The sequence below is a fragment of the Schistosoma haematobium genome, chromosome 1, assembly GCF_000699445.3.
Source record: "Schistosoma haematobium chromosome 1, whole genome shotgun sequence".
Taxonomy (NCBI): Eukaryota; Metazoa; Platyhelminthes; class Trematoda; order Strigeidida; family Schistosomatidae; genus Schistosoma; species Schistosoma haematobium.
Window position 1 is genome coordinate 74,612,338 of NC_067196.1, and position 144,179 is coordinate 74,756,516.

General features: G+C 33.1%; 2 protein-coding genes across 3 annotated transcripts; one reads left to right on the top strand and one right to left on the bottom strand.

Moving 5' to 3' along the window:
• Positions 1-15,944: 15,944 nt before the first annotated feature.
• On the top strand, positions 15,945-33,522 carry MS3_00002108 (uncharacterized protein). 2 transcript variants are annotated; one of them, XM_051209672.1, is made up of 9 exons: positions 15,945-16,051; positions 16,086-16,127; positions 16,708-16,805; positions 18,257-18,370; positions 18,414-18,485; positions 25,496-25,562; positions 26,817-26,848; positions 28,607-28,886; positions 30,643-33,522. In XM_051209672.1, the coding sequence occupies exons 1-9, from the start codon at positions 15,971-15,973 to the stop codon at positions 30,733-30,735; spliced, it is 879 nt and encodes a 292-aa protein (XP_051075131.1). In that variant the 5' UTR covers positions 15,945-15,970; the 3' UTR covers positions 30,736-33,522. The 2 variants fall into 2 exon arrangements, with proteins under 2 accessions (XP_051075131.1, XP_051075130.1); XM_051209671.1 differs by adding an exon at positions 18,529-20,519 and having other exon boundaries at positions 15,945-16,805.
• A 13,600-nt stretch (positions 33,523-47,122) lies between these two features.
• MS3_00010219 (uncharacterized protein) lies at positions 47,123-111,110 on the bottom strand. The gene is made up of 2 exons (XM_051218579.1): positions 108,332-111,110; positions 47,123-47,291 (listed from the first exon to the last, which is right to left on the bottom strand). Exon 1 carries the CDS (start codon positions 110,929-110,931, stop codon positions 108,409-108,411), a length of 2,523 nt encoding a protein of 840 aa, XP_051075132.1. The 5' UTR covers positions 110,932-111,110; the 3' UTR covers positions 47,123-47,291; positions 108,332-108,408.
• Between the last annotated feature and the right edge of the window lie 33,069 nt (positions 111,111-144,179).

The following is a 144,179-nucleotide window of genomic DNA, read 5'->3' on the forward strand; positions in this document are numbered from 1 at the left end:
ACCAGCTATTTTTCAACAAATAATGGACACTATGTTGGCTAATTTGCTAGGAGTCGCTGTCTATTTGGATGATGTAATCGTTACTGGTCCCAGTAAGTCCGAGTTATTCAATCGACTCGATACTGTTTTAACCAAAATATCTGAGTGTGGGTTCTATCTAAAAGAAGAGAAGTGTACATTTTTCATGAACTCGGTGAAATATCTTGGTTTTGTTTTCGACAAAAATGGACGACGCCCGGATCCGGAAAATGTACGAGCTATCAAAAATATGCCTCCCACATCTAATGTAGCAGCTCTGCGTTCCTTCCTTGGTCTTATCAGTTATTACAGTAATTTCTTGCCACAATTGCATCGCCTCCGGGCACCCATGAACCAATTATTATCCAGTAATGTAAAATGGAATTGGTCCACTAAGTGTCAAAAATGTTTTGACGAAGTAAAGTCATTATTAACGTCGGATCTACTTCTTACATATTTTGATCCCTCGCTGGAAATCGTTGTTGCTGCAGATGCTTCTGACTATGGTATCGGTGCCGTCATATCCCATAAGTTTCCAGATGGCAAAGAGAAGGCCATCGCACATGCTTCCAGAACATTGACTTCGGCAGAACGCAAGTACAGTCAAATTGAGAAAGAAGGATTGGCATTAATCTTTGCAGTAAAAAAGTTTCACAAGATGCTGCATGGCAGAAAATTTACCTTAATCACTGATCATAAACCTCTATTATCAATTTTCGGATCTAAGAAAGGTATACCAGTTTATACCGCAAACCGCCTCCAACGATGGGCTACAATGCTATTGGGTTATGATTTCGTTATTAAATACAAATCTACCTCTGATTTTGGCCATGCTGATGCATTATCGCGCTTAATAAGCAATCATAAGCTTTTCGTGCCCTAAGGTAACCCTCGTGCTATTGATAGAAGAAACCAGAGAAGTAGTGAATAGGTCTTTATTTCGATCTTCGCGCAGTCACAGTGGAGCGTGGGATTATCTGTTCAGACAAACAAAGGCTCTCAACATTCAATATAAGATAATAGGGAATATAACGCTTATAAAAAATAAGGAAGTGAATGGATACTTGAGCAATACTGTTTTAGCATATGCTTGGTTGTTTGGGGTCGACTCTTAACCAACCAACCTAAGCTGTTACATTAGCTTCCCCCTAGAATCGACTTCCATAGGAACGTCGGTTCGATTAACCTATCTATCGAAAACACCTTAGTTCTATTTCTCATCCCAAGGGAAAATTATCAACTCCCTCACTATTTGACTTACAATCAGTTACGACTAACGCTGTCAACGATAATCCATGGATGTCTCTTCATTTACTAGCTTGTCATCTTATTTTGTAGCATGTGATCTCTTCTACAACTATCGCTGACGGTTTGCTGCATGCTTTCAAGAGAAAGTGTGAGAATGTGGAATAAGAATATCTGAGGAAGTGCCGCGAGCGGGCTACCCAACACCGTGTTGGTGAGGTACGATTTTTCCATGCTCAGACCGGCTATCAGGTGTTTACTCACCTGCCTCTTGAGTCGCCCTCAAGTAAAAGGTAAAGAAGAATCTACTTCAAAGGTAATGGTGAAAATCAAGCAAACCTGAAGAACTGCTCCACTGCCTGCATAAAATAATAAGATACAAAATGGAAATACATAAATATAATTGATAATTGTTCGGTTCCATGTAAGTGCTTGGCCTCCAGAACGGACTGGTATTCTGGAAGGAAATAGACATAGTGTAGATATCTTGTGCACGAAAAACCATGAAAACAAAAAAAACTCTTTTGTAATGCATATATGTAAAAGGGTGAACTTGCTAGAAGTTGGACTCTTTGACAAAATCGATCAAATGCATGACCTTGAGCCTGTGTGTGGGATAGATTTAGGTTACTGGGGACTGATGAGTCAAAATCTCAGTATCGAAAGGCTCGGAACACTTGTGCCTCGACCCTCCGTAAGTCTAGAAAATTGTACGAAGAAAAACTTGTTAAGGAATCCGTAGAATGTCCTAAACGCTTGTATTCCTATATAAACCAAAGGACAAGGAGAAAAGGAAATATTCCTGCTCTATGGGGAGACAGTACTGCTTCATCATCAGTGGAGGACGACTTTGGTAAGGCTCAAGCGTTCTCAAACTACTTTAGCAACGTGTATACCATAGAAGCGCCCTTCTCGTCAGCGTATACAGATCCCCCCATACATACACTGGATAGCGTGACCATTAAAGAACTCGATGTCTTTGGTCTACTAAATGAGCTTGACATAGGTAAATCCACGGGGCCCGATTAATTACATCCTAGGCTACTGAAAGAATTATCTAACTTCGTTGCAAGCCCTTTAAGTACATGCTTTAACCTATCCGTTACGCAGGGTCGCTTACCGAAAGATTGGAAAAATGCCATAGTAAGTCCTGTCTTCAAAACAGGCACGAAACACAAACCTGAGAACTACCGCCCCGTTAGCCTAACTAGTGTGGTTATTAAAATCTTAGAAAAGATTATTCGGAAGGAGCTGTTTAAGTATCTCTATAAAAACCGGATCCTCTCGGAGAAGCAGCACGGTTTCAGAATAGGTTATTCTTGTCTCACTAACTTATTAGTGGCTCGTGAAAGCTGGTGCGCTCTTAAGGACCAAAAGCTACCTGTAGACGTCGCCTTCATTGATTTCAGTAAAGCTTTTGATAAAGTTCCGCACAACCGGCTGTTATATAAGCTAAGAAAAGTCGGGATTGGAGGCAATTTATTGATGTGGATAAAAGACTTCTTAGTTGGGCGGCAACAAAGAGTTCGGGTGAACTCAAAGTTATCTAGCTGGGAAACTGTGCTTAGTGGAGTGCCCCAGGGTACAGTTTTGGGGCCAGTGCTATTCCTCTTGTATGTAAATGACCTTCCTCGTCTCCTATCATCGTCGGTCTTGCTATATGCTGACGATGTCAAGATATGGAAAACGATACGATGTAAGAGTGATAGCTTAGAACTTCAAAATGACCTGAAGAGATTATCTGAATGGTCTGAAGCCTGGCAGTTGCCGATAAATACTTCCAAGTGTGTTGTGATGCATATCGGTCATCAAGGTACAGACACATACACGATGAATAACACTGAGCTACCTGTCGTCCAGACATATAATGACTTAGGAGTCATCGTTAGCCAAGACTTAAAGACTACTGCACACTGCCGTGCAATAGCCGCCAAAAGTTTTAGAACGTTATGGTCAATACGTAGGGCTTTTAGTCATGTCGACGCTAAGACGTTTTTGACTTTATATACAGTGTTTGTACCTCCTAAACTTGAGTACTGCATACAAGCGGCTAGCCCCTGCTTAAAAAATGACAGTGAGCTTCTGGAAAAGGTTCAGAGAACGGCCACTAAGCTGGTTCCCGGAATAGCGAAGCTTCCGTATGAATCTCGACTGGCCAAGCTGAACCTTTTCCCGTTGTCATATCGCAGAACTAGAGGCGACTTGATTACAGTCTACAAATTGCTTAGTGATAAATTTGCACCTAACATGCCCTCATTTTTCTTGTCTTCCAAAACAGAGAATTTACGAGGACACTCCAAAAAAGTTCACAAGCCGAGAACAAATTACTTGTCAGCTGACTGTCGACTTTCCCATCGAATCATCAACGAGTGGAATTCACTACCTCAGCACGTGGTTGAGGCTCCATCCGTCGACTCTTTCAAAAGAAAGTTGGATCAACTGAGAGACCACCATTGCCAGGACTAACATAGGCCATCGAGCCTCCTGTCCTTCCCAAACTGAAACTGAAACTGTGGTGACCGCCTTTTACAACTAGGTGCGTAACCAAGGGTGCATCAGAATACTCCACAAAACGGATAAGAATATACGGTTAAGAAGCAAAAAAATTGTGTAGAGTATGCGGATCAAGTACAGTTGTGTCAAATACCCTTTTCTGGTTTGATTTAGGTATGCATGATATATTGAAGCAATATTTCGTCAATTCATCCAAGTAAAAAATTGGTTTGCACCTCAGAAGTGTGTAAGTCCTATTACTCATTAGTATTATGAGTGATTAATTGGTGTAAGGAAATATTGAAGTCACTTCCTCCGTGGTCTGATGTGGTTGAACGGCTAAGCACGCGGTCTAGCATTCAGGAGGGCAGAGGTTCGAGTGCGTGTGGGGCCTGCGTTTTTGTTCACCAGACCCACCTTCAATACGATGTTTGTTGCCCGTAAGTCGCTCACATATGAGAGAAAAAATGACAAGAGGACAGATTGATATATCAAAGTGCCATATTGGAAAAGTATAGGTTCTTTGTTTACATTAATATTATTACTATAGAAAAAAAAACTACAAGTTTAGTAAATTTCCATTTTACGTTAAATTTAAACCAACGAATATATATATATCAGTTATTGACACAAAATGTCTTTTTTATTACGCTAATGTTAAGTCCCAGGACTTTGTATGGACCACTAATAATAATTGGTTTAACGTTAGCATAGTCGTGATATTCATATCGTCAGTTCAATGTTATGATTACTAAACAGTTCCCTTATAAGTTGTTTAAAATTAGGTATGTGGAATCAATGCGGCTGACATAGTAACCTTACAGTAACGCACTGTACTATATCTTCACGGTTATTGATTCTTAAATGTCAGAAATTAAAAAAATCTGAATATTGCCAATAAAGATGGGTTATATGATCACACTAAAAAGCATGCTGCAGGAAAACTGGTTAAGTCATTACGTAAGTTTCCTAAACATGAAAAAAAATGAGAACTTTAATAAGTACTTGACTATGGTTTAATCCAAAATGTTTTGTCTAGAAAACTACTTATTAATAGTAGTATTAATCGTATCAAGCTACTAAACATATCCTCAACCGAAAACTTTTAGAAGTAGTTCATATGGTATATATGTATAGCCAGTCTACGTGAAAAATGTATATAAATATATAAGAAGTACAGCTAACATAGTTAATTAACCAGAAAAAGAAATGATAAAACTCGCCTAGGTTGCTTTTTGAATTCGTTGTATGAGTTTGATTAAAATCCTCAGCCATCGCTTCGGAATACCTAGCTTATGTGTCCAGTATTTAAAAAAAATTTAACATAACACTTATATATCAAAGGTAAAAGGTCTGGGGAGTTGTCGGTGAGGCGGAATGAGGGAAAAAATTATTTTCAAGTAGATGCGGGGTGTGATTAGCTACGTGGTTAGATTTTATCCTGCAGCCGAAACTGTCAACATCCTTGACTGACTAATTGGATGTGCCCAGCGAACCGTTTTAGTCATTTGTAAAGATTTATTATCTTTACATTTCGATTCCGTAATGGATTTGTCAGTTAAACGATCTAACAACACGTATGGTGGTTCATGATCTAGATAAGCCGGCTTTAGCCTATCAATACTTACTGTGTCGATGTTTCCATGTTTTTCTATCACGAAATATTTAGATTTTCTTGAGACGACTTTGAAAGGACCTTCAAATGGAGGACTGAGTGGTGCTTTTATTTTGTCACATCTTATCCAGACGTGCGTGCAATTGCTTAGGTCTTTAGGTATATATACGGCGCGCGATTGTTCACGAGTATTAATCGGCTTAAGTTTAGACATGTGGTCCCGTAGTTGATCTACATAATTTTCTAAATTGAGTTTTTGACTGTTAGTATTAGGGTTAACAAATTCACAGGGTAGTCTCAGAGTTGTTCCGAAAACCAGTTCCGCAGCTGAACACTGTGCGTCAGTCTTGACAGATGTTCGTATTCCCAACATAACTAATGGTAGGAATTCTGTCCACTGATTGGGGTTCGAGTGAGATATAAGGGCGGTTTTTAGCTGACGGTGAAAACGTTCTACCATCCCATTAGCCTGAGGATGATATGCAGTGCAGCGTATCCTATTGGAGCCTAGAAGTTTAGCCAAGTTATTAAATAGTTCGGATTCGAATTGCGCTCCTCTATCCGTCGTTATTGTTATGGGTGTACCAAAAATGGTTACCCAGTTCTGCGTGAAAACCTTGGCTACTGTTTCCGCTGTGATATCCGCTATCGGGATGGCTATAGGGAATCTGGTAAATCGATCTATGCATGTAAAAAGATAATTAAAACCGTTTGAACGAGGTAAAGGACCTACCAAGTCGATATGCACATGGGCAAAACGTGCATCTGGTTGCGAGAAAACACCTATGGGTGAATTTGTGTGACGATTAATCTTTGATTGTTGGCATGCTGAACACTCTCTAACCCATTTGTGTACATCCTTCTGTAAATTCGGCCATATATATCTGGCATTGATTAGCTTTGTTGAAGCTTTTGCGCCAGGATGAGACAAAGAATGAAAGTTATTATATATCAACTTTCGCATACTTTTGGGAACGAAAGGTCGCGGACTTGCCTTGGTCGTGTCACAGTAGATTAGAATACCATCGACAGGTGATGGGAACTGTTTTAAATTAAGACTTGAATTGTTTGTTTTAAGCAGGTTTTGTAATTCTAGATCCTGCTCTTGTTCGTTTCTCAACGTCTAGAAGTTTACTGTGGACTGCTGTAGCACGTTCATTTCTAGCCTAGATAAAGCATCTGCCGCCTGATTGTCCTGACTTTTGACATGTCGGATATCGCTTGTGAACTGTGATATATAGTTAAGGTGTCGGACTTCTCGAGGTGAGTATTTATCAGCTCTCGCTTTTAGTGCATTCGTTAGTGGTTTGTGATCCGTAAAGACTATAAATTCCCTGCCTTCTAACATGTGTTGGAAGTGTTTAATGGTTAGGTAGATTGCAAGAAGTTCTCGCCCGAAGGTAGAATACCTTGTCTCTGCTGGAGCGAGTCTTTTTGAGAAGAAAGCAATTGGTTTCCAGGCGTTTTTAACCAGTTGGTTAAGGGTACCGCCTACTGTTTTGTCTGAAGCATCCACCATCAAAGCAAGTGAGGAAAGAGAATTCGGATACATCAATGTAGTTGCTTGAGCTAATTTATCTTTAAGCTGTTTAATAGCTTCGACGGCGTCAGAAGACAGTTTGAATTCTTTTGGTTTTCCTTTGAGTGAATCTGTCAAAGGTTGCATTAATTGTGCACAACCTGGTATGAATCTGCGATAAAAGTTAATTAGACCTAGAAAACTTCTCAGTTGTGTTAGAGAACTAGGTATGGGGTATTGTTTGATGGTATCCACTTCTTTTTTGATAGGTTTAATCCCTTCTGGGCTTATTGTGTGACCGAGAAATTCTAAAGTTTGAACACCAAAAACACACTTTGGTGTATGTTTATTCCATGTTCATCCAGTCTTTTCAACACTGTTTGTACATGCTGTTCGTGTGATTGCAAATCGGGGCTGGCAATTAACAAGTCGTCTATATACCCCTGCGCAAATGGCATATCTCGAAGTAGGTTGTCTATGAATCTTTGAAATGTCTGTGCCGCATTTCTCAGGCCGAATGGCATGCGTACAAACTCGAATAAGCCAAAGGGTGTTGTAATAGCTGTCTTGGGAATATCTTCATCAGCCACTGGGATATTGTGATATGCCCTGACTAAGTCAATTTTAGTGAATATGTTCATACCCTGTAAACCGTTTGTGAAATCTTGGATATGCGGTATTGGGTACCTATCTGGTACGGTTTGACGGTTGAGGGCTCTGTAATCCCCACACGGTCGCCAGTCACCTTCATTCTTCTTTGGGACCATATGCAAGGGGGATGCCCATTGACTATCAGAGGGACGGATAATACCCAGTTGTAGCACATAATCAAACTCGGCCCTAGCGATTTTGAGCTTATCTGGTGCTAGTCTCCTGGGTTTTGCGAAAACCGGTGCACCTTCGGTTTTGATAGTGTGACTTACTTTTAGTTTGTCTTTGGAAGGCTGTGGGTTTGGTTTAGTTAAGTTTGGAAATTCCGCGAGTATATCTTGGAATTTCGCTGTTGTTACTGGAGGAGTTTGAATCAAGTTAAGAGAGCTGATGTGACTTTCTTTGCCTTTTGTGTAATACGAAGTTTCTTTAAGTGTTAATCGCCGTTTCTTGGTGTCAACTAGAAATTCGTATCTCTCTAGAAAGTCCATCCCCAGTATTGCCAGATCTAAGTCGGCTACCGTGAAAACCCAAGGGAATTGCCTCCTGAACCCCAAATCTAGGGTTAAAGTTTTCTGCCCAAATGTCGCAATTTTAGTTTTATTTGCAGCTTGAAGTGTAATTGATGATGTTTCTCGACTAATCTCAGTTTTATTTCGAGGGATGATGCTAAGAGCAGCGCCAGTATCCACCAAGAAATTCAAGCCAGAGTTTCTGTCTCTAACATAAAACAAGCGACTGTTTAGGCGCCCCTCCTCAGTCGTCGCGACCTGGGGAGGGGTTACTCGTTTCCCGCTGTCTTAGAATTATGCTTAGGCCAGGCGCATGGTTGCATGCACTTGGTTGAGTTGACACCAAACTTCCAGTGGTACCAACAAAACTGCCCAGATTGTCTGGACATTTGTGACCTGTTTTTTGACATGGATCGTGGTCGTTGTGGTGACCTGCTCCTGTTTCTATGACCCATTTGCATTCTGGTGACAGCCTCAGTGAGACTCTTAACACTCGCAATGAGTCCTTCTATTACGGGGTCGTTTGCTGATTCTACTTTTTGTGTGTGATTTATTGTGCCTGATCCAGTTGGAGGACCTCTTTCCATTATTCTATCGGCTATACGCGCTAAATGAGATAATGAGGTTTCAGGATCTTGTGCATCCAAACAGTGTTGGACGTAGCATAGGAGAGCTTGTATCCATCCTTGTTTTAGGACTGCTTCACCCACTGTGTTATCACCCACTAAGACTTGGAGGTGACGTAAAAACTGTGACGGCGATTGATCACCTAGTGTTTCACCTTGAAAAAGTCTTTGGATTCTTTGACTATCTGATAATGATAAACAGTTCATTATCTCTCGTCTTAAGATGGTGTATGGTTGTGGTGATGGTGGACTTAAAATCAAGTCACGGACTTTGGCGACTGAAGGAGGAAGGATAGAACACAAGTCTCTATAGCGAATCCCTTCAGATTTGATATTGTGTCCCGTGAAATAATGCTCTAGTTGAGCAAACCACAACTCAGGATCACTACGATCAAATTCTGGAAGTCGGAATTTCGTAGTCATAACAGTGTCTATCTCCACTGGTGACAAATCCTCCAGATTATGGGTTTCTATTGAGTCTGACATGAGGTATGTGACAAATATAGCAATAAAGTTAGCACGAAAAATGGTTACTGTAACACGAATAACTTAAGATAATACGGAATAAACTAGTTATACACTCAACTTAGTTTACGGATAATCAGGCCTACTTTTACGATTAAGTAAAAAAGTGTTAATAACAGAAATGAGGTTAAATTTGTGTTCAAAAAGGGCTCACCACTTTCGTGCCTTAAGGTAACCCTCGTGCTATTGATAGAAGAAACCAGAGAAGTAGTGAATAGGTCTTTATTTCGATCTTCGCGCAGTCACAGTGGAGCGTGGGATTATCTGTTCAGACAAACAAAGGCTCTCAACATTCAATATAAGATAATAGGGAATATAACGCTTATAAAAAATAAGGAAGTGAATGAATACTTGAACAATACTGTTTTGGCATATGCTTGGTTGTTTGGGGTCGACTCTTAACCAACCAACCTGAGCTGTTACAAGCTTGAAAACGGAGATACTGTTATCGCTTCTATATCAGTGGAAGATGTAAGTAGAATGTTGTTTAATTCAACACAAATTCTTCCAGTGACAGCTGCTCGAATCGCTGATCACACTCGCCGCGATCCTATCTTAAGACGATTATCTACATTTATCCAGCGTGGTTGGCCCCCACGTATAACATCTCATGAACTGGAACAGTATTATCAACGACGCCAATCTTTATCCATCGTAAATGACTGTATTATGGTCGCTGATCGCGTAGTGGTTCCGTATAACTTACGCTCACTCGTCCTGAAACAACTGCATACAGCCCATCCAGGTACTGGAAGAATGAAAGCTATTGCTCGAAGTTATGTATATTGGCGTAATATCGATGAACACATCGAAGATTTCGTGCGTGCGTGCAGAAAATGTGCTGAGGTTTCTAAGTGTCCACGAAAAGCTGAACTACATTCCTGGCCATCTCCAGAAGAACCTTGGTCGCGTATACATGTTGATTTTGCTGGCCCATTCCAAGGTACGTACTTCCTCGTTTGTGTTGATGCTTATTCAAAATGGCCGGAGATTTTTCCTATAAATCAAATCACTTCGCAACAGACCATCATGAAGCTACGGCAGTTATTCTCCCGTTTTGGAGTCCCAGATTTTCTCGTGACAGATAACGGCACTCAGTTTATTTCTTCCATCTTCTCAGATTTCTGCAGAAGGTTTGGAGTCAAACATGTTCGTTCACCTCCGTACCATCCACAATCGAATGGTCAGGCCGAAAGGTTTGTAGATACCTTCAAAAGAGCGCTACTGAAGGCGAAAGGGGAGCGGAAGATAGGGGAGATTCTTGATGACTTTCTCTTGGTCTATAGAACAACTCCAAACCCATCAACACCAAATCAAATGTCTCCAGCAGAAATTATGTCTGGTAGAAAAGTAAGAACTGCTCTCGATGCCATGAAACCGCAGCAAAATGACATCGGAAAAAGAAACAGAAAGATGGAAAACCAATTTGATCGCCATCATGGGGCGAAACGCAGAATTTTCCAAAAAAATCAAAAAGTATACGTCCGTGATTTCCGATATTCACCTCCACAATGGACCAGTGGACGCATACTTAAGAGACGAGGGAACGTAATGTATGTGGTGGAAGTTGAAGGACAGAAATGGACACGCCATGTCAACCACATACTGGAAAATGCTGGCACTTCACAGAAAACCGAGAAATTAGGCTCAATGTGGAGAATCATTCTGGACAGTTTCGACATAAAATGCTCAATGACTCAGAAGACCGCGCAACCCGAACAAAGTCCTATTAGGAAATCATCACGGAAACGCAGAAGACCAGATATTCTACAGGTAGACCCAAAGAGAAGAACATATGTTTCCGAGGGAAGATATCAATGATGATATCTCAGCACTTACCTGTACATAGTGACTAACCATGTTTTTCTTTTTTTTTAAAGGGGGAAGGTGTTGTGAATGGGGAATTAAGAAGCCCAGACAATTACGAAAGCTATTTTCTTGGGACGTTATTGCATTTCATTCAAACCCTGTAAAACACTTATATTTATTTTTGTCCCTATCTTATTCTACATAACACGAGCTTTCGTTCTATGTATCATTCACTAGCATACCTTTATTGTTCCGAAAATATTGTAATTTAAACATAAGATTTTGCACTTTACTTTCTACCCTAATTCCCTGTTTCGGGCATAACTGTATTTTTCCAAATTATCGTACATCGTGGTCAAGATATTCACTTATTTATTCATGTACATTTTTGTACTAATCTGAATTCAGAGAATCCAGAGTTCAGTGTTCCAACTATCTTGTCTTCTTTCACTTGCGTGCTTGCCAACCAATCAGGTTTTAGAATAGTTCTCTCTACCCCATCTCGAACTCACGCGTACTAGACTCAAGGTTAAGCCGCTCAGCCTAACGCGTCAAGGTCATAATTTAGACTAGACAGATCAAGGTCAAGCCATAACAAGTATCAACGGGGTAAAAAGCGATTCAAGGTCATAACAGTTGAATGCTCGATTTCGAATTCCAAATACAATACATTCGTTTGTGCTTGTGTCTCACTTCTTAATTCAGTTGCGTTAATTCTGGGATTCCTTGTTCCTACTACAATTCAAATTATTCAAAATATTATAAGCATGCACAACCTTAGTTAGAACTAAGCTTGAGAACTACGTTCATGCTGCAATCCCCTGTTTTAAAGGTGACTCAGGTATCTTCTTTAGTCTACCCTATCGCAGACTGACAGGTGATTTAATTTTGACGTACAGAATACTAAGAGATTATTTTAAACCTAATATATTCTTTCTTTTTCTTCCCACTAGATCGGGACATAGCAGGTGAGTAGAAAAGCAAAGAACTAACAAAATACCAGTGACATACAGGTTTTCACACCGAGTCATCGATTCTTGGAACCTGTTACCCGAAGTAGTGACGTCCGCACCTTCAACTGACACATTTAAGAGAAGACCGGAGACTCTTAGAGGCATACTAGAAAAGGAATAAAATAGGCCGTAGGCCTTCTGTCCTTGCTACACAAATCTGAAACTTAAACCATTCTGAGTGGTAAGGGAAAGTATTTCACAGAACTAAAGGTATGCCATACAAATTCTCGGAAATTACTAAATAGAATGACGGAGTTCAGTACCATGGTTAACACAGAAAATCCAAATGTCATAGCCATCTCAGAAACATGGGTAACATGATGGTGTAATTCAATAATTTGACTTTTTACTTTGCAAAGCCAACGTACTAAATCTCAGTAGTGGTGTGATTATTCTGTACCCACAAAGCTCTGAACCACTTGAACTGTTGTGAAAGTGGCACGAGACTCAAGAACATGTGAACTGGTGTGCGGTAGGCTGAAATATAAAAGGCAAGACATTTGGCTGTGGTAAACCGCAGTCCAGAATATGTGTAGACATATGGTCTATTTCGTTATTGGTACTGCTCTAATAATAGACCTAATCCTAAAATATATTTAACGTGAATAAAAGATATAAGACAACACTCAAGAATGACCATGCCTGCAAGGCCGAGTCATTTCATCCGATGAATTGAATTTCGAGTGAATGTTACTGCGTCCACCATCATTGACCTTCTCTTAGTGTTGCATGTTGAAGGTCTGTTTTCTCGGTTATTTCATGTTCAGCTTTGAGGAATGTGGTTTGTATCCAATGCCAGTACATATGTAGCGAATGACGTCCTCCTAACTAAACTTAAACCCTGGCTAATCAAGTGTAAAAGCCCCATAGTAGGTGACTATAATTCACCGTCTATGAATCGGGGAAACTTAGAAGTAGGGACATTAAAAACATCGTTTGATTGCAAATTGTTAGGAACATGAATCTCCCTATTTTTATTCCAGTACATTAGAGATTTCATGGGATATGATCAACAAAAATCCTTATCTCTCTTAGACTTCGTCTTCTCATACGGCCAGGCTATCAGTCAAATAATTTTCCTCCCACCTTTATAGAGAAGTGAACATTTGGTCGTTAAGTATATGACTGAGATTGCCCGTCAATTATTTGCACCGGCCCGTCCTAACATATGGAAGGCACACAAAAGCGATCGACTCTGTAGACTCGGTTAAAATCTGAACAATTGATTTAGGAGTATCAGAAGAGGCACGGACTCATTTCTGGCAGTTAAGCAATCAAGTATGTTATGTCCTAATGAGGAAGAAATGAATGGCAACCTCTAGGAACTATTTATGGACAAGTATTATACGTATATTCTTACTGTATGATTATTAAGTAACTACAGTATGTATTTTCATACTCCTTTTATTATAAGCTTTCATTTGACTATTTGATGATTTTCTAGTCCCAACATATTCTTAATCTATAAGTCACACCCCCTCACAACCACAGTGCGCAATTGTTGTTTTCTATTCTATGATATGATGCGGCCTAGTTTGTTTGCATATAAATGAAGTATGTCTGAAATATATGATTCGTATAGTGAAGAATGATATTGGCATTCTAAACTGAATTGTAGGAGCCACTATCTCAAAGGACCAATTAGAACTCTAGGCTGCTCGTACAGGTTTATGCGTCATTGGTCTGGTCGTGCAACTCGGTGACTCTGATTGGCGATTTTATCACATGGTGGAGAAGATTTGTAGATCAGGTGGATGATTTTGATCGAGTTTTGTCCTCTGAGCTGGATGGTTTGGTCGTGAAGCTTTCATCGTTCTTCTGAACGACATCATCACAAACTTCCGATAGAAGTGAAGTGTGGCACACAAACCGACAAAATCACCACAATCAATCCTATGCAAACCAAAAGATGAAATAACAAAGGAAAACAAATCAAACATCATCTACAAAATAAATTGTACCAACTGCGACAAACACTACATCAAACAAAGCGGACGCCCCCTCCACCTACGCCTACATGAACATCAATTAGCAGTCAAACGCCATGATATCTCTTCACTTATATCAATACACGTGGATAACTACGGACACTCATTCGATTGGGAAAATGTAGAAATCTTAGACAGAGGAAACTCCAAAAACACCAGAGAATTTCTAGAAGCCTGGCATTCAGGTCAATCAGTAATCAACAAGCATATTGATATCAATCTAATTCATCAACCAATCAGGAAAATTATGCACAAATATAGGAACAAAAATCAAACCAATGGGAGACACAACCAAAACAAAGAAGTAAACAATAACAAATTTAAGGTCAATAAGAACCAATCAACGTCAAGGTGTACAGAAAAAGCTGTGAAACGCATATGGAGGAATTCGAACGCTTCACTTCTATCTGAAGTTTGTGCTGATGATGTCGTTCGGAAGAACGATGAAAGCTCCACGGCCAAACCATCCAGCTCAGAGGACAAAACTCCATCAGGATTTTATCACATGATAAATTAAAAGGGCCGAAAGACATAACAAGCAACTCTACCATTTTTGCCCTGGACGGTCACAAGGAAGAAGTACGAGCATCCCTGGTTAGACCGGGATATTCAATGTTTACTCAGACAAAGGAAAAAATGTTGAGACGTTTCCATCAGCCTTGACGCGGCAAATGCGATGGAAAGTTACAGATTGGCATGCAGTAAGTATATAATTACATTCCAGACAGCTCAGTGAAATTATGAGAAGCAGTTGGCCCAATCTGTAATTAAGCAGCCCAAAGACTGTTCCCGTACTCGAATTATAGAAGAAGAACGCAACATTGGATTCTCAACCTAATTAAGGAAGGGAGTGGATCAAAAATGATAGAGGAGGACAAATCAGAGGCTACAACAAACTATTTCGGGTCAGTTTTCACTCAACAGTCTCCTCTAAATGAAGAAATAGACCCAAATAAGAGGTCAAAAAATCGTCTGCTCATTGCGGACTTCGGTCGAGACGGTGTACTTAAGGCACTTTATATACAGAAAAAGTAGCAGGATCGGATGTACTACACCTACACCTAAGTCAACATACACTTTGGGGATACAAAGGTAAATGGGTACAACATAGGGAAACTGTCTGTACCTGTGATCCGAGCCCAAGAGGATTTTTGGGTGACTGAGTCATGATCTTAGGACCACAGCTCATTGCCAGGAGGTTGGAGCTAAGGGGTTCAGAATCCTATGAGCTTTAAGACGAACGTTTACCAAGTTAGATACTAATACGTTTAATGCAGTATGCACAGCCCTAGCCATAATCAAACTTGAAAACTGCTTCCTGACCGAAAGTCATCGTTTATAAGGTCACCCATACATCATGGAGAAAGTATATAGAGCGACTCCCCCTATAATTCCAGAACTCCATGAAAAAAGAGGCTTGAGAAGTTGGACTTATTTACTCTGCTCTACTGCAGATTAACAGGTGGCCTGATTTTGATGTATAGGATGCTAGGAGATGATTTTTGACCTGACATGCACTTTCTTTTTCTTCCTACCAAAACGGGACAACTCAGAGTATATAGCAGGTGAGTACAAGAGCGAAGAACGAATAAAGTATCCAAGGCATGCAGGTTTTCACACCAAGTCATCAGTTCTTGCAATCTATTACGCAAAAATGTGGTGTCTACAACTTCAAATGGTTCAACCGAGAGGAGATAAGACACTCAGATTTTAGCAGAAAAGGACTAGCACAAGCCGTACGTCTTCGGTCCTTACTGCACAATTCTAAAATCTGATGCTGTAACTTTATTGTACTTGGTCTGAAATAAGGATAAGGTGATAAATAAGTGAATAAAGTATGACCTAACAAATCCATTTTATTCGCAGGGTACGGCTAGTTGTATTGACACATGAGTTTACAAGTGAGAAAAATTGAAGATTATACGCCTAATGTGTCGACGTGTTTGAATTACAGCGATGCGAAGTAATAAGTGTGACTTTATTCATCTGAGATTGACTGAAAGTCTTCTATGTTCTCTGGAAAATATCAAACAAAACGTAAACATTATTTAATCTCCCACTAGTACTTTAGGGCGGTAAGATCACACTTGCTTGTGAACCGCAGCAAAACCCGGTATGTTTTAATGTGTTATTTTTCTGTTGTCTTTTTATAATACTTCTACTAGTTGTTTCTGAGAATCGAGAAAATTACTCAAAGGAAGTGACTTGTTAGAAACCCTGCGACAAATTTTTTATTCATTATTAAGTTCATATCATTATTCATGAATAATGAGCTGCAGCTCACTAGCTCCTTTTCTAGTTCATCTTTCAATTTTTTTGTAACAATCTCGTTCATAATAAGCACTTTTAAGTACTTTAACGGTAAATGGTATGAGTTGTTTGGTTTCTATCCTAGGTTGGCGAGGATTTTTAAACATCATGTATTCAGAGTAGCTAAGCCTGTCTTAAATCTAGGTGACCGAAATCTATAAGTTGAAAACGAAATGCTTAAAATACCTCAGCCAATCATGCATTTTTATTGGTGGTCATTTGCTCTGTTACCAAAAAATTAAGTAGAGACGAATGATGGATCTAAATCAGCACGGATGTGATTTCCGTTAAAATGGAAAGCCAAAACATAACTAATGTTATAGTAGTTTGTTTTGACTGAGTAACTATCGATCCCTCCTTTCCAACTTTTCTATTTCTTTTAGAAGATTGTAGTTACTACTTCGGGATCAGATTCCGTTTATGAACTCGAACCCGACCATGGTACAGTATATTTTTCGCTCGTCAATGTTAGGAAATCAGTGTAAGTTCATAACTTTCCTTGGAGTACTTAAACACTGCTCACTTGCTGGGATTAGGTTAGTTTTAATAAGTAATTATTGGTACCAGGTTGGTGCCAGGTTTTCTCTGGTCTTTACCACAATATCCAAAAACTCTTCACCTTCCATTAAACTAGTTTCAATCCTTATTAGTGCGGTAGTTTGGTGGTCAAAGCTCTAGAATTTTGACCATTTGGTTGGCTGTTCGAAATTCATCTCAATTATATCTATTTGCCCCACCAGGATGCATCAATAGCCCTCATGCTAAGCGTGACTCAAAATATCATGCAACAACTTTGATGTAATCACATATTAAAATGTATATTTCCATCATAAGATTTGTTAGTTACACTTATCGTTGCTGTACGAAACCCTACGGATAGCTATATTTGTATTGTTTACTCTTCAGAAATGCCTATGTTTTGCCTTTTTATTGATATTCCCAGAGTTATAGAAATGGGTTTTTTGTTACTAGCTAACATCTCGGCGAGTTCTGAGGTTGGATATATACAGCAAACTACTTGCTGTGATGTTAATGGTCACTGTAGAAAAAAAGTTAGAGAACTCAATGTTGAACTTGGCTGTTAGTTGTTTCCATCTACCCATCTTTCAGTGCTTTTGGGAACCGACAGAGGTCATAAGTAAAGTACACGGACTTAATAATAGAGATAGAACGTTGATATTGTTTTCAACTTTCGAGAATTGTAACTCCATTACTAAAGTGTTCTTTTTTACCTAATCGTCTTTGCACATAGGTAATAATCCGATGTTCTGTCAATTTCATTTTATGGGAAATCCGCTCAGATAACAAAGCGTGTTCTACAAGATATGTGCTCTGTGGGGTAGTTTTTCGTATATGATTGCCAAATTCTATCATGAATTTCCGGCTATAGATTAGGACCATCACTTGTCCTCTTTACTTTCGTATGCTTTGGCAAGACAACAGTCAAAGATTAGGGATTTATATTTAAGATCACTTTTAGACATTAGTTTTCTCCTAGTGCAAAAAGCTCTTTTCGTTTAGAATTCCAGGCAGCATTTCGATTCTCATGACAATTATAACAATCTAGAGTTAATTACATCAGTAAATTTCTTCACAGACACGAGCCCATCAACTCCAACCATACTAGGCTGAACTCGATTTAACACAAAGTTATGTATCTGGGTTGTTTTATTTTCATTTTAATTTTTCTGGTTTCATACCTTCCACTCAAAAGCCCGTTTCTATTGTAATTTTAGACCATCGTGTTGTTTGTGTAACTTTGTATGAAAATTTTTCACAATAATGGAACTTTTAACGCTTTTCATAGCAAAATAGGTGTAATGTAGGAATGCGAGACATGGTTTCAATATTTGTTTACCTTTCAAGTGGTTTTTGATTTCCAACTATAAAAACATTTTTGCTGTTTTTATTATATCCTTTGATTTATTGTAGTGGAAAGTGTCTACAAAATATCCAGTATAGATACAGAACTAAAGCCACTGATGACAGCTTTGTTAAAGCACGTGAAAATCTTGTCAAGGAAGTGGAAAACAGTCGCCAACAAAAGTAAGACCAAAACAATTATAATTAAAACAATCATTTGTTTTAGAATCAAAGCGCTTGAATATCAGTTGAAATCTGCCTCGTTAATTAAAGACGAACGCAATACAAAGGCTAGAAAGTATGTTACCTTTATATCAGTCCACAAATTTTGCTGACTTTAGTACACACAGTTATGGTTTCGAGTTGGAAAAAAGTTAGGGGCGGCCAAACCAAAACGTGATATCAGTCCATAAATTCACCACCTTCTGGTCTGAGCCATGTCGGTAGATACAGACTACTTGGTTGGGGTCCACATGACTATCGTAACCAATGGTTGGAGACTGTTGGTGACATGGCTCAAAATCGATCACAATGGCGTCGGTGTATACACTCTCAGTCTTTCCTTAAACTGTGAAATTAAAATTGCTTTATACCTTGCTTTCTATGAACTAATTATTTCTTCCTATATTATATTCTTATACACAATCTTTCTTCTATATATTACTACCATTGAAGTAACTACTTATATGAATTAGGTGTTTATCTTGTTGTGCTGATGAGGTGTGGCAACTTGGACCGATGCATATATGTACCTAGTCTTACGTTGTAGTTGACTGACTGGTTTCGAGTTGCTTATATCAAACATTTGTTATTTTCCTGTTCATTTTTAGGAGCTTCGCTATCTTAGTAGTTCTGTGGATATAGTAATGTATAACACGACCAAAAATGGATTTGTTTAGATCATTACTCTTCAGGCTAGTAAGTATAACAATGTGAAAATGAACAGGTAATTAACGAGAAAGGAGAATATAGGTTTAGGCTAGTAAAATATTCGAGGTTAAAAGAAAGTTAAAATTTGAATGTTGCCGAACTTAATATTTTAGGGACCTTAGTCCTAAAACATACACTTGACACAATTCAGTTCAATACTTACTGAGTGCATGGTCGTTTCTATTTCTTTGAAGACTTCCGTCCTGCGTTTGCGCAGACAGCACTTAGTATCACATTTTGTGGTCATTGATGTCGTAACGTATTCTAGTTGAAATCCAATTATCCTTAGTCGTGTATGTTTACCGGCTAACTCACTTCAAGGCTCATAATAGTTCTAACAAGCCAGCATTACTTTGGAGACACTTGAAATCGTGTACTTGTATTTAATAATGAAGCACTTTTAGTCTTATACTTTTGGGCCTAAACAACAGCACCTCTCGGTCACATGTGATTTCACTACTATTTTGCATCTTCATGAAATAGGCTATACAGAAAATGTATTGTATTTTAAATCACAGATGATCGTAAGTAATATTTTATAGATGAGCTTGGCTTCCGTTAGTTTGACCTGTTTTACTAACATTTTCTACTTATCGAAAATTAAGTTGATGGTTAACGATCATTTGCTAGACCATGCTTGTAGAAGAAAGTTCGGAAAGGCTAAAGCTGGATGTTAGACATTTAAATACATTTATTGTCTTAATTAAAATTAAAAGTTGAAATTTCTATTAACACTATATTCATAGAAATATTGTGCTAGTTATTGTTAAAATAGAGTACACTGTAATGCCAAGTCACGTAGTCTATTAGTTATATTACCAGTTTACTCAGTCAAATTTAGTACTTCAGTCAGTCAGTTACAAAGTAGGACCAGGTACATATATGCATCGGTCCAAGTTGCCACACCTCATCAGCACAACAAGATAAACACCTAATTCATATAAGTAGTTACTTCAATGGTAGTAATATATAGAAGAAAGATTGTGTATAAGAATATAATATAGGAAGAAATAATTAGTTCATAGAAAGCAAGGTATAAAGCAATTTTAATTTCACAGTTTAAGGAAAGACTGAGAGTGTATACACCGACGCCATTGTGATCGATTTTGAGCCATGTCACCAACAGTCTCCAACCATTGGTTACGATAGTCATGTGGACCCCAACCAAGTAGTCTGTATCTACCGACATGGCTCAGACCAGAAGGTGGTGAATTTATGGACTGATATCACGTTTTGGTTTGGCCGCCCCTAACTCCTCCAACACTAGTCAGCATTGCGCGTCGTGGTAATCGGTGTCTGGGCATACGTAACACGTGGCCCAACCATGTCAGTCGATGGAGATTCGCACAGTATACTTGTCCTTTAATTGATAGACGGATATTTCACCTTCACCATAGGTGATGTAAGTTGGCAAAAGCAAAACGAGCTTTGTGAATCCGTGCAGAGTTTTGGTCAGACACCAACCAACTAGGGTTGATCAGACTTCCAAGATAAGTGAAGTTGTCGATGCGTTTGACTACTTCACTCCCTATCCTTGATTCAGGTGTTGATGTAGATCAGTCCTGAAGCAACAAGCGTGCATTTATAGGGAGGGAAAAGGCAATAAAATTAGTATTTATCAAAATGACACTAACTACTAATCAGCGACTGATCACTGTAAATAATACTTTTCTGTAGATGATCTGTTCTTGACTGGACAACCTATTAGCCACATATTCAATTACAGTACTGAAAAACAAACGTTTGTATATCCTAGCACAAAATCAAGACCGGTTGATTTCGAACACTGACCATCCCGACCGTTGTTGCTACCTTGACGTGGTGGTCGGGCTTGCCTATCGTGATGAAGCGACCGAGTTATACTGGCTGGAACAACCGTTCCTCAACGTCCTTCTATGTCAGACATGTCAGTTGAAAAGCGGTAAGACTAAGAGGAACAAACCCAGGGTCCGAAGGCGAAGTCGTACTGCTAACTGTACAGAAGTGTGACAGCAGTAAGGTGTTTCCTTCAGACAACCAGCATGACAGCGATGCTGCCTTCCCACAAGGAGGGGTGGGGTTAGAAAAGGTCGACCCTAAAAATGCACACCTCGCCTCATCCCACGGATATCCGTCTCCGGCGGTAAGGTCTCAACAAGTACGGAGCTAATACTGCGGTCATGCTCCCAGGTCACTAAGACCACCTCTAATCCAATTTCCGTTTCAGGTACCTCCAGAACAACCCTTCCACGGTGTGGGCAACCGGGAAGTGATAACCGCTCTCATACCTCTAACAGCACTCAAGACCACTGTATTCATAATCAACCTCCGTCTTCACTTCCTATTATTCCTCCTACATCGACTTTCACCTCTAAACTTCCTCTTTCGGCTTCCCCCTCAAGTGTCACCACAGCCAACGATTCTAGTGCTCAAAACACTGTCCCAGGTCTACTGAAACCTCGCTCCAAACTACACATTGGAGCCTTCAACGTACGCACACTATGTCAAATCGGTCAACAGGCTTCCTTGGCTAGAGCCCTAGAATCTCGTACCATTGATGTATGCTGTGTCTCTGAAACACACATACAGGATCCTAGTGTGGTCATTCACTTCACCTCACCTCGGCAAAACGGAGAGCCAACGAGACACACCCTCCGTGTATCTGGTGACCCTATGGCCAGCTCTCGTGGACTGGCAGGAGTAGGGATAGCACTAAGCATGAGGGCGGAACAAGCACTGTTAGAGTGGATCCCCGTTAACAGTCGTTTATGTGCTGTTCGGCTAAACGGCTCCGTAAGAACTCGGAAGGATAAGGACACACATCGTTGCCTTTTTGTCGTTTCTGCCTACGCTCCCATCGACTGCAGCTCAGATGAAATGAAAGATGAATTTTACAGAAAGCTATCTGAACTTCTTCAGGAAGTCAGTCAGCTACAATGTAGGACCAGGCACATATATGCATCGGTCCAAGTTGCCATACCTCATTAACACAACAAGATGGACACCGAATTCATAAAAGTAGTTAATTCAGAGGTGGTAATATGTAAAAGAAAGATTGCAATAAGGATATAGTACAGGAAGAAAGAATTAGTTCATAGAAAGAAAGATATGAAGCTATTTTAATCTCGGACCTTGGGTTTGCTGCTTTTAGTCTTACCGCTCTTCAACCGACCTGTCTGACATGGTAGGACGTTGAGGAACGGTTGTTCCAGCCAATATAGCTCGGTTGCTTCATCACGATAGGCAAGTCCGACCACCACGTCAAGGTAGCACCAACGGTCGGAAAGCTAAACGTTCAAACATAGTACTCGTAACAGGTGACTTTAATGCCGAGATAGGTAGTTTAAACCAAACAGAAAGACATTTAGGTGGGTATTTTAGTATTCCGGCACAACGAACAGATAATGGTGATCGTCTGCTGCAACTATGCTCAGACAATCGTTTATTTTTAGCAAACACAAATTTTAAGCATAAGGAGAGATATCGTCTAACATGGTGACCCCCTACACCAAACTAACGATGGACTCGAATAGACAATATTGCCATCAGTCATCGTTGGAGAGGGTCGGTAGAAGATTGTCGCTCATTCTGGAGTACCTGCTTGGACTCCGACCATGCCCTCATACGAGCACGCATCTGCTTGCGCCTCACTGGACGCAAAAAAGCCACACTAAAAAGACCCATTAGAACTGAGTTGAGTAACGAGAAAACCAAAAGTAGGTTCCAGGAACAACTGAGGTCACAATTAGGTAGTTCTGAAGACGAGGCTGACCCAGATGTTGCTTGGAAAAATATACAAGCAGCTGTGGAAATAGCAGTGACATCTATTAGCGACTTAAACCACAGAGTTACAAAGAACCAGTGGATTTCTTCAAAGTCTATCACACTGATGGATTCTCGCAAACTCATCCCATCAGGTTCCGAACATGATGAAGAGCGACAACAATTCAGATCTAGGTTATGAAAAAGTCTAAGAAACGACCGTGAGCAGTGGTGGGCAACGAAAGCAAAAGAGATGTAAAAGGCGGCGACTATAGGGAACACAAAACAGCTTTACAGACTAATAAAAGAAACTGGAATTAATAAGTCAAGTGTAAGTAAGATTATATCGGAAAAAGACGATACTCTCATCTGCTCCCAGTCCAGACGTTTAGAACGATGGGCGGAACATTTCAGAGAACAGTTCAGCTGGCCTTCAGCTACTCTACAACTACCCTCCATTCCCGGACAGTGTGAATGGAACATCGAAGTAGGTCCCCCAACTCTTGCTGAAGTTCAAAAGGCTATAGCTAATCTGAAACGAGGAAGAGCAGCTGGTCCAGATGGACTGGCTCCAGAGGTCTTTAAGGATGGTGGTCCAAGTTTAGCGATTAGGTTGACTAATATTTTAGCTAAGATCTGGGAGTTAGACGTTATCCCATCTGACTGGTCACAATCACTTATCGTCCCAATATATAAAAGAGGGTTAAAATCATCCTGTGACAACCATAGAGGGATTAGTTTAACTAATATAGTATCTAAAATACTAGCCTCGATAATTATCAGACGCCTAACTAAGACTCGTGAACTGCAAACACGAGAGAACCAAGCTGGCTTCAGACCTGGTCGTGGCTGCATCGACCACATATTCACCATTCGTCAGGTTCTAGAACAGGCATAATTACCGGCGTCCGACAGTGGTGGTCTTTTTTTGCTTGAAAGCAGCATTTGACTCGGTAGACCGCGAGATTCTGTGGCAGTGTCTGTCATTGAAAGGTGTACCTCAGAAGTACATAAACCTTGTGAAGGCTATTTACTCGAACACTACCAGTCGAGTCAGAGCTTATGGCGAACTGTCATCTGCTTTTGCAACCTCAAGTGGTGTCCATCAAGGCTGTCCACTTTCCCCATTTTTGTTTAACTTCGTCATAGACCTATTGATAGAAATAACATTCTCGTCTACTGAATTCTCGGGTATTGATCTCCTTCCAGGAGGTCCACTTATGGACTTAGAATACGCAGATGATATAGTCCTGTTTGGTGAAGACGCTGTTAAAATGTATGGTCTTTTGGTAGCACTAAGCAACAATGCCAGAATGTTTGGAATGCGCTTCTCTCCCTCTAAATGCAAGTTGTTGCTTCAGGACTGGTCTGCGTCAACCAACACCTGAACTAAGGATAGGGAGTGAAGTAGTCGAACGCGTTGACAACTTCACTTATGTTGGAAGTCTGATCAGCCCTAATGGATTGGTGTCTGACGAAATCTGAGCACGAATTCGAAAAGCTCGTTTCGCTTTTGCCAACTTACGTCACCTATGGCGAAGGCGAGATATCTGTCTATCAATAAGAGGACGAGTATACTGCGTGGCAGTCCGTTCTGTTTTAATTTACGGCAGCGAAACATGGAGATTAAGAGTAGAAGACACTTGTAAGCTACTAGTATTTGACAACAGATGCCTTATAAATATTGCTGGCGTCTGCTGGGATCACCGGGTAAGTAATAATAGGGTTGAACGCAGAGTATTAGGTAATGATGGTAAATCAGTCGGTAAGGTTGTGAATCCTCATCGACTAAGACTGTTGGGTCACGTGTTACGTATGCCCGAACACCGATTACCACGACGTGGAATGCTAACCGGTTATCGGGATGGTTTGAAGAAAGTTAGGTGCGGCCAAACCAAAACGTGGCATCAGTGCTTGAAGTCACTAACTTCTAGTCTGAGCCATGTTGGTAGATGCAGACTACTTGGTTGGGGTCCGCGTGACTATCGTAACTAATGGTTGGAAACTCTTGGTGACATGGTTCGGAATCGATGACAGTGGCGTCGGTGTATACACTCTCTATCTTCCCTTAAACTAAGAGATTAAAATCGCTTCATATCTTTCTTTCTATGAACTAATTCTTTCTTCCTGTACTATATCCTTATTGCAATCTTTCTTTTACATATTACCACCTCTGAATTAACTACTTTTATGAATTCGGTGTCCATCTTGTTGTGTTAATGAGGTATGGCAACTTGGACCGATGCATATATGTGCCTGGTCCTACATTGTAGCTGACTGACTGAACATTGACCATCAATAGCTGGTTCAGTAAGGCGTTGCAGTGGCTTAGTGTTTACGACATTCAGGTTTCGACCAGTATGTCACAGGTTCGAATTCTCCTTCATCCGATTCAGTTTGAGCAACTGAGTATTGCCACTAGCCATCACAATAACAGTGTTTCTCAAAGCCGATTACGTATATCTGTACTCGTTAAATAGGGTGCATTAAAGAAGATACTGAAATTGTTGTTTCTGAGTTACCATTTTTTCAATATGAATTATTTGTTAGAGGCTTTTATACTGCAGCCTAGGAATTAAGAAGCTTCGTGCCTTAAAGTTGTGAAATTTAATTCAGTTTCTATTTTGATGAACTCAGAAATTTGAAAAGAAATTCACTTTCTGGGCCTCCATCGAAGATGCCGAAAATTTCGGTTGGTAACAATGTGAGTTATATTGTCTTTACGCCTGTTGTTTAAAGACAAGATATACTATTCCTTAATAATATATAATTATAGCGTTTTCAGCTTTTTGTTAAAACTATGAGTCGTCACCCCATAAATCGTTTTCTGTCCTGGTTATAGTCGGACAGTTGTACATTTTCGAAAGAATGTTATGTGCATTCGTGTGCAGATCTGTCTAACTGTTAGATCTCAGATCTTGTGACTTGCGTGTTTCTAGACACCGAAAAATGTATCTTGGCCTCATATAGAGTGAGTCAAAATAATGTAAAATAAGTTTTTCAAGGTTAAAAAATTAATTGTTGGTAATTTTTTGTGCATTACTTCACGTTCAAGCTGCGAAAACTAAGGATAGTCATTACAAACTATAACGATTATCCCTAAATGGAAGTATAGGTTATTCATCTAGCGTTTCCAAAATGTTAAACATTCGTTGATATGAAACTTCAGGGGACCTGACGCAAAATTCGTTGCAAGTTCATAAAATCTGTTCATTTTTTCCCTTTAAATTCTAAACGTCTTATTAATTATTTATCCATTTATTTTATTATTTACTTATTCACCCTTCCTACTTTTGTGTTTCTATGTTATGGAAACCCAAGCAGATTTAACTTTTGGAAAGTTTCCAAGTCTTAATCTACGTCTATATGCTTTGTATAGTCAGGAAAATTGACTTCATGTTCAAATCTTGGACAGGATGTAAAATATTCATGTTGTCGTAATTAGCACATTTTCATCAACTAAAAATTGGGATGAGTACCACATTAAAATGCCAACTTTAAATGTTTAAATTTCAGCCGATTTTTTAAAATTATGTTAATAATTTATAAAATCGCTAGTGATTTTCTATGTAGTTTAGGGACTAAATCTGAATGACAATCGATAAGCTTAAGCTTTGAGCCTGTACAGTTTTCATCTTACTTTAGATTTTCAACTTTATATGAGTTTTAAAATTTTTATGTATCAAGTTAACTATCTCATGACTCTAATGAAATTCATTTCTATCAACTATTTACTTGTGTAAGTAAAAATAATAAGCAGATGTCTAGAAATTGCCATAATTTCACAAGTATATTTTCTACAGTTTTACTCATTTACCCACAGTATTATTACACCATTATAATTTTTATATCATGCTTAAATTTGATATTATCTAAATAAATTAATCCGTACCTACAGTTTGTTAACTATAAATTCGAAGTCATTTTTCTGCAGGTTATTTTTTTATTTCTTTTGCAGAAGACAAGAAACTCAGATATTCCGTCTAACATGTAGGTTATACATACTAGTTGTTATTTTTATTGCTCTTAGTCTCACCACTTGTTAATGACAATTCTCTTATTTTTTCTGAGTTCTTTCAATTTCTACAGACTGATGACTCAGTTTGTCTTTGATATTAAACACTGAGTATAATAATCCATCTGATCTAGAATAAATCAAGCGTTTCTTACAAACAATTAATGACATGTTCTTCAATAAAATATTCGCCACTTAAATCACAAATAGGTTTTTGTGCTTGACAAGAAGAACTATATTTATTTCGTCAGAATTTAAATCTACCTCGTCGTCTAAACTGAAATGAAATATGGTGTAAAATCTAATGATTGAAGTCGATTGTTCAAGTTACCACTGGTTCATATTTTCACTCACTATTCTATTTCTAAAAATGAAGTGTTTTAAGATTTTTATTTAAGTAATAAGACAGGACTTAATTGTAAAATTTAAACAGTATGTGATTTTAGCGGTGGAATCCAGGACGCGCGTTTCTTCCTATCTGGGACTCGTCAGCTGGATGTACCTGCATTTGTATCGTAGAATTAATGAGCTTTTATATTGTTCATAGTCAGTTATATCTATGTTTACACTATTGCATATCATTTATACTGAACGCTTTCAAAGCTTCATGCATATTGCGTACACGAGAGTATACTTCAGATGTTTTTTCTTAAAAATAAGTTTTCCTCCAATAACTTAGGAATCGTCAACTTTATTTCAACATTTACTATCGATAACCTCAGCGTGAACTACAGTTTCAAATAAACATATATTTCCTGAGCTAGATTTATCATCATTTTTGTCACTGCACAGGCATTTAAGGGACGAAGGTCATTATAATTGTCTACTTAATTAATATACCCATCATACTTTGCGGTTCGCATCGTCAGTCATTACAAAAAGGGTTTCTTTGCACAAAGTCATTTTTTAAGTGCACTGACAAATGTTTGCAATAGTCAGTTGATTCATTCACCCTGCGTTTTTCAATCGAAGTGGCAACTGGTGTTAATTGATCCCTTGATATCATTTTTATAATACTTACCGATAGTTATCGAATTCTCATTCAAGCCATCGATGTATTTAAAAATTAAAGTCATTGACTTAGTTTCTTTTATCAGATATTACTTACATCATTAGTGATGAATTGCCTAAAATTATCCACATACTAACTAGTAAATTGCATTCATATATGTGGAGCGGCCACTACGTTGTAGAAAATGGATTTATCCAGAATCATCTATTCTATGAACTTCATAACTCGTTCACATAATCCTTGTACAAGCTATTATTTACTTGTGCAATTCCTCAACTATACAGGATTGTGTACTGAAATATGAAGTGCTGTCTTTGTTTAAGAGGTAGAACTAAGTTGGAACCCACGATTGATTAGTTAAAAGTTGAGTGCTACTTCTGATTCGTTTGGGGTAGGAAATGATTGCAAATATTTCTGTAAATATTTTCAAGCAGGATATCTTGTCCTCTAGAGTTCTTATATGTGCTTAAAGTATATAGTAGAATAAGTACGTCAATTTGTCTCATCATCTTTGTTTTAGAAATATTTATTTCAACTGATGGTGTTCAAAACAAGCTGTTTACAGAAAGGATAAGCTATCATGGAAACTAGTGTTCCTTCACTTTAAGTATGAATATCAGTTGCGGTTAGCAAAGTTTTATTCTTGTTAACCAAATGTTATTACTTACTATCTATTATTTCATTGTAATCCCTTGGGGCGTTTTTGTTTTCTTACGTGCAGCCCATCTTCCAAAGAGAAGAGTGTTCAAAGACATGGGAATTTATCTAGTACTTCACCTGAATTAATAACTAATTCCCTTGTCAATATTAAAGCAAAGGTCTCTGATAAAAGTGATAAACAAAAAGTGACACATACTTCAGGAACAGCTGATGTGAATGATGTTGAGAAATTTATTTATAATAAGTGTTTGTCAGCGGTACAAAGGAGAAATGCATTAGAACAACGCCTCCGTGAAGCATATACAAATACCGACGAGTTTGTAAGAGCCGAAGAGATTGAAGTGAGTTTTCTTTTACTTAGGAAAAATTTCTAAATAATAATTGATTACTTATGGATAACTGGTGTCATATTGTCTACTTATTAGAGTTGTGCGATTTTCGCCGATCATTTTTACGTGTCTATTAAACAGAATGACCCATGTTGCACTAATAGGTGTCCATTTATTAAAACCGGTCAACGAAACTGTAAATCTAAATTTTGTTTCTTAGCATTAATTAGTGTGATGCATGTACAACTGATGCTCCATATAATCACTCTAATCCATATGACTGAATAACAAAGCCATTTACCGTTAATACTATCTTTTTTACACCGGTAGCGACTTTCTTAAGTGCTGAATCAAGTATACTAGTTATTCAGTATAGATCAAATTCTATCGATAAAGTTTATAATACAACCACTCATCCAGACAACTTTTTTCTGTCATGCAACATAGTTTTTTGTAACTGAAAATAGACCTTTTTGTTAATTATCATGAATAAATTTTCTGTGGTATATAGCTTTCGATATATTTTACTTCTCCTTAGGCTACACTTTATCATATCGGATAATTGTCGTCTTCCTTTTATTCACTCCTTACTTCTACATGAGTAGTCTATCAAAGCTAATACGACTATATTTTAGTGGCCCAATATCTGATTCCAGATGGAGCATTTCTGCTTATTATCGAAGTATACATGTTGCCAATCCTCGTATATATTTATCGACTTAATCCGCGTTAGTGAATAACAAAATTAATTAAGCCAAATACGAGGACGGATTTTTGAATGCGTATATTTTGTACACTCATTGATTGGAAGAGACAGTCAGAGGAATAAAGCGAAGAGAGTGAAACGAAACGACGTGCAGTGAAGATGGCATGTGAACCAACTCAATTTAACCAAGCATGAATCGATATTTATAGCCAGACGAAAATAAGTTACAGATATGTTTTGAATAAGATAAGAAGTGTACACACATACTCTCATATAAAAACAGTCAAGGTCGATAGGTGAATAATTAAGAAGGTCAAAATATGACTCAAGAAAAATGAATAAATTGGCCTATCCAGAAGGTAGAATAAGTCATATGGGCTTAATATGATAACCAACACTACAACATAACCAACGAAGTAACGAAACCTCGGTTACATTCATCAATCTAGTTTCAAACCTTTACCGTATATATTGCACCATTAATTCCTAGTAGAAACACGTAGTTTACTTCCCAATCTAAGACAACGTTCGTGTGTAGTAAACTGTTAAAATAAACAATCGAAAACTACCGAAGGGGGGATAAAATTATTTATAGATTGATACTAGCAGCAAAAAAGATCTTAGGTTTATAAGAAAAAGGTCATATTGCCACCGACTATACTTTGTAGTGGACTTGATTGATGACGCTGTGAATTGTCAGAAGTTATTTTTATCAATGTACTGAAATTAAGTATCTTTGTTATCAAACAGTATGACATAGACTAAAATGAAGGGTGTTTGATTACTTAATCACCTTGATTTTTGTCATCCCTGATTGTTTATGTTTAAACTAATAAGTATCTCATGTTCATGCTACTTTTGATAAATATCATATATACAAGAACTTTTATACCCTGATGTATACTAACATCGGCAGTTGATTTGTCGCAATATCTTCTGAAATATGTTATCGTGATTTTATCCTTTCAGTTCATTTTCTTTCGATTCCGTGTTTTCGTAATTATTTATACCTTTTCTGATGTTTATCAGCTGTTTTGATTGCTTTTTATTTTATAATAATAGAAAATTAAAATGGATCTATGCACTCTCGTTGATGATCTATACACCGATGAATTGTTGAAAAAATGGATACCTATGTCTATTGGATCTGGATAGTTTTGTTGTGATATCTTATTTTCTTGTGCATATTTTCTTATAAGAGTAGTATATCAAACTATGCAAAAATTTTATGTGTATTCATTTTTGTATAGATTGTAAATAAATTCACGCTGCACAAACATATTCAAATTCATTTTCTTGTTGTTCTGGTATGTTCGTGAGACGCTATTTCATGTTTGCTTCGTTTAAATTGAATTTATTTTTGAAGGATATTAGAGCAGACATTTCATCTTGTTGATGACATGCCTTTATTAATGTGTAAAGATTCTGGTTGTTTTTAATTTCGTTAACACTCGGCTTTTATGGATTTATTAATTTACAAATCAACATTGTATCCAATGTTCTATTAAGATACGATAAATTTTTTAAAACTTGGAATTAAAATAAGTGGCGTTTGGAAGACATTAAAATAAAGATACTTGTAAAATATTTCCGCGATTCAAACTCTAAGTGGTGTATGGGTTAGAAGCTGACCCCGGCTGTAGAATTCTTGATCGAGATCTATGAACCTATCGTTATTCATGGTTGGTGGTGTTAAATTAATTAGCTAGGAGTTTCTCGCAGCTGAGTTGATTCACTTATCCCATATCTTACATTAATCTTCGAGCTTAGTCTTATTCTAAACTTCTGAATTTTGCTACTTTTTTGGAAATCATACTGTCTGTGGATGTTTCCAGTACACACCTCATCTGTCAAATACAATGGACTACATGATTAAATACCGATTACTTGCCTATGACTTCTAATAGCCAATCGTTTACGCAATATTTCCTCTACCACTGATTTGATGAGGTATTTACAGTTTACGTAGGTTTCAGCTCTTACTTACTTACGCCTGTTACTCCTAATGGAGCATAGGCCACCGCCGACCATTCTACAACCCACTCTGTCCTGGGCCTTCTTTTCTAATTCCATCCAATTCTTGTGCATTTTTCTCATGTCTATCTCCATTTCCCGGCGTAATGTGTTCTTTGATCTTCCTCTTTTCCTTTGGCCTTGAGGATTCCATGTAAGGGCTTGTCTTGTGACGCAGTCGGGTGCTTTCCTCAATGTATATCCTATCCACTTCCAGCTCTTCTTCCTGATTTCTTCCTCCGCTGTATCTGTATCTGTCATCCAATCAACCGAAATATAGCGAAACGACCTAATAGCTAAGCATTACACTTATAACACATTCAAGCAAACGAACATGACCTGTTTCTGTTGTCTAGCATTAGCTAAACCGGATTTCTTAATGGTTAATCCTAACTTTTATCTTTGATATATTTGATCCAAATAGTAAGACAAATCATTGATATATTTCGCTTGTTTATGTAATGTATTCTAGATAACTCACGGAGTCTATGGATAAAATTATTGTTATATTGATTCTCTACTTTAGTTTACTCTTGAGCATCATGTAATCAATCTCGTTTCATTGAGACCTACTGCTGCTGAGGCTGCTTCTACACTGGTCGTTTTCTCTTGCATTTGTTGTTGCGTTTGGGATAGAAGGGCCAGATCATCTGCGAAGTCTAGATCGTCCAACTGCATCCTAGATGTCCACTGTATCCCGCGTTTCCCTTCAGATGTTGACGTCTTCATGATCCAGTCGATCACCAGGAAAAAGAGAAAGGGTGAGAGTAGGCAACCTTGCCTAACACCGGTCTTCACTTCGAACGACTTTGTCAACTGTTCTCCATGCACGATTTTGCAGTTTAATCCATCATATGAATTCCGTATGATATTGATTATCTTCTGAGGGACGCCGTAGTGTTGAAGAAGTTTCCATAGTGTTGTTCTGTCCACGCTGTCAAATGCTTTCTCGTAGTCAATGAAGTTGATGTAGAGTGATGAATTCCATTCAATTGATTGTTCCACAATGATCCGTAGAGTTGCGATTTGGTCTGTACACGATCTATCCTTACGGAGTCCTTCATCCTGTTTAACAATACCCTGTTGAAGACTTTTCCTGGTATTGAAAGAAGAGTGATGCCTCTGTAGTTATCACAGTTGCTGAGATCGCCTTTCTTTGGTGATTACCTCTCCTTCCTTGCTTTTCACTGGTCGTTCTGGTTTGCGGCGATTTCCAGAGAGTTTCTTTGTCGTGTCATACAGTTCTCTAATGTTTCCTTCTCTTACAGCCTTTTCCGCCGTCGTTGCTAAATCTTCCACATATTTACGTTTGTCGGTTCTGATGCTCCTCTTCACTTGTTTGTTTACTTCTGTGTATTCAGCTTGTGCCTTGGCTTTTTCTGCTCTTGTTCGACTGGTATTGATTGCTGCTTTCTTGCTCCTCCTTTCTTGAATCTTATCCAATGTATCAACAGTGATCCATTCCTTGTGATGGTGCTTCTTGTGGCCCAGGACCTCATGACATGTTGAAGTGATTGCCTCTTTGATCCCCTTCCAGTTGCTCTCCATAGTAGTTCCTTCTCCATTGAGTAGATCATGAAAGGCCTGGAACTTATTGCTGAGGACTATCTTGAATTCGTTGAGTTTGTCAGTATCCCGAAGAAAGGCCGTATTGAACTTTCGTGATATTGTCCGCCCCGTTGTGCAGTGCTTCTTGAGTTTCAATTTCATCTTGACGATCAGCAAATGATGATCTGATGCTATATCAGCTCCTCTTTTGGTTCTCACGTCGATTTGGTTTTGTGTAGTGTGATCCGGTGAAGTCCATGTGGTTTTGTGAATGCGCTTATATGGGAATATTGTTCCGCCCATGACCAGTTTATTGAAGGCGCATAGATTTGCAAATCTCTCACCATTTTCGTTCCTTTCTCCCAGTCAGTCCGTGTCGTCCCATGATGTCTTCATAGCCAGTGTTGCCCGTTCCAACCTTGTCATTGAAATCTCCCATCAGAATGGTCAGGTCCATTTTGTCGGGCACTTCTCGACGATTGACTGCAGCCTATCATTGAATTGATCTTTCGCGTCTTCATTGTAGTCGTTGGTAGGCGCATAGCATTGGATGATGTTCATTGAAAAGCCCTCTTTCTTTGTTTTGAACGAGGCTTTCATGATCCTTGGTCCATGAGATTCCCATCCTATAAGCGCATTTTACGCTTGTTTGGACAGCATCAATGCAACTCCTTGTGTATGTGGGGCATTTTTTTCTTTATGGCCGGAGTATAACAGGAGCTCTCCTGTAGTTAGTCGTTGTTGTCCAACTTGTGTCCAATGTGTTTCACTGATCCCAAGCACCTCCAGGTTGTATCTCCTCATTTCTGCAGCAATCTGGAAGGCTCTCCCGGTGTCCCACATTGTACGAACATTCCATGTACCTAAATAAATGGTTGCTCTGGTTGTCAGAAGGGGCATCGGCCTCGTAACTTTCGAAGGAACTCGGCTTTCGTCGTGAGGCGTCATAGTTCTTCTAAATGAAGACCTTCTGACTCCCAGGGCAGAGTTTAAAAGGTTCGAATAATTTTTTCTGGTCAGCGTTTTTTAGCGAGTTAGTTTTCTACGGGATAGGGTCGCTAACCCCATGCCCAACCATCCTCCTTTATCCGGGCTTGGGACTGGCAGTAGCCACCGGAGGGACTCCAGGCGGAGTTAGGTTTCAGCTCTTAGCTGTATATTTTTAATGAATCCATTTTGTCTGAGGTTATGTTTCTTTTGTGGTTTGAGTAATGACTCATCCGCTTAAGTGTATTATACGAGACACTTCTAACCTGTGACTCCATGTACGGAGTTTTATTTCATAAGCCACAGTATATATGTTTGAAAGAAAAGACTACTAATGAAACAAAATTCACACTTTGATGTGTTTAGTTTGACCGAGAAAGTGCAATAGCATCTTGCTAGCTATTCTCAAATGATGTTAATTACTCGAAAATTTCTCCAACTCTTCATACAGCTACAATTTGCAGTCATAATTTCATATGAACTCTACAAATGGCATGTTTTTAGTTGATCAACAGAACTAATTCTGTTAATTTTCGAAATTGTATTGAACGGTGATGTTTCGGATTTCAGAGAAAAAACATCGTACTGGATGCTCCTGTTTTATGATATCTTTGTGAGTGACATTTCTTAAAATATGCACTGAATGATTACTGATCGGTTTACTCCATAACCAAATTTTAGTTGCTCAGTGATGACTTACAAAACTGAAGTTTTCGACAACTATTTACAGCCAAGCGATGAAAATCTTAACTCAGGAGGTAAATCACAAACTGAAAGGTGGGGGAAATATCCAGTTTTTTCCGTTATTCAGTTAAATAAAAGAATTACTTTGCTAAATAAATATGACGTATCTAAATTATAAAGGATAACATTTCGCAGAGCAGATTATAGACAAAAATATACATTGGTTAATAAATACTCAACAGATGTGTCGTTCAAATAATATTTAGTTCACTTTATTAATATTATATCAAAGGTGAATTAGGGTTTTAATCGTTCCTGATCACATCTGAATAAGATTATCCAGTTCATTCTGGCTTAATACTGTTAATCATATTAGCAACAGAACGTTTCCCTAACGAAGAAATTAAATAAATACTAGTCGCTAAATCATTTGACTAATCCAATGATTTACAACAAGCAAATGACAACTTTTAAGTGCCTTCTTTTATGCATAACTCATCTTAAGCATTTTACTAATTCGCTAATTTAAGGGTTCAGTTTTCAACTTAAAATTTGCGACTAATCCTTGGTTTATTAAATTTCTTTGGAAGGCATTAAGACATTGGTTTCGTGAAGGATTTCGGGGAACAGTATACCTTGGAGTGCCACTCTTAATGCTTATTTTGGGCAATATGCCATCTACCCCAGAATATATTCATAATATGGTGAGAGATCGTTATTTAAAGTCAACAGGAGTAAGCTGATTTAGTATAATTTTACTATTTAATCATTTATGTAATTCTAAATTAACTCTCTATTTTCTGGTTAAAGTACTTTTTGTTATCCGCAGATCATTGGTTTTGATTTGAAAAATATGAATAAGTTTATTAGACTACAGAGAGATTCCTTATGCTTAAATATTGCTATATTTATGCATGATTCTTGTTTAGTTTTAATATCACCTAATGATAAAGTCCTAAAACACATGAACATAAATGAGGGTTATTATGTTATCCTGTGACATAGTGAAAAGTCACAAATCATCCTACTGGATTTGAGGTTATTCCCTTATTTTCGACCATAAATACACTGATTCACTTTCATAGAAGAGATCGTGTATGGATTTGATGTGAAGAAGTCAGATGAAACTAGTTAATTCAGTGACATCATGATTTAAAGGGAACTAACAGTTAGTTAAAAGTACATAACCAATAGCGAAAACTCGTACTACTAAAGAGAGTTCACTAACTGATTCTAAAAATAATCTGTTTTATCAAAACGGGAAAACACAGTATGATCACTTTCACAAAGTGTTTACTTTGTACATCTACATTGACTAATTAAGTGTCTCATATAAACAAATTTCTCGCTTACATTTCCAGGTCATTATACACATCCTTGATGATAGAGAATAGTTTGACACATTTTGGAGTGGTGATACATTGAACCAATCAGAAATCATCAAATGAAAAATGCACTTGATATGCCTGATTTGTCAGTCAGTCAGTTACAACGTAGGACCAGGTACATATATGCATCGGTCCAAGTTGCCACACCTCATCAGCACAACAAGATAAACACCTAATTCATATAAGTAGTTACTTCAATGGTAGTAATATATAGAAGAAAGATTGTGTATAAGAATATAATATAGGAAGAAATAATTAGTTCATAGAAAGCAAGGTATAAAGCAATTTTAATTTCACAGTTTAAGGAAAGACTGAGAGTGTATACACCGACGCCATTGTGATCGATTTTGAGCCATGTCACCAACAGTCTCCAACCATTGGTTACGATAGTCATGTGGACCCCAACCAAGTAGTCTGTATCTACCGACATGGCTCAGACCAGAAGGTGGTGAATTTATGGACTGATATCACGTTTTGGTTTGGCCGCCCCTAACTCCTCCAACCATCTCCAACACTAGTCAGCATTGCGCGTCGTGGTAATCGGTGTCTGGGCATACGTAACACGTGGCCCAACCATGTCAGTCGATGAAGATTCGCACAGTATACTTGTCCTTTAATTGATAGACGGATATTTCACCTTCACCATAGGTGATGTAAGTTGGCAAAAACGAAACGAGCTTTGTGAATCCGTGCAGAGTTTTGGTCAGACACCAACCAACTAGGGTTGATCAGACTTCCAAGATAAGTGAAGTTGTCGATGCGTTTGACTACTTCACTCCCTATCCTTGATTCAGGTGTTGATGTAGATCAGTCCTGAAGCAACAAGCGTGCATTTATAGGGAGGGAAAAGGCAATAAAATTAGTATTTATCAAAATGACACTAACTATACTAATCAGCGACTGATCACTGTAAATAATACTTTTCTGTAGATGATCTGTTCTTGACTGGACAACCTATTAGCCACATATTCAATTACAGTACTGAAAAACAAACGTTTGTATATCCTAGCAAGCAACAAACTTGCATTTATAGAGAAGAAACACATCCTAAATACCCTGTCATTGTAGCTCAATGCTACCAAAAGACTGCATTTAGTCAGCGTCTTCACCAAACAGGACACATACATGAATGCACTTAGTCAAATAAACTTGCTTCCTCACTCTTCATCTGTCCTATAGAATAGCCGAGCTTGTGTATAGTAAGAGTGCCTATTGGCATCAGCTTTCAGACACCGCACTTTACAGCAATTGGTTTTTAAAGTATTCTATAAAATACGATGCCATAGGATACAACTGATTTAGGATAATCATAGCATTTAACAAATTCTCTGTTATTCATTAAGTTTGACCACCGAAAGTCATCATTGACTAAATAAAACACCATTTCGTAATTTTGTAGGTGAGTCTTTCAATGGAAATTTATGTAGTCAGATTTATGTGTTAAGAAAAAAATAGTTTGTTGGTCTATTTCCAATGTTTATTTATAACATGCTTTTTGTTCACTATAAAAATCTACTTAATTTGTAAAGGCTTGTATTATCTCATTGTTGATATTACAGCCTCCAATCTACCATTCTTTTTTGTCATACGTATATCCTGAGCTAATCGTTTCTATACTCCCATTTATTCACAAGTCATTATTAAAGTTTGATTGTGGCGAGCAGTGGGTCCGGTAAAGTACATTTCGTCCTGTTTTGGACTCGTCATTTGGGCACATCTGCATTTCATTGTTGATGTTTACCATGAGACTCGAACTCAGAACTTTTCACTTCAAATACCAACACATTATCCAGAACGCAGATTAGTTGTAGTCTGTAATATCGACAACAGCGAATAAAACTATTTACAGATAAAGTTCATACATAAGCCAGTGGCTGACTGAACTCGTTATGTCTCAGTAGATAACTCATTGGTGGGTGCAGGTGCATCCAACTGGCAAGTTTCAAACCAAATGAAACACACGTCCTGGATTTTACTGTTAGTCATTGTCTCGTTTTAATAATAATACATTTGTCGAAATATGCTTATTTTCCTTATCATCCGTTGTTTTATTGTTTTGCAAAAAGGATGATATAGGTGAATTCAATGCTAGACCTCCAGTGAAGCCGATTGATTAAATATGATACATATAGTTTTCTTCTTGTATCATTATAAAATGGAAAGGGTGACGGGTAAACTTAGTCGGTACGAATGTGCGTTTTCACCCAATTAAAACTAATTCTTTAATCTTCTATTATGATGTATGTTTGATGTATAGAGAATCTGTAGAAATGGAATAAAAAATTATTTTCATTTCGTATTTTTTGATTTTTTTTCACTAGCTGTTGTAAATTTTGAGGAAATATCCGTTTACGTTAATATTTAGTCAATTTAGTCTTAACTATTCGCATATGTTATCATGTAGATGTAGATATCTTTCACGATGTGGATCAGACAGTTTATTAGTATATAAAACGAATAGAGAAATTCTTTCATTATTATTATTATCAGCTTTATTCAATATTATATTTTTGGTACAATATAGAATTCTCAGCGCAAAGTATTTCAACAAGTTTCCGTTTCTTTCTTCTTGGTCGGTCCTGGCGATAAATATCGAGTGATCGCCAGTTAGATGTTAGCAGTTCAGTAAATAAACAACTGAATAATGTATATTCTTTTCTCTGCATATTGCCAGCGACCACATTATCTCTTATTGAGCTTTTAGTAACTTTGACAACGAAAGGTTGTACACTTTTCAGAAACGCAGCAGAATAGGTTATGCGATTAATAAACATAATGATATATTAAAACAAACAAAAATAGATAACTTGTTGAAATATCTAGATGGCAGGAACAGGTAGCCCAGACGCTCAAGCAGGCTATATGATTGTATCTCTCTAGCTTTTTCGAAACACTGGTTAGGTTGAATGGTAATACGATGATAATAAATTAACTCTGAGAGTTTTTAAATTTAGAAAAAATAAAACTACTCACCAAAAAATTCCAATATATTTCTAGTTACGTCTGTGACACACTTGTTCTATACACATTCGTTAAGTAATTATTTATGCCTGTCAACCGTCGGGGAGAAGTATGTGGAGCCCGTTATTTTGTCGTCATTTATATCGGACGATGTCTGTTTACAGGCTCTCCACTTTAGTGGCCCGTGGATCTGACTCCAGTTAGATCGTATGAATGTTTGTTATCGCCTATCCTCATGTATAATCATCGACTTAAATCGCGTTAGTCAATAATGGAATTGAATAAGTCAAATAACGAGAATGGACTTGTGAATACATATATTTTGTATATAAAGCGAATGGGATAGAGAGAAGAGAAACGACGCGGAGTGGAGTTGGCGGGTAAGCCAACTCCCCTTTAGTCAAGCGTTAATCAATATTTATAGACACACAAAAATAAGTTACAGACATGTGATGAGTAATGGGATAGGAAGTGTACACACTGCTACGCGCTCATATAAAAGCAGTCAAGGTTGATAAGCGAATAATTAACAAGGTCAGAATGTGACTCAAGTAGAATGAATAGATTGGGCTGTCCGAAAGCTAGAATAAGGTATATGGGCTTAACATAATAACCGACACTACAAGTTTACGCTGTCCATCAGGATTCCCCATCGAAATCTGTCCTCCGCTCTCCTCTCGGATTGCTTTCAAGTGCCATTCATTCTTTTGATGTCTGCCTCCGGCTTTCGAAACAATGATTTTTGGTCTCCCTCTTTTCTGTTTTGATTTCAGGGCTTGCCTCTTGATGCAGTTCAATGATTTCCTCAATGTGTCCTATGCACATGCAACGTCTTTTAATAATTAAATCTTCATCTGAGAGCTGGTTTGTTGTCCTCCATGGTAGTTTGTTGCTAATAGTATCTGGCAAATGGATATGGCGTATCCCGAATAAAAAACATATGCATACATGTGTAATATTTAGGATTGCTGCAATGGTTCTCCAGGTTTCAGATCCGTGCAATAGAACTATCCTGTCATTTCTATTGAAAATTCCGACTTTGATGTTGGTTGACAGTTGTCTTGAGTTTCATGTGTTCTTAAGTTATAAGATTGTTGCCCGTACCTTGTTAGTCCTTACCTTTACATATGCATCAGATATTCCATGTTTGTCGACGATGCTGCCAAGGTATGTGATAGTTTTCACCTCTTTCAGAGCTTATCAATCAAATGTGATTGCGTTGGTGTTCTCTGTGTTGTATTTGGGGATCTTTCTCTTTCCCTTGTGTATGTTGAGGCCTTTTGCTGCTAATACACTGTTTGTCTTGACCTGCATTTGTTGATGTGTATGGAATAGAGGGGCCAGGTAATCTGCTAAGTCCAAATCATCTGGTTGCATCCAACCTACCCATTTTATTCTGTGCTCCCCATCAGATGTGGATGTCTTCACAATATAATCGACCACCAGGAGGAAGAGAAAGAGCGGGAGTGGGCAGCCTTGTCTGACACCGGTTCTCATTTGGAATGCATCTGTCAACTGTCCTCCATGAACGACTTTATGGTGTAGTTTGTCGTATGAATTTCGTATGATGTTGACAATCTTTTCAGCTACTCACTTCATAGTGTCGAAGAAGTTTCTATAATTTTCTCCTATTGGCACTGTCAATTGCTTTCTCATAATCAATGAAGTTGGTGTATAGTGACGAGTTCGATGTAATTGATTGTTCAACGATGATCCGTAGTGTCACTTTTTGGTCTGTGCACAACCGATCCTTACGGAATCTGGTTTGTTGATCTCGAAGTTGGGTGTCTGTTGAATCTTTCATACGATTCAGCAACACTGTTGAAAACCTTTCCTGATACTGAAACAAGTGTGATTCCTCTGTAGTTCTCACATTTGCTCAGATCTCTTTTTCCCTATCTTTATGAAATATCCTCCTTTCAATCCTATCGGGACTCTCATTTTTCCCCTCAAATCTTCTTGAATAGAACGTAGATCGTCTTTTCACTTATCTCTCTGTCTGACTTTAAGATGTAAACTTATGAGTTCAACTGTTTTCCTATTGTGTACTTTAAGTATATAGTCAATAGACTTATGAGACATTCAAAAAATTTTCCTATTGATGTTTAGGACTGTAATTGAGCAGTCCGTTTATTTAAATGAAGAGTAAACAACAACAAATAATTGACTTCATCTTACAATATTTATTATTCTTGTCTTACAATAAAAAGGAAAAACTTGTCATTTTTACAACATGATGGGAACAACATTGGATGGTTCTTTTTGTTTTCTTGAAAGAGAAAATCTCAATTTTCATTATCAAATAACTAATTTCAATGAATATCTGATAAATAAAAGTTTATGAATTGATCTATCTATTTGACGATGTTGTATAAGTTATTGAATCTAATTTATTGTTACTATTATCAATTGTTTATTCTTTCATAAATGAATATACTCTACAATACTATTCAATAATAATAATTCCGATCGGACTAAAAAAACTCGCCTACGTTACATTTGTTTATTAAAAGAAATTAATCATCAAATTAGTTTTTTGTTGATTCATTTTTTAAAATGTGTATCTATATTATTGTATTAAATGTTGATTATTTATCAGACAACAACAATATAATCAGGTCAGTCTATAACATTAATCACTATGAGTATCAATATTAGAATGTAGGTACATCTGGGCGATAATTTTTGAATGGGAGGGTGTCCTCATCCTTCATTCCATTGCTAACTACTATTGAATACATCATTTATATAAATAGGTTACAACAGTTTTTAACTATCGATATATTAGTCTTTAAGATACAATCTGTAAATAGAAAGAGTACAATAGTAGATTACTATTATTATGAAATTTGTTCTGCACGTAGTCGGTTGATTAGTTCATTTAGTAGCTTTGCTTCAATAAGTAAAATTACATTGGTGTATGATTATGAAGATATTAAACAATATTATATGAATTAAATTTCATTTTCATTGAATAAATAGCGTTTTAAAATCTTCACTAAAGTAAGTCATTGAAGTGGCCCAAGATATATCTGTTTCTTACTGAATATAACAATAACTTTGGCCTTCAAATTAAATACTGTCCATCAACTTTCAGGTAAAAATGCTGGTTGATAAGTCGTGAAATGATACTGTGTTTCTTTTCCTCAGTTACTATGTCACCGTTGAAGTGTAGTCATAGTAATGGATTTTGTGAATGGATAGGTTATCAAAATTAGTACGAGAGTCGATGACAAGGTGGGATGCTTAAACATATGTTTGCCATTCATTGAAACAAATGTTTTTTTTATTCATATACACATTTTCGTTAATTACATAAAGTAGTTGTCAATGTTCCTGTCTCCTACCTTGGATTCCTTAATGTAGGTTTTCATATTTCATAAGTGAAAAATAATCTCTAAATCCTTGAAGATTGAATACTGGATATGCACCTACAAACATAGTGCCTTATTTTTTAAAAATAGCATAAGAATTAGTTACTTGAAAACTGTCGATTGTAGATCATCGTGGTTAGGTTTACCAAATACCTCGAAGCCAAAGTACAGGGCTTCCTGATGATGGCCTCCATCCACCTAAAGTGTGCTAGTCCTCCTATCTATGATATAGTGTAAATGCAGAGTAAATAATCAAACGTCTTTAGGTTTTCTTATTTGCAACATCAACCGATTCATAGTCATGTGATACTGTCTCAATGACATTAACGTTACTCGTCCATGCCGTTAGATGGTTAAACGATAATGATATAAACTTTGTGTTATTTCTATCTCTGTGGCTCAATACTTCCTTACTTCCGCCTGTTACTCCTAATGGAACATAGGCCACCGCCGACCATTCTACAACCCACTCTGTCCCGGGCCTTCCTTCCTAGTTCCATCCAATTCCTGTTCATTTTTCTCATGTCTATTTCCATCTCCCGGTGTAATGTGTTCTTTGGTCTTCCTATTCTCCTTTGGCATTCAGGATTCCATGTGAGGGCTTGCCTCGTGACGCAGTTGGGTGCTTTCCTTAATGTGTGTCCTATCCACTTCCAGCTCTTCTTCCTGATTTCTTCCTCCACTGGGATCTGGTTTGCTCTCTCCCACAGTTGGTTGTTGCTAATAGTGTCCGGCCAACGGATCCAAAGTATTTTGTGTAGACAACTGTTAATAAACACTTGTATCTTCCGGATGGTGGCTTTCGTAGTTCTCCAGGTTTCCGCCCCATACAGTAGAACTGTGTTGACATTTGTATTGAAAATCCTGACCTTGGTGTTGGTTGACAGTTGTTTTGAGTTCCAGATGTTCTTTAATTGTAAATATGCTGCTCTTGCTTTGCCGATCCGCGCCTTCACATCTGCATCAGATCCACCATGTTCATCAATGATGCTGCCCAAATATGTAAAGGTTTTTACATTTTCCCAATCTTCTCCGTCAATTGTGATTGGGTTGGTGCATGCTGTGTTGTACCAGAGAATCTTGCTTTTCCCTTTGTGTATATTGAGACCTACTGCTGCCGAGGCTGCTTCTACACTGGTCGTTTTCTCTTGCATTTGTTGTTGCGTTTGGGATAGAAGGGCCAGATCATCTGCGAAGTCTAGATCGTTTAACTGCATCCTAGATGTCCACTGTATCCCGCGTTTCCCTTCAGATGTTGACGTCTTCATGATCCAGTCGATCACCAGGAAAAAGAGAAAGGGTGAGAGTAGGCAACCTTGCCTAACACCGGTCTTCACTTCGAACGACTTTGTCAACTGTTCTCCATGCACGATTTTGCAGTTTAATCCATCATATGAATTCCGTATGATATTGATTATCTTCTGAGGGACGCCGTAGTGTTGAAGAAGTTTCCATAGTGTTGTTCTGTCCACACTATCAAATGCTTTTTCGTAGTCAATGAAGTTGATGTAGAGTGATGAATTCCATTCAATTGATTGTTCCACAATGATCCGTAGAGTTGCGATTTGGTCTGTACACGATCTATCCTTACGGAATCCTGCTTGTTGGTTACGAAGTTGGCTATTTGAAACGATAATATAGATATCACGATTGAACAATGAGACCAAAACAACATGATCACTGAACACAACTGTATACGACCCAATTATACTTGAACTGTGGCTCAAAAGTTCAAGTATAATTGGGTCGTATACAGTTGTTTTCAGTGATCATGTTGTTTTGGTCTCATTGTTCAATCGTGATATCTATATTTTCGTTTCAAATAGCATCAAAACTTATTTTAAGAAATTAGCGTAGCTATCCATTTTGATATGAATAATTTATGGATTTCGACCTCCTGAATTATAGGTCCTTGCCAAAGCCAGTTGATACATTATTAAATCAAGGTAGTCATATGAAACAAAATAAACTAATGAGTTTCGGACTGAACCAAAAATTGGTCATGGGTTGTCAATAAACGATCAGTTAGCAGTACTTCAGGCTTGCTTCTTGAAATGTGCTAAACCTCTTCAATTATTATCTTTTTAATATATGTATAACAGTAGCAAAACAATTTGGAGATGAAATAAATGCATCAATTAGTTATGCAGAAGTAATTTTCAAAGATGTATGGTGTAGATAAATGTGAAACGAGCCAGACATCTGTGTTTTAAGAAAACAACATTTCATATAATCTTATGAATACCGTAATTTGTTTACTGTCTTATCCTTTTCATCGAATCTTGAAAACCCATTCTTTTCGGATTATTCATATTAGACACTTTTTCACCTTAAACCGAGTAATGCTTCAATTTCCGATAGTTATTTAAATAAAAAAATATGATTTATAACAGCTTAAAGACTTACTTTTTTTCCAAGCTACCTTACGGGTTATTTTCTTTAAGTCCATATACAATGAAAAAAAATGTTCTGACTAATTCTTTAATACAAATACTTTATTGTATACAATGAAATTAGATAGATACTCTTCTGATGAATGCATGAAAACATTCTTCCACATTCCAATTGAATCAGTTTTCATCCTAATCATATTTATTTAATCTATCAAATAGAGAAATCCAATAATAGCGAATTCATTGTCAACACTATTACTATCTGAAAAGGTCAGTTAATATGCACACACAAAAAAGGCAGTTATGTATTCATTATCAAATTGTTATCTATTCTAATAGTTTCACCTGTTAATGTCAATGTTAAGCGTATTTTGTGTTTTAATGATGAAATAAGAAAAGAAAATTATAGGAATATTATATGTTGATTAATATCAAAAGATAGTCGATTAATAGTTGTAGAGAGAGATAAGATACAGTTTTGTAAAATAAATTAACATACTTAGGAAGAATTGGTATATTAGATTATGATTGAAGTAGTAACTGGTGAACGAAGGAGAATATTTAAATATTGAATAGTTGGTCTGTTTATATTTCAAGATTATATCTCCAAAATTCCTTGGCACCTGATTAATAATCAGTGTATGTGTGTCAAGTCTCTCTTAGTGTTGATCGAATTCTATCGATGAAAATTGTGTGTCATATGATTATTTTATGATATTTTACTTGAACTCATCAGTTGTTTTATATCATCTACTTTGAAGTTGGCTAAAATTAATGGAATTATTTATTCTTTCAATCGAAATAGCTTGATTATGTGCTTATTAAAATTTGTCAGTTTTCATACTTTGGCATTGAATTTTACTTGCACAATCGAACTATTCAAAATAACTTCATCATTTATTGGATCATGCTTTCATAATAAATTTTTGAGATAATAAGGTGAGACTATAATTTATGGACGGTCTTTGGGCGACGCTTAAGTGACCTTGAGAATGTCCAACAACTAACTAGGACTGAATTAGGGTTATAAACCAGTGCAAGGAATTGGAATTATGATTTACAGTCGATGGTTAGGGTTAGAAATTAGATTTAATGTTTTCATCACAAAATGACAGCTAAAATGCCGAAACGCTATTTAGCCAGTTGAATGAATGAATTTCACGCTAAAATCTAAGACCTGTTATCTTATATCTGATTGGTTCGTCTATAAATTATAGTCTTGCCAGTAAAAATTTAAGTGACTCAATAATGGTGTGGAAAAGCGGGCAGTGAAGGAGTTAGGAAGTTGATTGTTAGTATGCTAAAAAAGATATAAAGAATATTTAATGCTCATATTGGTGATCAAATTATAGGGTTCAACTTTTAACAATTTCCATAAACTACACTTGTTCAAATTGATATTTCACTTATTAGACTTATCTTTACATTGTCATGATTATTCACTTGTTATAAAAATCCAAACTTAAAAGTATGACCAAGTTATTCAAATATATGATGTTCTTAGCCTACTGTACAACCTTACATAAAATTTGTAGGTATCATTACCAAGGTTCGATCTTATAATTTCCAGTAAATTGAACATTGAGTCAATTATTATAAATAAAAATAATATATTTGTAATATCCCAATGAGTAGAAAAACTAAATTTTCTGACGTTTCATGACTTAGTATAAGCCACTTTTTCAAATAATAAATAACCAAATTACATAGAATTACTGGCATACAATTTGAAGACGTTAAAAATAAGTAGTATTTTGTTACTCTTTATTTAGTACACAAAGAACCTATACAATTGGTTCTTCAATCGTTTTTCAAATAGTAAAACCGTTAAACTTTCCAGTTTATTTTATCCAAAGGTTAGAAATATTTCGATTGAAAGTCAATTTTATAAATAAACAAGATGATAATTTTCTTTTAAATATTTAGTAAAAGTACATTATCTTTCTTAGTTCTCAAAGGTCGTGTAAGTTATACTCTTTTGAATAATATATTAATAATTATTATATAACTAAAGAAAATAATCCATAAGCTGTTCTACATAGTTCATTAGAATCTAATTTACTATAAACAAACTATACAACATATATGTGATACTAATACATTCTGCCAAATAGTATATAACTTAATGAATGGAAAATTTCAACTTAAATATCTTTATTAACAATAAATCTATTCAAGAACAACAATTCTATTTCTTGACAGATTAGTTTATTCAAAATTCAATCTTTAAGTAAAATAAATCCATTCGATTGAATATATATATTTCTTTTTAAACAAATTTTAAAATAAGGTTGATTGAATTATTCAGTAAATTTCTCAAGAGATTAATACATCATATTCAAAGTTCAAAATTTTCATTTCTTCTAAAAAGAAAAAAAAAGAAAGAAAGAAAGAAGTAACAAGCTGTTTAACGATAATAATCAAAATTATGTGTACAGAAAACAATCTAAATAAATTTTTCTCGGTGTTCTCGATGTTGTTGTTGTTGTTGTTGTTTTTCTTTCTTTGACTGATGATAAAAAAAGAGAACAAATACTCATCCAAAAATTTTAAAAATGAATAAATCAGTATCATTTTTGAATGAAGTGTAGTGTTTATAATTTCCGGATTTTTTAAAATAATAATAAAATGATGTGAATCTATCTTGTTTCTAAAAACAAAATTCTAAATTGTACTGGAGTTTTATTTTTTCATTTATTTTTTTGTTTTGTTTTGTTTTATAAATGGGGAAAATTGTTTCATTTAATTTTCGTTCATTGTATAAAACAGTAATGAACGAGAAAAGATACCTTAACAACAAATTGTTGTGCTATTTCTCTCTTTCTTTTTTTTATGAAAAAAAAAAATAGTCAACACTAGCGTTACTATGTACGTGTGGATTTCATAGGAAGTATTTTCATAATTGTTGTTACTTTTTTGGCGGGGGATGGTGGTGGTGGTGGAATATTTATAATATAGACAACACTTCAATGTTAAGTAGTTTTCAGTAATAAATAAAGTGTTTAAATGATTAAAATATTATTATTCTTTTTTCAATTTCTAGGATTATGATTATTCCTCAATAAAAAGTCGACTAAATTTTAAAGCTAAACTTTTGATAGACTATTATTTATTAAAATAAGCAATTCATTCAGTTAATATAAAACTAATCTGGTTGTCATCTGTTCAGCATGGTTTTACACAGGATTTTAGTTGCATTTTTCTACTAGGCTTAAAATATAAACTTAAATTTTTGATATTTATTATGTTGATGTAAGACTACCACTTAATCACTTTGTACATGAAATGTTTGTTTAATTAAGTTTTTTAATATGTTTATAATTGTTAACTATTTTAAGTAAGTAACAGAAATAAATGAATCATTATACGGGAGAAAACTTGAACGGTTTGTCTTATGCTTGCGTATATAAAAATTCTATAATGATCTTCATAATATTAATAATATCTGTATAACTTGATTTAAACACAATCACACCGATTTTTATGTACTGTTAGTCATCAATGCAATTTTTGAAAATCGACTCAATTAATCTACTTTCGGTTCCTTGTTAATGTCTTTTACTGTTGTATCAACATAAGTCATATGTGTTAGTATAATTTCATAATGTATTTATTAAATCAATGTTATCTCACTAATCTGTCTCAATTTTTTTGTTAGCTAAAACTATCAAAGATTTTGACACTGCTCAAAATCAATATCATATAGTTTTAACTCAATAGGTGTTATATTTTGATACAACAAATTTGGAGCAATAGAATGTGCATTCATCTTCAGACTTAGAGCAATGTATCTTTTATAGTTTATCTTTTCATTGCTTTTTATTAGCAAAGTGGGTTGTGTGAAGACTGGTGAATGTCACAGTTTGTATCACAGAACGATTGTAGTTAAATAACCAATGAAAATCAAGAAGCATTATTTTGCTGTCTCATCCTGATATGTGCTCACTCACTACTCCATCTTGAATATAATTCAGGACCTTCAGGTAGCGCAGTATTTTCTTAACTTCAAACCACTGATTTGTTCTAACTTTAGTCATTTAGAGATACTGCACAACCATTATCTAATTTAATTGATGGGTAGCTCATTTGCTTCTGATGTGTTCGTTTCTTTTTCTCAACTAATATTAACAAATGTGTAATATAATTTATATGTAGGTTACATTTAATATTCAAAAACAAAAGTAGCATATTTTGAAGAAAAAAATCTTCAACATGTTTAAATGCACAAAAGTGAATTATGCTCACTAAATATGAAGTGTTTCTTAGATCATCTAATTACTATGTGTTGAAAATCTATCCACCTTAAATAGAAAGTACGTAGTTATGTCTAAATCTTTCAAAGTACTTATTTCCATCAGTACACTAAAAATGATAAGATTTAATCACATACAGAAATGGCAATATATATTTTTTAAAATGCTGTATATCACACAACTGTCAATTAAGTTTGTATTTATCCTTGTGATTGACAGTACATGCTTATTATGTTTATCTTTAAGCCATTCTAATACTACCAATAAGTCTTGAAAAAATGTTTTTCTGGAATAAAATTATTTTTCTTTATTAGCAGATATCATGGTATTGGTTACAGTTCATTGAGTGAAACAACTACATATATATAATGAGAACCTTAAGTTTTAAAGTGTAAAATACTTTTTATGACATGCAGAGCAGAAGTATAATCAATACTAATTGGTTAAAAAATATTGACAGTAAGCTCTGCTTGATGTACGCTTCATATTTGTCAGGTCTTATTAATAAGCTCTGTTTTATTATGAGAACAAGGCTTTCTCATGCCTTTGGATCTGTTTGACACTTATAAGTTATGACCTTGATAAACAAAACGATTATGTTTTAAATACGATAGTAATTTTCCAAAATGTTTCAAGTTATACTGAATAATCAGTACTGTTTGTTAAAATCACTTATATACAACGTTCAACCTATGAGAAAAGATACAATAATAATCAGCCGCACGCTTTAAGAATAAAATAATGCTTAACCGATGATTGCCACAAAAATGCCGTGCTTAAACTTGAAATGTCCAATCTTAAAAAGGATTAGTTGCTATCCACTTTTTTAAATGTACAATTATGTGTTTGATTTTCCATGTAATTACATTGCTGAAATCTTGAGTGCATATACTTCATGAAGATAATTCGATATGTCTTTCATTTAAATGTTATCGCGAAGTTTTTCTGAGCAACATAAACACAAACTGTAAAGTCATTGCAATCTTCATCACTATGAGCAAGTTTAGCTTAAACACGATTTGCATTAAACTTTCACATGGGTTTATTGATAGTTTCATGGCATTATGAACTGTTTGACTGATGATTAATAACCAATGTAACTTATCTAAGTCTTCGTTTAAATTGAATTCTATTGATATAGATACTAATATAAATTGACTCAAGATCAAATGCACTATATTCTGATAAACTTTTGAAGTCAACCATCACATCGACTGATAATGTCGTTTCATAAAACTGAATAAGTACTAGGAACTAGGAAAATATGATATTATTTATTACTCGGTGATTGATCAGTGCAATTATCTCATACTGAAGATTAGGCAGCTTAGTGGCAATATCTCACAATATGAATCTGTATTACATTATTTCGTAAATACTGTCTTTTTTTACTCTTCATAAGACTATTTAAGATAGAATAAACAACTTCATTAAATAATTAGATATGAAAATTCATTCCCTGAATGGTTGTTGATGACTGAATAAAGTTTTTTTTTATTAAAATCTTGATCTGAAACAGTAATTTTCAGTTTATCTTTTCATTATCACTCACAATTTAAACATTCAAACATAACAAATAACCAAATTAACCATTTGATTTTTCATATTATAACCAGATACTACATTCTCACTTCCATTTTTGTTATAAAATTTTATTTTAAAAAATCAACAACAAAAAACTAGCAACGAAACGAAACAACAAGGAACTGTATAAATCTTCACAAAATCATATACACCGTTACTATGTCAAATATAAACAAAGATAACTTAGTTTGTGGCGAACAAAATCTTTCTAGTTGTTGATTTTCCCCCTGTTTCTTTGTGTTTTTTTTATGAATTTGTTAAATCAACATTGATAAAAATAAATTACTTAAGTATGTATAATATGAATGTGAAAAGTGATTTTCATATCAGTTGTCTGATAGGTTAGGGAAAAGAAATATGAATAAATATATATATATATTTCACCCATCATTTCTAAACTTAAATACAATCAAGTTAACTTACTAAGCCAGCTTTTGGAAACAAAACGAAAAAATAATTTGATCGTGATAGATTGAATAGTGGAGGTGTAGTGAAATAAAAATTGGAACTATTATTAAAGACTGTTCATTTCTATATTGATCGATTGAATGATGAATGGAATTTATCCAATTTTTTTTTCTTAAAAAAAAACTCAAGATGGATTCTAGTAGACGATTATGGAATATTTCGAAGAAGATTTCTTTTTAATATTTCCCTTAGATAAAATTAAATATTTTCAAAATCGAAATAGTATAATAAAATAGGATCACAACAATTGTTTTGAATTCTACTAGTTCTATTGAGTTCTGTGAATGATCTACAATATAGCTGATTGTATTGTTTGATAATCATGTATTCATGTATTGAGAATCGTGCTTGATGAAGCAACTAAAAATCTATTTTCCTATTATTCCTAAATTGTTCTGTTCAACAATCTCCATAAGTCTATACTGAAAATTCTTTTCTTCTTTTTTTTACTTTACTTTGCCTATATGAATAAAGAGATATATTATCAATAACATGGGATATTTTGATCTACATTTTAAATATTGTTTTTACTATGGACAAACAGTTGTACTAAATTCCAAGTCTAAATTTTGAATAATACGATGTGTGATTTAGTTACCTTTTTAAATATGCTCAATTTAATTATGATTTTCATTGTAGACCCAAGTAACTGATTAAAAACCAGGAAAAAATTGTTTTGTATTTACCATTTCTTTTTAAATCATCAGTAAATAAAAACTAAATATCCGATATTATGTGTTCTCTTGATGAAGCTTATTATCAAAGTTTTGAGGTCTTTATTAATTTAGGTCTTTCAGAATTCTTTCTTTTTTGTCAAGTTGTTTTGAATGTTCATTGTCTTTACGATGAAAATATTGAGATGGTGGAAAATATTTGAATAACTCTGAAGTTTATAAGATGAACTTATTCTATTTACTCATAGCTTTCAAAATAATCCTTCACATACCTGGAAAGCATCGTCGATGAACAAGGAGGTTCAGATGCAGACGTAAAGGCAAGGATTGACAAAGCATGGGCCGCATTCCTACAATTGAAGAAAGTATGGAACTCAAAACAACTTTCAACCAATATCAAAGTCACAATCTTCAATACGAACATCAAGAAAGTTCTACTGTACGGAGCTGAAACTTTGAGAACTACAACAACCACCATCAAGAAGGTACAAGTATTTATAAATATCTGTCTACACAAGACACTTAACATCCATTGGTCGAATACCATCAGCAACAGCTTTTTGTGGGAGAGAACAAATCAGCTTCCAGCTGAAGAAGAAATCAGGAAAAGACGACGGAAATGAATAGGACATACATTACGCAAATCGTCAAACTGCATCACGAGACAGGCCCTAACTTGGAGTCCTGAAGGAAGGCGGAAAAGAGGAAGGCCAAAGAACACATTACGTCGGGAAATAAAAGCAGATATGGAAAGGATGAATAGCAACTGGAAGGAGCTGGAAAGGATTGCCCAGGACAGGGTTGGATGGAGAATGCTGGTGAGCGGCCTATGCTCCTTCACGAGGAGTAACTGGTGTAAGTAAAAGTAAAAAAGTTCAAAATAATTCATTTAAATCAATACTATTCGTAGCAATGAATTTCCAACGCTGGATTGTTTAACTGTAAATATCACACTATTATTCTGAATATCACCAGATTTTACTTTAGTTAAAACTTTACTTGAAGAATTTCATTACAGGTAACTAATCAATCAACCTTATTTGTTATAGGTTTTCTTCAGATATTCATTTTGTTTGTATAGTTATTCTCAATGACAGTATGTTTAACGTTTCTTCTGTCGGTTAATCGAATAACATTTGGTTTACTACGTAATAAATTACGTTTATATTAATAGACTCAATGATAACAGATTAATTTTAATGGCAGGTCTACAGAAATCTAAATTTATATTAATTTACTGCTTCGTATTAATCTCTTCATATCAGGTTAACTTGGCTAACAACTCCTACAAATCTTACTATATGACCTTCATTTCAAATCATTATAAAATTTTTTTTTAAAAATTAGCTCACATCTATTATGCGTTTTCTTAATAAAGTATGTGACCTTTCTGGAATGAACATTTTCATGAACGTAGCAAAGTTAGGAAGATCAAAGTATCGTTATAAAACATTGGAAACATTAAATTATGTGATTGTAACAAACTAGAATATAGATTTTTGAAAACGTTGAAATGATGTTAATTATTTTTTAAATCTAGTGAAACTGTATGGTAAATATCAATGATATCACCAAAGTAATAAACTTTGGATCAAAATTTCATCACTTCACATCTAAAACCTTAGTAGGCTAGTTATAACCGGACTCAAAGCATTTAAGGAACATTTTTACTACTAAACACATCATATATCTCAGAATATTAAAAAGAAATTATAGGATTTCTTTACCAAAATTCGATTTATGTTATGGGCTGCAAAGAATGATTCAATGTGTACAAATCTTTTAAAGAGTCCACTCATTCCAACAATATCTTTGAATTTGAGCTAATATCTAACACTACAAATGCATCAGAAACCTGTTCGTGCACTGATCATATTTGTTCATACATCAAATTTTATATTCAGTTATTTCTACCAGTTTATACTTAAGCGTTAAATCACATAAGTAGACATAACGTAAGAGAAAGTTTTAATCTACATTCCACGTAAATCTAAATAAAAAACACACATTTAAGAAGTGAAATAACTCTCTAATTGTTTGATATTAGACGTGTTTCTGACCCTATTAAATCATTCAAGGGAAAAATATGAAATTACATAGCATAAAGCTTAGTTGATTAATTGAAACTACTGCAAGTAAGAGCTCAAACTTAACTTATCCATTCCAATGAGTATTGAAATAATTCTAACAATATCTTGATGATATCATTTTAGAATACTATAAGTTACTAACTGTTGTTGTACTCTGACTATTTTAATCTAACAGTCAATGTTAATCATGTAACGTTTTATTAAAGCATAGTATTGAGATCTCAAATTAGATTTATACTTAAAATATATGCTTATCATCATACACTACTCGATTTCTGTGCCTTTTCTTTGGTCTGTTGTTATAAGTACCCAAATCTTAAGTAATATTATGAAAAAGACTTAAAAATCTTTTTACTTTTACGAATTCAGACTCTCCAACACAAGCGTTATCACTTGCATATCAAAAAGTCATATTTTTCTATTAATTTGTTAATAATTCTTTATAAAATATTTTGTTACAATAATTATAGGCCATAATCGAATGAATAAAATCTATTTTGAAAGATCGATTTATAGGATATTTCGGCAAAATTTTTCACGTTATTGATATATATGTATGAAGAAGCTATTTCTCTATAATTTCATTTACCATAATACATAGTAAAAGTCGTTCGAAGTGAAGACCGGTGTTAGGCAAGGTTGCCTACTCTCACCCTTTCTCTTTTTCCTGGTGATCGACTGGATCATGAAGACGTCAACATCTGAAGGGAAACGCGGGATACAGTGGACATCTAGGATGCAGTTAGACGATCTAGACTTCGCAGATGATCTGGCCCTTCTATCCCAAACGCAACAACAAATGCAAGAGAAAACGACCAGTGTAGAAGCAGCCTCGGCAGCAGTAGGTCTCAATATACACAAAGGGAAAAGCAAGATTCTCTGGTACAACACAGCATGCACCAACCCAATCACAATTGACGGAGAAGATTGGGAAAATGTAAAAACCTTTACATATTTGGGCAGCATCATTGATGAACATGGTGGATCTGATGCAGATGTGAAGGCGCGGATCGGCAAAGCAAGAGCAGCATATTTACAATTAAAGAACATCTGGAACTCAAAACAACTGTCAACCAACACCAAGGTCAGGATTTTCAATACAAATGTCAACACAGTTCTACTGTATGGGGCGGAAACCTGGAGAACTACGAAAGCCACCATCCGGAAGATACAAGTGTTTATTAACAGTTGTCTACACAAAATACTTTGGATCCGTTGGCCGGACACTATTAGCAACAACCAACTGTGGGAGAGAGCAAACCAGATCCCAGTGGAGGAAGAAATCAGGAAGAAGAGCTGGAAGTGGATAGGACACACATTAAGGAAAGCACCCAACTGCGTCACGAGGCAAGCCCTCACATGGAATCCTGAATGCCAAAGGAGAATAGGAAGACCAAAGAACACATTACACCGGGAGATGGAAATAGACATGAGAAAAATGAACAGGAATTGGATGGAACTAGGAAGGAAGGCCCGGGACAGAGTGGGTTGTAGAATGGTCGGCGGTGGCCTATGTTCCATTAGGAGTAACAGGCGTAAGTAAGTAAGTAAATACATAGTAACCAGTGAGAGAATTACAAAGATAACTAGTGTATTTATTTTCGTTTTACGACTATTTTCGAATATTCTTGAAAATGAGAATATTATCATTAAAAGTTGATTTAATACAGTAGACACTATACTAGTCAACTTCTAGAAATACAGCTGTTAAATGTGAACTGAGGCAAAGGTTAAAAGTACTTGTTTATCAGTTGGTAAGACAAATAATTTACTTCTATAGACTTAAAATATTACATAACTTTTGTTGTCATTCCGGACAACATCACTACTGATGTTGGTGAGAATTTCATAAACGAAGCATTTAGCTCAAAGAAATAAGTTCCATCTAACGCATCCATTATAGGTACAATTATCTTGCATTATCTAAAATACTAAAAAAATAAAATGTTTAACGTCACTCATAGTAATATTTGTTAACTCATTTATTATAACTGTAAATAAACCACTGAACCGTGCAAATATTTCTAAAATCCTTAATTCTACATAATTTTGTGGCTGCCATAGAGATTTTATAGGTTAATAATTAATTTGCACTGAACCGAGATTGATTACATGATGCTCAAGAGTAAACTAAAGTAGAGAATCAATATAACAATAATTTTATCCATAGACTCCGTGAGTTATCTAGAATACATTACATAAACAAGTGAAATATATCAATGATTTGTTGTCTTACTATTTGCATCAAATATATCAAAGATAAAAGTTAGGATTGACCATTAAGAAATCCGGTTTAGTTAATGCTAGACAACAGAAACAGGTTGTGTTCGTTTGCTTGAATGTGTTACAAGTGTAATGCTTAGCTATTAGATCATTTAGCTATATTTCGGTCGATTGGATGACAGATACATTATTGTTAGCATATTCTAAAAACTTATTGACACTAATTGCAAAATATTTAATTTATTCTGTCAAATCGTTTCAGCTTACTTGTTTCCTCCATTCTGATTTTATCACCTGGAACTTTTAAAAAATTCAATTAGAGTACCATTCCCACTTTATAAGTGAATCATGATCGCAGCTCTTTGAAATACACTGGCAAAAATAATTATTATCAGTGTGGGGTTGTGGAGATTATTACGTTTTTGATTGAAATCATGAATCGATCAAGGTTAGACGACGACTAAATACCTGGAGGCACTGAACGGCTAATTTGTCCTAGTATGGGACTCTTCAGCAGTGCATGTCCACCATTCCGAACGCAGTATTGTAACCCAGGACCTTCAGTCTCATGCGCGACCACTTAACCTCTGGGACATTACTGTCAGATTTCGGCCCAGTGATCTAGAGGTTAGGCTTCCGCACGCGAAACTGAAGGTCCTGAGTTCTAATCTCGCGCACAGGATCGCCGTTGCGCATTGCTGAAACGTCCCATACTAGGACGAATCGGCCGTCCAGTGCTTCCAGGTTTTCAATGGTGGTCTAACCTTGGTTGATTCATGGTCTCAATCTAAAAATAATAATATTGTTGCAAATTTTATCTCGTTTTGTTTAGTTTCTTGAAGTTTTGTATAAGAACCTAAAGAACATTTTGTACGTTTGAATGCTATTTAGATTCTTAACTAGCAAACTACTCAATCTCTTTGATGTCGCATAAATATTTGTAATGTACGTTTTACTTTTATGGATTAATTAATGGAGCTAATTACTTAATTTGAACAATGAACAGTTAAAACATATTCTTACTTCATCATGTCTTGAATAAATATAATATGTTTATCGTACTATTCTTTCATTTTCTACGATGATTTCAGTCTTTTTTAAAAAAGTTAGTTGTATCTGTATCTATATATGTCAGCTCGGTGTTCAGATAAGTGAAAGATACAGGGAAAACATTTGATAGCTTTTTTCTGCTAGACTTATTTCTTTTTGCTTTAAGGATTATAAAAGTGTAAAGGCTCATTATTACATAGATTTTTGCATTCCCACAACAAATTTCCTATTACTGCCATTTGTTAACCATATTCATACATCAGGCTACTGTAATTTTTAGTGTTATGAATAACACTTCAAAAAAACTTTGACATTTTTCGCAAGTCGTAAATAGCCTTAAATACTGAAAATTTACTTCTTCAAAATATAACTTGACAAACATTAAAAACTCCACTGGTCAATGCTTCTCAATAGAACTCCAGGAAATACCTCTTGAATCCAGTCACTAGTGAGCATATAATGATTATTATCAGAAGGGGATTTTGTGGATATTATAGTAAGTTAATAGTTGAGTTCATGAGTCGATTGAAATTAGATCACCATGGAAAACCTGGAAGCACTGGACGATCGTTTCGCCTACTGTGGGACTCCCCATCACTTGCAACCACGACCGACTTCAGATCAGTCAAGTGGTATTTCCTGGAGTTCTAGTGAAAAGCAGTGATCAGTATAGCTTAACCGGGTCTGTTGTGAGGTAGTAACTCAGTGAAGACTATGATGGATGTGTCGCTCAATCTCGTGGATTCGTTGAAGGTGGATGCCAACTCAGTGGTCTAGAGGTTAGGTGTTCGAGTGCGAGACCGACAGGTCCTGGGTTCAAATCTCGCCAGGCAGGATCATGGATGCGCACTACTGAGCAGTCCAATAGTTTGACGAAGCGGTCGTCTAGTGCTTCCAAGTTTTCCATGGTGATCTAGGTTCAATTAATTAATGAACTCAATTTTTAAACTACTATAATATCCACAAAACTCTTTGTGATAGTAAACATGAAAAATTGAAAACTAGAAAATCTTGCAAACATTATCTTTATGGATATTTTATATTTTTTGTGTCATTAGTGTAACAGATTGAAATAAAACATTCTAAGCAAATAATTATTCTGTATTATATCAAACCATTTTTAATTTGACTAAATTTAATTTGATTTCGATTGGTCAATATATTTTACACATCAGGAAAAACAAAGCACCATAAAAGGTAATTTTGTTTAATATGAAAAATTCAATTAAATTTGATTGAATGCTCCTGGGAGTTGTTTATTTCATTTTATTTTTTTTTTTAGAATTTTTATTAAAAGACTTTTAATCTAGCAGTAATAAAATACATAATACGTGAATGATTTAATGAACATGAACTGATTTCTCTTTAACATTTTAGTTAAAAAGGAAAGTAATTAAGGCCAAGGCAACGATAACGATAAGACGTACTTCTTTTGTACGCATAGTTCTGGTTTAAGCTCCTGGATGGTAACAGCTTCAGCTATTTTTAAGAGTTCTTCGTATCCAACTCTTAAAAATAGCCGAAGCTCTTACCATCCAGGAGCTTAAACCAGAACTATGCGTACAAAAGAAGTACGTCTTATCGTTATCGTTACCTTGACCTTAAAAAGAAAAGTGTAGGTCTATATATTTCTGATAAACAATGTTCGTATTAAGAATTAGATTCAATTATATTGAATATATTAATTGTGGTAAAATATACACTTTGAACTTGTCATCTTTCAATAACTGATATATAATAACTGACTTCATTAGGTAATATTTATTATTTTCAAGTTGATTAAAAATATCTACCTTCATTTTGGGGTAAAAACATGCCTAACCGCTTAAGTCCTTTCCATACTGGCACATACTTCATATGATTACACACTGGTATTGTAATAAAAATGTACACTAATATGGTAATTGCATCTTTCTGACACATTATACCCTCAATGATGCCAGTATATTACTGTGATACTTCATATGATGATTAGGATTTCATCTTTTCTGTACATCTATCAGTGTTTCGATATCAAACACCAGGTTAAGTAAATGCTGATTTTTTTTAGTAAGTATTTGTATTTTTATTTAAATTTGTAACACTAATCATTTTGAAGTTGAAATGTATTGTTGTGTATAATATTGTAGGTTATAAACCTTATTCATTTATAAGCTACTGTCAATTCAACTTCATAAAAGACTAGATTGGTATTTTAGATATTTTCAAATGAAATTCATTCTAAATAGCTAAAAACCGTTTGACCTGTAGACATTTTACTAAATTCACCTGCAAAAGTTATCAAATCAATGGTTGAAAAGAAATAATGAAACAAAAATAGGGTGAGGAACAAATGAAAGGTTGGTAAAATGAAAACCATTGTGTTTTTCGTTCGTAACTAGCTTTAATCATACATTTTAATCAACTGACCTTGTCAGGAAGTACGCGTAACTTTGATGAAGACAAAACAACATTATTGTCTTACATTTTATTTTTTTTTTTTGGTCTTTATTAATTGTAACATGTACTTGGAATGCACATCGTATATGCTACGTAAATCAAGTGATTTACTTCACATACATTTTACCACTAGTTAAATCATAATATTAGTAACCTAATAAATTGTTTCCTTTTGTGAATTCACTATTACATTTTCTAGGATACTGTTGTAGGTGAATATTATAATGCCGAAATCAAATGAATACTTGAATGATGCAAACATAAGGGTCTTTCATAGAGGATTACAACAAGAATCAGGTATTTTAATTCCAAAAGAAGTTCGCCCACCATATTATTTAAGCTGGAGGACCACTGAAAATCAAACGATCTTAGACAGTTTTCCATCTTGTATAGACAGTTTCAGTTCGGTAACGCATTTTAAGCCTCTATTTTTCAATTCACAAGGCAATACTCACAATATGCACATATGCCTGTATGAGACTGATCAATTGCAGTCATAAACATCAATGGGAAAATTCAAGTAAACAATATCAAGTGAATTTAAAACTTCACCCCATTGCACAAGCAAGTGGTTATCAGGATTCAGTAGCTAAGTGGATAACGTGGTAGTGTTTGAAGTGAACGGTACTAGATTCGTGTCTCAGAGTGATCATCAACTCTGAGATACAGGTATATCTAGCTAAGGAGTCCCAGATATGACGAAATGCGCATCCTGGATTCCACTGCTACCCAGTATCCATCTTTGCTTTCTTTTTCGATTCACACATAAACTGAATCATATGAAGCATAGATTACTAACTAATTGTATATCATCTCTAACAAGACCGACTTAGATCATCTGATAATTTTCTTTTATTTCTTTTTTTGTTTTGAATTCATGAAATTATTTTAGTCCACAATTAAATGAAACTTTATTTTATTTTTAACTTCTTGCCCACATTTTGTCATATCACATAAACACAAAATAGTTTATCTCATAGGTCTACAATTAAATTACACGACAAACTATCTTGAAAATCATATCATCTTGACATAAATTTCGGCTTCAGTTTGAAATGTCTTGGCTTATTCATCATTCCATTGTATACTTTTATTTTCGTTTGAGAAGTAAATTATATTTTTAATTTAATTAGAATAAAATCAATTTGTGAATATGTAGGTAAAAAGAGGTTCTTTTTCTCTGTTGATAATCGTAAAACAATTTGGATGGAATTGCAGAATAATAAATAAGAACTTCCGTCTAAATTTGATCGAATAGTTTCACAGTATCTAAGCACCGAGTTAATGTGAGACATTAAACAGAAAGAATGTATTTGTAATTTTGCTGAGATTTTACAAATATATTCTATAGTGAACAGAACACGGGTGGGGACAATCGAATTACGTTCAGCACGAAATTACAGTTACTTGATAAAATAGAAAAACCATACTATAATACTTAATTTGCAAAATGTTGAATAATTGTCTCGAACTTCATTGTTCTTGCATTTCCATACTAATTACTTTTTATTCCCGTTCTTCCTTTCTCGATCTTCCCCATCTTCTGCCGCCAGACATTACATTCCTGACTCGCGTCATATACTACATATATCAATATAAGTAGCACGCACCACAATTCATCCTCTATAATTTGGATACAGTTTTAATTCTGTTTTTGTGCATGAATATAATCCATATGAGTGAATTACTATTAGAATAAATCACTTTTTGTCTTTAGTACCAATTTTTTCAAAGAAATTATTTATAAACTTTTATTGCATAGATATATGAAAAGAATTTTAATAGTTACTGAAATTAATTATATCATAAATGTTTGCTAATTAAACAGAAAATACTAGTAAACTGTCACCTTATATCTATTGTTGTTCACACACATTCGTAAATGTTACGAGGAGGGAAGGGACGAAAGGAAGTTTAGGAATATTTCTTGGTATATATGTGTATATATTTAACAGACATTATGAAGAACAATGTCAATCATTGAATAGTTTATTCGAATGTTTAAATAATAATACACAGACAATACAAAATCAGTAGGAATATTGGTAGTTTATATAATATGTCTTAAACATCAATTATTTACGATTTTTATAATGTAAAATTAAATAAGATATAAAGTTGATGTAATTTTCTTTTAGAAGTTAATAAGAACTGAAAGCAATTTATGAATTACTTTAAAGTTTGTATCAAAGTTTAAACATTGTCTGTATTATGTGGTAGATAATGGTACTGAACAATAAATCGGAAGACAATACTAATAGGAATCGGTCATTTAGTCATTAATGGTAAAGTAGTTAAATGCAGCTTTGTAAACCATTTTAATATAACAACATATCCATGATCATTTACCTCAATAACTGAATAGCTATTATGTTATCGATTAGGAAAATAATTGATCTGTTTAAATTGATCTTACCTAATAATGTTGACTTATAAGGTAAATAGGACCTTCAGGATAAAAGGAATACATTGTGCTAGGAATCAGAGGCAGATATGAAAAGAATGAATAGCAATCGGTAACATGATCTCATGATCTCAATCAAAAACTTAATAATCTCCACAACCCCTATATTGATAATTAACATGTACTCACTAGTGACTAGCTTCGTGAGAGAATTCTCCGAGTTCTACTGAGAAATTCTGACCAATGGAGCTAATCCGTGTCGGGTAGAGACAGGTATCTAACTCAGTACAGTAGAAGACGGTCGCGCGATTTCGTGGATTGGTTGAGGTTAGACATTAATACTGTTGGATGCTGGCTCAGTGGTCTATAAGTTAAGCGTTGGCACGCGTGACTGAGAGCTCTGGGTTTGAATCTCGTGGGGTGGGATCGTGGATGCGCACTGCTGATGAGTCCCACAATAGGACGAAATGGCCATCCCGTGCTTCCAGGTTTCCAACGGTGGTCTAACATCAATCGGAGCATGATCTCAACCAAAACCTTAATAATCTCCACAACTCCTATACTGACAATTGGTAACAGTTGGAAAGGAGAGCAAAGGATAGAGTTGGTGTGTAGTAGTAATGATAATTAGGAAAACTGGACATTGGAAGTATGGTTTGAGTAGAAGGGATGAAAACGAATGAATGGAAGAATACTGAAATTCGGTATCGAAGAAGTTAATGTGAGAATAAATCTGATTCAGTAATTTCACTGTGACTAGCCAAATAGATTTTATCTAGGAGGATATTATTGCTACAATCAGAAAATGTGTAAAAACCGTAATCAATAAACTGATGTTAAGTGACTTTATGATAGATGTTGATACGAACCATTATGAACAGTGAAATTCACAACCGATAGGATAATAAATAATGAGTGGTTAAGCAATTTTCTTTTCAACATAATAACATACATGTTATCTTAAAAAGTGCTATTGCTCAGGAAAGTCAATTAAGTTGTGTAATCGTCATGGAAGTGGAAAAATAGCAGCGTTAAGTTCAAGAGAAACAACTTCCTAGAATAAAAAAGTGCTTAAATAATTAAGTGACTGAAATTCGATAAATGAAGTCAGTGTTGTTATTCTCAGAAAGTATCTATCTATCAAAGTAGTTACGACATATAATTTCTATTCGTTGTTCTCATATTCATTATATATATATATATATATATATATATATATATATCATTACCTGGATAATTATTTAGTCTTCAGAATGACATACGACTCCGGTACTGAAACGAAAAGATGTAAAGCTTACGTTTGTATGACTTTCCAAGTTTTAGTTTAATTGGTTTTAAAATAAATCTGCTCTATGAGTAAATTTCATTACAAAATGGTTATCAGTTATTGTTTCATTTCTGAAGTTGGATCTCTGTTGATCAACTATGATCAAAATTTAGTGTTTGATTGATAGCAATTGTACCCTTGAATTTATGTGAAAAAATCAATCAACCTAAGAAAATTATTTTGAGATGAAGTTGCTTACTTCACGGTTACTGCTATAATTATGGTTTAAGTTTATTAAAGTACTGATGACTTGAAGTTTTTGGAGCGGGAATTAACTTGAATCATCAATCAAGGTTTATTTTAGTTCGAAAAAAGAACTTCTCGTCGCAAATATGTCCAAACGTTTATTAGTCATGGGATAAACACTAAGTCACTTAATACATTTCTTGAAATAGTTCATTTGGATGTAGGTATCAATACCAAGGTTTGATTTGGTAATTTCGAATAAGTTGAGCATTGGGTAGGTTGTTATAAATAAATAATATATTTGTAATATCCCAATGAGTAGAAAAATTTGGTTATTTATTCTCTGAAGAAGTGACTTACACTAAGTCACGAAACGTCAGAAACTCTAATTTTTCTACTAATTTGGATACTACAAATATATTGTTCATTTATAGTTTATTTGGATGTTGTTGTTATCAGATGCAATAAGTAATTACACAAAATGTATTTTCTGAATCTGGTTACGTTCAGCAACAAATATCATTTTAAAATTAATGAGGCAAAATATATATTTAGTATTTTACTGATAGCTATTCACTCATACTGAATCTATTATATTATTTACCCAGTATGCATTCGTTACAAACTCAAGTTCGATGTTTTTATTTTTGGATCCAATAACTTGTCCAAGATTACCTTGTTATGTATTTATCGTACATAATTGTTTATTATAAAGAAGTTCAGTGAAACAAAGACAAACATCAGTAATTAAATGGAAAATAACTGTACTTTTTCAATGTTGTAATGTATTTTTTTGGCATGTTCAGATAAAAAACTACTTAATGCATCTAAGAGTTGTCTATCAATATAGGCTAATAGTTTATAAAGTCTTTACATTATACCTTTTTGTGTAAATTAGTATTATGTGTTGCACAAATTGAGTATTACGATACAATATTAACCACATCCAATCTCTAGACTGTTTTGTTAATTTACATCTGAAATAATAAAAGAAGCATTATACAACCGACATCATATATTATCAGCGAATGTTTTTGAAGAAATTATCTTCAATACCTCATGTATCTATAGATCTTTGTTTAATTTGTCAGTTTTGTGAAATTGAATAAATAGGTTGGTAATGACAAGTTTCTTTTAACATTCTATAACGTAGTAGTTTAGAAAACTTATGACATCCCTTATATACCATTGATAATTAAGCAAGATATACTTCAACTGTTAATTTGAGTTCAGCGTATTACTTGGAATATCTCATATTTGACCAAACAGAAAATGAAGATCTAAAATCAATTCACAACATTTCAGGAACGTCATTAGTCTTATTTTGACCATATTTATGGGCAAATACTGGTACGAACAGTGAAGTATGGGATTCCTAAATGAATGACTAAAATGTTAACTTAGATCAAGATATGACGATAGCTTTCCAGTAATCAATCTTAATGCCTGAATTATCATTTTATTGACAAAGCTTTCTACACTTCGAAAATTCTATTTTTTGGTGGCAGATCATTCATGGTTAAAAAAGCACATAGAAAAGTCATAAATTATACCGCATTACACAACTTAACATAGTGATCAGTGAACGTCGACAGTTTTATGTTGTTTTATCCAACTCAGTCTTGACAGAATATTGTCATAAGTCAGGCAGGTACACGAAGAATATTTCATTTGCAGTCTTATGGTTCATATTATTTTCTCTGATACTTCAAACTTCATTATAAAATCTTATTAGATGTAAAACAGAAATGTTATTCAGTGATATTCACTTAAACATCTACTTTATTACGGACATGTTACGAAGTACTTGAAATTTCAGGCAAGCTATTAGTATCTTTTTGGTTCACTTCACTGCTTTTATGTGATTACTCAAATTTTACTGTTTATAAAGTTGTCGTAAATGGAATGTGAATTGGGAAAATGATACATAACTAAGATTCGACTTGTGTTGATTGATCCATACACAAAAATGGTTGAACGAAATGCAATTCCTTAATTAACATATATATATGCATACATTCACTGATGAAGTAGATATTTATAACACAGATAAAGAATCAGAAGAAATGCCTTCTACCATTCAGTTATGATTGACTTAATTGAAATTAATCATTTTTTTATTTTTCATTTCTTCTTCTACTTCATTTTAGAAGAAAATTGAATGACTAGATGTTTTTCCCTCGCCTTATAGAAAAGGCAATTTTAATTCTATAATTGTTTTCATCTATTTCAAATCAAAACACTGATGGTTAAAATAAAACGTTGGTTAGATTGTTGAACTTCACTAGATTATGATACTTAAATTTTTTTTCAAGAAGATTGTTAAGTAAATGGTTAATGATAGTTGAGTAGATGATGTTCCATTTAAATTTATCTCTTGATTATGATCCGGAGTCTTGGATAGAAATCCCTTTTCCTGAATTTGGAGAATTAAATACAATTTAGGCAAGATAAAACATTCCTCGAATATATCATTTATTCACCTTTCAAAAGTTAAGCAGGATAATACTAAGTACTGATCAGATATTGTCGATTAAGTTGCACTGAGTTTATTAAACTAACTTCACATTTAAAGGCCTCTTCATTTATGTTTAGGGATTAGAAATAATCTGAATTCTCACTAATTATCTACAATATGTATGAAAACGTAAAAATAACTATTACTCTCCTTGAATGTTTTATGCCTAACTAATTCTTGCCAAAAGATAAGCTACCACGGTGCAATTTATGGCTCGAATAATCTCTTGTGGGAAAAAACATTATCGGTGGTCAATCACTGATGATTGTTTGTCACCATATTTTCTAATACTTAGCGGTGATTACATTCAACTAACCAGTTTAAGTAAGAATATAACATGAAGAATTCAATTAACGAATAAAAATATTCAGTTAATGTTGGAAATTTATAGAAAAGCTAAAATGAATACACTAGAAAAAATTTTCAGTACTCTACTGAAACATTTAAGGTCGCAATGTTTTGTATACGCTTGAATTATTTACAAACATACAGAATGATTTATACATAATAAAATGGTATTCACTTAAAAGTCTGATTAGTTTTAGTTTGAGATAATAAAAATTACTCACACACACACACGCACAAAGTATCATTTTATATCTTATCAGTAAATAAGATTGAATGGGTTCTATTCAACGTTGTATATTTTTTCGGCGAGTTTTTCAATTAAAATATAAAATTGGATCGAAAGCCATCATGCAGAAGATACAAGTGTTTATTAACAGTTGTCTACGCAAAATACTTCAGATCCGTTGGCCAGACACTATCAGCAACAACCTACTGTGGGAGAGAACAAATCAGATCCCAGTGGAGGAAAAACTCAGGAAGAAGCGCTGGAAGTGGATAGGACACACAATGAGGAAAGCACCCAACTGCATCACAGGGCAAGCTTTCACATGGAATCCTCAAGGCCAGGTGAGGAGAAGAGGAAGACCAAAGAACACATTACGCCGAGAAATGGAAATAGACATGAGAAAAATGAAGAATTGGATGGAATTAGAAAAGAAGGCCCAGGACAGAGCGGGGTTAGGGAATGCTTGTCAGCGGCCTATGCTCCAGTAATAAGATTGGATCGAAGAAATTCCCATTAGTGTTTCTAACAAAATTGAATTGTTATAATTTAAAACTTGATGAAGTATTTATTAAATAACTAAATTTTGTTTCGGCTTATGATATTTGTTTTTACCAAAAAAAGAGAAAGAAACTAAATACATTTTATGACTGTACCATTTTTAATAAAAAAGAAGAAAAAAGGCATATTAATCGTAGAATAATTAGGGAACAACAACAAAAAACAAATAAACAGAATATTCTAATATGTTGACATTCAAATTGTAATTGGTTAATTGGAATTTTGTTAGCAAATTACTTGATAGAAAACAACAAGAACAACAACAAAAATACACAATTTGTAACTTATGCATGCATATTATTTGCTTACTATTTAGTCTATATGAATATGGATATTTATAGTTTAGTAAATTTTAACTATGAACAATTATGTTATGAAAAATAAAAGACAAACAGTTTTCTGAATTATTGATTTCAAAGCCAATTGATTTTTCAGTAGAGTAGATTATTGAAACGAGTTTTATATGTTAATTCTAATTTTTCTGGTTAGCGTTTTTTAGCGAGTTAGTTTTCTACGGGATGGGGTCGCTATCCCCATGCTCAACCCTCCTCCTTTATCCGGGCTTGGGATAGGCAGTAGCCCCCGGAGGGACTCCAGGAGGAGTTAATAGAATGTTGCATTTATTCTGTTTAATAACATATAAAGTAAAACAATTTAACAAATAACTTTTTGATAGAAATGTAAATAGTGTGTAAACTACTAGTATATAAATTAGTACTAGTGATTATTAAAGAATTCAATGTTATCTGTAAATAATGAACTGAACTAACGAAATTTACAGAACAATATTCAGTACTTGAGTATATATAGAATTGTAAATAATATACCAATGATAATTTCTATAAATAGAATGGAATATATAGTAACACATTTCCAGCTTTATAAGCAAAGATGGATAATGGCTAGTAGTGGAATCCAGGATGCGCATTTCATCATATCTGGGACTCCTTAGCTGGATATACCTGTATCTCAGAGTTGATGATCACTCTGAGACACGAATCTAGTACCGTTCACTTCAAACACTACCACGTTATCCACTTAGCTACTGAATCCTGATAACCACTTGCTTGTGCAATGGGGTGAAGTTTTAAATTCACTTGATATTGTTTACTTGAATTTTCCCATTGATGTTTATGACTGCAATTGATCAGTCTCATACAGGCATATGTGCATATTGTGAGTATTGCCTTGTGAATTGAAAAATAGAGGCTTAAAATGCGTTACCGAACTGAAACTGTCTATACAAGATGGAAAACTGTCTAAGATCGTTTGATTTTCAGTGGTCCTCCAGCTTAAATAATATGGTGGGCGAACTTCTTTTGGAATTAAAATACCTGATTCTTGTTGTAATCCTCTATGAAAGACCCTTATGTTTGCATCATTCAAGTATTCATTTGATTTCGGCATTATAATATTCACCTACAACAGTATCCTAGAAAATGTAATAGTGAATTCACAAAAGGAAACAATTTATTAGGTTACTAATATTATGATTTAACTAGTGGTAAAATGTATGTAAAGTAATGCTTGTGAGTTAAGGCAATATCGAGACAATACGCATAGTATATACAGGTGCCAATAAGAGGCTGATCAATTGCATTCCTAAACATCAATGAGAAGATTCAAGTAAACAATACGAAATGAATTTTGTTAAGTTGTTTTTGTTAAGAACTTCTTTGCGTAACGGAATCTAACTGTTAATCTTCCTGCGAGTGGAAGCTTACTTTGGCTAGTTATTTGATTAATTTTAAATGAAACTATTCAATCCAAGTATTTTAAAAAAATACCAATGGACTGCTAGAAAGTTAATAAAATCAAGATATATTATTTTGTTATCATAAACAAATAAGTCCTTATCATTCTAATGCATAACAAATTAAACACGTATTACAATGCAAACACAAACATTTAACGATCATGTGACCTGCTGTATTTAATATATTTCGAAAGTAACTTTTATTAGTCTCGTACATGCGAAGTGAATATAAACCAATTCAAACGAAATAATTGCCTTTTGTATATATATATATATATATATATATATATATATATATATATATATATAAACGTTATTACAAAGTAATTTTTCTATTCATTCAACTCATTGTTCTTGAGTAGGACTGGTAGATAAACAATTTTATTTTACTCAAAGGGAAATAATTTCATATTATTCCCAATAAAATGAAAGTTAACTATATGAAACATCATCCAACTGTCTTTCTTTGAAAGTTCAATGTGGATTCTTCTATTCTTTGAAATATCTTCTAGCACTAAATTGCTATTCTTTTTACAAAAAAACAAGATGGATCAGATCAACAATACTGTAACATTCTCAAATTAAGTGACTTTTATTCAATTTCTAGTAGTATATTTATTGATCGGTTCACTGACGTTAAATATAAAAAGATAACACTAGTAATACCGATCTATAAACATTATTCACAATAACTTGATATAGCTGATAGGTATATCATTTGAAGTAGCTTCTTATCTTCTATAGATCATCAATCGAATTCAGACGTTTAGGAAAATGCATAGTCTCTGACTGAAATTGATGAGACAGTTGCGAAATTTAGTTGATGATCTGGTGACGTTGCTACAAATGTCTTTTCCTGATTATTCAACAATATACTCTCCTAATTAGCATTCTCTTTAGTTTTCGTTTTTCTACCTATAAATTAGGTAAAATATGATTATGTTCAGAAATTGTTTAAGCTTCGTATTTATCCTTCCATAGTGAGGGGAAAACCAAAGCGAGGCGAAATAGAGAAGGCGAGTGAACCAATTCGATTTAATAAAGCGTGACTCAATATTTATAGTCTGACAAAAAGAAGTTACAGACATGTAATGAGCAGGATAAACAATGCACACATATACGCTTACATAAAATCAATCAGGTTTAATGAGCGAATAATTAACAACGTCAAAATGTAACTTGAATAAATAAACTGCTAGGTTTAAAGATATCACGAGTTCACTCAACCTGCGAACGAGAACACGACTCGGTGACCAAAGACCAGTAAGCTAGCTATTGATGCTTCATAGCCCCGCTAACTAGAGAGAGAAGTCCAAGCTTGGAATGAGAAGTATATTATACAGAACAGCCAGGAACGAGCGATAACGAAAACAGTTCAAACGTATATATACAGTGCGAAACCGTCCTTCGGGAAAGTTACCAAATAGCATACTAAAAGAAGCAACGGACCAGCAGCATTTAAGATATTTCCCAGTTGGAAATACGACATGAAGGTGACAAGAGCGTCTTTGACGCGAAAACAATGAAATTCAAATTGTTCCAAATAAAATTACAAAATTAGGTCCTTTCCCAAGTGAGTTCTGGGATCTAACGTCCCCAACATAAACCAATCTTTTCGGATACCAGAATAACCCACATTGGCTTGACATAGAACTAGACACTACAATCTGATGAATGATCAAATTCATACTTTTTTTTAGATTATGAATAACTTCTTACTGTTAAATGTAAACAACAGTGATTTTTCAGTTTAAAATGATAAATTTACAATAAGCATCCAATGGAATTATGTTTCTTTTGCTATATCATTTTCCTTAGTAATATTGTTCAATGATAAATTAATTAATGATTAATGCCAAAGTTAATAATAATTTTATTATACACAATACACCAAGTTCATTATTTAATTCATTCCATGTAAACAATGTTTTCTTCCACGACAATATGCTAATAAACCTTCAAATCAAATTCTCTTAACAATTGAATATTATGATAGAATGGATTGTATCACAAAAATGGATTCGACAATAAATAACAAATGAGGTTAACGTACTAATCAAGGGGTAAGGAAGAACAAAATTTAAGGGTCAGATAGTAGTCCAGTTGACAGATATGACGAAAAACGACAAAACAACAAAGGTCATAATAATAGACTGAATAATAATCAAGAAAACTTGTAAAAGGTAATAATAATAAATGATTAGAGTTTAAAGTGCAAAATAGTAATAATAAAAGTGCATTAAAAAAACCCACCTAGAAACATGCCCATTAAGGGAATTAGGGCCAGGGAAGGATGAGAGGTTGGACAAGTCGTTTCTGCACACAAAGTTCAGGCTTTAGTTTGTGGATTGCCAATGCCTCTGCGGTGCATAAAATATTGATTCGAACCCCCTTCGATCCAGTTCCTTTGACTCTGTAAACTATTTTAAACGAAGAGTCTTTTGGAGCGATATGTCCACAGTTGATTAAGTGCTCCTGTATAGAACTCGTGATTGTTTTTCGCTCCCCTTTCAAGAGTCAAGCCGGATAATGTTCCGAGATGCGTTTGGATAATGATCTATAGACATACATTTTCCATATAACTATATATACGAATGTACAGCTTAAGTAACTGAATATTAGAAATATTTTTTTTCTAGAAAAAATAAGCCGAATTAAATTGATCATAGAACAGGTAACCTTCAAAAGTCAAATATGTTTTTCCATTTATTTATTTTATGCAAAATTAAAAAAAAGAACGTTTATATCTAAAGGATAAAAAAGCAAAACAAATGTATGCTAAAATTAGCTTTATGGTTCTGTAAATGTCTAGTTTTATTTATGTACTATATTCTTAGTCGAATATACAAATCAAGATAACATTTAGAATATAAAATAACTTGATTAATTATGTTTGATTATGGTTTCTTTTTCTTAAGTCAAATACAATTCTGAATTAATAGATCTACATATTATTGAAGCCATGTAGAGTTTTTTTAATGAAAAATTCAACAAATGATATAATAATCAATAAACTATTAAGAAGTTAGTTAGTGATGTTATATTATACTATATACTATGTAAACTTATACTTTTTCTTTGTACAAGTTAGAATCCTTTTATATATTGATCTAGACAATTAATTCAAATCAGGTTAGCAAGATGTGTGATGAATCTTTCGAAGTCATAATTAATATGGTTGTGGATAGACATCTAAAGTCATGCAAACTCCTGGCAGCTGTTATTTTATCAGATACTAACCATCCCCTTCACTCTTATCTTTCTCCTTGTATATCTTTTGGTAGAACGAGACGTAATTACATTAAAATCCATGCACGCAAGCAAAAGTATAAAAGTTCTATAATACCCTACCTAGAAAATATACTCTCTGACGAACAGGTTGTTAGAGTTAACCTAGTCAATAACCTGCGTTCTTAACATGTCTCTAATTTGAAAAGTTGTACAGTCTTTCGGGTTTTTTAAAGTCTTTTTTATTCCCTTTTTGTCCTTGTTACTGTTTTATTTTTTTGCGTAAGTAACCTGTTGAAATACCCTGTGCTGAAAATTCTATATTGTACCAAAATATAATATTGAATAAAGCCATTAATAATAATAATAATGTAACAATAATGTATACGTTATGCTGACAATTTCTAACTTTAACTAAATATATACTACTGACTAAGTGAACTTTAGTGTATTACGTTATGTGAAATCAAAGTTGAACAAAAATGAAATGACTATAAGTTATGACAATCAGATTTATTTCAGAATTGATTTTTGTGTGTTATATGATACATTAATTTTTAATTGATTATTCTTCTTTCATATTGTAATTTATTGTAACTTAAAGTTATAGAAATCTTCTAATAGACTACTAATTTCTATCGGACCTAAATACTCAACTATGAAGACTTTTATGTATCAACCACTTACATTAACTGGTCACTTATTAGCAACCAATATCATGTTGTTTACCTCTTAAAAGTGATCGGACTCTACCGACCAAGTTATAATATCTTCAGTAGACCTAGTTACTCGATATTGCAATGTATGTTATTTTGAATAGTTATATGTATTCCATTTGGAAGCCATTGATCTAAATTTAATTTTGGTAGATCATTGTCAACATAGATGTATCTTCAATTCTGAAAGTGGCACTTTTAATCAGATTCAAAACTGTCTCACAGTCAAGAGGATCACCACTGAACTCTTCAAATGCAGCCAGTATAGTAAAGGATTGCAAGGGTCACGCTGTCTAATCATCTACTAGTACCTGATATTTTGTACAAGTTTTAAGCATTGAACTATACGCTGTAAACTTTAGACTAGAAATTTGCTTCACATAACTGAACAGTATTATATAGCTCATATATCATGATGAATTTTCAATCTCTTCATTTGTTTACAAACAAATCAATTTCAAACTTTTTTTTTTTCAGAAATAAGCAGCTTGAAAATAAACCATCGTTATATGGATTTAAAAAAATGTTTATTTTGAGTTTCACGAATCGAATAGATTAATCTATTTCCATAAATCACTTTTGAATGTGACAAGAAAAATCTTCTATACAATTATGTCCAGTTATAGTCTTTTTAGAAATGGCTATACACTAATCAAATCATGATAAACTAATGGAGAGAATATTTATATACCATATCAGTTCACGATTCTATAATATCTACTTAAAAAGTCAAAAATACAAACCCTTATCGGAAGATCTATTTTCAAATGTATATATATACTTATACATCGGAAACATCAAAGGCTTAATTCCATGAGGAAATGTGAAGCGTAAATAAACATGATGGCATAACAATACTAACATTTAATAATGTATTGATATCAAGTTGCACAATGCAAATGATAATCGTAAATGATTATTTGATTTCTACTTATATAAGCAATAGGCATAAAATTAGTCAACTAACTAACAACGTGAAAGAAAATAACTATATAACACCAATGTTCTATTTGTCGTATTAATTAAGCATTAAGATATGAATAGAACAAAGTGAAATGGATATCGGAAACAACTTTAAATGAAAAATCAAAGGAAGGTATGTATCCAAACACAAAAGCGCGTGAAATGCAAAGAACAGTAATAATACGAATAAGCTTTTACATTCAGTTTAGGGTTCATCTTTACTGCTTGAATAAGTTAGAAACAAAAAGGTCTGTATAGATTTAAGCGGAATCTGTAAACAATCATCATGGTTTGATCAAAGTTAATTAAATTTTATTTAATCGAACTGCTAATTCTTTTCTTACCATTGCAAAACCAGGTTGGAATATGCCCACATATGAATATTGAAAGTGAACTCTAGCTACAGTCAGAATACTTTAATTACTGAAGCATTTGGACTGCTACATGAACATAGAAGCAACCAAATAAAAGTTTGTCCTTCACGTAAATAGGAAACAGTTAAACTAAATTTAGCTCCATTACAATGCTCTTTTGGTTGCTTTGGACAGGTGACTTTTAAGTATATCAGATGTAAGATAACAAATGATTGGCAGATTTATATTAAAAACAGATCATTTTTTCCCATCGAATCTTTATATTACCAATAAATTCCATGTTTATTACACTGTAGACCATTTAGAAAACTGAATTCATTACTGAACAGTCAGGTTTTTGCCTTTATGAAAGAACGATAACAACATTTCGTTCATTGTGTGTGATCTAACAATTTATGATGAGAATCATCAAACAGTAGCATGCATGTTTCTTTAAAAAAAAGTCGAATAAAATCTAAATGAGCAAATAAGGACATTAAAAAAGAGTTTATGTTTAAAATGGTTCAAAGCCAACAATAATAAAATATATATCAAAATTGATTACAGAAAACACATCAGTTCTGAATTATTGAGTGCACTAAAACAATTAATTTTCATTATTTGCAGGCTAATTGATATGGAAATCTGTAGTCAGATATATATATATATATATATATATATATATATATATATATATATATGAGTTAATTTACATTATCTATAATGGTTTTATTCACCATGTGCTTCTAAATAATGATAATTTTTAGGCAAGAGGATTTATACAAAATAATTCGGACGACTAATTTACGGCTACTAATTTGTAAATAGTCATTCATTCAAGAAATTCGAACTGTACAAAAGATATAAGCTAATAAACAGAATATTTGTATTCCATTTGATGTCTACTTTGATTGATAAATGAAGACCCAGCCAGAACTCTTGAACGTGCATAAGCGTAATGATTAAACGAGATTACACGACAGTCACTTGACAATAAAAACTAATTTAATCAACGATTAACATATAAGAATCTACCGTTTTATACAAAACTCGTCTTATTTCAGTTATTACAATATTATTATAATCTGCTGCAAACGTTGATGTTAATAAGTTTTCTTAATCCTTTGAAAATATATGTCTTACTATGGATTTTGAATTGATCCAGCCTCATATATACAACTTTATTGAAAAATCACTGACGTCCTTAATTATCTATTAATCATGCTTTAAAAGACTGAAGTAATCTCGTAATGTTGATATCCAAAATCTCTGTACTGGTATTCCCATAATAAATAGAACTTTTATAAATCGCTGAGTTATACAGGATAACCAGTTTTTAACTCTAAACTTAGAAATCTCATTATGTGATAAGCCAGTTTGGAGCTAAATATCAGAAAACGACTTCAGCACTTATTATATTTATTGTTAACTGAACACGTTACCATCTATGTGCATATAATCAACTTAACAACCATAGTTATCTGAAGTAAATTAACTACTACTTAATTACGCCTATCTAATTCTACATATTTATTGAGATGAAATTTGAAATGGTATTCAAACGAACAATTATTTCAAGTATTTCACAGAGTATAGAAATGCAGTTGTTAATGATGCTAATTCAACAAAATGAAAATTTGTTTACGACCCAGCTGGGAACCTAAATAAAACCTATTCACATCTAATTACTTTGGTGTTATTCAAAGTCAGTTTTCTTTAACTTTGAAATTAATCCGTTTTCGGCTACACCATCAGAAATCAACTATAAAAATCCATTAATTCTACTAGATTCCAGAAACAAAAATATGATAGCACTAATGAACTTTAACTTATATGTGTAATTTATCATATTTAAAAAAATATATGCACACTATGACAGCAATATAAACAAACGTACCTAAGTGTATATTGTGTGTAATTATTTTTTAGTTACCATGAGAACACAATATTTTGTAATTAGAAATGTCCATATATATATATATATATATATATATATATATATATATATATATCGATGTTGCTCGCAACGCGAACGCCGCTACATATTGTTCTTCAGTAGCAAAACTACAAGAAAAGCTTTATTACATATATTTACAATCGAATAAAAGTGACTGAATTTTTCAAAAGGCTAAGGTTATGATTGGGAAAATGAAAATCAAGTGTGTATGATAATAAGACATTTATGATCGATTTGGTCGTTCAGACTATTGTCAAAGAATAATTTCATCCGTAGACTTGAATAATAAAAGAACAAATGACGTAACAGAATTACATGAATTCATTCGTTTCGTGGATTCATCACAAATGCTTACAACCTAAAACCATAATTTTAGTCATTAAAACGAAACAAATTTACATGCTGTACGTCGGAAACGTCTTGACTAAGTTGAGTTAACCATTAGAGGTAAAATAATAATGAGAGACAATATTACGGATGAACGAACATCGTTCAAACGTTCACTCAACCATGGTTTAGAACCATCAATATTCCCCAATAGCATGGAGACAGGGTATTTCTCAAAATTGAAGATAGATTTAAAGAAAAACGTGAGAGTGAAATGTTCGATTTTTTAATGTCGGTATTGCTCAAAATTCAAATGCTAGATTGGAAAGACGTTTTCCGGAAGAACATATGGAGCTGGTCATACTTGAACGTACATAGCTTCTGTTCAATAAGCTAATAAAGATTTTCGGTTAGAACCCTATTTACATACGTACTCAAATTATGATCTGAGGAGAGAGTTTGGTATTAGTTATAGTTGAACGATACAACAAGTTATTTGTTGTCTACGAAACTTCATTAACAATCAAAACAACTAAGAAAGACGAAATATGCTACATGCTGCAGAAACTCGGCTTCAAAGATAATGAAACAGCTGAAATGGTTGATTTCAAACTAAAGTCAATACCAACAAGAACTTATCCAGCGACCAAGTTGGTGTCTCTATATCAAACCAAATGCTCATTGTGACAATCAAATGTGGGCATATACCCCTCTTATCTCACTTCTAATTATGTTTATCACTTTAGATATACGTGCCAAAGTACATACATCGGAAGAACAGAAAGAAGTGTTTGTGTCCGTTTCTTCGAACATAGTCCACAACTTTCGAGACTAAATAGATAGGTGTTCAACAGTGTAATTACTTGTTATTTGCTTGACAATGAAGTTGCTAAATCTTTCGTAATAACCCATAAACAACATAGTTCCAAACTGGTACGTTTTGCCAAAGCTAATTCAAAAAAAGAATTAAACTGAATTTATTCATCGTAAAAGATACAGTTATCTCAATGACCTATTTTTCATGAGATCATTATGTAAGACATTTTAACAGCTTTAATTACAATTTGTAATATCATATTTTTCACTTATAAGCTTTACTCAGCCAGTCATTACCTGTTATGCAATACAATTTACATGTGAGTGTTAATGATTGTATTTGGTTGATCAAGCCAGAATAAGTAAAATGAGTTTTCAATAAGTTGTATGAACGGATTTTATTATACAAATTTTTCAGACGTTATAACAAGAGGCGGCCTATTTGTGGAAAATGGAACGCTATAGATTTTCCAGATATTTCCTGCACAATAATTACGATTTTATAGAAGATTTCAATGCGAGACAAAATAAATTAGTTTAACGAATAGATAGATTGTGGTTAGCAGAGAATCCTAGACACATGTTTTCAGTTGACCTATAGTTAGTATTTGAACTGAACCTGTAATGCATTCTACTTTCGACTCAAAGGTGCGAGAGTTATTTACAAAACAACTTTTTTCATTGATATTAATGCTTATCACAGCTGATAGTTTTGTAGGACTTATGGAATACGCCTGTTTTTGGTAAGTAAATATACACTCTCTATACATGTACTTACATTCATATCTGTGATAATTTTTGTGGCAGTTCTCCAAGTTCTTGTAGTGATGTTTGTATTGAAAATTCCGATTTTGGTATTGGTTGATAGGCGATTGTTTTGAGTTCCAGGTGCTTTTCAATTGTAGGAATTCCACTCTTGCTTTGCTAATCCTCGTCTTCACATTTGCATTAAATCCCACTTGTTTATCAATGATACTGTCCTGGTAAGTGAAAGCTCCCACCTCTTTCAGCGTCTGTCAAGAAAGTATGATTTATTTGATGCTCTCTGCGTGATATTTCAAAATCTTCCCCTTTCTTTTATGAATGTTGGTCCAGCAACACTGTTGAAAACTTTGGTAAATAAGAGTTTGACGCGACTCCGAAATTTTACTACTTGTTCTTCATTAAATGAATTCGGTTTCTGATAATCAATTGTCTATATTTTCCACATTAGCTGAAGAAATAAGGAAGTTAGTGAGTTCAGAAATTATCGTTTATAAGCTTGAAGATTTATTGTTTACTGCAAATAAAAGTCTTCTGAAACTGTGCTCTTAAAATGTTGCATTAATCAGTACTTAAAATGCACATCAGTTCAGCAATATTCATTTTTCTGTGTCAATGGTTACCGATTTGAATCAGTGACGATGTCGTCAGTTTAAACAATTCATTAAGAAGAGCATTCAGAAATAATACTAACTGAAACGAAATATATTCAAATTTGTAGGTGATTTTTAGAAAACTTGTGATCTGATGTTAAAACTCATTTTTCATTCTAAATGCCGGAAATCAAGTGTTAAACAGGTAAGACACCAATAAATTTACCTGTTACATCCAAATACATAAGGTTACCGTTCGAAAATATCATATCAAAAGAATATGGATTATGATTTATCGCTGCCGAATCAAATGTGATCAATTACACCACCAGATTGGTTATAATATCCTACCAAAATTCAGCGGCATCCGATTATTTGTCATGTTAGAATGGCAACTACTAATTAAAAATAAATGTCAGATTTATATATCGTTAAAGTGACGCGTTCTTTTGAAACATTTTAGGAATATTATTCACATTTCTAGGAAAAAAAGCTTATGGAAGCTTATTAACAACACACTGATGACAGCTGTGAGAAGCTGAATACTGTCAAAATGCATTTAACGAATTTATAAAAGTAATATATTCCCCAAAAATGATTTATCTATTCTGAACAGTAACTACTGCAATCTTATAGAGTTAAGTCGATTGAATCAACTGAATATCCCCAGGTGACGTTGAAAGATTACAGTATCTAATGTTAAATAGAACGCTTACGGAATTACTATCTGTTAGAAGGACTTTACGACAAATTTATGTGCAGGGAAATGTTTGAAACAATTATTAAACTACTGTGTTGACATCGGTTGATGTGGAACACAGCCAGTGTTAATAATTATCCCGACATAAATTCTACTAAACACTAGTGGGCAACACTAATTTATTGAACAATTTCAAAAGTAATTAATGATGAAAAGTATTCTGATTACAAGTAATCAATTCAATGAACAGTAAATAAGTGTGAATTTCAAGATCTAGCCTGAAAGAGTATCAAAAGAACATATTTCTCTACAATGAAACAACACTTTCAGATTGTACTTAACATCTATGCAAAGAAAGCTGATATAAAGAATACAATAGACATTTATCTTAAATCGAATGATATAAGAGCCCAACTTCGAGATCAACAGGCTGGATTCCGTATGGATCGATCATGTACAAATGAAACCGCAACACTACGGATCATTGTGGAACAGTCAGCTGAATAGAATCCATCACTTTGCATCAACTTCATTGACCATGAGAAGGCATTTTTAATAGCGTGGACAGAACAACACTATGGAGACGACCAGTGTAGGGGCAGGTTCAACAGCAGGGAAAATTAAGATTCTTCGATACAACACAGCATGCAGCAATCGAATCACGTTTGACAGAGAGGCTTTCATGGATGTAAAAACCTTCACATATCTGGGCAACATCATTGATAAACACAGTGGAACTGGTGCAGATGTGAAGGCGTGGATCAGGAAAGCAAGAGCAGCATATCTACAAGTGAGGAACATCTGGAACTCAAGACAGCTGTCAACCAACACCAAAGTCAGAATTTTTAATACACGTGTCAAGAGAGTCCTACTGTATGAGAAGAAACTTGGAGAACTACGAAAACCATCACCCAGAAGATACGTGTTTATTAACAGTTGTCTACGCAAAATACTTCGGATCCGTTGACCAGACACTATCAGTAACAACCTACTGTGAGAGAGAACAATCCAAATTCTAGTAGTGGAAGAAATCAGGAAGAGTCGCTGAAAGAGGATAAGAAGGCACCCGATTGTATCACAAGGCAAACCCTCACTTGAAATCGTCAAAGCCAAAGAAAAAAGGAAGACCAAGAACACATTACGCTGAGACATGGAGACAGACATGAGAAGAATGAACGGCAATTGGATAGAACTAGAAAGGAAGGCCCGTGACAGCGTGGGGTTGGAGATGCTGGTCGGTGTCCTATGCTCCATTGTGAGTAACAGGAGTAAGTTAGTAAGTAGAATGATATTAAAAACATTCAATAATACTATTAATGAATACGAGAAGACAAAACAAATTATTTACAATAGTTGACTACAGAATTTGTCTATGTAATGAACTAATTTGTGAGTTATCGATGGAAATGACATATTTACTACAGTCATAATATTATGCAATTAAATCCAATGAAGATTACAAAACCACTATACATTTTTATTTAAATTTATACAATAAAATATCGAACTGTTATTGTCCTCGTCAATGTATCTTTACTAAATAAAGTAGACTTCAAAAATTAGTCTTTAAATTATACTTCAGTAAATGATCAAGAAATGTGAATACAGAGATTTTCCTAACATTTTTTGTTATGCAGATTTGATTTGTATACAAGTCATTTAAACAAATATACTTAATCGTTGTCTGATCATCTAAAGAAGAACACAGTATGATGAACTGTTTCACGTTAAGTTCAAGTAACATATATTGACGAAAAAAAGATAGGAAATTTAAATCATGTTTAAAACCGTTTTTTTTCTAGATTTGAAAATTTTGCTGAAAATCATAATCTTTAAAGTAGTCATTGTGGCATACGGGATCGTGGATGAGCACTGCTGAGGAGTCCCACACTAGGACGAAACGGCAATCAGTGCTCACAGATTTTCAATGGTGGTCTAACATCGGTCGATTCATGATCGTAATCAAAGGCTTTACAACACTTTGTCCAATTCAACGTCTCATTTTTACACAATGACAACCGATAACTGAAATGATAATACTAAATCTTATTTTCTAACAAAAACTTATCTAATGATTAAAGGAAGAACAAGTGTCTTATAATTAAAAACTATTTTTATTCCTTCATACCCTTAATATTTTAAACTATTTTTCAACTGTCTAGACACTATTGTATGAAACTGATTCCTCATTTATTTACTTGATAAAGGATATACTGTAAATTCTTGTTGCTGAACGATTTGTAAGATCTTAGGTGAAAAATATCTAAAAAAATTTATTCTTCGAATTTCTTTGTTTCTTAATTTGTTACCAATATAAATAGTGAATAAAAAAGGAATTATATTTTTCATAAAATAAAACTCACTACTCATATTCAAAATGCACATATATGAATGTATATATTGTAACATATAAACAACATACTAATGTCATTGTCTCTACTTTCCCCAGATAAGCTTTCTGTTAGTATGGGAAGATTTGTAAACTTTGAATCGTGACCTAATAGATTATATTTAAATATATAGAAGTTATCCAAATACGTCAGTTATAACTGATGCTCAAGTTAAGCATATATATATATTTATATATATATTCGTACAGTTTGATACAGAATAGTAAAAATACACTTACAAGCGTTTGATTTAAAAAACGATAGTGATTATCTTGGCTTGGCATATATATATGTAACAGTGTGTGACTTGTTTCATTATACTTGTTTAATCAGTTAAAACTTATACCAAAACATCAGCAAATTTTTAAGATAAAATGCACTGAAAATTTCAAATTATTGATAAAATAAATGATTAGCTCAAATTATATGACAATTTAGAATAAAAGGTTAGAGAGAAAGTTATGCTGGGTGGTAGATCACTTCAGAAATTTACTTGAAGTGTTTATTTTAAGCATATAAATTGTAGTTTAACTTTGTCAGAATACATTTTGACTATTAAACTTACTTAGTTTCATTCTTACTCTATCTGATATTTAACAATGAGTAAAACATAGCTTAAAATGCATATATTCAAGCAGTTATGTGGTGGTTGGTAGAAGAATTCAGCATGCGTATTTCGCCCCGTTTGTGACTCTTCAACTAAAGTTACTTTCATCTCAGAATTGACGCTCACTCCGCCATTCGAACCCACCATCCAACTCTGTTTAAAAAGGTCTTGTGACTTAATGTAAATTTCGCAGCAGTCCTCACATGATCCACATGTGTCAAAAGTGACTGATAAATCGCAATTGAATGGTTCAACCATCCAATAAAATAAATCGAAACATTTTTAATATGTAAACAATAAGTTATTATTCGTATACCTATGATAAATAAAATTCTAATCAAGGATATTTTCATCACTAAAAGAATGACTTAACAATCATCAATGAATTTTTAACCAATGTGGTACAGTCGAATATGGGTTACTCGTATTTGACTACTGTCTTTAAATCCTGAAGTCAACAGTTTCCAAAGAATGAAGAAGAAGTCAGAAACTTGCCACCCTTCAGTAAATAAAGAATCTACTTGTAAAATAAACTATTCAGTAAAATCTTATTATTATTAACCTAATATACTCTTCACTTCATAACAAGTTAAACTCAGTTTTTAAGATTACAGGATTGTTTCTACTTTTTAAACGTCACAGTATCGAGGCAAACGGTGAATATATTTCTTTGATTCTGATACTGAATCACAGTAACGAGAACAAAAGTACTTTAACATGATCATAAAGCTTTTTTTGACTATACGCTAGCAAAATATAATTTGTATTTATTAACATTCATCCGAATTCCTTCTATATCTATCCAAGTAAGGATGTAAAATTTGTAGATATATGTTGAAATGTCAAGATCAGCTTCCTACAAATATCAGATAATATGAACAAACATGTATTGATGATTTGAATGAGGTCATATTTATTGTTCATTAAGTAGAAATATTAATCATAAACCTGAATATAATCAAATCAACAGAGTTTTTAAGTTTTAGAACTAAATACTGAAACAGTAATGTTTTTCTTTTACAATTATCTAGAAATTACACGATCATATAATAGGATAGCAATGAAAATTTAGTCAATAAATTAATCAATAATCACTTAAGTAATTATATTTCTCTAGAGGTTTGATAGATTGAAAAAAACTCGGTAGTCATGTAAAAATTCTGATCTTGATCTTGATCTTGTTTCTAATATTATTTGTTCTAAAATTCATTGGGGATCCTGTGATCATTTTAAGGATATAAATCTTTGTGATTTAAAAAGAAATTTATTATCGGATAGATTCTAAACGATTATCTAACTACTCAGTGATAATTATAATTTAAATGTTTTATTGTGAATTATACGTAGATCACTTTTACCTGAAGTTTGTGCTGATTAAGTCGTTCAGAAGAACAATAAAAGCTCCACAATCAAACTATCCAGTTTAGAGAACAAAACTCTATTAAAATGTCTATATATTTCAAATTCCAGAGGTAAATGTATTATACTTAACTTAGGAATTATTCAAGAAAGAAAGTCTTCATTTGAAATCACAAAATAACACTAGATTTCGAATTTGAGCACATTTAAAATATCAGAAGGGGTTTTGTGAAGTTTTTAGAAATTTCACTGAATCAAATCATGAGACAATTGAAGCTAGACTACCATGGAAAACCTGGAAGCACTGTACAGCCGTCTCGTCCTAGTATGGGACTCCTCAGCAGTGCGCATCCACGATCCCGCACCCCGCGAGATTCGAACCCAAGATCTATCAGTCTCGCGTCAGGCGCCTAACCAACTGGACCGCTGAGCCAGCATCCAACGGTGTTAATGTCTAACTTCAACCAATCCACGAATTTGCGCCACCGTCCACCATTGTATTCAGTGAGTTGGTTTGGTTGAACTCCGCTGATCACGGCTTCTCACTAGAACTCCAGGAGGTTCTCTTGAAGTCGGTCAGTTGATGCGCATTGCTGAGGAGTCCCATACTAGGACGAAACGGCCTTTCAGTGCTTCCAGGTTCTCCATTGTGGTCTAGCTTCATTTGACTCATGATTTCAACCAGTGACATTTGAAATACCTTTTATCAAAAATGAAGTGTATACTTTTATTCATTAAATCAACTTTTCACATTACTTTTGATAACAGTTGCTTAGCACAACATGAATTTATAATATACCATCATTGATTATATTGATTATTAATTGTGAACTTGAAATATTGAAATCATTCAATTGATATTATTTATTTTAATAAGAATTTCAGAATTTCCACCTAATACAACATTGGTTTTATTTTATATGGTCACACCTAGAAACAGAAATTACGACTTTATTTTGAAAATAGACTGAAGAATATGAGCAATAAAAATTGTTAGTGAAAACTAAATTATTCATTCTATTTATACTTAACTAGGTAGTAGTATAATCATAATTTTACTTAGAGACTAGATGATTACAAATGGAATCAACATTTTCCGTCGAAATTTTATTAACAGTCAATAATAGATTATCTAAGATTTTAGAAAAATATGTCTTATTTTTACCAGTTATTAAAACTATTATTGTCCAGTTAAGAACTATTGAACAAAGCAGCAAATAAAGAAATAACTGCGTAATTTATGTATTAAACTTAATCTATTATAGGATGTATTACTTCCAAAATTGCGGTCTTTTTAACGTTTCAGTATAAAAAGTCAAAAGAAAGGGAACCGACAACAAAAGAAAGTATAAAATTTCAACTGTTTTTTTTAAACTTGGCGTTCTATAGTTTAAATCAATTTATTTATGGCAATGAGATGACATTATAAGTATTGTACACACATATTTATGCCTAAATTACTTTTTAAACACTGTATTACGCACTCATAAATTGGTAATTTTATCAAATTAAATTTACATAAAACAATTAGTCCCTTTGATAAATTTCTATAATGTAATTAGAAGATGAAGATTATCACATTTCGAACAGTCTGATTACACATTTATATATAAAAATAAAAGGTCAACTAGACTGGAAACCGAGTAGGAGGAGATAAGGATAATGATAAGGGTAATAACAGGTCACAAGATTGATCTAAACTCAGCTTTTATGGTATTGTATAAAAGTGTAAAAAGGCGTATACTAAGGTTTATTGAAGCCTTAGCCATACGAAAATTCAAACCCCCTTTGTGTGTTCAAAAACAGTTTGTTCTTACCTTAAACCTACGCTGGTAATATTGACTTATTATCCAGAGTGATTAGATTTCGAATTGTTTTTGGTGGAGTTTTGTTCTCTGAGCTGGATGGTTTGGTTGTGGAGCTTTCATCGTTCTTCTGAACGACATCATCAGCACAACCTTCAGGTAGAAGTGAAGTGTTCGAATTTCTCCATATGTGTTTCACAGCTTTTTCTGTGCACCTCGACGTTGATTGGTTCTTATTGACATCTCCACCATTCCGAATTGTGTTCACATTATTATTATTACTCTTATCATTATCCTCATCTCCTCTTACTCCGTTTCCAGTCTAGTTGACCTTTTATTTTTATATATAAATGTTCTTAACAAGTATATGTGTGATCAGATTGTTCGAAATGTATTGCGCTAATATATTACATAGTTCTGATAATCTTCGTCTTCTAAATTTACATAATAATCCAATTATATTATATTTTTAAAACAAAAAAAATTGAAAATAAACGCTACAATCAAACATAACTATTTAACCACATTGAATTAAGTGACATAATTATTAGAATCCATCAATTCCTTTTGATCTTTTTATTGAATCTATATTTTATGAACATTAAACGTTAAAAAAGACGGAAGTATTGTAATGAATTAAATGATATTACGAGTTTATGTTCAATAACTGAAATAATGAAAACTGAACTGTTTTGTTCATTAAATTTTATTAGTCTGAAATTGAAGCGAATATATGAATTATTATGACAAGTAAAATAGAATACATAAAAGTGTTACAAATTAAAGTGAATTTGTAAAAATTAATGAACATTTTGAATGAGAACACGTTTATTTATAAGGATAGATCAACGTTTATGACATTATAATGCTTATGATATTTATAAACAAAGATATATAGTGGCTAGCAGTGGAATCCAGGACGTGCTTTTCGTCCTATTTGGAACTTGTCAACTGGATGCGCCTGCATCTCAGAGTTGATGTTGTTAGCATTTAAAGTGAACGGTACTTGGTTCGAGTCCCAGGGTGAAAATCAACTCTAAAATGCAGGTACATTCAGCTGACGAGTCCCAAATAAAGCGAAAATCGCATCCTGGATTCCACATCTAACCGTCATCCATCTCTGCTTATAAAGCTTGTGACCTAAGGCAATATCGAGAAAGTCCACACAGGATGCATATATATATCAACAAGAGACTGATCAATTGCAGTTCTAAAAACAATGGGAAGATACAAGTAAACAACTTTAATTGAATTTGAAACTTATGATATTTGTTTGGCATTAGGTGAGTCTAGTTACGTGAAAATAGTGGTATACACAGTGCTTGAAACACTAATATTATTGAAAATAGAATTATATTGGTCTCTATACAGGTTATCTATTGAATATTGTCATAATAGTAAAATTGTCAGAGCACAAGACCAAATACAAAACAGAAATCAAGACTGTCGAATCGTACAATTATGCTACAATGGGAGAAATCTGGTAAGTTCATTTTACCATCAACTTGTTCTATTGATATAGTATATCAGTTTATGCACACTTTCTAGTTGTCTTAAGAAGAAACAACTAACCATCGCTCCCTATTTTAAATGGATCATATCAGCTAATGATGATAATATTTTATAAGCTATATGATGAAAGATTTAGGAATCCAGCTTATGGACTAATTTAGTTCAACATTATTTCTACGATGACGGAGATTTGTAGCTTAGGTGTATGATTCTGATGGAGTTTCGTTATCTGAGCTGGATGGTTTGGTCGTGGAGCTTTCATCGTTCTTCTAAACCTGAAGTCTGTGCTTCATCAAAATTATTTTTGCAATTTAAAAGTGCAAAGGTCACAGTGTGTAATTTAATGAAATTAGTATGCCAACTAGTTTTATTATGATATAAAGTGATTTTACTTAGATAATTTCAAGAGAAACACTGCAAAAATACCAATTTGACAAGCTAATTTTAATTCAGTACTGAAATGGCAAAATCAGATCTTGACTGGTTGTGATTTTCAGTCAAAATTACTCCCGTTTTCAATTAATTGTGATTATTACTAAGTGTAATATTTGTTCCTGTTTTCCAGTGTGATATTTTATTCGATAATAACATGAATTTATTTGAGTGTGCTGTTTATTCAAGATACAATATTCTTTGTATTGAACTAACGTAAACTATGCTAGACATGATATGCAGTATGTGATTTCGTTATTACCCGGAGTATTTTTCATGTGTGTGACTTTATTCTAAGTAACAAACACAATAGATGTACAATCAATATATAAATGGGCGCGTTTTCGACTGAGGTTTTCGTCATGTTTTTTCGAACTAATAAATCTTTACCAGTAATGGTGTTCTCACTTCGCATAGTGGGAATTGCAGTGGTTCCTCGTTTTTTTTTAAGTATAAAAATAAGTTCAGCAATTTTTTGCCAAAACTGGTGAGACTGAAAGTTCTTCAGACAGCTGAAGCAGTAGCCATCTGGATGAAGAAACCGGAGCTATGAGTACAGAAGAAATATATTCAACCACTCCTCCTTCCCTGACCAACATCAAGGCCAATTAATCAATCGTAATCTTAACCACTGAATGACCTAATTTAACTATGACCTTTCGTAGTCAATCGTAATTGTCACCATCAGTTTAGGGGTTGTGGAGATTGTTGAGTTTTTCATTGAGATCATGAACTGATTGATGTTAGACCACCACTGAAAACCTGGAAGCACTGGACGGCCGTTTTGTCCCATTGTGAGACTCCTCAGCAGTAAACATCCACGATCTCGCTCGCGGGATCTGTTATCTTCATTCATAAATCTTTGTATTATTATTATTCGTATTATTGGTTAAATATCATTATTAATCTCCCCTATACATTATTCATTCACTTCGCACTCATCCCTCCGTATTACTTCTTACTTGTTCGATCGAACTGTAATCGCACTATTACTTCTCTCTCACCCTATTTGGCCCAATTTTAATGTGATCATGGATCATAAAATTTCACCTAACATATACGAAGATTCAAGTTAACATTTTATCTGAGTCTTATCAACATTACCAATTTCATTGTATTTTGTTTATCACAATCCTAAATTCACATGCTTTAAACGATGTACTTTGCCCTTAACCTGGCCATTTTTCGGATTATTAATTTGGATATATAATTGTAGAACCTGAACAAAATTTATCGAAAAGAATATTCTTCGTTCAAATACTGGTCTTATAAAAATAAGTGAGGCTGATATAATAATTACTTCAACATATTTTATTCCGAAAATTTACTTAACTATCAGTCAATAACAAGCCATCAAGAAACTTTGCGAAAAATTGATTTCAGTAATCATACATTAGAGAATAACTAATGCTTACAACTGTTTGATCACTAGGTGGTGATCTATGTCATGTATATCAGGTCTTTCTTATTGCAGATCGGATCCTATCGACCAAGTGGCCACCAGTCTAGGTGATTCGACACAGGTCCAGGGTTTTCTATTGGCTACCTTCGACCATCATCTTACAATAACTAACACTACCAGATTTCATATACACTTTTATATGAATTTCATAGATAAGGATCTGATTTTTATCATATTCCTCTGTCGTAGCGTAAGTTGATAAATCCGCACCAAAATAGTATTTATTTCGATATGATATGCAACATGTCGAAGTTAAATGTGACTGCCAAGACATTCATTACTTTGTTCAATCTTCTAAACTAGTGAACTCTTCATACTTTTTGTTTCAATTAAATCTGATATTAACTATGGTTTAAATTACAATATCAGTTAATAATCGATGATAAATCAGTATATTTAATACGTTCTTCAACTTATAAACTAGTTGTTATAGTTCGTATTTACGAAACGTTTTCTTTTAATATCCATTCACCATTTATCTACGGATATGAAGTAATCATAGAAAATCATTAATTTAATATAGACTGTTTTATCAATTTTCTATATTTTATGTTTCTAATACTTAAATAAGAATAGTTTGCCTTTATTATAAATAATGTACAAACTATTAAATCAATTATTTTGGCATGTTTACACGCCAAATTATTCCTTTGTTTGCTTTATGAAGAAAGTTGTATAGCTTTATATTGTCTTATTATCATCTTCTATTGAAGGAATCGTTATAACTTTTTTATCTCATTAAACGTATAGAATTTAGGTACATAAAAAAACAATTCATTAGCTGAAATAATTAAATTTAGATTAAAATAAGTTAATAGAAAGTCGATGGTGATCAGTAGGAATCAATAAACTAGACTCAATTGCTTGGTTTCAAACGATGCTAGAATGTGTTCATCATTTCAATCTCTAAATCAGTGATAGGTTCGTACTCATAGTTTGTTTTAGAGTGGACGAAACAGGATGCATGGTTTATGTTGATTGTTTTTTTTGAAGCCTATCAGAGTTTATTTATTTGAGTTCCAAGAGTTTTTGTACAGTTACTCATCCATGGATCTTTAGTGTGTGTTTTTTTAATATGTATAGCACTTGTCTACAGATGTACAACTATGAGAAAATTATATAGATCATATTATGTCATGTTTTCAAGATCATCGACCTTGACGAACGCTTATGATTAGAAGATTATTTTAATTAACGTTTAAAATTATCAAACATGAAATATGTTTTCCGTTCATATTTTACATTCCTATTCTGAATTGTGTAACTAGCTAAATCTAAACGTGATTTAAAGTGATTTGATGGGATTTAAAGTAAACCAGTATATTATGTAACTCCACCTGGAGCCCCTCTGGGGCTACTGTCGGTCTCAAGTCCAGGATAAAGGAGGTGGGTTGGGCATGGGGTTAGCGACCTTATCCCGTAGAAAACTAACTTGCTAAATAAACGCTAACCAGGAAAAATTACTATTCAAGTAAGTGTATTATGTCTTAAATTTAGTTCTAATTTAAAAAGAGATGATTGACATTATGTTAACGAAAGTTTTTTTATAAAGTATACTTTTTTTCTATAGATTAATTTTTTGAGAAAAGCTTGTTGTCTAGGTAGTGGCATTACAAAGTTGATCGGAACAAGGTATGTAAAATGAGTTTGAAACGCTAAGATAATAAGACGGAAAGTTGATGTTTAAAGTAATAAACGGTAGTTGAATATGGGGAAGTGTGCGCTTCTAGTTATTTTTTTAGGGTAGTGACTTAATATTTACAAACTTGGATATCCTAATCATGTTAACATTTTTATCGTCTATGTTAGACTAATTGACAAGTTTATGTTTTTTTTCAAATTTTATGCTGACAATGGATTTACAAATAATATTATGCATAGGTTACTGTAATAATAGTTAGATTTGTATTGATTGCGTAAATAAATCGGAGTGAAAGATCTTTTAAAAACATAAAAAATTTAGATCATTCATTACGAAAGCCATCATTCAGAAGATTCAAGTGTTTATTAACAGTGGTCTACGCAAAATACTTCAGATCCGTTGACCAGACACTATCAGTAACAACCTACTGTGAGAGAGAACAAACCAGATCTCAGCGGAGTAAAAAAATCAGAAAGAGTCGCTGGAAGTGGATAGGACACACATTGAGGAATGCATCCGACTGCGTCACAGAGCAAGCTTTCACTTGGAATCCTCAAGGCCAAAGGAGGAGAGGAAGACCAAAGAACACATTACGCCGAGAGATGGAGACAGACATGAGAAGAATGATCGACAATTGGATAGAACTAGGAAGGAAAGCCCAGGACAGAGTGAGTTGGGGAATGCTGGTCAGCGGCCTATGCTCCACTGGGAGTAACTGGCCTAAGTAAGTAAGTAATACTATTATTTAAAATAGTTACGCTAAAAATTTACAGCAGACATTGTAACTGCCTACTTGTGTCTCTCAGTCAACAGATGAATCACATGGAATATTTTCTTCAGTAGTTTTTAACAAGTATGATATTATCAAGAAACGATTGGAACATGTTATTATAGCTTTAACCTTATGGTTAATAATACAATTTTTAAAAAAGTTGCAATCAAAACACATCGTTTTTATCTAATAGAACCACTTTAGTGACCATAGATTAGAAAACATTTGGAATTTAAGTTTTGGACTTTAAATAGTACTCGATATGTAGTGAAAGCAAAAATTAAAACAAACTAAATTCTGGAGATACAACTAAAGACTTGTTACTTGTAATAAGCTGTAAAACAAGTCTCAATTGGATTCTTCACACTAATGATAATATACATACCAGAAACAACACCAATGTCTAGCAACTTTATAAAAGTGGCGATTAGAATAAATGAAATTTTCAAATACTTTTGTTCATGATTTCTCTCTGGTAGCTGATGATAGTTCCTCACACAGACTAAGCTTAAATATAATAGTCCTAGAAAACTGACATTATTGAATATTAAATTTTTCTATAACTAGATGTTTCTCTATGGAGAAATTTTATGATTCAAAATTGATATTCATATGGCTTCATTCTGACATCTGACAGACAGGGAACATGATATCGAGAAATATCCAACTTTTTCACTTCAATATCGAGTTTCGAATAATTTCACAGTAGATGAAGAATTATGTCTTCTCTATGTGTTAGAAGCCTTCTGCTTAAACTCAAAAATGAACAAACTTATGTTTTCGTACAAAATGTATTCAATTCAATTATCTTCCTTTACCCACAAGAGGTTTATTCTATTCTCAATTCAATTTAACGTAGTAGGTATAATAAACATTTACCTTCTCCTATTCACCACCACCTTTTCGTTTATGTATTTCATCTTCTCTTCCCTATTAAATCTACTCCTACTTATACAATCATCTTTTTTTCAATCTATAAAGTAATTTTTTCTTAATTATGAATTATTGTTACTGTTCTAATCTCTTTCATTTTGTATTGTTTACATAAGATTTTAATCTATAAACTGAAGATCATTTCCTGAATATTTAACTTTTCCTACAGTATTTTTTATGTGACCTTTTTACTAATGATAATTCTTGTAAGTAATTAAAATATATTTAACTTATAATCCACTATTTACGGTTTATAATATCGATTACTTCATATATAACTTTCATATATATATCCATCAATTCGATGGATATTTAGGACTACAAATGATCAATCTCTAAATATCCATGGGAGGATTTAAAGAAGCAATACAAAAAACAAATTAAAACTTCACCCGATTTCACAAGCTAGTGGCCATCAGGACTCTACAGGTAAGTGTATGACGCGATGAAGTTTGAAGCAAACGGTATTGGGTTCAGTCCCCGGAGTGAACAATAACTCTGAGATGTAGATGTATCTAGCTGACAAGTCCCAAATAGGACGAAACGCGCATCCTGGATCCCACTGCTAGCCACCATTCATCTTTACTTTTATATATATCCCTTCATATACTGTGTGAAACCTGAAAAGATTTCGACAACTATTGTTCACTAAATATTCTTAAATTTTTGACCATACACTGTGGATTCTTAAATGATCCAACAATTTACACACCTAAGCATTTCGCCTATATAATTATTGTCTTTCTGGTATAAAAAATCTAGAGAATTTGATTTTATGAATTCCAAACGAATGTATATAGTGTACATTTATTTATGGTAATTTATTAGCATAATCCATTAATAAAATGTAGTAGGATTAAAAGTGATCCATTTACACAATGAAACCGGGTATGAATTAGTGAAAGCCATTTAATATATACTGCTGTCAGTTATCGCAAGGACCATATGACTTTTTTATATCATATATATAACACTTACGCCTTTTACCCCTCATGGAAGAGCATATGCCATCCACAAGCATTCTCCATCGGAATTTGTACTGTACAATCCTTTTCTGTTGTTTCCAGTTGTCATTCATCCTTTTCATGTCTGCTTCTAATTTCCAACGCATTGTTTTCTTTGATCTTTCTCTTTTCCATTTCGCTTCATGGTTCCAAGTTGGCGCTTGTCTTCAGATGAAGTTTAGTGATTTCCATAATGTATGTCCTATCCACTTCTAAAGTCTTTTCCTGATTTCCTCATAAGCTGGAAGCTGGTTTGTCCTCTTCTATAGTAGGCTGTTGCCGATTATATCCGGCCAACGGATATTGAGTACCTAACGTAGACAACTATTTATAAATACTTGTACCTTTTTGATTATGGTTGTTATAGTTCTCGAAGTTTCAACTGAGTACACTAGAACTATCTTGACGTTCGTATTGAAGTATCACTTTGATATTTGTTGAAAGTTGTTTCAAGTTCCATATGTTCGTCAGTTGTAAGAATGCTGTCATTGCTTTGACAATCCTTGTCTTTACGTCTGCATCTGAACCTCCTTGTTCATCGATGATGCTTCCCCGATATGTACGTGAAAGATTCTACATCCTCCAAAGCTTCTCCGTCAGGTATGATTGGGTTGGTGTTTATAATGTTCTATTTAAGAAACTCGCTTTTTCCCATGTGCATGTTGAGGTCCACTGGTGCAGAGGCTGCTGCTGCACCAGTTGTTTTCATCTATATTTGTTCGTGTGTATAGGACGACAATTGATTTATTAAAGAGTAGTGATTACTTTCAAGCTTGTGTAGTCTTTTAGTTCACATGGAACTTTATCGATTAAGTTGCAATTTTGATATTTAGATACTGGGTACTATCTTGAGATTTTGGGCTACTAGATCAATACTGAGTCATTAATCAACTGTAAATGCATCTTAGTGTTATAGGATGCTATCGACCCGAAAAGATAAGTGATATCATCCTTAACTGAAAAGCTGATTGACGCGGATTCGAATTTCACATTGGATATCAGTTTCTTTTTAGCTAACTAGCATGCCATGCTAACGAGTGTCAACACGCACAAAATATATGTCTAGGGTTTTCATTGAAACGTCCTTCAATTACCTAACAATGTACACATATGATAGCTAAAACAATTAGGGTTAATTCAACTTCAGTTGTTTTGCTTACATATCGATTACAAAAACTTGTTTATAAAATTCATGAAATTTTTGTGTCTTCCCAGTTTTAGAAAAACACTGAAACCACATTCAATCAAAACACATCCCTTTCTTAAATTTAATCACATTTAATTGCATTCCGAAAAGCGAAAAAGTCGTCTTCACTAGTTATATGTTTTGAGTCAATATTAATAAAAGTGCCAATCAAAAAAGATTTACCTACTATATAATTCATTTGCTTCGCATTATAGGACTGATAAATGCTTGTTTTTTTATTTTGTGAAACATATCTCTCGAGGCGATATTGTGGATGCGCACTGCTGAGGAGTCCCACAATAGGATAAAACGGCCGTCCGATGCTCCCAGGTTTTCCATAGTGGTCTAGCTTCAATAAACTCATGATGTCAACTATTAAAATTCCCATAATATCAACAAAACGCCTTCTGATATCACAAAATGACCCTATTTGGACAGTCATTGTAAACCAGGAAAATTTGGACAGCTATTATATCCTGATAAATACATATAGACAATTGTATGTTGGCTGTTTAGTCTGTAGAAAAAGCATTCGCTACAAAAACTGAAGGTTCTGCGGTCAATCCCTAGTTAAGTTGTGAATACCCACTACTGATGAGTCACATACTGTATCGAAACAGTTGTGCAATCGTTCTAATGAAAGACGGTCGCGTATGTCGTCAAATTCATTGATCTCTATAAAACTATCTTATTTGTTCTGTATCTTGACAAATTTCCCGTTCACTTTGATAATGTTAAATAATGTGGTGAAAAATATGTTTACAGATAACCATACAGAAATGATTTTTGTCCAATGAAATTACTATTATCAACCAGATACATCTCTTCATAATATTTATGTACATATATATGCCAATTAATTTGAAGCAAATAATGTTAAGATCAGAATAGAACCCCACATTTCTATTACCTTAATCATAAATTTCTAAATCATTCAATTATTGCAAAACACAAGAAGTAATCATAAGAATTAGAAATCATGCATTCACATGGCAACTATTGTAACAAATAATACTTTTGTTGTTATAAATAATATTCAATTACTCCAGTAATTTTTTCAGTAAAAAAAAGTCTATAGTAAATTATAAAGATTTTCTGTTGAGTAAAAACTATTATGCTAGATAAGCAGCTGTTGTAACACTGCAGGATAAAATAATACATATAGAATAATAGAAGAAAACTACTATTAACCCATTAACAGACAGTAAATGAACATCATATTTAAACATATTCCAAAGGTATATGCTTTCATTTTATGTCTTTAGTATTTATAATACACACGAACTAAACTATGTCTAATTTTCTATTAATAAGCTTATTAATATGTATTGTGATTTTTTGCGTAGAAAAGTCGTATCTAGGGGAAATAACAATATATATATGTATGATATTGATTTTATAACGGGCATTGTTAAACCTACTTACTTACGCTTGTTACCCCTTTTGTAAAGATATAGGCCACCCATCAGCATTCTCCATCGGAATTTGTACTGTACAATCCTTTTCTGTTGTTTCCAGTTGTCATTCATCCTTTTCATGTCTGCTTCTAATTTCCAACGCATTGTTTTCTTTGATCTTTCTCTTTTCCATTTCGCTTCATGGTTCCAAGTTGGCGCTTGTCTTCAGATGAAGTTTAGTGATTTCCATAATGTATGTCCTATCCACTTCTAGAGTCTTTTCCTGATTTCCTCCTCAGCTCGTCAGCAACGTGTACTTGTAATCTTGCAAGAACTGATGCTCCGTAACGGATTCGATCCCGTGTCACCCAACCTCACCGTCAGAGAGTTTACTAATGAGCAATCCGGTTTGCGACTGACCTCATGTAGGAGTGAAATGTATTTATGATTTGTTGATCATTGGGTGGTGATCAGTGTCACGTGTGTCAGGTCCTTCATAGTGCAGAATGAATTCTGTCGTTCAAATTGCAATTTCATGGACCTAAATCAAGGGTGTCCTGTTGACTACCTCCTACCATTATCTCATAAGTTATACTTCGTAAACCTCGTTATGATAATATTTTCTCCCTAGAACAGAAAATACATCAATACTAAAAACACCACACTAATGCAAGCCCTCGTAGTATCTCTTACAATAATTGTATCATGCTTAATTGATGAACGATAACTTTATATGAAGGCATATATTTTTCAAATAAATTGACATATCAATGCTGTAAAACTGAGATCTATAACTTACTATTTTATGAATTTGAGAGATGATCAAAATAGAAGTAAATACCTCTCATTATACAATGTCATGACTCAGTTGATATGATAAATCTATGTGAGACTATATACTTATTGTAAAATGTGATCCATAGACGAACCCACCAATAATAAAGTGAAACGCCCACCACTACATTAACTCCCTTTGACCTTATGCGACTGCATCTCTTTATTAACCAATCGCCGTTTGATGTTCATTGTAAAACAATATTTGCTTGTTGACTCATTTTTCCTATACCCTGGCTACTGTTCAGTATGTTATTTGTCTCTGTTTTTCCCTGTATTAATAAACCGTACTGTTTGTTTGTACACTAACGATATTAATTTATGTTTTAGAAACAGATAAAGTTTATCTAACCAAATAGCTTGCTTGTTCTGACTTTGGCCAAACCAAGACTCTGTATTCGACGGTCTAGGGAATAGCTCAGAATTAAACCTGTAGTAAATTGCTTCCTACACTTATATTATTCAAATAAAGTTCCAGTCAAATACTGCTTTTATATCCGATCATGAAATTTCGCTTTTTTTTTGTGGTTGTTGTTATTGTTGAAAATACTGAGACGACTAGAAATCACTGTTTCATCAATAAGGTGTCAATGTTACTGATTTAGAATATAATATGAATATTTTATTAACTTAGTCTTTTTTTTCTAAAATATAAATTTAATCAATCACGGTCATATTTCTTACTTAGCAATAGGTATCATATGATTGTCTAAACAAATGATGACCGGATATAAAACAATCTCCCACACACAACAAAAAATAAGAAACTACATATAGAAGAATAATTTAGTTAAATAATTTTAAGAATAACAAATAGAATATATTTTACATCAATCTGATCATCATTCTATGAAAGAACTAACTAGTGAGTCGTTTACATCACAATGAAGTGTGAGTTAGTGAAACACTCAGAATAATGAATCATAAAGTGAAAATTCCCATTTTTTGACATTTGGTAAATAAAGAAGGAAGTTTGAAATAGCTTAACAATGTAATACTCATGGTCTATCTTCTATTTTGAAAATAAAAAAATGTTCTATTCTCATGCTCTTGTGGAGGCCCTTTATTTTGTCGTCATTTAGATTGAACGATGTTGTCGTAAGGGCTCTCCACTTTAGTGACCCGAGATCTGACACCAAGGTGATTGTAATGGTGATTGTTGTTGAAATATATATGTCTCCAATCATCGTATATAATCATCAACTTAAATCACGATAGTCAATAACGGAACTAAATAAGTCAAATAACGAGAATGAACTTTTGTATGTGCAGTGAATGGAATAGAACGAAGCAAAACGACTCGCAGTGGAGATGGCGGGCAAGCCAACTCCCCTTTAGTCAAGAGTTAATCAATATTTATAGTTGCACAAAAGTAAGTTACAGACACGTGATGAATAATGGGATAGGAAGTGTACACACACCTACGCGCTCATATAAAAACAGTCAAGATTGATAAGCGAATAATTAACAAGGTCAAAATGTGACTCAAGTAGAATGAATAGAATGGGCTGTCCGAAAGCTAGAATAAGGTATATGGGCTTAACATAATAACCAACACTACACTCTCCTAGACTATAATATTATTCTATATCTACACTTCAATTCAGTTTATTGTAAATGCTTCTTAAATAAAGTATGTACAATTGTTTTGTTTTCATGATTAATACTATAGTATTTTTTGGATGTAAACAGCTAAAAAGAATTCACGAAATGAATGGATTCATGTAATTCTGTTATAATAATTGATCTTTATACAATTTTATTCATTTATAAAATTGTATAAAGCCTAAAATATCTGGTTTCGTTTTGAAATGGTTTTATTTTAACAGTGGAATTGTCCATAGTTGTTTGAGAATGTGTTGTTGAATTGAATTAGATGATTTGTTGACAATTTATACTATGTTGTTTTAACTCATTTACGAAAGCTAGTTTTTTTGTTCATCTTATTAAATAATACAGTCTACTTTTGATAGTGATCACAATAATTAATACTTAGTGTTAGAGGTCCTTGAAGATGAATAATACCATAGAATTTAGAATAAATTCTTGTGTTTTTGTATAAACGGTTCATTTATCTGTTATTTGCTTTGTTTGGATTTCTACTAGATGTTTCTAAGATATTGGCATATGGCAGTAGAACAATTTAAATAAAGTCCACTAAGAATATTATGTCGTTAATATTGCTGACAAAATTTAAAGCTTTAAGAGAATAATTGAAGCAAACACTAAAATATTCAACATGTAAACTGACCACTTTGACATAAGATTCATTATCTTTGGAGATATTAAAGTATTATAGATCACTTCAATTACCCACAGTCGTAGGAAACTATTTGTAAGCTTTTAACGAAAAAAGAACTCATCAGTTATGTAAGAGACAATTGTTAGTAATTGACATATTTTTTTATGTGTAACCATGACTAAATACCGATGCTATTCAAATCCTATCTGCACACTTTATTAAAGTTTCCAAACTGCGATTACTCATGAAGTACAGGTTTTTCAACGTGTTTGAAATTCATTCGATTGTTAATACAAGTTCAATCTCATGAGCGTTACTTAAGTATTCAATGGGTTTTAATGTTGTATTCAGCATGGTTATCAGATTTTTTTATCGTTTGATTGATCTAAAATTAATCAACATGTATACTACGTTTGCTTTAAAAGGGGTTTAATTTATATAAATCGCACATGTATCGAAATAAATTGTTTATGAATAAGTGAACATATGGTAAGAAAGAATCGCTTTTTACCAAAATAAGGTTTTTAATAAAATAGAAATAATGAACTAATAGTTGAATAAAGAATTGAGTTAAAATGAAATAGTCATTTTATGTCAAAATCATCTTATTCACGAGTTTTTTAAAATTTTCAACCGAAATCTCGAACTTATGCTTAGAATAAAATCTAGTTTGTGAATGCAAATATATGCTCAAGTCATTTAAAAACAACTGTCAGTCTTATCAATCATTCATACAATTCTATATTTTTATATTATTTTCAACGTTTATTTATTTAAATGGTTAAGATCATGAGTCAGTTGAAGCTAGACCACCATGGGAAACCCGGAAGCACTGAACGGCCGTTTCGTCCTATTGCGGGACTTCTCAGCAGTGCGCATCCACGACCTCGCCTCCTGCGAGTCCCGAACTCAGGACCTACTGGTTTCGCGCGCGAGCACTTAACCACTAGACCACTGAGCCTACCGGCATCCGACGGTGTTAATGTCTAACTTCAACTAATCCGCAAAATTGATCGACACATCCACCATTGTCTTCAGTGACTTACTATCTCACAACAGACTTGGTTGAACTCCACCAGTCACTACTTCTCAATAGAACTCCCGGATATACCTCTCGAAGCCAGTCACTAGTGGGCAAATGTTGATTAATATCAAACGGGTTTTGTAGATATTATAGTAATTTCAATGCATAAGATCATGAGTCAGATGATTAATTTCACACTTATTTTGATAATGGTAAAGGTTAATATGATTTAACGTCCATTACACAATTTACAGAATATCTTTACTGAATAACTAGATAAGATTTTAAACCAGACATTCTTTAAGATCATCATTATAGAAATTCAATGTTTACAAATTTAAATAGTTAGAAGATTCATTTATGCAAAAAAGATCACTCTGACAGAAGAATAATTAACCTATTAGATCAATCAATCTTTCAAGTATACTTTTAGACAGTTTATAGTTCTTAATACAAGAATGAATAGGCAGTAAATTAAACGTTGAGTTCACGGGTCGGTTGAAGTTAGATGACCATAGGAAACCTAGGGGCTTTGGATGACCATTCCGTCCTAGTATGGGACTCTTCAGCAGTGTGCATTCATGATCTTGCACGAACGACGCGAACTCAGAATCTTAACCCTTCACCCATTGTTTGAGGTGAGTAACTGTCCCAAATCGGCACAGATTAGACTGATCAAAAGTCCATCTCTGCCTAGAGAGTTAAAGGCGAAAAATACATGTTTGTGCAGTGTATACTTTCGCTTTAAATTGCAATCAAACAAGGCCGAAATTATAGTTTAAATCTCTAAGTAGAAAAAATTCCCATTTTGCCATTTCGTAAATAAAGAAGAAACGAATTGAGCGAAGAAATTTCTTTTCAATTAGTTTTTCATCATGGCTCTACACTAATATATATACGTTTTACAATAATAATATAATACTCATCGAGTGGATACGTTATGTAATAATTACATAATCACATTTAAATTAACATTGATTAATTGGAAGAAAGAGGATTAATAATATTCAAAGTGATCAAGAAGTTGCTATGTTGCGTAATGTAAGAAACAAAGAAGGAACAGAATTTTAACGGATGGTCAATAGGATGGTAGTTACGTAAGAATCAAGAGATGAATGTTGAGAAGTTATTAAGTTCAAAAGCAACAGAAATAAAATTACAAAAGTTAAAAAAAAAATAGAAGAAGTATGAAAAATAGTTCTTTTGAAGGAAATCTTAAACTGATGGCCAGGGCAGGGAAAGTGGTTGTACGAATCTCTTTTGAATGCAAAGGTCAGGTTTGTGAACATGGATTGCGATGGCTTCCGCAATGTGCAAGAGGCGCACTCGTAAACCATGTGGCAAATTAGATGGGATATTGTAGATAACCTTAAAAGCTTTATTCAATTCGACTTGATGACCTGTGTCAACCAAGTGAGAGAGAATAGAACTTTTAATCACTTTTACCTGTCCTTTGTTTAACCACGACGGATGATGTTCAGTAATGCGGTGACGGACCTGTCGAATTGTACGCCCTATGTAACTGGCTCCACAGGAGTAGTTGAAACGATAGATACACATAGATTTGGCGAATTCAGGCAGTCTGTCTTTGTTGGCTGTTCTTATCTTGGGATAGTTGTAGAAGATGACATTTAATCTGGCAGCATTAAATGTCTTTTGTACGGCTCTTCTTAGTTTCTGAGTCAAGGTTTCTTCAATGGTGTCATTTATGAATTGTAGTTTTATGAATAGTACCTTCTTATGGACGGTGGGTATCTTTGTCCTTGTTTTCTTCTCCATCATATGTTTGTCGATGAATTTCATGGGATACCCATTCATGCTAAGTAGGTTCCGAATATTATTCAATTCTTCTTCGATGGTGTCTTCAGAGCAAATCATTCTAGCCCGATGTGTCAAGATTTTTATCAAGTTCCTTTTGTATCTGATTGGAACTGCACTGTGGAAATGAGTGTATTGTCCTGCTGCTGACTTTCTGTGTACTCTTCTTTTTATAGTTCCATCTGTTCTTCTAGTTAGTTGGACATCTAGAAATGATATGCTGTCGTTCTGTTCATCTTCTGATGTAAAATTAATTGATGGATGAACGTTATTAAATGTATTAAGTAAATTGTCCTTATCATTCTCTTTTTCTAGTACTATGAAGGTGTCGTCTATATAGCGATAATAAGTTGGTAAATGGCTAATTATGTTTTTAAGTGGTCCGTTTTCCAGTTTTGCAAGGAAAATATCAGCCAGTAGAGGGCCCAATGGTGATCCCATGGCAACTCCATCTAGCTGTCTATAGTATTCATTGTCAAATCTGAATTGTGCATTGATTGTGCATCTGAGAATTAACTGTTTTATCGCGGATGCTGGAATCGGGGTTTCTATGCGTCTCTCTGTTAGTTCATTGCAAATAAAATCAACTGTTTCTTGTAGTGGAATGTTAGTGAATAAAGATGATACATCAAGTGATAACATGAAATTATTCTTGACTGATAGATTTTTTATGTTCTCAACAAATTCAAAGGAATCCTTGACACTATGCTTGACAATTTCTTTGTGTAATGGTTTAAGAATTTGCACCAACAGTTAATTCTCAGATGCACAATCAATGCACAATTCAGATTTGACAATGAATACTATAGACAGCTAGATGGAGTTGCCATGGGATCACCATTGGGCCCTCTACTGGCTGATATTTTCCTTGCAAAACTGGAAAACGGACCACTTAAAAACATAATTAGCCATTTACCAACTTATTATCGCTATATAGACGACACCTTCATAGTACTAGAAAAAGAGAATGATAAGGACAATTTACTTAATACATTTAATAACGTTCATCCATCAATTAATTTTACATCAGAAGATGAACAGAACGACAGCATATCATTTCTAGATGTCCAACTAACTAGAAGAACAGATGGAACTATAAAAAGAAGAGTACACAGAAAGTCAGCAGCAGGACAATACACTCATTTCCACAGTGCAGTTCCAATCAGATACAAAAGGAACTTGATAAAAATCTTGACACATCGGGCTAGAATGATTTGCTCTGAAGACACCACCGAAGAAGAATTGAATAATATTCGGAACCTACTTAGCATGAATGGGTATCCCATGAAATTCATCGACAAACATATGATGGAGAAGAAAACAAGGACAAAGATACCCACCGTCCATAAGAAGGTACTATTCATAAAACTACAATTCATAAATGACACCATTGAAGAAACCTTGACTCAGAAACTAAGAAGAGCCGTACAAAAGACATTTAATGCTGCCAGATTAAATGTCATCTTCTACAACTATCCCAAGATAAGAACAGCCAACAAAGACAGACTGCCTGAATTCGCCAAATCTATGTGTATCTATCGTTTCAACTACTCCTGTGGAGCCAGTTACATAGGGCGTACAATTCGACAGGTCCGTCACCGCATTACTGAACATCATCCGTCGTGGTTAAACAAAGGACAGGTAAAAGTGATTAAAAGTTCTATTCTCTCTCACTTGGTTGACACAGGTCATCAAGTCGAATTGAATAAAGCTTTTAAGGTTATCTACAATATCCCATCTAATTTGCCACATGGTTTACGAGTGCGCCTCTTGCACATTGCGGAAGCCATCGCAATCCATGTTCACAAACCTGACCTTTGCATTCAAAAGAGATTCGTACAACCACTTTCCCTGCCCTGGCCATCAGTTTAAGATTTCCTTCAAAAGAACTATTTTTCATACTTCTTCCATTTTTTTTTTAACTTTTGTAATTTTATTTCTGTTGCTTTTGAACTTAATAACTTCTCAACATTCATCTCTTGATTCTTACGTAACTACCATCCTATTGACCATCCGTTAAAATTCTGTTCCTTCTTTGTTTCTTACATTACGCAACATAGCAACTTCTTGATCACTTTGAATATTATTAATCCTCTTTCTTCCAATTAATCAATGTTAATTTAAATGTGATTATGTAATTATTACATAACGTATCCACTCGATGAGTATTATATTATTATTGTAAAACGTATATATATTAGTGTAGAGCCATGATGAAAAACTAATTGAAAAGAAATTTCTTCGCTCAATTCGTTCCTTCTTTAGAAAAAATTCCATTCAGTTTTTGATTACACTATTACTAAAGGGTATCAGCAGTCAGTTACTAAAATGTTTCGCTTTTTTTGATGAAAATAAGTTAAGTAAATTGTAGTTCGTGTACTGAATTCGTGCCACAGTTCACAGGCTTTTCCAAACACTCAAAGAAGCTCTAATTGAGGCCGTCCTTTAATACTCGTCAAAATCCAGGCTAAATTTTTCCGTACATATTTCGTTCGATATACGTTTGAACATCCAAAGAATAATAAGATGCGATAGAATTTCTGGTGATCACCCTGACTTTTCCAAGAACAATAATTGAAAGCCAATTGTATTTGTAAAACTTTGATCTTTTGGTTCACATCCTACCACGATTATACAAAATATGAAACCCATGTAAAATGTACAGGTATCGTAGTGAATACTACTGTTTAATCACCTAGTTGAACTCTGATAATTTTGACTTTTTAGTTTAGAGTTCAACAGTTCCATTCTTTGACGATCAAAATAATTATCTTAAAACACATCAAATACAGAAAAAAAATTAAGTGTAGTACTGAGTGTGAGACAACTGTTGGAGAATGTTATAATACATGGTCAACTTACATGTTCAGTTATTTACTGTGTGTAGCCATATAAAATTCTGATTGATAATGAAACAACTAACTAATAGGTTTTATCAATCTTTAGATATTTTTAAAGTTAATACAACTTCATAATTATAGTGAAATCCTAGAACTTTATTCGTCACGTCATTTCATATAAAAACCGAATTTGCTAATAGCTAGTTAACTGTGACATTCTGCTGATGTTGAGTTCTTTAAACAAGATAAATTAAGTGGTGAGCTTTTATTATCAGTTTGGTCAACGTCATCAGCGATTAGCTTCTGCAGAAATAGGTTTCTTAGTTCTTAAACCAGTTTCAAATCAGTTTATTTTGAAGATATTTTCGAGGATTTTGTTGTTTTCATGGTTGATACTTGTTCTTATATTCACTTTGATTGTCCTGTACCTCTTGACTCAGACGCGCTGTACATCTCACTTTGTTGAATGAGGTGATTGACCTAGTGTGATATAAATAATACCATCTGACTGAGTAAACTCAATGACACCAAAAGCTACAAATCTCTATTATTTCAACTAAACATAATGTAACCGTTCACGTTACCAAAAATATGTTTCCAGGATTTAATAAAGGCATTTAAACAACTAGATAACTTATTGAATACTGTCTTTGAATTCATGAATAATTTATTTAAAATCGATTTATGCTTAATACAATCTTTCAGCTATTTAGTATAATTGGTTGACAGTTATTTACTTGTCAACCAACTTTAAATAAACCACTAATATTTCAAAACGATCGGTGTATAAGTTACTTTGACGATAAAAATATGTTTTGAATTAAAAAAAAAAAAAGAATTAAATTGAGAACAATGATTTTTAATCATTTTGTTGATGACTTGCCATATGTTGAAACTAAGATAGGCAACAAAATAACATTTATAATTTGTATAGTTTTTCCTGATAGCTTAACTGACAACTCAGCAATTTGTAGTCTAAGTAATAATCAATTTTATGTTTCATACAATTGGTTTCCTTGATAAACTTTTATAAAGCGAGAACAACTAGTACTGTAGGTTAAAATTAATTCGTTTCAAGTTCTTTGATACATTCAGTTAAAACACTGATTTCGATAGATAATCGAAGAAATAAAATAGTTTACAAATATAATGTTAACAGTTAAATTCACGAATCAATCTAGGCTATACTGTTGTTGAAAACTCGTGAATTCAACTGTTAAAATACTATAATCTCCACAAATCCTCATAATCATAAGAATCATGTGCTCACTAGTGGCCAGCTTCAAACTTCAATTTTTAGAGTTCTGATGAGAAGTCGTGACCAGTGGAGTTCAATCTGTGTTTGGTAGAGACAGGTATCCTTCTCAGACAATGTATAAAGGGTTGCTCAACCATTCATGGATCGATTGAAGTTAAACATTAACACAGTTGGATGCTGGCTCAGTAGTATAGAGGTTTGGCGTTCGCACACAACACCGAAAGTACTGAGTTCGATTCCCTCTTACGGAGTCGTGGATGTGCGCTGTTGGGGAGTCTCTTACTAGGACTAACCGGCCGCCTGGTGCTTCTAGGTTTTCAATGGTGGTCTAGCTTAGATTGACCAGTGAATCAACTGTGAGAATACTACAAACTCCACAAATCCCCATAACGAACATTTTGAGTGTTACATGCATGAAAATGATTTAGTTCATTAGTGAAAAATAATCATAATTGTTTCGCATATTCACATAATTCTAAGTTAAAGTTGAGTGAAACAGATGAGAGAGAGAGAGACTATGTCGCAATAGTACAAGAAAAATGTACATATTATTGATAGATTTGATGGTCAATGCAAAGGATAATAATGAAGTTGTGATAACTACATTGGCAAAGGGTTAAACAATGCATAGTTGAAAATTGTTCAAAGAATCTTAGTCCAGAATTGTTATCCAATGAAGCTTGTAAATGAGTACTTTAATTTTACTAACAAGATGTTGCAACAAGTCATTTCCCTGAGGTTTGTGCTTATAGAACCTATTCAAATGGGATTATCTTGGCTCATAATATAGTTATCAATTAAGGTGCAGCATTGGATTGATTTTTCCTCATGCCAGTTTGATAATTACATGTGAAACAACATCCTCGTTAAGGAAATCTTAGGCAATAGATCTTCTCTAGTTGTTCCTTTCTGGAATTTTCCATTCTTTTATACCTGAAATTGAATGTACATTGGAAGGACGATAGTCGGTATAGTTTTAAAAAAATCTTATGACTCATACCTCCAAGTTTGATGATAATTTGATTTGAGCAACTAACCAGTGTGATATAAAGATATATAGTGGATAGGGGTTATTTAGTACATTTTAGAATGGTGTTTCAATTAATAAATATGTATAATTATGACAGATATCACCTTTATACAGAAATGGCAACAAATCGACGTGTTAACAACAATCTATGTATTCAAAAATAGATTACGGTTCACTTTGGATTCCCATGGTATTCAGTTTACTCTCCTTCTTCCTTCTATTATTTCTCCGCCTAATTTCAAACCATTATTATTACTATTATCGATAGTTAAAAACATTCTATTTAATAAAAATAACGTTTTTATTGATCATTTTTCTCGATTTTTTGCTACTCATTTATAGTCATGAAAATTATTTTTACTATTTCAAAATTATTCAATAAAATATTTGACATCTAATCAATTAAGCCATTCAAGCAATTGCGTTCTCTTATATTATTATCATCACCACCACCATTATTATTATTACAATTATTATTACTTTATTATTATCCTTTGCATTGACCATCAAATTTATTAATTTGTCCGCCATGATCACAATGATCAGTATAGGGGTTGTGGAGATTGTTAAGTTTTTGATTGAGATCATGAACCAATTGATGTTAGACCACCGTTGGAAACCTGGAGGCACTAGACGGCCGTTTCGTCCTAGTATGGGACTCCTCGGCAGTGGTCTAGTTGGTTAAGCGCCTGGCGCGAGACCGATAGGTCCTGGGTTCGAATCTCGGGACCGTGGATGCGCACTGCTGAGGAGTCCCATACTGGGACGAAACGGCCGTCCAGTGCTTCCAGGTTTCCAACGGTGATCTAACATCAATTGATTCATGATCTCAATGATCACAATGATTTGTATACTTTTTCGTACTATTACGTCATGGTCTCTCTCTCTCTCATCTGTTTCATTCAGCTTTAACTTAGAATTATGTGAATATGCGAAACAATTATGATTATTTTTCACCAATGAACTAAATCATTTTCATGCATGTAACGTACAAAATTATTTGATTCTACGGTGTTAATTATTCTTATTTAACGACAAATTTATGCTAGAACAAATAATAATCATGACTAATTGGAGCCTGCTCCTCCGACTATAGCATTATGTGCTACAAATAGATTTTTTCACACACATCTCACCATTAAATACCTACAGCGTGATCTTTATGGTAAATAAGATGTGTTAAGGAAATTTTGACTTTAAAAACAAAATTCATATTCTCATCAAATTATGATAATATTTATTAGTTACAATCATATATATATATATATATATATATATATATATATATATATAAACACAAATATTTAGAAATAATCTAAATCAGTGGAAGAACTTGCCATATTTCATGAAAAATTGAAGGTATTTCATTTAATTCCTATTCTGTATTTTGTTAATACTTCTGTAAATAATACCATTATTCATCATATCCACTGGAATCTGATACAACATGTAATTTTACAACTGACCCTGTAGTTTCAATAGGATAAATGCAACTATTATTTAAATATTCACATTCTATGATAGTATCATCTGGTTTCGATAAGATTTTAGTACCACTTGTGAATAAATCACATGGTTGACAACATAAAGGTTGTAAATTTACTAATTTTATAGAAACTGGCACAAAAGTTGTTGTTGTCGTTGCTTGTTGTTCTGATACTTCATTAGAACATGTTGGCATATTTGTATACACAGGTTTTAAATGTAATTCTTTATCTATTAATATTTGGGACTTTTGTTCAAATTGTTCCCTTGTAAATGTTTGTAATTTTAATAATTCACAAGGTGGAATTATAGTATCCGTTAATAATTGACAACATTGTATTGTAGATGATAAAGAAGTAGTAATAGTACTTTGATTACCAATCTCTTCATTAGTATTTAATGTTACATGTGAACTCATTGGTATTATTAATTTCGATAAATCAATATAATCCATTTTTATTGATTTATCATATAAATCATTATTTATTATTTGTTTTATATCATTTATTTTATATAATTTAAAGCATAATTTATCAAATAAATGGTTATAACGTCTTATAATAAAACATATAATTGGTATCAATGTTATCATCAATATTTCCATGAATATACAACCTTGTAAATATTGATGTGGAATGTATAAATGTTCATAAATCAATTTAAATAATTTAATATTTTCTGGTTTATTTAAACCTGGTTCATTAAATTTCCATAAATGACAATAATTCATTTGTGATTTCATTAAATTACCATAAATAATTAAACGTATTAAATGATTAATGAATAAACAAAAACTTATTATAATTAAACTCATTGAAAAATATATGATTTGATTGATTTTATGTAATAGATTTAATTGTATGGTTTGTTTATCTAATATATCACTATTATTATTCGTAGTAGTATTATTGTTTAATTGATGATTTTGTTTTAGAGATTCAATTGGTAAATCACATTGATACGTTAAACATGATGATGATGTTGATGGTGTTGATATTGATGTTGATGTTTTACATATTTTACTTATTCTTGTTTTATCTTGATGATTTTGTGATGAACCTATTAATTCTTTTGATAAATTATTCAATTTAATAATATTCTTATTATTACTACTATTACTATTATTTGAAAGGTTTCTTAATTGTTTAATTGAATGGATAGAATTATATGAATGAGTACGTAATTTAAATAATATAAAACAATTAAATATACTCATACTAAATACTAAAAAATTTGGTAATATATCACTTAATAGATTAGTGATTATTTCTAACCATTGTTCTAATGTTGTTTGATTACATACAATAGAAAAATACAATTTTTGATATTCTATATTTTTTATATTTATACATTCATAATGTAATACTTGTTGTATAGGAATAGAATTTGTATTCAATAAATGTTTTATTTTATATTTTTGTAAATTATAATTAATTAATAAACTACCTATTCGTAGAACAATTGAAAATATCCATGATATCATAAAACTTATATACAAAATAATAAATAGATTATGAATGAATGGAATTTTCGAACTATTCATTACATAAATAGATTTTATATAATGTGTATTTATAAGAATGATGATAAATATAGTAATCCAATAAACTGTTAAAAGTCCAAGTAATATATGCTTTGTAAAATAACATAATAAATAATTACGATTCATTAAATTAGTTTGATCTAAAGTAGTAGTTGATTTAGGATCTACAAAAGGACTTGATAATTGTCTAATAGATATAATAAATCCATAAATAGTTCCTATAAAACCTAAATGTAATTCTGAATGTATTGTTAATTGATTATGTTTAATAAGTAAATCATTTTCATTCATTTCATTGTTGTTAAGATGTGAAATAGTTTCAAATTGAGAACTAATAGATTGTTGACATATTTTAAATAATACAGTATGACATAATAACCATATGAACCACATAACATGTATGATAAAACATAATAAACCAAATGAAAATTGTAATATATTCCAAATAAATGATGTTTTTGATGAACTATGAACTTGTGTAAGGAACTTATTCTTTGAATTTGTATGTTTTAAATTTTTAACTGTTTGATCAATAAAATAACTCTTTAAATTATTTTCTTGAAAATCGTCAATTAATGTATTAGTGTCACTGCTATAATTTGCTAAGATTAATTCATTATTATTATCATCTAGTTCATTATTGAAATTTGTTATATTGTTTTCATAATTATTTGTTATATTGACTAAATGACTTGTTCTTTGACTATATTTACGATGGTCCATTTTATAAACAAAATTATCTAATGCAGTTTTTAATATATCAATATCATCATGATGTGTATGTCGTTTTGCTAAACGTAATGTATTTTGCCATGATTGTGTATGAGAAAATTTCAAATTATTAATTATAATTATTATGGTTACCATTGTAGTTTTCAATAAAATATGAAATAAAATGTTTATCTTCATTTGATTATATTGAATAACTGTGAAACATTAATCATCAGTGGGTTATTTATTTTTATATATTTTTTTTGTTTGTTTACTTGGGAATTAATTTTTTACGTGACATATTATTATGAAAAAAATGAAGTTGAATTATTATAAAAAGTTTAATTTCCTTTTAAATTACATGATGAAAATATGGTTGGTAATTGAAATAATAAACAATAGAGAACAATTAATAGTCATATATCTTCTTAAGAATAATTAGCCAATCATGTGAAGCGATTAATTATCCAATAGAAGTGCAAGAAATGCTAAACATTTAACCAATGAATTGAATGATTTTAAATAAATAATTTAAAATGAGATTAAATTTTTTTTAGATAATTAATTGCATAATCTACTGAGTTATTATTGGGTATTGTGAAATAAAATATGTAAACAATAATACTGTGGAGAAATTCAGTAATCTAATATAAGAAAGTTATTATTATCTTGTTTAATATGGATAATTGTATAGGGTAAATATTCGGATTTCATGTTCATTATTCATTAGATTTGTTATCGCTTGTGACCGCCAATTAGAGAGCAGTGACTTATCGATCAGAACAATGACGCGCAAAACACGTGCGAGCAGCCTAGAGTTCTGATTGACCTTGCCTTCCGCCTAGCCCAGCCAGTTAAATCCAGAACACCAATCTCAGCCTCTGCAATATGAATCCTTACATTTCAAACATACTGAGTTTATATACCAATCGAACAGACAACAACGTACCAACAAAATATGAAACAACATTTGTACAAGAATTATCCACATGTGGCTGTAAATGAGGGAGTTAGTACTTAATAGACAGGCCATAACTCATGAATGGTAAAACGTATAATAATAGTTTATGGGTCAAAATAAAGCTTATAATAAGAGGAATATAAATATGCATAGTTTATTTACTTAATAATTATACAATAGAAATATACGTTTGGTATTGGTCCATTTATAGATCCCAAAAGTTACCATTCATTGTTCATGTCGCGACATAACAAGATTAGAGTTGAGACTGTTTCTTTTTATTTTGAAGTTAACAATTACAAAAATACAATAACGTCGTTTTTAGTAAAATACTAATTCATTCTTTCTAAAGACAGATCTTTTCCTAATAAGATATGATTTTTTTCACTGAAGCATAGTCTCCTACAGAGTTTTATTTTCTGAAACTTCCAATTTTTATATTGAAAATACAATGTACAATTCCCATAATCACAATAATGTTAACGAAGTACATAGATTTTGCTGAATTAAATTATTGGCTTAAGGAGGAATAATTTTGAAGATTTTCTTTAGTGAACTAGGGAATGTTCTCTAAACACCTGTTCAAACTGGTTATTTAACAGAATTATTTATTAAGACGCCGTAAAAATATATGTACGCAAATAAACTATTGTAGAACAGGTAGGAGGTTTAATAGGCCATTAAAATATTTGTCCAATAAGCCTAAAATTTAACTCCAATATTGAAAAATGAACAAGAAGATGTAAGTGATTTACTTCACATTCTTCATATCTGTGTATCTAATGCCGTTTTTTTGTGTAGATCACTTGAATTCATGGATGTCCATTGACAATTTTTGACATCTTTTTTAAATAGCAGAATACAAGTAGCTGGTAAATATCCAATAAACTTGAGCCATTTTGATTAAATCAAAGGAGCAAAGTTACGAAATATCCCATAGCTTACTTTATTGAAAAAGTGTCCGAAATTTGCGATCTAAATTTGATGTGAGGTTATTTATCCGTTCTTCACTGTTTAACAGATGCGCGATATTAAGCCTGCTAGGTTAATTTTCCGTTCAATTAGTACTGCATATAAAAGTGTTATTTTCTTTGAAAATTTCATTTCAAGTCGTAAGATTCATAGTACTCTATGTCTCGCAACATCTACTATGTCAAAATTTTCAAAATTATATTTAATCATATATAGGACTGTATGTAATATCAGTGTTAAGGGATGGAATAATTATTTTTCTTGGATAACACAGTTCTCATTTGTACTATACTCTTTTTTCAACAATTGCATTAGACTCTATGCTCCATTAGTTTGGCTTTTATATGATCGAATATAATAAACGCAAGCAATGAGACTAACTACAGCATATTTAATCTGTTTAATAGTAATCATGTTGTTTATCAATAAAAATTTATTTTATTGAATTTACATGAATCTTGATAAGATTTTATAGTCTTCATTTCAATGACTGATGAAGGTTAAAATTAAACTAAAGAAAATAGGTGCATCTTTTTAATACATATATCAAGATATAAATGTTATCATTACCTAATTCTACATGCTTAATTTTAACCAACATATGATGTGATATAGCAAAGATTATCCATTCAAAAATTAGGGTATTTAAAAAAAATCATTTTAACTGTTTCAGTAAAGTTTAATTTTGTTTAGCAGTAAAATCCAGAGGTTTGGTTTCATTCCATTTCGGGCTCATTAGCTGATATTTGCATCAGGATTCTAACCAAGTACTTGTCTCTTCAAACGCACATAACTTTATCCACTTAGCTTTGAAGTTTGTTTGGCCAGTTATTTGATGATCGCTTTTAAAGTTATGTTCACAATATATATGTACATATTTTGATGTTTAAGTTTCCTCGTTGTTTATATTATAAACTACATTTGATCACTCTGAAGTTTGTTGTGAACATTAACAGTGGGTTCTAGATGGATTGTTCTGTTAGATACCAAATATTGTCACTATGAATTCGTGGAAATTACTGAGTTTCATTAAAATCATGTAGTGATCTAAGTAAAACCATAACTGAAAACCTGGAAATATTGGATGGGAGCCTCATCCAAGTATGAAGCTTCTCAGTAGTGCCCATTCTCTATCTGCATGCGGGGATCAAACTCACAACTTTCGACTTTGCGCACAAAAACTTCACCTCTAGACCATTGAGCCGAATTGATTGAAGACAGACACATTTGAATGCCGAGAATATTGGAGCAATTCATTAAAAAAGATATTTGCTTATATGGTGTGACTAATTACAGTCTAGAATATCAACAATGAGAAAACCAAAACCCATAAATACAACATTTTAACCGTATTTAAAGTTTTTATTAAACCACTGGATTGTTACTCATTTACTTAATCTTACTGTTACTATAAACGGATCATTTTTATACCATCTCTTTATTATCAACATTACATTGATTATTGCTGTTAAATCCCCCTCCAAAAACAAACTGTTAAATTATTTACGTTTTTGTAATAAGATAAAAAGACTTTTTTGAATACCTCACGAGGTTAAACCAATAGCATGTATATTAGCATATTATTAAAATAATAAACCTTTCTGGTAGGCAAAACTACATTTACTTTCACGTTTCATGTATTATATTTTAGAAAAAACAAAACCTAATTAGACAGAGAGAAACAAAAAAAGAATAATACATTGAGGGTAACCATATAGATACAAAAGAATGTATAGTTTATATTACTGGAATGTTCATAATAGGATCTATAGGAGAACAAGATACCTTGATGATTGTTTTTTTTTTCTTTACAAAACTATCCTATCGATAATTAGCTTGAACTATATTAAATGACAAATATTAGTCCAAAAAAAATAAATGAATAAACTCAATAACGTTACTTTTTTTCTATTTTGTAAATGAATGAATGTTTCAGGATAAATATAAACGATTTTATAATGACAAATGATTAATTAGTTTCATTGTCGGTAATGTATAACCATTTTATTTCCAACAAAAAACAAAAAAAGTTTCTATAAAGCAAAATGTAGTTGAATAATAGTAGTTTAACGATGTAATCATATATTTACCATAGTAATAATATTTTTTTAAATAATCAATAAACAACGCTTTAGTTACTAGACTAAGATGAATAAAAAAAATGATTAAATGTCATAGAAACTACTTAATGACCGAAAAGAAAAGAAAACTTTACCATGCTTATATATTTCCTTTGTAAGTATATATATATATATATATATATATATATATATCACGAATAATTAGATAGACTGTATATATTAAATGCTTTTTTTATTATCTGAAAAAAATCATTAGCTTTTATGTCAATAAAAAAACCCAACAACAACAACAACAATTGGACTTTCGGAATATTTTTACAAATGTTAAGTTAGTCAAAATTATGATAACCTTTATTGCAGCCAGTAATTATCAGTTAGTTTTGTTGATAGTTAAGACATGTGATCGTATGAATTAGTGGATTTATTTGAGACTAATATATATTTACTAATCCAAACTAGATTAGAATAACTTAAATTTTCTGTAAATTAATATATCTAACTAAAAAGATCTAAATGATTATAGATTTATCATTATGGATCATTTTGCTATCAGTATTTATTTTTCAATTCATAGAAAACTATGATGATCACTCTTTCATGTATTTTACAAATTAGTAGTGACCAAATTCATGTTTCATTATCAAAACTAGCGTCTATCAAAGATAATCTCAAGTTTCTAAAGGAAGGATTTTTTATTTCTTGACTTAAAACAAACTTAGTAAAAGAGGATGATGAAAGTACCAGTAGATAAGCTTATTCTGATGATATTCTGGACCAAATATTTTAATTAAATATAATATTTGAAAGAGTGGATTTCAAAAGAACCTTCAAAATTTAAAATACTTGAAATGTCTACAGGACTTTGAATTATATATTTTTTGTTGTTGTAAATAAATATCAAATCCGAACTACTGTTTCATTATTTATTATTCAATAAATTTTACATATGAAGTTTACTTCTAAATAACACATAGAAACTAATATTAAAACGTTAGGAATGAATAGCTTTCATCATTAATATACGTTGGAAATTTGTTAGGCTATAAAGAAACACTTAAATTGATAAATATTTTATTCTACTTTAGAAATCTATTGTATCACACAGCCAATAGTACATACAAAATTCTGTCTAGAAAATCTATATTTTCCTAATTCTATGAAATAACTCTTTCGTCACTAAGTCCCATAGCCTAGTGGTCAATGTTTTATAACATGTCTTACTTTAATACTTACTGCAACAATCATCCTGTCGTATATGGATTTGTTTTTGATATACGATGGTTCATTTTATTTTAATTCAAGACCTCAAGTAATTTTTAAAGTTAAAGTAATAATTATACCATATACTGAAATAGATAACATTTTGAAAATGTAGTACTGCACCTTTGGTCATATGCTATAGTTTGTTATACTAATTGAAAATTTCAAATACTCTACGTTTGATTGTTAGTTGCTGTAGGTGTGACATTCCTTAAACTGGTAAGCTAAGACAAAAGAACCACCTATTCGATGCGTCTTATTCCCGACAAACCTCTTAATAATTTCAATGAGTGGTAAAAAACATTTATAAATGATATATTAACTATGAAATATAAAAATACTTTACACTCAGAAATAAGGAACAAACTTTGGTTTCCCTAGTCCAGTATTCAAAAATGATTTTATGTAGGATGGCATTGAAAAAAGAAAAGTTATATTGAGGTGATCAGATCTATCTTTTTGGATCATTTACATTGACTATTAAGACCGAAATTTCAATAAATTCACTTATGATAGCATAGTGAATGATATTGACGAATATGTATCTAGTTATGAAGTTGGTCAGATTAATGAACTAGGGAAGATAACTTATACCACATTTATACAAATAATGAACTGAAATTCTATTTGCCATTTTAGTGTCTGCAATAATTTAACATTATCAAGCTACTCATAATTACGTATAAACGTACAACTACTTATGTCCAATGTATTACTGACGTCGTGTGACTTAAATGAAGCCACTTCTTCAGGGTAAATAAATAACCGAAATAAAATTAACACAAGTTTAAGTAGTATAAAGAAAACAGTGCAGAATGTTTTCAGTACAATCAAAATCATAACAGGTCTGAACATTATCAATGTCAAATTATTTTATTGGTCAGGGTGATTTCATATGACACATAACTGTATTAATTTGTGCGTTAGAAGGCGTGTATGAAAATTTTATACATGTGTAATATGGAATAGTAAAGTTGAAATTGAATACGTATGTGTATGTAGGTTTGGAAAATAAATAAGGTCAAATGTGATTGTTTGGACAATTGAGGGCAGAGGGCTTTAACATCACTCGCCTGGCTTTACATTTAGAAAAACCTTTCTGAATTATTTTCATATTTTTAATAATAATCTGACGATTAAAATTAGCATGTTTTACTACTGCTGATTACACTTGTCCCTATTCCACAGGATTATTAAGTCTTTTTGTGTAGCTTACATGTACTTTGGGACGAGGTGAGATCTCACGGGAAGACTCTTCAATTTAGGACCCATTACAATCGACACAACCTAGTCTGTAGACATAATTTTGTGTAGAAGTGAACTGGATCTTTTGTTTTATCTAAAGCGTTTCTCAGTGTTAGTTGTCCTATAAAAAGTATTGCTTTTGTACGTTTTCTGTTGTAATTCTTCTGTCGTACCTTGGAGGTAAGGTAAAACCACAGTTACAATCCAAGATATTTCATTAGGATTGTTGTGTACTGACGGGAAGTTTATTTTAAAATAAATCTTTAATAACATTCTTGTGAAAATCATTAAATCGTTGGATGTTTATTGTATTCTCTTATTCTTTTAGTTTGTCATCTTCTGAAGTAATGATCTTGGTTGCTTTTCTGAAAAGATTCAGAGCTAGGAAAATTTTTGCACTGAATGGATGTGAAGAGTTAAAATCAATATACCGATTTAAATGTGCCGACTTCATGTATATGGTTAGATTTAGACTTCTATTAGAATTCCTTTTAACTAAATAATCTAAAAAATGGTAGTTTACTATATTCATCATCGTTTTCGAAAATAAATTTGATGTTTCCTGAGAACGTATTTATCCGTCTGGAGAAATTTCTAAAGAGTGTCTACTTAGTAATGACAAATGTGTCATCTACATATCTGAGCTAGACGCGCAGTCTGATGGTGCTGACAAAAACAATCGGAGATACTAGAAATCCCATGACTATTCCATTCGGTTTTTTATATAAATTCCCTCTGAAGGTGAATAGAGTTGAATTCTAGAATAGTTTTAGGGATATCATGATTGAACTAATGCTCAATGGACATGTACCTGATAGAGTTTCATCATTCTCTAGTAAACCATTGGGGAGGTCTAAACATGTATCGATTGGAATGCTAGTGTATCAAGATTTAGCATCATGGCTTAATATTTTTGTTGATGGATAATTCCGAGATCTTCGACTTGAATTCAAATGAATCCTTTATGATATTTATTTACTAAATTAATTAGGTTGTGTTGAAGTTGCTTCAGTACACTACTTAAATATTTAGATAAAGCATACGTAAGAGTATTTGTGAAGTCCATTATGGACCTTAAATGAATGTCAGGCTTGTGAATTTATGGTAGCCCATAGAAAAGTTATGTGATGCTGAATCTAGGGTACCAAGTAGACCACAAAGAAACGCCAATAAAAGGCTTTAGTTCTTTCAGACGTTGTCTTGTCTCTTATTTAACTTTATTTCCAACTACTTCAAAATTTTTGATGAGTGTACTGATAATATATTTTGACCATTTTTATTACCAATAAAAAGTACTATCAAGGAGCTCCTAGTTTTTACTTGGGTCGTTTCCATGAACATGGTATACCATTTTAAAGAAGAAATTATAAACTCCTTTGTATTGTAATAAAGAGAAAGGACTATCATATTATCAAACCGACCACAACTTTGAAAACAGTATAGAACTTAGGTTATATTTGATAGGGAATCCATATTCTGATAAATGATAAAAGTTTGTTTTGTTTCCATTATACATTGTATTTCATTCAGCTCAGATGTATTTGGAACGGAGTTTATGTAACTACTGACTAACCCAACTAAAAAAACACAATCTTTGTGGAAAATATCAAAATAATTTGGAAACAATAATCGCTTGAGGCTGTAATCACGGAATATCATTAGTAAAAAATTGAAATGAAAGATAAACGAATGCGCAAAAGAATATTTACTCCAACTTGAATAGTTACCAATACATTTCGATACTTAGTATTGTGAATTAATGGTTTTTTGATGTAATCGCATGCAAACCGAAAATATACCTGAGCGATTTTATCTCAGATACACATAATACTAACTTCATTGCTATCTGTTTTAAATTGGCATGTAAAAAAGCGTTCTAAACAAATATTTATATCAGGAGTATTACCACAGTAAATGAACACTAAATAGTAATTGCTTGTTTGTTTGCTTCCTTCAACATATAAGTGGTAAAGTGCTTTATATTTTTTGTATCTAGAAAAATATAACACAGTGTTGGTAATTGTATCAACATTTTCATTGCAATTATTTCATCAGACATTGGAGCCCAATAGAAAGATGGTTGGTCGCATTACATCATTCATAGGATATTTACTCAAAATGTTTTTGCTCAGATTATGTAAATATATGGTGAATCGCTTCAGTCTTTGTCACATTAGCTTTAGATGCGTTAGGGGTCGACAGAATGAAAAACTGTGGGTAGGGATTCGAACAATTAACTTCGAGGCATAGAAATGTATATCAGATTAATTATTTGTTTTACACATTTAGTTTCGCTTATCATCTTGAAACAAGCAAGAAAAAAGAATTGATCACAATGATATGAATTCATTTTATTTAGTTAGATTTTCATCAGATGCTCACAACCTATAGTATTTTACAATCCAGATTATTGTAAAGTTTGTATACTTGTAACAGTGAAAATGTATATGTATCATCATGGTGGAGTAATGAAATTGAAGACGTATAAAAGCTGTTATAAATAGAGATAATATGTGAGAGAAGATTCTGAACCGTCAAACAACAAGAGACCATACGGATAAATAATTAATTGATAATAAAATGAAGTGGCTGAATATAAACTAAGAATAACCTGTGTTGAGATCGGTTAAGTAAAACTGAAGTAAGGAATTTGAATTTAGTGGTGCAATCAAAATAAGAAAGAATAAAAGATTGCAGGAATGATGTAGTAAACTAATTATAAAGTCACCATGCTAAACAAAGATTTGCAACTGTTTTCTTTTAGGAGAATCTTGGTGGCTATGGCTCAGGCATATTTGTAAAGGATGGAATTTGACTGTCAATCGATGATCATACAAGACTTCAGTCTATCAGCTTGATGCCTTTTATCACGGAGATGTTTTCAACAGCGCTGAGAGAGGCCTTTAATCCCATAAATCTGAGACATTTTGGGATATAATTTTTTTTAGAATTGAACATAGGCCGTTCTCTTTGTTCTACTAATATGTCTTCTCTGGAAGATACATGAAACTTTGTATACGCAGTTGGTGGTAACATGAAGTGGGTACCTAACTATTTTTCATTTGAATAAATAACATTGTTTTATGCAAGAGAACCAGCTTACATACTGGATACATTCTGATCATTATGGTTTTTAATCTTTTGTTGATTGTCACTGCAACATAACCTTTGAATTCGAATGAAACGAAAAAAAGTTTGGTGTCTACTGTGGTTTCTTCGGGCATTTCGTCCTCACTTACCCCATATTTATGAATACGTGTCTTTGGATAACCGCTGTTACCTAGAAATTCTTTCACGTTCATTAATTCTACTTTTGGTGTATCACTAGTACATATTCTTTCCGTTCTGTGAGAAAGCATTTTGATAAGTGTATTTTTGTAACTAACTGAATAAAAGCTATTTAAATAATGATGAAAACATTTTTGTGCCTTTTCGATAAACTGAATATTGAATTGTACCATTCTCCATTTATTATATGGAAACATTGAGAAAGTGGAACTTACTTTCTTTTTCATGTTCCATGATGATTTGGATATATTTATGACCGTTGTTACAGGTTGAAAGCAACCGAGTCAAACCTAACGAAATAAAATGAATTCATGTTACTGTGCTCGATTTTTTTCTTCCTCTCTTTAATTACTTTTGTTTATTGATTAGAAGGCGGACAAAATCAACATCAAAATCAATGCTCACTTTGAATTATAAAACTAACTTTATACTTTGTTCATTTCCTTAGATACAAATTTTCACAGTTATTCCTACCTTGGCTAATAAGTATATTGTAAATGAATATTACAATCACCCAATAGAAATACCGTGAACACTTACATTGCCATCTTGACCTATTGTCTTACAAATTAAAGCGTTAGTATCGGTTTTATCCATTTTGTTTTAAACTGTAAATTTTGGCAAATATTCACTTAACCAAAACATAATTACTCACTTAAGTTAATTAACTTCAAAGGTGAAAAACCCAGCAGGGAATCAAATCGGTCATTTATAGTTTATAGTTTTATTTCCTACATGCTTCCTTCATATAATTAAAAACAGAAATGTACATATAGATTTATTTAATTAAAGTTAGTAATGGGGAACATAATTTCAAGGTTATGCAGTTGTATATGTATTTATATTATCTTTCGTAACATACAATTAAAAAATGAGGCATCACGTTTGCGATATGTATATTCATCATTACACTTAGTACTTGTATCGAAATCTATCTTAATGTTAGTAGTTTTATTCTATTATTTCGCTTTACAACGAATTTAAGCAATACCCTTAATCAGAAAGGGGGGATTATGGATATTGTAGTAATTTAATAGTCGAATTCATGAGTTAATTAAAGCTAGACCACTATGGGAAGCTTAGAGTCACTGGATTGTTATTCCTTCCTAATATGGGACTCCTCAGTAATGTACATCCGCGACCCCTGCCGCAGGATTCGAACTCAGGATCTATCGATCCCGCGCACGAACACTTAACCTCTAGATTACTGAGCCAGCATGTAACGATGTTTATGTCTAACTTCAAACAATTCACGAAATTGCGCTACCGTTCACAACTGTCCTATACTGGAACGAAACGGTTGTCCAGTGCTTCAAGGTTTTCCATGTTGGTCTATCTTTAATCGATTAATGAATTCCTCTATTAAATTAATAATCTTATTTAATTCATACTATCATTAATTCCATTACAAATATGTAATTCATTTTAGACGTTGTCAAATAATGCACTATAATAGGAAATAATAAATTTTTATTATTATCCCATCGTCTTATACATTATATCATTATTGAAGATTAAAAACTATAATAGTTTTCTGAGTGTAGTCTTAACGAAATTCTTAATAAACTTGCCTATCATTACTTACATTTACATATCCGAAAAAGTGTGCATTATGCTACAACTTTCAACTTGAATTAGAATGTTTACAGACTTAATATTTTCTTTTTCAAAAAAAACAAAAAAAGAGAAAGAAAGAACTAAACATCAATTTATCATCATATTTTAACAATAATTGAGATATAAGTGTATGATGTTTCAAGTTTCTAATATTACTTCCGGATTAATTGTATCCTATTCTTATTCTATTCTATTGTTGTTCATTTGATTAAATTGAATATATTAAAAGATATTGTTTTGGAAAAGAATCATATCCATATGAATTCCACTAATCTTATCTTTTATTTTATTTGTTTCTTTGTATTCTTCTATCATTTCTTATTTATAGTAATTACATAAGAGAAATGGCTCCATTTTTCCATTAGTATTTCATCTTATTATATTACTTAAATTCAATAATTTACTTAGGAAATTAAAACATGGTTACAGATTATTTAGAAACCGGTATATGTTTGTTTTGTTTTTTTCGTTGTTTTTTTTCTTTGTTTTTGGTTAAGAACCAATATTTTGTAATTTAGATCATTATTACAAAGATAGAAATAAAATTATTGATCTCCATGTTCTATCTTCAAACCATATGGATAATTTAATACCGCCTGTTTAAAAAATTATTTTGCTTAAAAAAGAAGCAACAACTAAGTTTTATGAATGAAATGATTAATAACTAAGTAAAAAGAAAATAATAAAATAAATTTGAAAGGAAGTTAATCAAAAAAAAAAAGAATCTAATCTATCATGGAAATAATAAACTGATGAATTATTTCCTTTAGAATGACTAAGTTAAATTTTCTTCTTTTTATAACTAGTCATACTACTATAACTCATATCAATCACATTGTTTAGTAAGAAACGTATTCTAAATAACATTAAATCATTTGTAACATTACCATCAATTTACTGTACTATAAAGAAATTAAATGATATTATTGATATTATTATTAAGATTTGACTTAATAAATTCAAATAAACCCAATATTGGATACACTGTAAACAATAACAAGTTATGCTATATGATGTATTGCATTGATTTCATTAAGAAAGATGTGTTCTATATGATGATCAAAATTCTTATTTAATTTTTATATGATATCTTTCAAGAATAAAATACTTACTTACTTACGCCTGTTACTCCCAATGGAACATAAGCCGCAGACCAGCATTCTCCAACCCACCCTGTCCTGGGCCTTCCTTTCTAGTTCCATCCAATTCTCGTTCATTTTTCTCATGTCTATCTCCATTTCTCGGTGTAATGTGTTCTTTGGTCGTCCTCTTCTCCTCCTTTGGCCTCGAGGATTCCATGTGAGGGCTTGTCTTGTGACGCAGTTGGGTGGTTTCCTCAATGCGTGTCTTATCCACTTCCAGCGCTTCTCCCTGATTTCTCCTTCCGCTGGGATCTGGTTTGCTCTTTCCCACAGTAAGTTGTCGCAAATAGTGTCCGGCCAACGGATTCGAAGTATTTTGCGTAGACAACTGTTGATAAACACCTGTATTTTCTGGATGATGGCTTTTGTAGTTCTCCAGGTTTCTGCCCCATACAGTAGAACTGTCTTGACATTTGTATTGAAAATCCAGACCTTGGTGTTGGTTGAGAGTTGCTTTGAGTTCCAGATGTTCCTCAGTTGTAAATATACTGCTCTTGCTTTACTGATCCGCGTTAAGAATAAAATATCACAGAAAGAATTCATATGACAATTATGAAATTAATACTGATTTTTCGGTTTGTCTAAATGAATAAGGAATTTGTAACGTTCCAGAGTTTACTTTTTCACGTAATGGTAATAATTTTTTAGAAACAAGCTATGTGAAAATATCTTAAATTAACTACATTTCAAGGTGGAAAGTGATAGTTAATAAAATACATTAATTCCATTCGTTACTAACGAAATTTTAAGTAAAAAATCTTAACTAGATATGGATGCATAAAATATGTCAATAATTCAAACTGTTAGTTCAGCAGAAACAGATAGCTATTAAAAATTTATTTTTCATTCAAGTAAGTGTAATGTTAGATAGTTATAAAAGTTTTAGGCTATATATTTCACTTGTTCCTAAACATTTCGCCGTCATGTTTAATTTTAGAATGAAAACGTTTACCATTTCCCAAATTTTAAATTTATGAAGAACGGAATTGAAAACAGTATTTGAAAAAACATACTCTGCTTCAGACACAAAACGTTGATATCATCAAGCGATTTGTTATAAAATGTTAAGCAGGTTTTATCAGTTTGTCGCTCTCAATTACTTGCGCCTGTTATCCCTCAGGGAGGAGCATAGGTAGCCAACCAGGATTATTTAACTAACATTAACCTGAGCTCTACTTTCTTATTGTTTCTAGTTGGTACTCAATTTCCAACGCAATATATTTTTTGGATTTCCTTTCTTCTGCTTGATTTCAGGATTTCAAGTCATGTCTTGTCTCGTGATGCAGTTTGATAATTTCTCCAATGTGTGTCCTATACACCTTAAGCGTCTTCAAAGAATTCCATCTTCATCTGAAAGTTGGCTTGTTCTCCTTCATAGTAGATTGCTGATGATAGTGTCTGAAAAATTGATATGGCGTATCCCAAATTAAAAACTTATAAATATCTGTATAACTTGGATGATGGTTGCAATGGTTCTTCAAGTTTTAGATCCGTGAAATGGTACTATCTTGTCATTTGTAATGGAAATTTCGAATTTGATGTTTGTTGACAATTGTCTTGAACTTCATGTGTTCTTAAGCTGTACGACTGTTTCTCTTACCTTGTTAATTCTTACCCTTACATATGCAGCAGACCCTCCTTCCTCGCCGATGATGCTGGTACCGACAGCAGTGCTATGCGTCTGAGTTCTCACACACTGAAATATTCTTTGTCATCTTGATGAGGTAGACTTTTTTCTAGTCTGTTGGCACTTGTTATTTCTCCCACATCTTCCTAAATAGAATGTGCAGTATCTTTGCAGTTGATTCTACGTCCAACTTTAGTGCTTCGGTTGGCATATCGTGTAGTGATGCCCCCGTCTCACCTTCCATTCGTCTGATAGTCAGGTTGATCTATTCCTTATGGTGGAGCGACATCTATGGGAAGGTCTGTATATGCTGCTTTGATGTCTTTTAAGTGCAGTGAGGATGATCTATTCAGGAGTTGCTTAAGTTACTCTGCCCGCTTGTTCCGCTGTTCTTCATTTTAAGTGATTGTCTTGCCTTCCTTATCTTTGACTAGTCGCTCTGGTTTACTACATTTCCATTCTAGTTTCTTCGTTATATCATATGGTTGTCTCATATTTTGCGCAGCCTTCTCCACTGTCATTGATGGCCTTCCACGTATTTGCGTTTGTAAGATACAATGCTCCTCTTTACATGCTTGTTTACTTCTATGTATTCAGCTAGTGGCTTGACTTTCTCTGCTCTTGCTCGACTGCTGTTAATTGCTGTAAACAATTAACATATTCATTTATAATAATCGTTTAGACAAACAATATATACTTCAAGATATTCTATATCTTGATTTAGATAAAGAAAGAACTACGATGTACTAAGTGGTATTTCTACGTTGATCTTAATTTAAAATCAGTGAAGCAACGATTACAGTGTTTGATTGAAATAAAAACTAACATCAATCGTAAACTTAACAGCGTTACGTAACAAGAGTTTATATTTCTGAGATAACATCATCAAATAAAGAATTTATCTCTTTTCAAAATCGCTTCTCTTAGTATTCTAAATACATTTTCTTTACGTTGAATCTAAAATGTGTGGTAAGTTTTCATAGGAACACATGAATGTCTTGATGTGATAAGTACATTCTATAAACTAATATTGATGAGTTTAATAAAATCACTCTATCAAGCTGTTTGATTACCTCTAGACAGTTATTCGTTTCACACAACATATAATTAGTTAATAATTATGGTACATCTTAAAAGATATTTATTTAATTCCTAAGTACATCCAGTACATAAATGTAAAATTTATGAAAACTATTGACAAAATGGTATATATATATATATTCAACTGATGAGTATCAAATAGGACGAAACTCACGTCCATGATTCCACTGCTAACCACTCTCTATCTATTTTGATAAAACTTTAGACTTAAGGTAATATCGAGGCAGTCAACAAGAGACTGATCAACTGCAGTCTTAAATGACAATAAGAAGATACAATTAAACAATACCATGTGAATTATATAAATGGTTCTTCAATCTCTATTACAATTCGTTGAACAAAGTAGATTTTAATTCACGAAAACATCATTTCCAGATTTGAAAAGTCTAAACCATTTCTACTGACATACAACTAAGAGAAATGATCATGTATATTCTGAAATAAATCTTCAGGATAAAGTTATCGATTTGGATTAAAAAAACTATATTGTGAGAGAAAAAGAAACTTGATAAACGAATTCAATTTCAAATTAAACACTAAATTAAATTATAAATCTTTACAGACGAAGCCGTTTTATAAAATGACAATGTTTTACAATAATTACTATTAAAATAAAAAACTCTGAACGTGATATATATATATATATATATATATATATATATATATATATATATGATGGTTCACGTATAATTAAATTACTCGATGGTGTAGTGAGCAGAAGACGGGTGGGGATTTCTTCGCTCGATTCGAGCCTTCTTTATATATATGTATATATAACTTCCTCATAGCCTGGACGATGGACGGATCGAAAGCACATACCAGTCACGCGAATTCAGTTGAACCCTAGGCACCAGATCCTACGAATCTATTGAAAGGGAAGGTGTTAGCGGGACATAGATTGCACATTTTTTACACGATTGAGTTGGTGCATACTGATTGACTAATTCGTATATAATCAGCGCTAGTCGATTCTTGGAGAAGACTCTAGAATCTTCTCATGTAAAAACTATAAATATACCAACGTTTCTCAGATTGTGCTTCTTACTTCTATCTACCCATTTTATTTGGAATATAATTTCTTTCCTGTTCAACCATGTTCTGATTTGGGGACTTGTCTATTGAATTGGTGTCCAGAAATACTAAGTAATAGGAATAGCTGGGTCGTAATAAGAGAGAATTCTAGCGATTAATTATATAAATATAGAAAAAGTTGAGACCATTTGTTTTACTTATGTTACAAAATAAAAGTATTAAAATTCATCAACTTTCATTCTTCGGTTATGTACACATGTGTTTACACATTGAATTACCTATTTTCAACATTTATATATCAATAAACATTTAACTCATTCTACTACAGTATTGTTAACGTGACTTGGTTTAATTTGAAACTAACCCTAATCTCTATTGTTTGTAATATTTACTATCAACACTGTAATAACAATTTCCATATGAAGCGCATAATTATTTCTCATCTTAATAATCACTAAAATATTCTGAAGTATTCATATTCCTTCGAAATTATGTTTGTGGAACATTTAATAATATACTCAATTATTTGATTATAATAATATACTTGACCTTACATGATCAAGGGTTATTAATTCACCGATTATATCCTATAAAACAAAACATTTTCATTCTCACTCAAATAATGACACACAAAAAAAATAGAAACAATTTATGTACTAACAAAATACATTAGAAAAACTAAAGTCATTTCCTCAGTCAATAATTAACTTACGTGCAAAGGTTTAAATAGTTAACAATTAATTATAACAATAATAGATGGATACATTGTCTACAAGAAAAAAAAGGTTATGTGGATGTTTTAAAATGTTTTTACACGATACTTCAAAACTATTTTTTCTTTATTGAATGTAAATCGAAGAATATGAAAGTAAAAAACAGTTCAGATGCACAAGAAAAATAAGTAAAATAGAATCCCGCGAGCGGGATCGTGGATAAGTACTGCTGAAGAGTTCAACAATAGGACGGAACGGTCGTGCATTGCTCCATGTTTTCAATGATGGTCTAATATCAATCGGTTCATGATCTCAATCAAAAGTTTAATAATCTCCATAGCCATATACTGATAGAATAGAGGAAATAATTATTTTCATTTAAATGTAAGAAAACATTACAAACATTATTCATATGACGTCTATCATTTAATTCTGAATTTTATTTATTTATTTGAGCACATAAATATTGGTACTAGGAGGCACCAAATACATATGTGCCACACAAAGTATTCGATTTGTGTGAAAGCTGGTATACTGCTCGTGTGCTCAGATCGAAGAAGGTGGTTTTCTTTGGGGGTCACACCAGGAGTCTTCAGCCTAAAGATCTGATCCACAGGGTAGCGGAGCAAAGTCAGGAGATGCAGTCCTGTGGTAGCCGGTGACCAACAATATATTCATATGTCATTTGCTACCTCAGGATACTGGAGCTCATGTACATGATTGATTTGGAATCAGGGTTTTCCAACTCCCCTAGGTGAATATTCCGTGTCCGCCAACCCGTTTAAAGCGACAGACATTCGTTCTCTGTCCTCTCAATTTCGTAAAAAACAGTAATGCAGCGAGAAGTCAGTGAGTAGGACTTCTGTGGCAATGGCTGTATACGCGTGGCTATGTGAGAGTATTTCGAGATAGCTAACTCTCCACACCCTCGGCCGTACCAGGACATTTAGGTGCTGAAACCTATGTTTTATGAACAATCCAAACTAGAAATGAAATGTTCTTGGACCAGTGTTATGTATTCGGCGATTCATAATAACAAAAATTCCGCCAAAAAATTATAATGCCTTGTAAGAATATCTTTCAAGGAATTTGATTAAATAGTTTCATGATTAAAATAGACAAAGTAAGCCCGAAATAACCTATTTAATACACCAACTGGTGTGATTGAAATCTATCGCATATATATTGGCGAATCAGATAATCAAAGTAATGAATATTTAAGCAAAAAAGTGGTGACATATTTCACATAGTTTATACAATTACTGACTTTTCTACTTATTAAGACTACTTTGGAAAGTATAAAAGATATTCAGATAACAGATGGAAATTAATGTCAGTAAACACAAATGAGTCAATATTTCATAGTTTATTCTATTAGATTGACCCTTCTGTGAACACAATACATGGTCTTGTTTCGGAATATATATAAATTTTAACGTTTTTTAAGTTCATAACATCTAAACAAAGAAGGATTATCAGAAGTCATTAACAAAATCACTTTACCTCGTAGATTTATCAGAAGTAATAACTTCTTGACTATGACAATATGGTATTTATTAAAATGCAAGGTATGTGTTATTATTCTCCAGGTAATGTATTAAGACGAAGTTTACTAAAACTATGTATTATATTACCGCAATTCATTTTGAACAGTCTGATCATACATTTACTTTTTAATATTATTATATTTGAAAAAAAACTAGAGATCAAACTGGACAAGATTGATGATAAGCAAAAAATAGATAACAGTGAAAAGGTAGTATCATTCAAATTATTCTGGATCAATAATACTAGTGTAGTTTTATTCCACGTACAATTTATCTTTGATACATAGGTAAAGTTCAAAATTTCATAAAGCAAAGGCTTCAATGAACCTAAGTATTCGCCCTAAACAACTTTTATACGAGACCACGAACCATGAGTTAAGACCAACCTTATGGTTTATTTTAACTACTCATCAGGTTCTACAATCATAAATTCAAATTAATAATCCATAAAATTGGTCAGATTTAAGGCAGAGTATATCATTTGGAAATTGTAATATGTGAATTGAGAATTGTTGTTTGTTATATAAAAGCAATTCAGATCGTTAATGTTGGGGCCGTTTAATACAAAGTGTTAACTTGAATCAGTTTATAAGTGAAATGAAATTGCGCGATAAATGATCAGAATAAATATGGTTAATATGGGGTGAGGGAGAAAATAATGGAATAAAAATCAGAAATTACGTTCCAAATGATGTACTCTGCCTTAAATCTGGCCAATTTTATGGATTATTAATTTGAATTTATAATTGTAGTACCTGATGAGAAATTATTGAAAAGAATATTCTTCGTTCATATAATTGTGTTTTAATATAATGGGAATTTTTCAGCGATTATTTTAACTAGATGTTTGACAATCGATACACATGCAAATTAGTCAACACAATAGGATCTAATGAAACTGTTCGCGTACTGTCTATGTTTTTAATGAATCGTTAGTCTTTTATTTTTTTAATAATAATAATAATCTCTCACAGTAAATGCTAAATATAACTGATTTAATCGATAATATATCATATAGTTTCAATGAAACTTCGTTCTCCTACTGTACTACCTAAATTCATTGAAAAAGAAAACTGATTGAACTAATTATTATCATTAGCCTATATTCAATTGTCACTTCATATAAGTAGTATAACATTTACTTCAATGATTTAAAACAAATTACCAAACGTTGTTTTAAAATGAATATTTTAATATTTGTAATGTATTTTTTGGCGGAGGGGGGGAGAGGGAAGAATAGAATAACCAGTTTTATTTAGTATCTACAATCAAATAATTTACAGATTTACAACTTCATAACACATTTTATTTTATTCAATGAGTTCATATAGTTTTCAAGTAATTTTTATTATAGTCAATTAGGTTTAAGTAATAAGTTGTTAAAAGGAAAAATCTCTCTATATATAAATATATTACTACTTAATTCAGTAGTAAATTTTATTACCCAAGAACATTTTCTTTTTTTTTTCTCTTTGGAACAATCCACATAAATCTTGAGGAAATGATAATTATATATCCAACTTCTATTTATTTTCTTTTTTTTTCACCAATGAAATATTTCAACAAATTGTTTAGCGTGAAATCTCACAGTCAACTAAATTTTATTGATATATCAGTTGTTTTACTGAAGTAAAGAGAAATATTAAAAAAAGAAGTAATGATAAGAATATTTTTTTCTTATATCAAAGAGACACTTGGAAAACAACTTGAAAAATAAATCGAATTATTGATCCACTTCAAATGATAACGATGATGATGATGATATATGAATAAATATTACCGTTGTGCATTTCGGATGTAGTAAACCATCAAAATAAATTGATTTTCTTATTTAAATGGTTACATTTCAATTTTCAATGGAAATATTAGATAGATGAGTAAATCAAGTTTGCATTTGAATAAACATAATCATATCAAAGGACTGTGAATTTGGAAGAAATGTTCAATTACAAAGTGATAAAGAAAGTATGGAAACAAAAGTTTTAGCAAAATAATGTATGAAATTTTAAGGAAAGAATACTAATGTTCTAATTATTCAGACAGTGATCAAATCTACAAAATTACTACTTTAGAAAATGTAAAAATGTGAAAACGATAATGAATGGATTAAATTAAATTAAATCAGTGTAAATAGATGTTTCATGCAAGACGTTACTAAATATAACTTTTCCTCTTAGCCATTATCGATTGCAAATAATGATGTGATTCATCTACCAGGTTCAAATTTATGCACTTGGCTTTGATTCATACATTATGTTGAAAGGCTAGTAATCCCTTGTTACTCAAATGGTAATGGAGTAAAGTTCGGATCTGAGATCTAATTGTCGGAAACCGTGTTTTAATTACTAGACCACTACTTCCGTAGAGACTGTGCTTCAGAGTTTGTTTTTCAAACAATAGAGTAGATAGACCAACAAAGCTTTTCCTAATTAAATAACGAAAGAACAAATATTGATGCAGAATAGTATGAATTCATTATATCTCGTGGTTTCTCATCAGCTGCTTACAACCAAATATGTAATAGAATTTTACATTGAGATAAGAAATAATATGAAACAGTTGACATAATTGAATGTAAATAATTGAACTGACAAAGGTTATCAATAATAACCTTGAAATAAAATGAATTCATACTTTTCTGTATCACTATTTGTTCTGGCTTTATTTAAATAGATGTTGTAGTAGAAAACAATAAAATTCTTAAGCATAAAATGTGAATTTAAGCGTTAAAATTTGGGAATGAGCGCTTGTTGATTAGATTATACTGATCACAAATTTTGTAAAAGATATTTCTTATGAATATACACGTTTGTTTGTATTATTTAATATCCCTTACCTCAACCAGTCAAAGTACGATAGGAGTTTACTAACAGTATAATGTGTGAACAGCAAATTGTTCTGATGACCTGCATGAGGCTACTGACAAAATAATTTACAAAACGAACAAATTAGAAAGATATCTTCATTAATCGTGAAAGGAAACTACTTATTTCACTGTTAACTTACTTCCCCATAAACACAAGAAGAAACAGATAGTAATGGGGTTGGTTTGAACTGAGCGCAAATGTTAAAATTAGTTACATATTTTAAAGATGTATATGTTTCGCTAATTAACACATTTTGTTGACTCATTTACTCATTTACATTTTAGCTGTTTACATCCTAAAATTATTGTTAGAAATAGGGGTTTTGCTTAAAGATAGTATAGTTTCACGTTTACATTCATCCTAGTGTTAGGTTTCTCACAATTTTATGTGGATATTATACAACCAGCTTCTCATACACTTGATTCGATTTCCTATGAAATCTATTCGACTAATCCTTTAATTGAATTTACTGGATCCAGCATGAATCGTCGTGGTAAATTATCAGATATAAAATCAAAAAAGAACAGATTTATTAGATCATATTTTCCTATATTTCTTTTTTATGATTAATCCTTCTTAAACAAGTTTGATTATTATGACACCGATTACGTTCTATACTATCTTATAAGGAATTCCTTTATTATTTATTGTATATTATCGTTACTGAGTGTGCCTTCAATCTACTAAATATTCCCATTTTTTGCACTGAATGACAAGTACCTTGTTTTTTTAAACATCTAAATATCCCATTACCCTTAGCTACTGAAAGTAAATAAACAGAGACTTAGCGATGACGTATCCATTGTTAAATCTTCCCACACAACGTCAACGATTTGAAAGCAGTTAGGATTTCTGTATTCGATAATCTACATAAACTTCATCAATTCACATTCAGAAGCTTAATTTTCGGTTTCATTGTATAATCTATTAGGTATATTTACTACATAACCATTCATACTTTTCCTTTTTAGTTTTTTTTCAAGTTTTTGCAAGACGTTTCCCTGAAAATATATGGTCAATTGTTTTTGTTCCAGATTATGGAATTTCTTGCCTATATTTTATGGCCTAATGATATCCTTTACTTTCTTTAGGAGGATATTGATGAAGTATCGATATTCTAGTATTTAATAGTCAGTGTTGATTATCACCAAAAGTACTCTATTTAACTAAATTTTAACAGACAACTACTCATGTTTTGCTTTGTATCCAACATTGTTTCCTACGTTGTCCTGATGAAAAGACTCATGAAGTAAAGAGGTCAGCTCTCTAATGACTCCGTGTTTGAGAGCAAGAATTAATCATTTTGTTGGAAACATAAGTACAGCATTCAATTATTACTATCATTTTATTGTTTAAACTGATTCATCTGCATAATAGTATTCTGAAGCCTTCACAATCCTTCAAAAGTACTATCACTAGGGTTATCTTCAAATGTATAGGAATTAACAGATAAATTTAACTTTTCATAAAGCAAATAATTATCTGAACAATAGATCAAGATACTACATTATCATTCATAAAATACCTCATAAGAAATAAATTCTTTGCGATGGATTCTCTATAGTATATTGACATAAAATCTAAAACACTAACCATTATAAATTTATTAAAATTTATTTTTAATCCACGTCTATACTTAAAATCATATAAATAGCTGTGAACAATAAACTTCCGGTTATATGTTATTTGTAGATTATTTAAAGTAGACTTTCTTAAAGTATAACCCTGTAATCAATTTTCAAAAATATAATTAAATGAATTGCCTCATCACAAGGGATTACAGAAAGATCAATTCTTTTTTTAAGAAAATTATTAAATTGTAAAGCTCTAATTTAAAAAGAAAACTACATGTTATTTTTTATTTTAAGTCCTATGGATGAAGAAATATGAATGATTAAGCTCGCTTGATATTGTTTACTTGAATCTTTTGATTGATGTTTAGGACTGCAATTGATTAGTATCTTATTGGTAAATGCGCATTCACAGTATTATAAGCAAAGATGGATAGTGGATTGTCCTGGATTCCACTGCTAGCCATTATCCATCTTTGATTAGAATGCTTGTGAATTTAGACAAAATCGAGGCAATATGCGCAGTAAGCACATATGCCAACAAGAGACTAATAAATTGCAGTGCTAAACAGCAAAGGGAAGATTCAAGTAAACAATATCAAGTGAATTTAAAATTTCACCCATTGCACAAGTAAGTGGCTATCAAGACTCAGTGGCTAAGTGGATAACGCGATAGCGTTTGTAGCGAATGGTACTGTGTTCGAGTCTCAGGGTGAACATCATGTATGAGCATGTAAATCAATCTGACGCGTCCCAAATAGGACGAAACGCGCATCCTGTATTCCACTGCTAGACACTATCTATATTTGCATAATATGAATGATTGTTTTCAATTAATTAATAAAACAGGGGTTTTCTAGAAAGTAGTTAATCGGATTCAATATATTGATAGTTTCAGCAAAATATCTGTAGTTTTTAATGAGGTTTCAACTCCGCCTGTAGCTCTTCTAGAGTTACTGCCGGTCCCAAGCCCGGGTAAAGGAGGAGAGTTGGGCATGGGGTTAGCGTCCCCATCCCGTAGAAAACTAACTCGCTAAATAAACGCTTACCAGAAAAAATAATTCAAACCATTTTAACTCTGCCCTGAGAGTTAGAAGGTCTTCATTTAGAAGAATTATGACGCTTCATGGTGAAAGCCGAGTTCTTTCGGAAGCCATGAGGCCGATGCCCCTTCTAACAACCAGAGCAACAATTTTTATAGGTACATGGAACGTTCGAACAATGTGGGAAACCGGGAAGACCAGTCAAATAGCAACGGAAATGAGGAGATACAACTTGGCAGTACTGGGAATCAGCGAAACCCATTGGACCCAAGCTGGACAACAAAGGCTAAATACGGGAGAGATGCTGCTATACTCTGGTCACGAAGAGCAAAGTGCTCCACACACTCAGGGAGTTGCTCTAATGTTGTCCAATGTAGCACTAAATGCACTTGTAGGATGTGAATCTCATTGATCCAGAATCATCAAAGCATCATTCAAAACAAAGAAGGAGGGGATCACAATGAATATTATCTAATGTTATGCACCCACCAATGATAGCAATGACGACATTAAAGATCAATCTGAATGCCAAAGTCGGAATAGACAACACTGGATATGAAGATATCATGGGACGACATGGACTGGGAGAGAGGAACGAAAATGGGGAAATATTTGCAAATCTGTGTGCATTCAACAAACTGGTCATAGGAGGCACAATATTTCCACACAAGCGTATACAGAAGGCTACATGGATCTCACCGGACCACACTACAGAGAACCAAATCGATCATATTTGCATCAACAAAAAATTCCGAAGGACAATGGAAGATGTGAGAACCAGGAGAGGTGCTGACGTAGCTTCAGATCACCACCTAGTTGTAGCCAATTTAAAACTGAAGCTGAAAAAGAACTGGACAAGTGGACAAACAGCACTACAAAGGTTCAATACAGCCTTCCTTCGAGATACTGACAAACTCAATGAATTCAAGATAGCTCTCAACAACAGGTTCCAAGCCTTACAAGATCTACTGAAAGAAGAAGAAACTAGTATGGAGGACAACTGGAAAGGCATCAAGGAAGCATTAACTTCAACGTGTCAAGAGGTTCTCGGTCTAAAGAAATACCATCATAAGGAATGGATCTCTATAGAAACACTGGACAAGATCAAAGAAAGGAAGAACAAGAAGGCAGCAATAAACAACAGCCGAACACGAGCAGAGAAAGTCCAAGCACAAGCTGAATACATAGAAGCAAACAAACAAGTGAAGAGGAGCATTAGAGCCGACAAGAAGAAATACGTGGAAGAATTAGCAACGACGGCAGAAAAAGCTGCTAGAGAAGGAAATATGAAACAGCTTTACAATACAACGAAGAAACTAGCAGGGAAATACAGTAAATCAGAGAGGCCAGTCAAAGACAAAGAAAGCAAGCCAATCACCGAAATTCAACAACAGCGTAACAGATGGGTGGAATACTTCGAGGAACTCCTGAATAGGCCGGCTCCAATGAATCTACCGGACATCGAGGCAGCACACATAGATCTTCCTATAGATGTCAACCCACCAACGACGGAAGAAATTAGAATGGCCCTCAGACAAATCAAGAACGGGAAAGCAGCAGGACCCGACAACATACCAGCTGAAGCACTGAAGTCAGACATCGAAGTAACTACAAACATGCTTTACCTTCTTTTCAAGAAGATTTGGGAGGAGGAACAAGTGCCGATGGACTGGAAAGAAGGACACCCCATCAAGATCCCAAAGAAAGGAGACCTGAGCAAATGTGAAAACTACAGAGGCATCACAATACTGTCATATGACGGACTACAGTGCAGGGTCGTGCATGAAGGACAGCTGACAGATGCATTCCAAGTAAGAACCGACGTCAGACAAGGCTGTCTACTCTCCTCCTTCCTCTTTCTTCTGGTGGTCGACTTGATTATGATGACTTGAACATCTGAGCGAAAACACGGAGTACAATCGACAGCTGAGAGTCAATTAGACGATTTGGACTTCGCAGATGACCAAACCCTCCAACGCATACACACGAACAGATGCAGATGAAGACAGCCAGTGTAGCAGCAGTCTCTGCATCGGTAGGCCTCGACATTCACAAGAGGAAAACCAAGGTCCTCAAATTCAAAGCGGAGAACAGCAATCCAATCACTCTTGATGGCGAAACTCTGGAATATGTAGAATCCTTCACATACCTGGGAAGCACCATCGATGAACAAGGAGGTTCAGATGAAGACGTAAAGGCGAGGATTGGTAAAGCAAGGGACGCATTCCTACAATTGAAGAACATATGGAACTCAAAACAACTTTCAACCAATATCAAAGTGAGAATCTTCAATACGAATGTCGAGGCAGTTCTACTGTATGGAGCTGAAACTTGGAGAACTACAACAACCATCATCAAGAAAGTACAAGTATTTATAAATAGCTGTCTACGCAAAACACTCAACATCCATTGGCCGGATACCATCAGAAACAGCCTTCTGTGGGAGAGAACAAACCAACTTCCAGCTGAAGAGGAAATTAGGAAAAGACGATGGAAATGGATAGGACATACATTACGCAAATCGTCAAACTGCATCACGAGGCAAGACCTAACTTGGAATCCTGAAGGGCAGTGGAAGAGAGGAAAACCAGAGAACAGATTACGTCGGGAAATAGAGGCAGATATGAAAAGGATCAATAGGAACTGGAAGAAGCTGGAAAGGATTGTTCAGAACAGGGTTAGATGGCGAATGCTAGTGAGCGGCTTATGCTCCCTCACGAGGAGTAACAGGCGTAAGTAAGTAATAATGAGGTTTTGAAGTCGAGCACAAAAAGTATTCGTATAAAACACGACTGAATCTTACTGTGTATAATAATTTTTAAAGCTCCGTTGGATAATCACTGTGAAGCTTCTCCCGTGTTTACTTTGCTGATCCTCCCTATGTCAAATAATAAGTTTTGCCACTAGTTACCAGCTTACAAGGGCATTCAACAGAGTACTGGTTTTATAATTCAAGTAATGTGACAAAATTTTGATGTAGTGCAAAACGATTAAATTTAAATATGTGATCCTTGTATAGCTTTAATATATCGTGACTGCTAAAAGATTAGGCTGTTCTGAAGAACGATTGAATGCATGGCTGTGAATGCTGCCACTATTGATCAAAACTAGGATTGAACAGTTACTGTATTCTTTGTGAATTTCGACAATTATTTAACTCGAATCAAGGAAATTACTAACAAAATCTACAAACCACTTCATTCAAAAGAAAGGTTTAGGTTCAATTATCTGTTACTAAGTTTGATCAAATAGCAGTAAAATATAAAAGCACAATATTCAAACATTGTGTGGTATTTCTGCATACTGATTATGATTGTCAATATGTTTATTGATTAAGCACATAAAAAACATTAAAAAGGTCCATTTGGCTTGGTGTAATTTTGTGCATGTAAGTTGATTATGCAGACTGCGATGTTATGAAACATGAGACAGATTGAATGAACTTTATAAGCTACTTGTAAAATCATCTTGTCTAATGTTTAATAAGGATGTATTGATGAACCTTCTTATAGTTATAGTATTTAATTTTTTTCAAACTAATATGGTAATACTTAGAACTGCGGCAATGGACAATCTTATTAATTAATTCAGTTTAACTAGGCTACTTCCCGTCCACAAATTCATCGGTTTCACTAAAGTATAAGTACAAACTATCAAGTTGCATTAAGATTAAAACATAAATTATCTTTGAAGACCTCTATTAGTTTCAACATCGTTCTCGTTAAACATTCTAAGTATACTCCATATATAAAAGCGAACCTTTATAGATGCTTAATTGACTTCGATGGAATAAACATCAATCAGAATGGTCTGTTTTGTATAAACAAAGATTGATTACCGAAGCCCTACATATATATGGAAGGACCCAAACAACAGAAATATGAGAGATGGAATACAATTAACTGCACTTTGTCAACTACTAATTATTAGGTAATTTTGAATTTTATAACTTTTGTGGTGTGTGCTACTGACGTCAATAGATATAAGTAGTATGTATCACCAATCGAAAGTGAAATACCTGGGGGTGAAAGGTTAAGCAGATTGGGGAAAAGAAAACGAGAACAGAGAATGATTGGCGTGGAAATGAAAGATCAAGTCTGAGACAATTGATTGACATTTTGCAAATGAAGTATTTGTTTTATGGTTCTAAGATTTTAAGAGATTCTTTAATAGTGTTCAAATACATTTGGTTGTCCCCACTGGTGATCTCGTTCACTACACTATTACTACTACTAGTTCGATTCGTGTTTATGAAAAGTAATGACATACATTTATTTGTCCTGATCAATTGTTTTGTTTGAAAACAATAATGAAATATCAGGCTGTTATGCACAATATAATTCATTCACTTCCCATGATTGCAATGATAAATTCCATTTATAACATCTGTCGTCATCTAACATAACCTGAGGCCACATATGGTCAATAATTTTTCTTACAGCAAATCTCTATACACGCATGTATTTCAAAATGAATTATAAACACATTAGAACAAATTTCATATTCAACAATATTAACCTAATTGGATAATTATTTTAGTACAATATCGACTCGTGACGTTTGTTTAGTACACTGAAGAGTCTCAAATAAAACTGCCGAGTGAAGCGTCAGAGTTATTTTAATTCCAAATAAAATTCAATTTAATTATGTTACTGTTAAACTTTCCAAATAATTTATTATTTTATTTTTTCGACCTCCATGTATGGTATAATTTTGAAAAGAGTAAGAACAAAGATTCTAGCCGAACAGCATGAATTCAGCTGATTACAACCTGTGATAGTTAAAATCATAATTACTTAATGGGTTTAATTTACTTACATCAGAGGGTGTGGCTGGAAGTTATATTGGAGACACATTAGTTTAGTATAGCAAGGGTGTAAGTAAATTTAATAGACTGAATGTTATAAATATATACCTTATGTAAGAGAAAATTCTACAACATTGATTATGACAACAGTTCAAACGGCCAGGAACAAGTGATTACATAATGAGTAAACATTGATAGGAATAAAATGAGTAGAGCTCAGTGATAAAATAAAATAATGAATTTGGAAGATAGTTGAAATAAAACTCAGTGATGCACTAAATGCAAGAAAGAGTCCAAAGAAAAAGAAAGAAATTAAGATACAGCAAAGGAATATTTGTCACCAAGGCAAGGAAAGATTAATAACCATCTCCTTTTGAACACATAAGTCAGGTTTTTGACGCCTGATAGCAATGGCTTCAGCAAACTTCAGAAAACTGGAGTTTGGATGCTTACTAATCACTTTAAAGGATTGAGAGGTATCTACCTGATGTCCTGTTTCAAGATGTTTGGTGATTGCAATGTTTAGACTTTCTTCCTCATGTTTCGAGACTTTTTAAAACATGCTCAAAAAATCTAAGACGTAGCTGCTTTGGCAGGTACACGTTAATTTATAAATACAGTTGGCGGTAACATGAAAGGGGTATAGTTGTCTATAATTTGAATAAGTATGATCTGAAATAAACTAATATTCAACAGGAAAGAAGTGAACTGTTCTCAAAAAACCAATCAAAATTTGACTGCTAGTTGTACGCTGTTACTTTAGATACAGAGTCAACATTTATGAGAAAACAATCTACATTTACGACTGCATTGGAAATAAGAGTTGTTTGATAATCTCCTGTAAATATTACGTAAATTTATCATGTTTATGGCACTTGGAGAAATAGATTCAATTACTGTCTGTTCTCAACCAAAGAACCCTTAAAGTTGTAAGGAATAGTATTTAAAATTTTATGTATCATTGTAATTGTTAATGTTGTGTATTATAAATATCTTACTAAAAATTCAAGACAAAAACAAGTAGGATTCTAATTGATAGTTCGTACTTTCATCAAATAATTTTTGTTTGAAACCCAATCGACCTTTTATCTGATCGTTGAAATTTGCCCGTAAACGTTTTACTGTCTTGCAGGAAAACAATATACTCAGTAATTTGTGTCCGTCTTGAAAAGATTTATAGCAAATAGTGTAGTTTTATATCTTTTAGAAAAAGTGATATTTCTTCTTGATTAGATAGCTTCAAAGATGTATGAATATTGGTTAAATAAAGAAACGAAACAGTGATTCACTATCAAAAAATGAATTTAAAACAGATTACATTGCTTGCTATTTAATTTAGCTTGATTAAAAACGTGAATAAAATTGTCACTGAACAGTTTGGACATTCAAGAAAATGGACTTCCTACCTCCAATTGATCTAAAGAAAAAAGTTACTGTTTAATCTTAACAGTCATTTTATTAGTTACAAATGGCTGGTTAGATTTTTGTTTAAGAGTTACAAACCTGTTCAAATGAACTTTCGAAACTGAGTATCTATGCAATATAATTCAATATGCAAAATAATTAAAGTGACTTTAACAACAATAACGGGAAGGTTTATCACCAAGGCGATTAGTAAAATAAATTGTTGATAAAGCTATATTATGCCATTTCAAGGGACATGATCATATTCAGAGTTATGTATGAGATAAATATATTTTTAAGAACTAATTGACAAATGATTTGTGTGGCCCATATATATTTGGTGCCTCCTTGTATTAATGCATATGTGCTAAAATGAATAAATAAATAAATTTCTTCTTGTGGTGGTCGGCTAGATAGTGAGGATCTTTGATACTCCACGAGGGGTAACAGGAGTAAGTAAATAAGCATAAAGTCGTACCAATGAAAATTAACACTAAATTATTAATTTTTAAAAATAATATCAAAGGTCATATAAACTTAACAGCTTGTGGGTAAATTAGGAAGATTTGTAAAAACTATGTAATTATAATGTGGACTAATAAATCCTACCATATGATATGACGAAAATAAAATTGATTTACAATTGATTGATCACTGAGTAGCGATCTATGTCATGTATGTCAGGTCTTTCTTTGTACAGATCGAATCCTATCGGCCAAGTTGCAATGTGGCCACCAGTCTAGGTGACTCGACATTGCGTGCACTATGTTGAGATGTGGTGGTGGTTGAAAGTAGTAAATAGAAAACAGGTGTACTGTGATGTACTGATTGTGAAGCTAGGTGACACGAGATCACATCCGTCAGGGAACATCAGTTCTTTCAAGACTACAGGAAAACCGTGCTGACGAGTGCCAAATATCACGAAACCTAGGTCCAGAGTTCCCTGTTGACTACCTCCAACCACCATTTTATAAAATTGATTGCTTTATTTTCTTTATCCCATTCTCATTAATACTGGTTTTACCAGGTGGTTTTTTTACTTGCATCTATCCTGTAGACATTACACAACCATTACCATTATCGTTCTGCTACAATATTATTAATTACATTTTCACAGTTATTCATTACTCGATTATCCTTTTAGCTTGGATAAATTATTTCAGTTTCCATGTAATTTTATGAATATTTGCAGGTCAATAAATATTTTTTTAGAAATTTCATTGCCCGATATTTTATCCTTTCTAACAGAAAGTATTAAAACAAACTAGTATTCACAATTGACAGTATTCCAGTAGTAGAAATTAAGTGGTCAGTCAGTTGGTCAGTAACAACGTAGAACCTGGTACCATTAGCACAACGATATTAAATTGTCAGTGCAAGTCGATTATTTCCATCGTTGGAACTGATTAGTAACAAGCTACAAGTTCAGGCTTCATAATTATTATGATTTAAATATACCACCCAATTTTTATTCATATGAAAACTTCCAAAACAAAACGAACTTGAAACTTTCTTAGTAGATTTCTCTGCCCTATGTCACTAAAAGAGCGTCATAATAATCTACTACATTTATTACTTACGTACGTCTGTTACTGCTCGTCGAGGAGCATTGTCCACCCAACAGCATTCTTCATCCAACCCTGTCCTGGGCAATCCTTTCCAGCTCCTCCCAGTTGTTATTTATCCTTTACATATTTGCCTTCATTTCCCGACGTCGTGTGTTCTTCGACCTTCCTCTTTTCCGCTTATGTTCAGGATTCCAAGTTAGCACTTTTCTCATGGTGCAGTTCGGTGACTTCCGTAATATATGTCCCATCCACCTCCGTCGTCTTTTGCTAATTTCCTGTTCAACTGGAAACTGGTTTGTTCTCTCCCACAGTAGGTTGTTGTTGTTGGCATCCGGTCAATGAATGGTGATTATCCTGCGTAGACTGCTATCTATAAATAATTGTACTTTTTTGATGATGGTTGTAGTAGTTTTCAAAGTCTCATCTCCGCATAGTAGAACTGTCTTGACGTTCGTATTGAAGATTCTCATCTTAATATTGGTTGACAAACAGTTGTTTTGTGTTCCATATGTTCGTCAACTGTAAGTATGTGGCCCTTGCTTTATCAATAATCACATTTACATCTGCATCAGATCCTCCTTGTACATCAACAATACTACGAAAGATTCCTCCTCCAAAGTTTTGCTATCAAGTGTGATTAGGTACTAAATTTATGATTACTTCTAAAAATTCAATGAACCTAAAATTGATTTTCATATTTTAATTCGAAAGTTATTCTGTTCAATCAACATTTAAACCCATGACTATGTATCAATATAGATACATATGTTTTTTATTGAAATTTATATTACTCTTAGGCAATAAAATAAAAATGTCACGTTTAAATGTCAACATAATATTTCACAGAATATTCTTTTATCATCAACTTAATCCAAAAAAGAAAGAAAGAAAAGAAAAAGAAAAAAAATAATAACACAATTAAACAGAATTAAACTTTAATAATTATTATTTATAATTAAATGAAGTTCTTTCAATAGAGATACATGATGTTACTAAGTTAAGAAGATTCATCAAAACGGTAGATATTTTTCATTTCTAGTTTAGGTCAATTCTATTTAATTGATTTTATTAAAATGATATTGATAGATCACATCAAAAAATAACCGTTTTCTTTTTTTCTTTTTCTTTTTTCTTGCCTAAAGAAATAGTAATTTTATAAATAAGTTTTGATAAACATAATTAATTTTAACATGAGTGTTAGAAACGTTGTTATTGTTCTTATTCAAGAAATAGTGAACTTCATTCATGAAGTAAAAATAAAGAGAAAATTTATTATTATAAAACATATTGGGAAGCCATAGCATAAGAAAGACTTTTACCACTGATAATATTGGATGCTGGTTCAAAAATATGGTAAATTAACTTAAAATAGAAATGTGAGCTAGGGGATGTTGAAAATAGCGTTGACTGAGTAGAGCAAAAATTATGAGTTGAACTAATGATTAAATTGTATATGTAATGTTGAAACGTTTCAACGTGAAATAGAAGAAAAGCCTGTTGTTTAGTTTCAGTTCCTAATATTTTGATAGAGTAATGAAAAAGTAAGATTGATCTGAAAAGCATGATGTATTCACCTCATACATTATAAACAATCTGTTAG

What these genes read in the sequence shown, in the direction of transcription:
- MS3_00010219 (XM_051218579.1), bottom strand. Translation starts at nt 110,931, where the DNA reads ATGAAGATAAACATTTTATTTCATATTTTATTGAAAACTACAATGGTA.
- MS3_00002108 (XM_051209672.1), top strand. Translation starts at nt 15,971, where the DNA reads ATGCGAAGTAATAAGTGTGACTTTATTCATCTGAGATTGACTGAAAGT. An exon ending in GTGAACCGCAGCAAAACCCG is followed by an intron (nt 16,128 to 16,707) that starts GTATGTTTTAAT and finishes TATTTCTTTTAG; the next exon opens with AAGATTGTAGTTACTACTTC. An exon ending in GTCAATGTTAGGAAATCAGT is followed by an intron (nt 16,806 to 18,256) that starts GTAAGTTCATAA and finishes GATTTATTGTAG; the next exon opens with TGGAAAGTGTCTACAAAATA.